Raw genomic sequence first — 144,179 nt, forward strand, 5'->3', positions numbered from 1 at the left:
TAAAAAAAAAACAAAAAACTAACCTACTGGTGTTTCTGCTCTCTGCTAACCAACCTCATCCTGGCATCTCCATGTCAGTGTGTGGCACAACCACAACTCCCAGCACGCCTGCTGTCTCTGGGTCATTTTCGACTCTGATCTCTCCTTTACCCCGTATATCTAATCTCCCACCCGAACGTATCACCTGCACCTCAAGAACATCACAAGAATCCACTCCTGTCTCATCATGGACACTTTAAAAATGCTCACTGTTGCCCTCATCCATTCCTGGCTTCATTATTGCAACTCGTTGCTTATCGGCCTCCCCTGCACCTGACTCTCCCCACTCCAATCCATCCTGAGTGTGGCAGCAAGGCTCATCTTCCTTTACAGCCGCTTCTTGGACGCCTCTGCCCTGTGCCAGTCACTGCACTGGCTACCCATCAAATACAGAATACAATTCAAACTCACTACCTTCATCCAGAAAACTCTACATAGCACCGCGCCGCCCTTTATTGCTCCCCTCATCTCAATCCACCACCCAGCCTGCGTCCTCTGCTCCACTAATGAAATCAGATTAAGTGCCCCTTTAATTCGAACCTCTCATTCCCACCTCCAGGACTTCTTCAAAGCAGCACCAGTCCTCTGGAACGCTCTGCCCCAAACTATCCGGGGAATTCCTGACACATAAAACTTCTGGCGTGCTCTAAAAACGCACCTCTTCAGGTAGGCATACCACATTCCCTAAATGAAACCCTTCTTTACTCCACCTAATAACATGCTTCGTGTCCTATTGACTGCAATCCCTGCAGTAATACCGATTCAACCACCACACGGCTTAAGTTTGACCATCATCTATGTGTATAGCATCCCTCACTCTCCACCTCACCATACCGAGCCCTTCACCTTCTGTATCACCCCATTATCTGTAGTATGTAAGCTCGTTGGAGTGGGACCCTTACCCCAACTGTTTCCATCGATCGCTTACTTCATGTAACAGTGTTTTTTGTATGTTTGTTTCTTGTATTTGTTCTCCCCTGTTTGCACATTATATAAATGATAACAGATGTACCTACCTGCTCTAATTTCCTCAGTGAGCCTCGTTATCAAGGACCCCGTCTTCGCCCAGAATACATGTACTTCAAGACCCTCTTGGAGAGTTATGAAGGAGCCGTCAGGAACACTTTACACATGCGGAGGAAAATCGAGGAAATGGGATGGGATGAAAATGGACGGGAGGTTAAATATATTTCCAGGTTATTTATCCATATCTATGTATATATGATGTTAAAGGGATGGCTGATGCAGTAATTAAAAGGGAATATGTAGATTTCCATTGTAATTATTAAGCAGAGAGTACTCCAATCTAATCAAGTACCGAGCTTCGTAGGCTACAGTCAGTGGAGTTTGGCCCACTGCCAGCAATGAAGTGACCTTGCTGGGTCTACAGATTGTTGGGTCAAGCAAGGCGAGATGTGAAGATTTTGAGTTTCATATCAGATGCAGAAGACAGAAAGTATCTACCATGTCTGACCTTCTGATTCTAGTATAAAATTTTGGCAACTTCTTCATGGGAATTTTCCCCTTGATTATGTTCAAACTTGCTGCATTTTTCACACTTTGCATTGAAAAACTGCAAACCTTTCCACAACACATTTGTTTGAACTTTTTTTTACACAAGGTTCATGCCCAGTGGATCAGAAGATCCCTCTTATATAGACAGTGAGCAAGTTCTCACTTGTAAACAGGCAGTCGTTCATCTTTGAGTGACTGCCTGATCACAGTGAATGGAGGTAAGAAATCTATGGTGCGCTCAACCTCCATTCATTGAACGACTATCACTCCAGTGTGAATGCACAAAAGCGATAGTCATACTGACAACTGTCAGGCGCTTAAGCTCCCAGCAGTTGTCCCATCTAAAAGTACCCTTAGACTTGTGGTTGTCACCAGGGGCGTAACTATAGGGGATGCGGTTGCACCCGGGCCCAGGAGCCTTAAGGGGCCCATAAGGCCTCTCTTCTCCACATAGGGAGCCCAGTACTATGAATAAAGCATTATAGTTGGGGGCCCTGTTACAGATTTTGCATTGGGGCCCAGAAGATTCAAGTTACGCCTCTGGTTGCCACGTTTTTTTAACCCAACAACAGTAGCCAATGAATAAACTCACAGCTGGCTGTTACCATTCTTATATTATAGCACTATGCTCTAAGAATCCAAAGCCTCTTGAATTGTGTGAAAACTGATGATGGCCCCATAATGAGGCACCAGCCACAGACATCTCCCATATTGCAGGCGTGGCAGTGGAGGACACTTGGCCATAGCAACCTAATCATTATTTAAAGGCAACTATCATTGCTGGAAAAAAATTATTACCAGCACCGACCTTCAGATATATTTAGTGGCTAGACCAGTCGTGTACTAGCTGGGTGCCAACCCTACTTAGGCTGGCTTCACACGGGCAAGAAAATTGTGCAAGATTTGTGCGTTGATAGACGCTTAAATCTCACACAAATGTGAACCGCTTTTTTTTAATGCCATCATACCCATGAGTGATTTTTTTCCCCCACATTGCATTGTTATGTGATGCTGGAAACAAATTGCGACATGTACTATCTTGTGCGTGCTCTTGCATCGCACCGCCCATTATTTTCAATGGGACCAGCGGCAGCATCGCACCATTTGCAATGCAAGGTTTCCCATTGAAAACAATTGGAGAAACTCTGCAAACAGCCGCGGGGCGGGGGGGGGGGGGGGGGGGGGGAGTGCCCTTCACCCCCATAGTGATGCGAGGCTGTTTTGACATGCAAACACCTCACATCCTCTGGAAAATCATATGGATGGCGAGCGTGATATAGGAGCGGGATTCTCTCCATTATGAAGTTAGCCTAAGACTGCGTTGTCCATATACAGTGGTGTGTAGAAGTTGCAGGTCAGGAAGTGTCAGTGTAGTGAGGAAGGCTTGTGCGCCCCATAGGCTGAGGGGTCTAGTCTCAGCCATGTCACTGAGTCCCAGATGTAGGTTCCCTAATAATCAGGCTCTTGAAAGGCCGAACTTTATACCCTTATCTTATTAATCCAAGTAATGCCAAAAAAATAGAGAAAAGCCAACAATTTGTCAATAGTAATAGAAGTGTTTTTGTAAACCACAAAGCTGCTTAGGGCAAATTAGATGCATTTTTGTTATGCTCTGTATCTGCAGGAACATATCTGCGGGGTTTAGGGACCACAGCCACCTTTGATCCTATCATCCAGGAATTTATAATAGATACTCCACAGATACCAGCAACAAAGTGGTGGCCAGGAGGGTGTAAGTCATTTCTTTTTTTTGCACTCCAGTTCTTGATGTCTGTAATATAAAATGTTCCACACATGCCCAGATGGTAATTTCTGCATTTTTGATCTGAACAGTAGGAAAAACCAGCACACATGCTGTGGTCCTAGCCCAGCTATACAACAATGGACACAAGTACGACATACATCCATTTATAGTCCAGATGCGAAGTCTGAAGGACCACTCTCCACTGCCAGGTAACAATCTCAGTTCACTAGACCTTATGTATACGGACAACTAAACCCGATTCATAGATATCCTTATTCAATATCTCATTCCGAAATCATGAGCACTAATGTGGACTTGATTCCCTTTTGCTGCTATAATCTTCCTTTCTATGGATGATTTCCATTAAATTTTAGAACATAGCTGCAGATGTTCATGTCCATTCAGACATAAGACCATAAGTGAAATTGGGCACTGATATGGGGCACTAAGGCCTGGGTCAGAGTTGGTATTGTAATACATAATAAAGGTTTCCAGTGGGACTTGGCACAGTGCTCTGTGCAGGACAGTCGTGGCTTGTACAATGGGGGTATTTTCATGATCATACAGGAAATGTGGTGGAAGGCCATCAATCTGACCAAAATAAAGCTGGCTGTATATTCTATCCTACCAAAGGTATTTTGACATCTGACAAGAACTGTGATGGCTTTCTCATGGATGCCTTATGTACAGCTGCATCACTGGTGTATCCAATAGCAGCCAGTCCCTGTCGGACAATGCTGACACTAACTTGGTTTCTACTTGCTTGCATATTCTCAGTAGATAAGGGATTTCTGTGACCGGACCCTCTCAGGTGTCGTTTGTCCTTTTTGGTTAATATTTTGGGTTGTCTGGGGTTCTTTGTTTAGGCATGGTACATCCCTCTTTCCTCCACCTTGTGACCACGTAATTCCCATTTGAGCTGGTGTCTGGGTGGTAGTGGAATTGTCACAAACCAATAGTCCACTAATATGACAATCAAGAATGACACCACGTGTAAACTCTGTAAGTTCCTTAGATTGAAGCATGTTCAGCAAAACAAACTATGGCTGACATAAGACACGATCCAAATACTTTTGGTAAAATAGCATAGATAAGAGAGCTGTTGGCCGAATACTCATTTGGCCTACAGGTGTCTCTTGTGGCTCCCACATACGTACGCATGCCAAAATCAGACAATTGTACAAGGTTTTTTTCAGCAAGCAGAATGGGAAAATCCATTCCTAAACAACATCCCTGGCAATGGCTTATCTCCTGGGAGCCAACGGCCGGGCATATTGAAATCCAACAAGCTCAATTCCTTATTACCTGAAGTGCTGATGTTTGGGGACAGGCTGTCCATTAGCATGTAATGCAGATAAAAATCTGCTGTTCTACATCTTCAGACCTCCTCCATATCTTGCATTCCCTGTAAAATAACAAATCTGGAGTTTTTCTTCCTAGAACTTTGTTCTGTTCCTTTGATTCTGTGGGAAAAGTAAGAAGAAATGAAGACAATGGCTGTTACCATTCACTTTGTCAAAGGGGCGTATCCCTACAAAGTGACACTTGTCCAATCAGTGATGAAAGTTGTATATGTGGACACACCCCATTGACAAAAGGAATAGTAACAACCAGTCGACAATTTATTCAGACATGTCCAGGAGGCCTAGCAGAGAATCGCTACAATGTAGAGCTATAAGAAAATATGCTCCAGAATTGTTTTTCCATGGAAAGTGTAATTATTTACTGAAGCAAAAATAATAGTAGTGGTGGTAGGTCCTCTTAAAGGGAACCTGTCACCTTCCTAAAGCACCATAAAGTAACTTATGGTGCTGCTAGGTGAGGTGACAGGAAGCCAGGTCCTGTAAGGTTTTTATATTTAACCATTTCCTGGTTCCCGTCACTAAAGTCTAAGTGGCGGCTAAAAATTTGACTCTTTTCAGAGTCGTGTGGGTGCCCATAGATTTTATAACAGAGCAAGCGCACAGAACTCTAAAAAGCCGGAGTGTAGCCTTCAGCGGCGGGCACCACGGGAACCAGGAAACAAGACCAGTAGAGTATAATAAATACAGCACCGCCCTAACATCACCATAAGTTAGTTTATAGTGCTGAAGGTGGCAGGTTCCCTTTAAAAGTGTAACTTTCTTGTGTAGGGAAATAGTAGTTGTCACAAAGACATGCTGTCGTGGACTACCTCAAGAAGTATAGCTGTATAACTCCATATCAGCACAGTTTTATGAGAGACGGCTTCTGTCCAACCAACCTGATGAGCTTCTATGAGGAGGTAAGTTCTAGACTGGACCCGGGAGTCATTGGATCTTGTGTATCTGGACTTCTCTAAAGAGTTTGATACTGTGCCGCATAAAAGGTTGGTATATAAAGTGAGAATGTTTGGTCTGGGCGAGAATGTGTGTAAGTAAGGGTAGGTAACTGGTCAGTGATAGAGAGCAGAGGCTGGTTATTGATGGTACATTTGGGTCATTGTTGCTAGTCGGGTACCACAGGGGGCAGTATTGGACCCTATTCTTTTCAATAAATGTATTAATGACCTAGTAGAGGATTGCACAGTAAAATAGCAATATTTGCAGATGATACAAAACTATATAAAGGAATTAACACAAGAGAGGATAGAATGTGGTTGCAAATGGATCTGGACAAGGGCAACTAAAGTAATAAACAGAATGGGCAAACTACAATACCCAGCAAGGTCATCAAAATTTGAAGTATTCACTTTAGATAAAAGATGGCTGAGGGGTGACTTAAAAATTATGTATAACTGTATCAGGGGACAATACAGAGATCTCTCTCATCATCTACTTATACCCAGGACTGTGACTGTAACAAGGGGGCGCCCTCTACGTCTAGAGGAAAGAAGTTTTCTGCACCAACATAGAAGGGGGTTCTTTGCCTGAGGACGTGGCAATGGCAAATTCAATAAAGGAGTTTAAGAGGGGCCTGGATGCCTTTTTTGAGTGTTACAACATTATATGTTATAGTCACTAATTACATCAGAAGGGCCGGTGATCCAGCGATTATTTTGATTGCCAAACTTGGAGTTTGGAAGGAATTTTTTTCCCCTTAAATAAGAAAAATTGGCTTTTACCTCATTGATGTTTCTTTGCCTTCCTCTGGATCAACAATGGGAAGGGTGGGGGGTAATGGGGTGAATTAGATGGACACAAGCCATTTTTGGGCCTAGCATACTATGTTACCTAATGGTAGACAGCTAATTACTCCAAAGCAAGACTATATTTTCATCATGCTAGTAATGCGCGCTTAGTGTGCATGCTGGGAAAAGCTTTTCAGGCTTATTCAAAGGCTCCATTCACCCAACGAGAATTAGAAGTATTATTTTGCTCTCCACTGGATGCTTAGTATACCACAAAAAATGTAGTAAACTTCACTAACGCATAGAGAGGTATACAGAAAAAAACAAATACTGTGCTGTATACGTGTTATTTTTACAATAGGACCCTATGGGCAAAATATCCAATATGCAAACTTCTACAGTGGGATACGGTGCAATCCTCCTCCAGAGGGGTACGGCCGTAGTGTGATGAGAGTGCCCTTAGTTGTACACATATACACCAGCTAATACTTTCTGCTTTACACTTGGACAATTGATATAAATGCTGTGATATTACGTTTCTGTTTATAATAAATCAGAATTCATCATGTAACCTCTTTTCAGGAATATCTGTTGGAGACATTGGGCCCAAGATGGCTTTTAAGAACCTTGACAACGGATACCTCCTGATGAGCAATATTCAAATCCCAAAGGAAAACGTGCTAAGCAGATACTCTCAGGTACCCCTGTACGTGTGATATATATGAGACAGCATATTTAGAAGACCCCTTTTATAATACAGGGGGTTTAGATACAGTGGCTCAGCTCTAGCATGCCAGATCTATACAGTGATAGTGATTGCAGTGCAGTTACCTCCATTGATCACAAGTGATGTCTTCTTCAATCGGTCTCCTCTGTAGTTCCTTTTCTTCTCTATCTGGGCCTAGACCACCATTAGCATTCATTCAGCCACAACTAGTTTCTGCACACTATTAATCCTTCCAGGGGCCTCACTAAGTAATAGTGCCCCACAGATTAATAGCACCCATTCTGTGGACTCACAAATTAATAATGTGCCCTCTGAGCCCCTCAAATTTATAAAATGCTTTCTGTGTCCCCCTCCCTACTGGCCACAGCAGCAGAACAACTTTATCACTACTGCCAGACATCATTCAACTCCAGAAGTCCGTAGCCCCACACTGCCTACATGTCTTGCTCTAAGTATGGACGGGGAAAAGACTCAGGCTAAACACTGCCCGGAGGCATGCATTGTCCAGCAGCAGTGTGACTTAAGGGGGCCGGTATGTCATCGGGTGGCACAGGGGGCCAGGCCATTTATCCCCATACCCCAATCATAAGGGGTCCTACAGTAACTGCGTGGTATGCTGGCATTATTGGTATGCCATTAGTCATGTGGTTCTTTGTATCAGAAATATGGATGAATAATCAACAACAGTTTTATCTGCAACAGGTACAAAGCCAAATGTGAAGTAAATAACAAGTATGTAATTCCATAATCTCAGAGCACACACTTAAAAACAGGAAATTTTTTTTAGCAATGGGTTAAAAATGGGTCCTACTACCTTTATGGGGTGCAGCGTCTGAACCTGAGGCATGCCGTTGCGGAGGAGAACACGGGTATGTTCTCAAGATGGTTATCACAGGTGGCTCTATGCTCTCCCCCTGGCAATGGTGACAAGGGCCTAGCTCGGTCGCATGCAGGTGCAAAAAACAGAACAGGCAAAAAATGTATAAATGATGGTAATCAATTTTAACAGTGTTGTCACGTGATGCCAGTACCTCTTTTCCCATAGAAAGTTACTCGTCAGCAAATAACAGAGTCCACAAAGTTAATCTTCAAAACCAGAGGTAAATGTTTCCTTTACACACGGAATCCAACCTTGATTTTCCAAGAGTACAGCAAGATGACAGTTCAGACACAACACTTTTAGCAGGCTTCCTTTGTACTTATCTTCTTGGTCCTAGGTGTTTTTAATCCAAGTTATCTGATTAGACGATCCTCAGGGATACTTTCCCGATGCAGTGAGGTCCTCAACACTGCTGTTTCTTTCTCTTGATGTTCAGATACACTTCTCAGCTGACACTTCTACATGCTATTGCTTAAAGATTTAGTCCCATTTTTGTATGTCTCAAGGAGTTTGAGAGAAGCCCACGGTTCTGTGGAGGCAGAAGCATACGTCAGCTTCAGCTTCACACTGACACGTCCTCCTCCACCGACTACATCTCAACTTTGTTCTGTCCTTTTCTCTTACTCTGCCTCCTCCTAACTCCTCCCTCCTTGCAAGACTAACTGCAACTCACAGATTAAGGAAGGGGGGAAAGGGTCAACAGCTTATTAGCACACGCATAAGACGCATATACACAAAACAGTTTACGCAAGACAGACATACATCTACACTAAAAACACCCCAACTCTGGGCCCCCACAGCTCCCCCCTACTTAAAAGAAGCCAACCCCGATGTCCTCTGAAAATAGAGCGAATGCAGGTCCGGAGCAGGGATTCACAAGTGTACTACCCCATTACCTTAGACTTCTAGCTACCTAGTAAAATGAGTGTCTACTAACTCCTATGAAGACTAAGCTGAAGACTAGAAACAACTCTAACCTAGACATGATGTCAGCATGGCAGAACAACAATGAACTTCCCCCTCCAGCTAACCCGGTAACCCTTCCTGGTTTGATTTCCCAGGATCCCACTTCCAGTGTCAGACGTTATCTATGACAGCACGTATTGAAATGAGGACTGGCCAGTCTTTTTTTTCTTTTTTTGTGCTGAACCGAGATACCGGGATACTTCAGCATTCGCTATGGGGCCCATACATTGTTCTTCTCCCCAAAGCCCAAAACATTATTCCACACTGGCTCTAACACTAAGACAGAAAAGGGTGCAAAATTTTATCTTTACATGAAATTAAATTTCTAGAGTCCCAGCAAAGAACAAGTGAAATATATATTTCTATACTAGGATTATTTATTTCTTATTAGTTTAAGAAGAAAAAAAAATCCCTTTTCTACCTAAACGTTTTGTAGCAGTGCCAACCAAAAAGAAACAAAATGTCCACAAGTTCTCTTTCCTTTTTAGTACTCTACTCCTTGAGGTCTCCATGGCAGTGTAGGCTCCTCCACTTTCGAGTAAGTAGAAAGTCCAGCGAGAGTCTGGTTACTTCCCCATGACCCTATTTCTAGAACACACAGACGGCCCAGGACTCCACCAACCTCCACAGACTGCATCTCGACTCTCTTCTCTCCCTCCCCCCCCCCCTGCTTTCCTCTAACTCCTCCCTCCTTGCAAGACTAACTACAACTCACAGATTAAGGGGGGGAATGGGGTGACAAGACATAGGACAGTTTATTAGCACGTGCATAAGACACATGTACACAAAACAGTTTATGCAAGACAGACATACACCTACCCCAACTCTGGGCCACTACATGGGGCATAAAGGGATCACTATTACCTTATGGGTCAAAAAAGGGAGCACTATTACATTATGGGGGCACAAAGGAACACTTTTACTTTGTAGGGGAACTATTACATTATAAGGACACAAGGAGGCATTATTGCTTTATGGTTGCACTGTTACATTATGGGGGGCACAAAGGTGGCGATATTACCTACTAGTATACAATGGTGTCACCAATACCTTATGGGGGTACTATTAGCTTTGTTGCGGTGAAAGGGAGGTACTATTGCTATGTAGATGTCATTGAGAGGAGCAGGAGGAGCAGCAGGATGGTTAGAGGGTGTAGAAATGAATTACAGCTAGAAAAAAATTGCCATGGCAGTCTTGGGCCCAAATAGAGAAGAAAGGCAAAAGTGAACACCACTAGTCAGAGGAATATGAGTCACTGGAGGTAACTGCACGGTACTCACTATGACTGTATAGAACTGGTATCTATTATTTTGTGACCACATTATTTAGATGTGTGCTAGTGTTGATACACTGTATCTAAGCCCACCATGTTATAAAGACTTATGTAAATGCTCCCCGCTGTCTCCAAGCTGAAAATCTGCCACAGGGCCAATGAGCCTTTAACTACACCAGCCAGGATAATGTCTGTGTACCTCTTTTGACATTTCTTGACTGCATTGAAGTCCACTCCAGTCCCTTTGTGTTGATGAGCCTCAGTCTATGTAGCACCATTATGGATTTTCTGTGGGTGCCTCCCACTACTCATTGCCTAGCCCACGAAGCTGCTCATTCAGCCTCCTCCAGAATCATGTGTTCACTCAGGTAATGGGCGCGTTACCTGATCTTTTTTCCTCAGCATTCTTGAGTCCCGATGACGCGCTCGACCACGTTAGGTCCTCTTGACTCAGAAGGACCAGGGTTACCAAACGCATCATTGCTGAGCTACCAGTAGCTCAGCTTTCTGATTGACAAAGGAAGAACTATATGTTTATAGGCTGACTTGGTTCTACTATAGGAGGGCATATTTTAGCACAGAGTTGAACACATCTGCCAGCGTTAACAAGATTGTAAGTGACGTTAAGACTGATAAGGGGAATTTCCGGCGCAGACGATGTGACACCAGCCCACGTGGTGTATGTGCTGTTCCAGATCTTGCATTATTGATGAATGTGGCACACTGTACAACAGGGGGAGTATATGATAATCTAATGTGTGATATTTTCATAAATACAGTATATTTGATGTTGATTTCCTCCTTCCTGATGGCTTCTATGCTAAAAGGAGATCTGACAAGATAACCTATTTCTCCATGATTGCTGTGAGAGTCAGCATGCTCCGTGATGAGGTACTGGAGGCACTGATGAAGGCCTGCACCATCTCTGTCCCATACTCGACTGTGAGACGACAATCAGAGTTAAAACCGGGGTATGTTTGCCAATGTTGGCTTACCATATAGACCTCAAAGAACCTTTGTGCTTCAGAATAAGTTTTAGTTGATCTTTTGTGTCATTATGAAATGGCTGAATAGAACTTTAAAAACAAATTTGACACCTACTTTTGTAAGATTAGAAGATACGAGTGACAACTAATATGGCTTCCATAATACCTACAATAATGTTTGTCACCCACCTTCCTCAAAGACCTAAAATGTACCTACTTATAAAAGAGAAGTACAGCATACATTGATCAGCTATAACACTAAAACCACTGACAGTGAATAACATTGATGATCACCTGACAATGGCCACTGTGAACAGCTGAGAAATGCATTTGGAAAGCATTCAGACCCTTTCACCATTATTACATTTTGTTATGTTGTTGCCTTGCGCAAAGTAAAAGACACCCCCTGTCTATATAAGGTCTCACAGCTCATGATGCATATCAGAGCCAATACGAGGCTCTGATATGCATCGTATAAGCCGTGAGTAGAAAATAACTGCTTGTAGAACTCAGAGACAGGATTGTGTGGACACAGGTCTGGAGAAGGCCACTAAAAAAAAATCTGCACTGAACGTTCCCAATAGCACAGCGGCTGCCATAATTCTTAAATGGAAAACGTTTGGAACAACCAGGACTCTTCTTAGAGCTGCCAATTCACCAAACTAAGTAATCGGGGGAGAAGGGTCCTGGTAAGAGGTGATCAAGAATCCTATGCTCACTTTGGCTGAGCTCCAAAGATCCGATGTGCAAATGGGGAAAACTTCCAGAAGGTCAGCCATCACTGCAGCACTCCACCAATCTGGGCTTTATGGCAGAGTAGACAGAAAGAAATCTCTCCTCATTAAAAGACAAATGAAAGCCACCTGGAGTTTACCAAAAAGCATCTGAAGGACTCTTGGACTGTGAGAAACAAGATTCCCTGGTCTGATGAAACCAAGATGGAATTTTTTTCCTCAATTCTAAGGGTTCCCACCCACCGGCGTTTTTTTCTCCACTGTGCTACGAGAGTAAGTGAAAACTCTCACAGAGCAGTGCGAGAGACAGTCTTTTTAATGGGGCCAGTGGCAGCAGCGCTAGCCCCATTGAAAAGATATGGAGAATGTCGCAGACTTCTGCCACAGCTGTGACAGCTGCGGCAGAAGTCCGCGGCATGCTATCCCAATGCTTTCAATGAGATCGGCACTGCTGCCGATCCCATTGAAAGCAGTGGTTTCTGACAAGCCCTGCAGAATGATTATCGGAGAAGGGCTTGAAATATAAGCCCTTCCCCGATAATCATAAAAAAGTGGTTAAAAAAATAATAAGAAAGTTACTCACCTCTCCTGCTGTCAGCCGCGTCCTCCGGCTGGCTCCCCGGCACTGCTACTGAACTCTTTCAGCAGACGGGGATTTAAAAATCCCCGCCTCCTGAAAGGGCTGTGCAGATTGGCTGAGGGCTTCAGCCAATAGCAGCTACTGCTTAGATATTGGCGGAGCGCTCAGCCAATGGCAGATAGCTCTTAGCTATTCATTCATGAATAGAATGTCACAGAATGTCCAAAATGGCAGGCCCAGTGGGGTGTTCCCAGTATGTAATGCCTAGTACCTATCAAAAATGGTCTAAAGAAGGACAGCTAATGAATCTCCAACAGGATCATGAATGGCAAAGGCCTCCTGATGCAGGTTGCGAGTGAAGGCTTGCCTATATAGTCTGATCTACAGAGCAGCTACTGTAGGTAAAATTGCTGAAAAATATTGGGTCTGATAGAAAGGTGTTAGAGAACACAGGACATTGCAGCTTGCTGTTTATTGGCTGTGCAGCCATAGGTTTATTTATTTATAAATCTAGAGGAAGGAGGGCTGTACCCGGGAGCTTTGGGATACTAGTTTCTGAAAATGTATTTATCGTGGAGAATAAAAGATGAAGATGAAATTAGCGGGCATGACCAGAATATATGCAAAAGGGATCCCTCTTGTCCACAGCCTCTCCAACATAGGGCGTCTGGAATGAAGCGTCTATTTCTTACTCGTAAGGGTGTAAAATACCATCTTGTTAAAACTATTAAGTGAGTTTCTAATATTTTAGCACAATTAGTAGCTTGTTTTGCTTGTCTGAAAGAGAACAAGCATCTTTCTATTGGAACAGTTATTCTCAGATCCTTTTCCCTATTTAGGAGGTGACATTTTTTACCCGGTCTCAAGTCTCCTACTATGTTGTCATAGAAAAACTTGGTTTTTGAATTATTTAATTATTATTATTATTAAATTTAAATACCGGATTTTGTTTTTCCATATTGTTTATCTCTATATATTTTATTTATCATTTATTCGTTCTTTTTATCATATTCAATTCATTCCAGTCTATTTCATCACATGACCAGCTCTAGCTGCAATGAATTTCATGGGTCTTTCAAAGAATATTTAATTTCATGTAAAAATTGGACGAATTTAAAAAATATATATGAAATCTGTCTTTGTATTCATTCCTGCTGGGAATCTGGTGCTCAGTGTTAGAATCCAATAGGCTTCTCTATTAGGGACCATCTCTTTACTTATTCTGCACTTTCTGGGACTATTAACCTTTTCAATGCCAAAAAAAATGCCAAACTCTCCATGTTACCTGAGTGTACCTCCAAGAAATGTCCGGCCGCTCCTGAGCCACTCGGGTTGGAATTTTTCATCTGTCTCCCATGTTTTGCAATGCGTGTCCTGATCTTTCTCGTAATGCATCCCACATAGTATATCCCACACGTAGTACATATAATGACAAATACTATATTTTCACAACTACAGTTTATGAAGCTATTAATTTTAGACTCTTTATCCCTTCACTATTGGGAAATCTCTCCTTTCTCAAACCCAAATGCCACACACTGCAACAAGAGTTCCCACATCTAAACAAACCCTTAAATGTCAACCAGTGAGATGTTTTCTATATTTGATACATATAACCTGGGTGATAGAATGTTACCTACATTTTGATTTCTCTTCGCCACAAACATTGATTATCATTTATAATCTCATCTTGTTTTAAGATTAGCAAGAACCTATATAAAAAAAGCTTTTTTGATGTTATAAAATCACGGTTGTATGTAGGCTGTTGGGAACACTGAGCCCTTTCTCTTTTTCCAAGACAGAATTCCTTTCTTATTCTCCAGTAGTTTTTCCCTTTCCATCATATCTACTTTTTTACCAGTTCTGTTAAAGATAGATTATTTGTATCCTCGGTCTTGCAACCTACGGTATATTTCTTTTTTTTTTTCTGCGTCATAACTTACTGGGTCACTACAAGCTCTTTTTGCCCTTATAAATTCCCTTGTGGGTATCACTTTAAGGGCGACTTCAGGGGTGGGGGCGGAGCTAAGTTCCAGGTCTCAGCTCTGCCTGCGTCCTGCCCCCTCCCATTGCAAATAGCGTCAAGAAGCAGAGAAGGGACGTGAGCTCAGTGCACTGCTCCCGGCTCTTCTAGCCTCCTTCCCCTGCAGAGAGGGACACCGTATATCGGCCGGGCATGAAAACCTGGCCGATATACCGTAGTCTGAATAAGCCCTTACTGTGTTATTAGGATGCCCACTAGTGGCATGTAGAATCGTGTTACCAGACGTTGGTTTTCTATATAATTCCATTTCAATTCTCCCTGTTTCATTATTACCTTTCAACATCAGATCTAAGAATGGAACCATCATTTTATAATTCCATGTAATTTAAGGTATGCACTGTGTACAGTGTTTCCATATTTTTGTCCAACCCCTTGGATATTGCAAATGTGAATCTTCATATCCAAGCTACAGGGGGTACAGAGTTTGCACTTGGACTTGGAAACATGAGGGGAACCAAATGATCCCTTTATGCCACATGAGACCACTGTCATAAATGACATAGCTGGGAGCCTTGTCACAGAGTTTGCATTGGGGCTTAAGAAGCTTCACAGTAGGCATGTAGGGTGACCAGATTTTCTCAGGGTCAAAGGGGTGTGATCAGGGGCGTGGCTTATCACAACGTATGATTTTTTTTCTTTTTTTTTTTACCTCCTTTGTTGTAAAAAGTACAAAGCCATTTAAAAAAAGATGGGGAGCAAATTCTGCAGCATTTCTTCATGCAAAAGGCAGTCAAAATCTAGAAATTAGCCTCGTACTTGCAGCTGATTTTTCACTATGCGGCACTCCCCCTTATCTGCTCCCAAGGCTTCCAGTGTTAGCACTCCCTGGAAGTTAGGGGAGTAGCGGAAGAGGATCCCAGATGCACACACTGCCATCAGTGTTTATATCTGGCAGCAGTGCCAGTCAGTGATTACTAGCTGTGTAGCTGCAGCACCCTGGCTGCTAATCACTTTAATGGGGATCCCACGTCTTGAAATGGTGACCCCATGTCCCGACCCTGGGAAAGCTGGACAAAAGGTCACAAAGCGGGACTGTCTGACCTAAATGAAGATGTATGGTCTCCTTATATAAGGGCTTAAACAGATGAGTGTGATACGTGGAGAATGGAACCCATTGATTTCAATGGGCTTTTTACCCCCTTTCTTTTCTTTTTTTGCTCCTGCTTTTCTGTGGGTGCAAAATAATAGGACCTGCCTTATCTTGTGCATGTTTGCGAACAAAAAAGCCCCACAGAGGTCTATGGGAGGTGTGGAAGCACGCATATCTGCCCGCACGGAAATGCACTTAGTGCAGCGCATACCTGCAATCACAGCCACCATGTTAGGCAATGTATCCTTTTATATCAGGTGCGGTGATTCCCCCCGGCTTGTGTGAATGAGTGGTGCCTGCGCAAATACGCTCCATTTCTGAACAGGCGCAAGTGTGAAATACACTCATTCACTGTGCAGAAGTGAGCGTATTACGCTACACGCTCTTCTTTCGAGGCCCAAAACCTGGCGATATCTTGTACACAACCTCTCCTTCTCCCAGACTTCAGATTGGACTCACAAACTTGTCTAATATAGTAGTCTTTATTGGCTCAATCTAAATAAAGTCTTATAATGCCGTATGCACATTACTGTGCCAATTTACAGCCCCCAACAGTAATTCTCACCACCACTGCTTGTTTATAAGACCCTCCTAACATTTCTATATGACCCCTTTCTAACATTTCATACCTCACTATAAACCCCCATTGTGGATGAATCCCTCTGTGACCTCCATAGAAGCATCTCCACTCGCTACACCCAGATCTGCGCTGGCAAGGGCGCTGCCCATTGTAACCTATGGAAATACACATCATGTATCTGGATGATGAACACTTATTGAATAGAGCAGAAAATGACCCTCACAGGCATTATTATCCCTCTCAGTAGTACAATTTATGGGTTATTTCTCCACCCTGTTCATTTAAATTTCCACACAACTACAAGTTTTCTAAAACTCCAGAAGTTCTGATGAACTATGGGCACCGCTGCCAACCCTGAAATGAAGTGCCATCCCTACCCCATCTATTAATAATGTGGCACTAGAAGAACCAGCTATGAATTTCCCTGTTTCATTGGGCACTAGACCATCACTCATGGTGCCCACATCACTGTGTATATGGCAGAGCAGGGTACTGGCAAGCAAAGTACTGGCAGCTTCCCTGACCTTTGACCTTCACTCGGCCAACTGCCATTTCCTTTCAACTGACGACGGCAGTGGTTGGATTGAAGAGTACAAGACTGTGAATAATGGCGTCCAATGGACACGGAGGAGTTGGAGAAAAGAGAAAGAGAGAAGATGACAGCGTGAGTGGACTCACGGAAATAAAGAAGAGGAGGAGCGGAGAGGATGAGCCTAAGGATGAGGGGCCAAGACCGGGCACCAGCCAGGACCTCGTAACACCACACCACAGCTTTGATATCAGTCGCTTCACCGCCCTACAGATCTTGGGCAGAGGAAGCTTCAGCAAGGTAAGTTCCAGAACTTTGTATTTTCGGGTTGGGGCGCAGCGAGGGCTCCTTCACACGGGGGGATTTTACATTAGTATTTTTAAGCCAAAATGTAAATCTTCCCATTCAACTTCCACTTTTCAAAAGCCATAACTTTTTATTGTTCTGTCGACATGGCCGCTTGAGGGGTTGTTCTTTGCAAAGCGAACTGTAGTTTTCATTGGTGCCATTTTTGGGTAAATATACTATATTGTACAACTTTAGAAATGTTTTTTGATAGCAGGGAGAGAAAACCCATCAATTCTGTCATTGCTCGTTTTATGTGTTTTTTACAGCGCTAATCATGCAGCATAAATAACATGATACATTTTCTCTGCAGGTCGGTACGATTACAATTATACCAAAATTCTTATGATTGTTTTGGGTTTTTCTACTTTTCCACAGTAAAAACTCTTTTTTGGAAATTTTTTTCCCACATCGCTGCATTGAAAATCCTATAACTTTTTTATTTTTCTGTGGACGGAGCTCTGTGAGGGTTTTTTGTGTGACAAGCTGTAGTCTTTATTGGTACCATTTTGGGGTACATACGGCTTTTTTGATCACTTTTATTGTGATTTTTGGGAGGCAAAATGTTGAAAATAAGCATTATGCATCTGTTTTGTAGTTTTTTTTATTGTTTTTTGCTGTGCAGGATAAATAATGTGTTCAAATTAATTGTACGGGGTGTTACAGATATGATGATACCAAATATGTGGGGTTTTACGTTTTTTTAAATTTATACAAATAAGGTAAAGAACACAAAAAAGAGGGGTTTTTTTGTTTTACATGATTTGTTAGTTTTTCACATTATTTTTATATTTTCTTTTTTACACTTTTTATATCCCTGTAGGGGTCTTGTACTATAGCAGCTATGATAATAAAGCCTTGCAGGACTTGTTTGTATTTCCCATGCCGTCGTTTAGCAATGACCCATATATCCGCAGCTCATATGGTGACCCTAGGTTACCGATCTGGCATCTTCTCTTTCGCTGCCAATGTCCCCGGTGGCACATCCGCAGTACATGGAACACTGCGCCATCGCTAGGGCAATGACGCGGCCTTCTCTGCTGCGAATGTACCGCCCGGAGCATGCGCAGTTGAGAGGATGCCACACTGTCGCTATGGCGATGACACGGCTCCTGTGGCCATTCCGCAATGATGATTGCGGAATGGCTTGCATGATGGATGACTTTTTTCATTAACTTCAATGGAAGCCGGCCGTGCGTAGCCTGCAGCAAATCGCAGAAAGCTGTGATTTCTTTCCTGCGAAAATCTCAATTAATTTCCTCTAATGGGCAGGAAATCGCGTTTTGCCATAACATGCTATGGGCTGGATTTGCTGTGAAATCCGTAGGTGGAATCCCGCTCTGGATTTCGCAATGTAAGTCGGCCCGCTGCAGGAGGCCTTATGCTCACGGAAAAAACTCTATTGTGTAAATTGACTTATGGTGCGGATTGTAACTCTGCTCCATGTCAACTTATGTTGTTTCAGCATGATTTTCATCTCTTTTCATGTAGATGCTGCTATGTGTGGAACTAGCCTTAGGCTACCTACACATAACCAAGCGCGATATCGGAATGTGAAACGTGGCCCAATATCATGCTCGCTAATGTGCGATTTACCCATTTTTTCTTTAAAAACACACAAATCTTGCACAATTTGAAAGCGGCCTATTGATAAATCCCTCATGCAATAAATGTATATGATTTTCCCCTCTGGTCGCTGTCAGTGATTATTTCCTATTTGTTTTCTTGAGGTGGTCCTGGCATCATTCCCCGAAAGAAACACTTTCATGGCCATCAAGGTTGTCAACAAAACAAGGAGCGAACCACACATCTTAATGAGAGAGCAGCGGATACTACAGAAGGCCCAAGACTGCCCTTTCATCTGTCACCTGTATGCCGCACAGCAGTCTGCAGACCGAGTCTACTTTATCACAGAGTATCTGCTTGGAGGAAGCCTAGGAGCGCTGATCAAAATGTGCGGCAGCTTGGACATCAACCATGTGAGGTGAGTAAATGACTAACCAGGGGTTGGGGGGACTGAGGGTGACATGACAAATATAGAAGAGTGGAGGGCATACAGGCTGCCTCTTCTCTTCTGGTGGTGACGGACACTTTGATGGTGACATGATGTCAGCGGACTGATTTCATGTCATTGATACTACACTCTTCTCTCAGATTCTACACAGCGGAGATAGCATGCGGTCTCCAGTTCCTGCATCAACGCAGCATCGTCCATCGGTAAGCAAAACTTTCCCACATTTCTCTTTTTCCTTGCAATGGGTTCCAGACTTTCCCAGAATCCTCAATTAGGACTTTTTTCTGTGGTACATACCTAAGACCTCTGTATCAATGAACAGATTAACATGTCTCTTTTTTTCATTGCAGTGACATAAAGCCAGACAACATCATGCTGGACAGATCTGGACACATCCGCCTGATTGACCTGGGGCTGGCCCAAGACGGTGTCACCTCGTCTAACAAGATCAGTGGAGTGACGGGCACACTTCAATTCATGGCCCCAGAAGTGCTTCTTGAAGAAGACTACGACACAGCAGTCGACTGGTGGAGCCTGGGAATTGTCGTATCCTGGATGGCGGCAGGACAGTCCCCTTTCTATTACGGCTCCATCAGGAGAAAAGTCATCAAAGCCATCACCAGAAAGGAGCCAAAATTCCCACCTTGGCTTGATGCTGATGTGAAGCATCTTCTGGAGAGACTGCTACGTCTGAGGAGAGGCTGGGTGTCTACAGGAACATCCGAGGTCACCAGTTCTTCGACACCATAGATTGGGAGGTGCTGGAACTTAAAAGAGCACGGCCACCATTCAAACCATTCAGGGAAGTTTTGGAGAATCGGGACCTGCTGTGGCTGGAGGATAAGACACCCCTTCACCCGATAGACGGATTATCGTACACTTCACCAAGTTGGACCCGGTAAGATCTTCCTCCTCTAGGGATAATGTTCTTCATTTTGACCTCTGTGTTCATCATTATTGTTCCTCTTGTGTCAGACAGCACAGGTGGTCATATAATAACCCTGCTTCGTGTCACCATGCCTGGTCCGCAGTCTTTTCCCTCCTCAGCTACATTTTTATTTCTTTTCCAATAATTATGTTTCTGCTTCTTCCTAGGATGATGAGAAGAATCCGATTGTGAAGGAAGCCACAACCATCTGGTAAGTTATATCTGTACACCTACACATACCTATCTGTACAACAATACATTCCTATACACAAAGGACACCTACCATTAATACACTGCAACAGAACAGCCGGGCTTCTGCCAAATGATTTGACCTTTTATGCCAGAATCTGGCATAAAATGCCCTGTAATTTTCCCCCTTTGAGTCATTCCCTTCTGAGATTTTGATATATCTGGTTGGCAAGCAATATGGCCTCCATTATGGCTTCCACAATCACAAAACTGCTAATAACTCATAGTAGAGTCACAGTTGCAGAAAATAACTTTTTTTGTATATCAAATATAAATCAGCTCCTGATACAAATCGTCATATTACAGTAGTTCACTTGTTTGTATCCACAACTGGTAAAACTAACAATTTTCTCTCTTATTTCTTATAGACTAAGCCTGCGTCAACTGTCTCCTGAACCTGCGACTCTGCTGCTGTAGAAGAGCTCCGCTTACCAACAACATCCTCTCTCCACCATCTGTATCCTGCATCCTAACATCAGCTACCTTGACCTTCTCCGGCTGACTTGAACATCATCCTCTCCTGAAGACCTTCTACACCACCAGGAGCGGCCTGTGCTTGATTTGTAGCTGGCGAGTTCAGGAAAAATAGCCCGAGTGACTATTATCCCTGAACTCCTGGTTACTAGTAAGACCTCGGCACAGGCCGGGTAAGTAGCCTACACCACACCAGATTAAACACAAGTATAAATACAAACACATACATAGACACGAGTACGCACACACAGATAGGTGTAGTTGTCGGCTTTGATCTTGGGACTTGCTCTGATCGCCATATTTGGGATCAGGAAGGAATTTTTCCAACTTGAGGACAATTGGCTCATACCTCAAGGTGGTTTTTGCCTTCCTCTGGATCAACTCACAGCCTTAAATAGGGTTAAGTTTTATTTATAAGGAAACAGCCACATAAATAATATAATACAAACATAAAAATGAAACACAAACTTTAGCTGACATCACATACAGTAGGGAGGTGAGCTGCTGGCGTTTGATTCTGAGATTTATTCTGGTTGCCATATTTGGGATCAGGAAGGAATTTTCCCCCCTTGAAACAGGATGATTGGCTCTTTCCTAAAGGGGGTTTTCGCCTTCCTCTGGATCAACACAGTCTATAAATAGGTTTAGTTCAATACACTTTATATTTCACACTAACAGATGGTAATAGATTTATGAAAACAATAACACATTTTAAAAAGTCAGATAGATCAGATGTCGGCTTCGATCCTGGGATTTGTTCCGATCGCCATATTTGGGGTCAGGAAGGAATTTTTTCCCTTTATACAAGGATAATTGGCTTTTTCCTTATAGGGTTTTCGCCTTCCTCTGGATCAACTCAGCCTCCAAATTCCCCATAATAAAATTTATTATCTCCTATAACTAGAAATAAAATGTTCTTTCTCCATAAATCTTTGTGTCTGTGTCTTTATTTCCATTGAATGTCTTACATAATGTTCTTCCAATGCCACTGGGGATTGTATTTGCAAGAACCATAGTGATGAGTGGGGGCCCATGTAGTTACGCCCCTGCCTTTAACCTTCCTTCACAGAAATTCCAGAGACAATATTGAGAACTTATTAGTCTGCCTGTCCTTGGGCGTTGCGGTAACCCGCTGCAGAGAGCTTTCACTGCGTTCCCCGTGGCTGGATTATCACCGCGGGGAATGCAATTCAAACCTGCCCATGGACAGACAGCCTTACCGTCAGAGACCCAAAGGGTCTCAACTAACTTATCAGATCAAATCTGAGAGCTTAGCTGCAAAGGATCCAATATCGCAAAAGTATAGACGTAGGAGATTGCTCAATCGTCTAGTTCCTCAGATGTAATACACTGGACCCAGACGGTTAAGGATAGAAGATCTATCTGTAATTTCTGAAGCCATAGCAATTTTCGGGCTCACTGCATAGAACTTTTCTGCCTAAGGCTAGGGTCATAGACAGGAGAAGCTTTCAGCCAGAGGACCTAACATATAGTGTAGTGGCCTGATTTACTCAAACCCTATGCTGGAGTGCTTTGGAGGATGAGGTTAATTAATGCCCATTAACTCATTATTATCTTGTTTTGCATGTAAAAGGACCCCCGGAGTTGTTTGCCGAGCCCAGTGTGTGTTTTAAACATATGCTTAGCTGTGTAAACAGCTGCACACACTCCATTGTTCTCCTTGAGGCTGCCAACACATTCCATTACTCTCCTCAAGGGTAGTGTAAAAATGCTCATCTATTGCAAGATGAGCGAAATACATTCAAACGGAATGTATTTGTACAGTCTTTCCGTGGCTAAACAATGGATTTTAAGTGAACTAAAATCCATTGTTCAAACGAAAAGTGCACGATACCCGCGGTTACATGTAATGGTCATTGCTCATTTTTGGCCGTTGGGACAAATTTTAAGTGATAATCCTTGTGCGTAAAAGGGCCTTTAGTTTCCTTAGTACAAAGGTTTATAGCCCCTGTATACTACTGTGCACATCCATCAGGTATGGTATATATGGAAACATCCTTCCTACATGCTGTAACCTGGTCATGTGCATGAGCCCTAAGGCAACCAGGGAATTGATGTTGGCAAAAAAATTTTTCTCTGCATTAGAGTTTTTAGAAAGACCTGTAAAAGGCCTCGGTTACTGGAGTTAGGGCCCTTTTACACAGGACAACTGTCATCCCAGTGATGATCATTCCTGTTCTCTTACATAGGAACGATCATCACTTATAAATATCTAATAAGTTAGTATATACGAGGTATAGGGTTGTATTTTAGCCAGAATATGTAAGCCCACAAACCCATGTCATCTTTCGAGTCCCTACTCTAACAAGACAACTAAAACCCCAAAAAGGGAACCCCGCCTACAAGTGGCGTGATCAATGATCATCCTAATAGGGATGCCCCAACACTGTAACCTAAGGGGTTGGCTAGCCCAAGATGGAAACAGGCAGGAACATTAGACAAGGGAAAAACAACGGGACAGTTCACACTTAATGTCTGAACACATCACTGTTCACACTAACAAACAGACAAGGGAATCCCACCCAGAACCTCATGCATGCAGCTTACACCGAAGCAGAACATGAATGACTCCAAGCACCAGCGCTCTTAGAGGCAATGAGATAAATGACAAATGGATAAATGACCAGAACCCTTCAGCAAGAGGGGCTGTTATCTATTTGCAGCAGACCGACGGGGATTGGTTGGCTGGAGAACTCTACACCAAGCCAGCTCAATCATCCCACACCTGTGGCAGTGTGCTGCTGTAAACCCATAGAACTACAGGTCCCAGGAGCACAACATGTCACACGCATGTTGGTGTCAGTGTATGTAATTCCTGGACTTCAGTATAGTAGTACATTAGAAAGCCTATGAGGTCAGCCAGAGGCTGTGCCTCATCGGCCACCACGGCCAGCATACCCGAAGGGTATATCCAAGCTTCTGGGTGCCATAGCAACTGATTGGGACCCCGCAATCACATAGCAAGGATGTGATAGGTGATAGAAGTAGCCCCTTCCTTTGTCTGCCTCTTAATTTGGAACAACAAGAATATACATATAGCGCTATGTTGTGCTAACACTGGTACTTAAAGCAGAGGCATGGTGGCTCAGTAGTTAGCACTGCTGCTGTTGTAGGTTCAAATCTGACCAAGGGTGATGGCTGTATGGAGTTTTTAAAAGTTGATGTCTTTGATGAGATTTAAACCTAGGACCCCAGCACTGCACGCCAACAGTGCTAACCACTGAGCCACCACCACAAGAAAAAAGCCAAAGCGGGAAATGGAAAACAGGTTGTCACCAAGTTCCATCCGCCTCCCATTGAGTACAATGCAATAAAAAAAGGACCCATCTGTATTCCGTTTCAGAAAATGGAAACAAAAGTGTAGCAGTCTGCGCTTGTGATCCAGTATAAAAACCGGAATGGAGATGGATTGAAAATGAAATCCTTCCCCTCCAATACATTTCTGTGGACTTGAAAACGGAAGCCTTTTCTTTCCATTTTGCTGTTCGCACGACAAAATAGCAAAAAACAGGACTGAAAGCACTAGTGTGAATGAGCCCTTATTCCTGCATTCATTCATAACACAACAAAGCAATGCCTTTGAGTTCGTTCAGACAAATGTGTTTTCTCCGCGCAAAATTTTCATCCGTGACAAGACAGGTCTTGCTCCATCTTTGTCCGTGTTATGCAGGAAGCTACCATAGACTGTATGGCAGCTGAAAAAAGGGAGGGTGAGGAAGTTACTCTGCATATAATGCTGGGGAAAGAAGACAGCTGGCACTAATTTGGCATTTACTTGCCATTCTATTCCACAGGAAGGTGTTACATGCAAGCGGGTGAAGTAACGGTGACGTATCAGCCTGTTGCTTGCCCTCTCCCAGCCTTGTGCATATTAAAATACGTTCTGTACGCGAACGCTTGCTGGTATCCGCTCATATAAATGCAGTAAAAAAACTACATATTTCAAGTACTGAAATTTCATACACCCATATGAATGAGCCCCAAGGCTGCACATTGATTGGAGTTAGCTGTAAGCCCAGAGCTCGATCACCCTATAGCTGTATCGCTCATCATCACCCCTCATACACAGGCACATACGTAGGGGGACTACCCACTAAAGTTTTTTTTCACTGCGAAATTCGCAGCATTTTTTTTCTGCAGGGGTCTATGGGAATTGTAATGTTAAAATCGCAATTTCGTGGTAAATTGCGATTTTGCGCGATCGCGATTTTAACATTATAAGTCCCATAGACCCCTGCAGCAAAAAAAAAAGGCTGTGAATTTCACAGTGAAAAAGAACTGTAGTGGGTAGTCACCCTAAGTGTGCATTCAGACGACCATATATCGGCCGGGTATTCACGCTGCCCGATATACGGCGTCTTTCTCTCTACAGGGAGAGGAGGCTGGAAGAGCCGGGAGCAGTGCTCTGAGCTCTTGAACCCTCTCTGCCTTCTCTCCACCCCTCTGCACTATTTGCAATGAGAGGAGGCAATACGGGGGCGGGGCTAAGTTTCGGGAATTTGCTCCGCCTCCGTCCCACCTCTCCTCATTGAAAATAGTGCAGGTGGGTGGAGAGGAGGCGAGAGCTCAGCGCACTGCTCCCAGCTCTTCCAGCCTCCTCCCCCTGCAGAGAGAGACGCCGTATATTGGCCGGCGTGAAAACATGGCCGAAATACGGTCGTCTGAATAAGCCCTAAGGATGTTTTGTGCCTGTACAGTTTGCATCTGTTCATGTAAAGGGCTCTTTAAACAAGCACCATTCGACATGTTACAGTATAGCGATAATCAGCGCTCATTTGGGCAACAAATCTGCCCTCGACAAAGGACCTTTACTGTGGAGGACATATGTTTCAGGGCTTATTCAGACGACTGTCTATCGGCTGGGTATTCACGCCCGGCTGCAGGGGGAGGAGGCTGGAAGGGTCGGGAGCAGTGGTCTGAGCTCCCACCCCCTCTCCGCCTCTCTGCATTATTTGCAATGAGAGGAGGTGGGGTGGGGCGGAGCTAGGTCCAGAGACTGAGACACTGACACGGCACATCAGCTCCCACGAGGCCACAATGATCCTGCCTACAGAATTGTGAATTACTCCCAGCCTGATGCACTGACACACTGACAAGTCACACAAGGCCACAATGATCCTGCCTACCGTATTGTGGAATACTCTCAGTCTGATGAGACCATTTTCTTCCTTCTTGAGTCTGGGGAATACAGTTCTCCTTGAGGAGAGCAACAAGTTGGAGTAGGGAGTCTTATATGGACCATACCATGCACCCTGGGAAAAAAGTATGCAAATAGGAAATGGAAAAGTACCTCCACAGCATCACCTATCCTTATAAGTCAACGTTTGACCATTCAACAGGCCTTGTAACATGATTAAAGGCACATTCACATGGGCATATTTTCTATCTATTGCAATCTTACAGATGTAATACTAACAATATAAACCCCTTTGTAAACCCCACATATTTTTTTTTTCTCTTATTCTAAAGACCTTCTCCAAACGTCTTTTGGTCACTACACTTTTATTTAAAGCCGCAATGTTAATTCTACCATCATTATTTATATCGTTGTGAAACATCAGCGGCTGTAATATAGATACTTACACACATAACAAGCTCAAAAGGGAGACATCAGTCCTTTATGTTGTTTTAATTAGGAGTTTTATACTCTAGAATTGTGCTTAGTTGACTATCAGTCACGCCTCCTGTGTGACCTCATTTATCTGGCACCGCTCCCTCCGTTACGATGGGATTGTCCGTTCGGCCCGGCATCCGTCTAGTCCCTCCTACCCGCCCCGCGGTAAGTCTTCGGTCCTTGACACTCCCCTTTCTTGTTTATGCATGTGCGGGCGTATCCTTCAGGACGCCGCAGTACAGGCAACGACATCAAGTAGTGGGTCTATCCCCACAGAAGAAGCTGTACGTGCGCGCTACGTGCGCAGTGACGTCAGCTACGTGTTGACGTCTGTTCTGTATTCCTTTACCTAGGTAACGGCTTGCGTCCCGGATACCCACAGCTACATTGTCCTTCCGCATAGGCAATCGGTGGATGGATCCAAAAGCTAAAGGCCTGCACCCCAGGATCAGAATCTATCCCTGGGCTGTTCAGGTACAGATTCCTGGATTGGGACTGCTACACCGGATTTTCTTTGCTTCTTAGCTGCAGATAGCCTCTGTTTATGGACTGACATGCCACGATAGGCTGTATCGATTAAGCCGGCCCCCTTGGAGGCGTGTCTATGGATATATAAGCAGCTCCAAATGGGGCATTTTTCATTCCCTAGCCTACCATCAAGGCGATGGGTCATACCTTTTTCTTTGCTCTCTCTTGAGCCCTATATCTGGGGGGTTTGCTGAGGTTGCTTGCCTGAAATCTAACTACTAGGAAACTAGCTTTATGGCTTGTCTATCTTGAGAGCATGCACAGCGTCTAAAAGTGTTTCTACAACTAGGTCAGGAGAGTTTGACTCATACTAATGTCATACCTCCATACTAAGGACCTCTATGCGAGCAGTTTGGACATTTAAAAGTGCTTCTACAATTAGGTCAGGAGAGTTTGACTTATATTAATGTCATACCTCCACACCAATGACCTCTAATGCGAGCACTTTGGGTTGGAATCTAGCACTTTAGCTATTCTTGTTTGCTTAAGTGCAATTAATTGGGTCAGGAGATCAGGACATAATTTTATGCCTTATCCCCATATTGATGACCTAAATTCTAACTCGATACGCTAACTACTTTGAGTATCCTACTTGTGCATGACAAGCATTATACCATCTCTCTAGCGCTCAGATATTTGAGAGCAGTGCCCCCCCCATATTTTCGGAGACGCTCTACTCTACCTCTGTGCGTGTATTGACAGGCATACTTTGAAATAAACACCTCTCGTTATGTACCTACATATATCATCCAGCTATTAACCGCTAGCACACAAGACAAGCTTCCTTGCTTAGAGGTACCTTTTGGCAGGCCCCCAACCCTAAGAGTTACCTTAATGCCCTAATTGAGAGTATAGAACTCTCCTATAATAAGGATATTTATTCTGATCACTACACAAGTTTTGCTGTATTCATATTAGATACAGCTTTTTATATATCAGTTTGATGTTCTCTCGGGGATTTCTCATTCCCTCTACCTCTGAACCTATGACTCAAGTACTGTATCTCCTGATGATCCAACAAATTAATGGTGAAACGCGTAGAGTATAAGTACTGACCAACTCTAGTACTGATCTGAGTATTTGTACTGGCTTACTCAAGTACTGATCATCATAAGTGAATACCTAGATGGTGATCCTGTCTTGTCGACACCCATAACAATTCAGGACGCTCAATTGTTGGAGCCTGAGTCCTGATCACTGATAGTGATAGTGTTCCATCACAAGTGAAAGTCCAAATGGTAACCCTGCCTTGTTTACACATAGAATAAACCAGCTCTTTTGGCTCCTATATTGAATTATCCTTTGCTTTTTTGAATCCATCTTGGGTAGAGTGTTTTTGGTTGTTATCATAAAACATTTTTTTTATCGCTTATCAAGTATCAAATAACTCCAGGTCCTTATCCTCCTATAACGAATCTGTGTCTGGAGGTACCTGGTTGCTGTGTGTTGTCTTTGTAGTGCCCAGTTTATGTCTTTTAATATATTTAATAAAATACGTTTTTAGTGGTAGTCACGTCTGTGAATTCCACATATATTGTACGTGCATAAAAAAACAAATTGCTGCATGTCCTATTTTGGTCCGTATCAGGGATTGAAATCACCCATTATATTCTATGGAATTGAGTAAAAGCACAGCAAATACGCCGTTGCGTGCGTATTCATTTCATGTTGGCAGGAGACAGTGGGTAAAAAAAAGACATCAATTGGATCTTCTAATTCTTTTTTGCACATGTAGAAAACGCAGTGAATATGAATACAATGTAAAAAATATAGAAAAACAAAGGATCTCAACAGCACACCTTCAGCCACAGAGGCTTATAAATAGGGAGAAAAATGATAGAAGACAGCGTCAAGCTGGTAGATGCACGCTCACCGTGGGATCCGGACTTCAAGGGTCCCAGTCAGGCACAGAGAGAGTATTTGAGGAAAGCAGCATCAATTGAAGCTATTTCAAAAGAACATCCTGGATTCTTCAGGGGATTCAATTCCAATTTCCATCTTTATTTAGCAAAGGACTCCATAAGCAAAAACAAAACTTGCAACGTTTCGTCCTACGCAGAGGACTTTGTCAAGCATGTTCACATAGAGACAGAGACAAGCATATAAATGAACCCCCACCAATCACAAAAGACTCAAAAGACACATCCCCCACCAAAGTGTCAGCACAGGATTGGACAAAAAGAAGGAGGTTCCCACCGCATCAGGTGTGGCAAATTGTAATCTATTGAAGTTGTAATTACCTTAATCTGGAATAGCCAGTGTGGTTCAGGAACGCTATGTCGCATCCGGTGACCAAATAAGTCCGCAAGGTGTCAGCGCTGGAGAGTACTAAAGCATCCGGGTAAAATTGTAAGTAGATGCATGGGGGACCCGTTAGTTTGCGGAACAAGCATGGTAGCCTATAGTTCCGGCATACCATGCCGCGATACGTCACGTCCGGTAGAGACCGGAAGTGACGAGACAGAAATGTGCGCCCGTCCGCATAATGCCACCGGCACCACATAAAGGCCCGGGGGCAACGTGAGGCACTCGGATAGTTAGAGTCAGTACTCAGAGGGCACACAAATCATAGTGGTACCAGGCCGGATGTAAACCAGTTATCGCTGCGGTCCGTCACTTCCGGTGGAAAATGTCTGTGTTATCTCTATACAAGTGTCACCTTTAATTGTAATCCTGCCTGTGATGATAATGAGATGACTACTGAAAAGTTTTCTCTGGAATTGGAAGTGTCAGACTATTATTAGGCTCAGTGGTCAGTGTGAAAACTTCCGGACATTAGGATTTTTTCATTTTTTAACATAGATCGTGAGAAGGACAATTATAAAATAATATGAAATAATAACATAATTTATCACAGATGGGCTTCAATCAAGATGCCGAAAAATCTCAAAGATGATCAAGAGAAATGGGAGGCCTTTAGAATCATATCTTTTGGTGCAGGAAAAAAGATGGATGGCCGAGGCTAGGATGCGGAGGTTGGGGGGCAATCCACTACTAGTGGGAGTATTTTATACTTTGCAGGTTCGCTGTTTGGCACTGCATAGAATGAAGAGGAAATGTGTGAAATATTAATCATTTCATACTTTGCCGTCCCATTTTGGGCATTCTATATAATGACTCATTTCACACATTGCCTACAACATATACATCACTGGGCTCCAAACTGTCATGAAATATGAACGGCCAATATGGCCAAAATAGCTAATTTTCCTATCATCGTACAAAAAACGAAATAGCAAGTAATCAAAACGATTAACAAAGTACAACTCATCCCACAAAAAATACCCCTTAGGGCTGAGTCACACGGGCGCATCAGCGCCCGTGTTACTGCGGGTACCAGATGGCTGTACCTCAAGACGGTCTCTCTGCAGCGCCGGAGGAAAGAACATGTGACCGGCTTCATTACCAGTCATGTGTTCTTTTATCAGCGCTGCAGAGAGACGTCCGTCTTCAGGTACAGCCGACTTCTTTCTACAGTAACGACGCAGTCACACTGGGGGCTGTGGTATGCAGTCCCTGGTCATATGATCACTGTTATCCATTAGATATCCAGCATGTAAAGTAAAAAAAATCATGATCATAGACATGAGCGGATATGAAATTATGTACCTAAAGCTCCCCGATTTATCCACGGACCTTACAGCAGCTTCTGCACATGCGCCTGTCGTCAAACTGTCGGACAGATGTGCAAAAGCTGCGGATTGCTGCAGTAATTTAAAGTCTCCTTGCTCTTGGCTACTAAAGGTGGCCAAGAACCTGCTGCAGTGACTGAGAGCCATGATAAGTGATCCCTGATCACATTGGATAGCGGTGATCACATAAAAGTTTTAAAAAGTTGAAGTTTAATTTTTCCTGAATGGTGAGGGGAGATGAAACGCTTTACCAGAGTCCTCCGCATTTGAACCCTGACGCGATTATCCTTCACGGACCTCTCCCGACTTCTGCGCATGCGCCTGCCGGCAGAATGACGGTTACATGCGCAGGAGCCAGCGAGGCTTAGGAAATGTAAAATTCCCGTGCTTCCGACTATCAAAGACAGACCAGAGCCTGGAGCAGTTACCGGTGGCCTCGTAGAGCGGTCCCCGGTCACACTATAAAAACTTTGCTATCTACCTTAGACTGGTCTCACATGACCAGATAGAAATTGCGGATTCTGTATGTCTTTGATCCGCGGCAATACGCAGATGAATCAAATGCAGTGGATTCCGCGATTCCGCTCACATTAGCCGGTCAGTACTATGTAAAACAGAACGGATATTTGCAACATAGAACCCATTGTGCTCTATGGTCGTGGATATACCTGCAGCCCATTCGCAATTACATTGTGTACGGGCTGCAGGTACCTATGTGAGGGCCTGGGAAATATAAACAAAAAAAGGTGTACTGTGCATGAGTACTGTGAGTATGCAGTTATGTGCAGTATATTACGTGGCCGTACGCAGGGCCACAGCTGGCCTCACAACCGGCATCCGCTGCAGACCTCCGCAAGCTGATTCCACATACGGCCGTGTGAGCCCGGCATTATTCAGATCGCTACCTGTAATCTGTAATCTACAAGAAGCCCCGGGAACGCTCGCCTTCCTGCAGTTCCAGGAGCAGCTTGTTGTGCGCCTTCTCTGTGAGACCGCCGCACCTCAGCAAGCTTACGAAGCCTCATAGAGCTTCACATTCTTCACATGGACCGCACACAGCCGTGCTAATTCAACCTTCTAATTGATGGTGACAGCTAAGGACAGTTCTGATAATCATGCAATTCCTTTATGTAAAAAATGTGTCTTGGCATTCCCTTAGCTTGTTTTTGCAAAAAAAATGAAAATCAAGATTAAAATCAAAAATTGTCCTTAAGTTTGAAAAAAAACGAAATTGTAATTTTTGATCTATCGCCGAGCCCTTGCACAAAGTTTAAAAATTATCATGCTGCACATAGAAGCAGTTTATTATGTTTAGGAAGCAGAAATATTCGATCCCACCTGCTTGCATTAGCCCCACCAGCTGCCAATTTGAACACACCTACAACAGTTTTCCAATTTTTCCAGATTCACTTAAAGGGCGGATTCATACATGTGCATGTGGTTTTGCAAGTGTAACCTTATTTGGGGGTGGGTATATATAGTGACCCTTCCCAACAGGCTCTGGCGCAAACCCGTATGGCACACAGAGACCTGGTACCTTCGATAATTGAAAGAATGGATGTGACAGTGAGCTTTCTCTAGTCAGTGTCTCCATTCAGGATTGAGCTTTAGTGCTCTTGCACACAAATGTAGCGATTTTCCGTCGACTATCTATATATCCACAAATGGTCAATCATAGTTGCTAAGGAATTAGCAATCACCAAACAACAATACATAAAGCCTAGACCAGTGGTTCCAAACCTTTTTCAGCAATGGAGCACTTGATGTTTCCTTCACTCAGCTAGAGGAGTTGTGTGATACAGAGTCTTTAGCAAAGCGGATCCTCGCCTGCATAATATACACTCATTGTCAAAAAACAAATGCCTAGAATTGTACCTAATGCTGAGGCTACGAGAAGATATAGCTAAAGGAGATGAACAGGTGGAATCTCCGTGGGTAGAAAAACAGGGAGAAAAAAATAAAATCCTGATCGGGGTTTTCTATAGGCCACCAAAAGCAACAGAAGAAACTGAAAACGTATTATTAAGGTGGATAGAAGAGGTGTCAAACCGCCATGAAGATATAGCTAAAGGAGATGAACAGGTGGAATCTCTGTGGGTAGAAATACAGGGAGAAAAAAATAACAAAATCCTGATCGGGGTTTTCTATAGGCCACCAAAAGCAACAGAGGAAACTTAAAGGGGTTGTCCCGAGGCAGAAGTGAATTTTTTTTTTTGCCCAGTCCCCCTTCTAAAGCAAACATTACTATGCACAAGTTTAAATGGCTTTTAACGATGGTTTCTACTCACCGTTCCAGCGTTTCAGCAACTTATAAAATTTCTTCCAAGGTGCACCGGGGTTTTCTCCCATGGTGCACCGCGCTTGATGGAGCCCGACGTGCGCGCTCCCGAGACGCCGGTCACGTGATTCAGTCGATGACGTACTCGCGGGAGATGGGGAACTCTACTGCTTGTAATGCCTATTCCAGCCACCCCATTGGTTGGACGACACGACGAGCAGTAGGGAGGTGGAGTGATTTGAGAGGCCGTGCAAGGGAGGATTCAGCCACCACATGTTTCTCACTGCCATTTTCCATAAAGAAGCCTAGGTAAGAGCACCCGACCCACTCCCCGCAGCAAATAACCCCCTCCATCGAGCCCTCTATGTAGTCCCCGTTGATGCACTGTCTCAGCACCTCCTATATACTGCCTATATACTGACAATAATCTGCCTGCAACCTGCCTACTTACTGCTTGTAATCTGTCTGTAATCCATCCAACAATCTGCATACAATCTGCCTGCAATCTGCCTGCAATGTGCCTGTAATCTGCCTGCAATCTGCCTGTAATCCGTCAAACGATCGGCATACAATCTGCATACAATCTGCCTGCAATCTGCCTACTTACGGCTTGTAATCTGTCTACAATCTGCATACAATCTGCCTACTTACTGCTTGTAATCTGTCTGTAATCCATCCTACAATCTGCATACAATCTGCTTGTAATCTGTCTGTAATCCATCCTACCATCTGCCTACAATCTGCATACAATCTGTCTGCAATCTACCTACTGACTGCTTGTAATCTGTCAGTAATTCATCCTACAATCTGCCTACAATCTGCCTGCAATCTGCCTACTTACTGCTTGTAATCTGTTTACAATCTGCATACAATCTGCCTACTTACTGCTTGTAATCTGTCTGTAATCCATTTTACAATCTGCATACAATCAGCCTACTTACTGCTTGTAATCTGTCTGTAATCCATCCTACAATCTGCCTACAATCTGCATACAATCTGCCTACTTACTGCTTGTAATCTGTCTGTAATCCATCCTACAATCTGCATACAATCTATCTGCATACAATTTGTCTGCAATCTGCCTACTTACTGCTTGTAATCTGTCTGTAATCCATCCTACAATCTGCCTACAATCTGCATACAATCTGCCTGCAATCTGTCTACTTACTGCTTGTAATCTGTCTACAATCTGCATACAATTTGCCTGCAATGTGCCTGTAATCTGCCTGCAATCTGCCTGTATTCCGTCAAATGATCTGCATACAATCTGCCTACAATCTGCCTACTTACTGCTTGTAATCTGTCTGTAATCCATCCTACAATCTGCCTACAATCTGCATACAATCTGCCTACTTACTGCTTGTAATCTTTCTACAATCTGCATACAATCTGCCTACTTACTGCTTGTAATCTGTCTGTAATCTTTCTACAATCTGCATACAATCTGCCTACTTACTGCTTGTAATCTGTCTGTAATCCATCCTACAATCTGCATACAATCTGCCTACTTACTGCTTGTAATCTGTCTGTAATCCATCCTACGATCTGCCTACAATCTGCATACAATCTGCCTACTTACTGCTTGTAATCTGTCTGTAATCCATCCTACGATCTGCCTACAATCTGCATACAATCTGCCTACTTACTGCTTGTAATCTGTCTGTAATCCATCCTACAATCTGCATACAATCTGCCTACTTACTGCTTGTAATCTGTCTGTAATCCATCCTACGATCTGCCTACAATCTGCATACAATCTGCCTACTTACTGCTTGTAATCTGTCTGTAATCCATCCTACGATCTGCATACAGTCTGCATAAATCTGCCTACTTACTGCTTGTAATCTGTCTGTAATCCATCCTACAATCTGCATACAATTTGCCTGCAATCTGCCTACTTACTGCTTGTAATCTGTCTGAAATCCATCCTACAATCTGCCTACAATCTGCATACAATCTGCCTGCAATGTGCCTGTAATTTGCCTGCAATCCGTCAAATGTTCTGCATACAATCTGCCTAGTTACTGCTTGTAATCTATCTACAATCTACATATAATCTGCCTATTTACTGCTTGTAATCTGTCTGTAATCCATCCTACAATCTGCATACAATCTGCCTACTTACTGCTTGGAATCTGTCTGTAATCCATCCTACAATCTGCCTACAATCTGCATACAATCTGCATACAATCTGCCTACTTACTGCTTGGAATCTGTCTGTAATCCATCCTACAATCTATCTGCATACAATTTGCCTGCAATCTGCCTACTTACTGCTTGTAATCTGTCTGTAATCCATCCTACAATCTGCCTACAATCTGCCTGCAATCTGTCTACTTACTGCTTGTAATCTGTCTACAATCTGCCTACAATCTGCCTGCAATGTGCCTGTAATCTGCCTACAATCGGCCTGTATTCCGTCAAATGATCTGCATACAATCTGCCTACAATCTGCCTACTTACTGCTTGTAATCTGTCTATAATCCATCCTACAATGTGCCTACAATCTGCATGCAATCTGCCTACTTACTGCTTGTAATCTTTCTACAATCTGCATACAATCTGCCTACTTACTGCTTGTAATCTGTCTGTAATCCATCCTACAATCTGCATACAATCTGCCTACTTACTGCTTTTAATCTGTCTGTAATACATCCTACAATCTGCCTACAATCTGCATACAATCTGCCTACTTACTGCTTGTAATCTGTCTGTAATCCATCCTACAATCTGCCTGCAATCTGCCAATTTACTGCTTGTAATCTGTCTGTAATCCATCCTACAATCTGCCTACAATCTGCATACAATCTGCATACAATCTGCCTACTTACTGCTTGTAATCTGTCTGTAATCCATCCTACAATCTGCATACAATCTGCCTGCAATCTTCCTGCAATCTGCCTACTTACTGCTTGTAATATGTCTACAATCTGCATACAATCTGCCTGCAATCTGCCTGCAATATGCCTGTAATCTTTCTGCAATCTGCCTGCAATCCGTCAAACGATCTGCATACAGTCTGCATACAATCTGCCTACTTACTGCTTGTAATCTATCTGTAATCCATTCTACAATCTGCATACAATTTGCCTGCAATCTACCTACTTACTGCTTGTAATCTGTCTGAAATCCATCCTACAATCTGCATACAATCTGCCTGCAATGTGCCTGTATTCTGCCTGCAATCTGCCTGCAATCCGTCAAATGATCTGCATGCAATCTGCCTACTTACTGCTTGTAATCTGTCTGTAATCCATACAACAATCTGCCTGCAATCTGCCTACTTACTGCTTGTAATCTGTCTACAATCTACATTTTATCTGCCTATTTACTGCTTGTAATCTGTCTGTAATCCATCCTACAATCTGCATACAATCTGCCTACTTACTGCTTGGAATCTGTCTGTAATCCATCCTACAATCTGCATACAATCTGCCTACTTACTGCTTGTAATCTGTCTGTAATCCATCCTACAATCTGCCTACAATCTTCATACAATCTGCCTGCAATCTGCCTACTTACTGCTTGTAATCTGTCTACAATCTGCATACAATCTGCATACAATCTGCCTGCAATCTGCCTGCAATCTGCCTGTATTCCGTCAAATGATCTGCCTACAATCTGCCTACTTACTGCTTGTAATCTGTCTGTAATCCATCCTACAATCTGCATACAATCTGCATACAATCTGCCTACTTACTGCTTGTAATCTTTCTACAATCTGCATACAATCTGCCTACTTACTGCTTGTAATTTGTCTGTAATCCATCCTACAATCTGCATACAATCTGCCTACTTACTGCTTGTAATCTGTCTGTAATCCATCCTACAAGCTGCATACTTACTGCTTGTAATCTGTCTGTAATCCATCCTACAAACTGCCTACAATCTACATACAATCTGCATACAATCTGCCTACTTACTGCTTGTAATCTGTCTGTAATCCGTCCTACAATCTGCTTACAATCTGCATACAATCTGCCTACTTACTGCTTATAATCTGCATACAATCTGCATACAATCTGCCAATTTACTGCTTGTAATCTGTCTGTAATCCATCCTACAATCTGCCTGCAATCTGCCTACTTACTGCTTGTAATCTGCCTACAATCTGCCTGCAATCTGCCTTCTTACTGCTTGGAATCTGTCTGTAATCCATCCTACAATCTGCATACAATCTGCCTACTTACTGCTTGTAATCTGCATACAATCTGCCTACTTACTGCTTGTAATCTGTCTGTAATCCATGCTACAATCTGCATATAATCTGCCTGCAATCTGCCTACTTACTGCTTGTAATCTGTCTACAATCTGCCTACAATCTGCCTGCAATGTGCAATGTGCCTGCCATCAGCTTGTCCGCCAGGGTCCTGTGGTATAGCAACACTCTCGAACCCCTTTCCTCTTCGGTACGAGAGTGGAAAGGTTCTCCTTATACCGTGGGTCGAGCAGTGTGTACACCCAGTAATCCGTAGTGGCCAGAATGCGTGTAACGCGAGGGTCACGAGAAAGGCATCCTAACATGAAGTCAGCCATGTGTGCCAGGGTACCTGTACGCAACACATGGCTGTCCTCACTAGGAAGATCACTTTCTGGATCCTCCTCCTCCGGCCATACACGCTGAAAGGATGACAGACAAGCAGCATGTGTACCCTCAGCAGTGGCCCAAGCTGTCTCTTCCCCCTCCTTCTCATGCTCCTCCCCCTCCTCCTCCTCCTCAACACGCTGAGATATAGACATGAGGGTGCTCTGACTATCCAGCGACATACTGTCTTCCCACGCCTCAGTTTCCGAGTGCAAAGCATCTGCCTTTATGCTTTGCAAGGAACTTCTCAAGAGGCATAGCAGAGGAATGGTGACGCTAATGATTGCAGCATCCCCGCTCACCATCTGGGTAGACTCCTCAAAGTTTCCAAGGACCTGGCAGATGTCTGCCAACCAGGCCCACTCTTCTGTAAAGAATTGAGGAGGCTGACTCCCACTACGCCGCCCATGTTGGAGTTGGTATTTCACTATAGCTCTACGCTGCTCATAGAGCCTGGCCAACATGTGGAGCGTAGAGTTCCACCATGTGGGCACGTTGCACAGCAGTCAGTGCACTGGCAGATTAAACCGATGTTGCAGGGTCCGCAGGGTGGCAGCGTCCGTCTTGGAGTTGCGGAAATATGCGCTGACCCGGCGCACCTTTCCGAGCAGGTATGAGAAGTGTGGGTAGCTTTTCAGAAAGCGCTGAACCACCAAATTAAAGACATGGGCCAGGCATGGCACGTGCGTGAGGCTGCCGAGCTGCAGAGCCTCCACCAGGTTACGGCCGTTGTCACACACGACCATGCCCGGTTGGAGGCTCAGCGGCGCAAGCCAGCGGTCGGTCTGCTCTGTCAGACCCTGCACCAGTTCGTGGGCCGTGTGCCTCTTCTCTCCTAAGCTGAGTAGTTTCAGCACGGCCTGCTGACGCTTGCCCACCGCTGTGCTGCCACGCCGCGTGACACCGACTACTGGCGACGTCCTGCTGCTGCTGACACATCTTGATTGCGAGACAGAGGTTGCGTTGGAGGAGGAGGCTGGTTTAGTGGAGGAAGCATACACCGCCGCAGATACCAGCATGGAGCTGGGGCCCGCAATTCTGGGGGTGGGTAGGACGTGAGCCGTCCCAGGCTCTGACTCTGTCCCAGCCTCCACTAAATTCACCCAATGTGCCGTCAGGGAGATATAGTGGCCCTGCCCGCCTGTGCTTGTCCACGTGTCCGTTGTTAAGTGGACCTTGGCAGTAACCGCGTTGGTGAGGGCGCGTACAATGTTGCGGGAGACGTGGTCGTGCAGGGCTGGGACGGCACATCGGGAAAAGTAGTGGCAACTGGGAACCGAGTAGCGCAGGGCCGCCGCCGCCATCATGCTTTTGAAAGCCTCCGTTTCCACAAGCCTATACGGCAGCATCTCCAGGCTGATCACTTTGGCAATGTGCACGTTTAACGCTAGAGCGTGCGGGTGCGTGGCGGCGTACTTGCGCTTGCACTCAAACAGTGGCGCTAGTGACGTCTGGACGCTGCGCTGAGAGACATTGCTAGATGGGGCCGAGGACAGCGGAGGTGAGGGTGTGGGTGCTGGCCAGGAGACGGTAGTGCCTGTGTCCTCAGAGGGGGGTTGGATCTCAGTGGCAGGTTGGGGCACAGGGGGAGAGGCAGTGGTGCAAACCGGAGGCGGTGAACGGCCTTTGTCCCACCTTGTGGGGTGCTTGGCCATCATATGCCTGTGCATGCTGGTGGTGGTGGCTCCCCAGCTGATCTTGGCGCGACAAAGGTTGCACACCACTGTTCGTCGGTCGTGTGTACTGCCACACCGTAGAGCAACTTGACCTCTGCAGGGTGGCATGGCGAGAGGGGGCATTTGGGAAACAGTTGGTGGATTATTCGGTCTGGCCCTGCCTCTACCCCTGGCCACCGCACTGGCTCGGCCTGTGCCCACACCCTGACTTGGGCCTCCGCGTCCTCGCCCGCGTCCACGTCCTGTAGGCCTACCCCTATCCCTCAACATGGTGTATTACCAGTAGTGCAGAAACAGAACGCTGTAATTAAATGTGCCGCTTATTGGCCTGTGGTTGGAGGCTGACTTTGCTTACCGAACGCACAGCAGAGCCAGGAAATAATTTTGCGCAAGTCTGCTGTAACACTTAGCTGGCTGCGTATGAATTAGGAGGACAACTACACCCAGCACAGACCCAGTACACTGAGGACAGTCACAGGCAGCCCAAATAGATTTTTTTTCCCCAAATGTTTTTGGAAAGGCCCACTGCCTATATTCAATAAATATATGTCTTCTGTCCCTGCCTCACCACCACTACTGGCCCTGGAGTATGTATAATTACTGCAGGGCGCAATGCTCTGCACGGCCGATATACAAAAAAAAAAAAAAAAAGTGCAACACTGCAAAAAGCAGCCTCCACACTACTGCACACTGTTAGATGTGGCCCTAAGAAGGACCGTTGGAGTTCTTGAAGCCTAAAATACTCCTAACACTCTCCCTATAGCAGCTCCGGCACCAACAGCACTTTCCCTCCTCTATGTCAGAATAAATCTGTGCCGAGCCGCGGGAGGGGCCGAGTTTTATACTCGGGTGACACCTGATCTCGCCAGCCACTCACTGCAGGGGGGTGGTATAGGGCTTGAACGTGGCAGGGGGAAGTTGTAATGCCTTCCCTGTCTTTCTATTGGCCAGAAAAGCGCGCTAACGTCTCAGAGATGAAAGTGAAAGTAACTCGAACATCGCGTGGTACTCGTCACGAGTAACGAGCATCTCGAACACGCTAATACTTGAACAAGTATCAAGCTCGGACGAGTATGTTCGCTCATCTCTAGTAATCTACAAAAAGCCCCAAGAACGCTCGCCTTCCTGCAGTTCCAGGAGCAGCTTGTTGTGCGCCTTCTCTGTGAGACCGCTGCTCCTCAGCAAGCTTACGAAGCCTCACATAGCGCTACTTTTTACATTCTGTCCATGCCACTGAGGTCTAGAGATACACCCCCAAAAGTGTCGGGGTTGCAGCAGGCATGGGAGGAGGCATACCTGGTTTTATTACCCCATGTGCCCGTCCCAACTAGGCCTCTATAATTACCCCTGTTTTCCGACATACCACACAGTTATTAATCTGGAACAGTTGCTGTGATCTCGGTGACGGGGCGCTGCCGAATAATCCTAAAACTGCTTTGTTTTTAAATTGGTGTCTTTGTAATTCCAGGTATTTATGTACTGTCTTTATTTTTCAGCTTTGCCCTCCTCCTATTCCTTACCTGACGCTCTCTGTAGAAAATGAAGGAACTAGAGAAGATTCTGAAAAAGGAGGAAGAAGTGAAAGAAGATGTTGATCTCCTCAGACTCCTCTATAGAGATAGAGCGCAAACCTCAGACTAAAATGGAAGATGAAGATGGTGTCAAATTTTACTGGACTCTGACCCTATCATGTTAGTTTATCAGAGACCCCGCCCAAGAGGTGAGGATGGAGTACTTCTACTTTAAGAAATTTGAATTTCTTTTCCATGTTAAATTACATTTTTAACCTTTTAATGACTAGGCTGTTTTCGGATACGGCGACTGTTTAGGTTAACGTGGGCGATGAGTTCTTTTTACATACCGTTCTTGAGAATAAAGAGAATGCAGTGCTGGTTTAGTGCTGCGTCCCCATCTCTGATTTTTTTCTGCCAAAGTACTGTTTTGCACTTTGCCCTGTATACAGTCTTTGAATGAGGAGTGCGTCTGCAAAACTAAGAATTGCATCTCTGCATGATTGAAAGGGTTAGGCCTCCTTCCCACGAACGAATTTACGCCGCGTAAATTCGCGGCAAAAATCCGCTGCGTTGCCCCCTGCTATTAGGTTCTATTAAACCTAATAGCACAATGCTCACGATGCGTAATTCCACCGCGGAATTATGCACCGTGAAATCTCCCGTCCTCACCTGCAGCATGCTCTATTTGCCGCGGGTGTACGCGCTGACGGCTTCCATTGCAGTCAATGGAAGCCGTCCGTTCACGCTATCTCCCGCTGTAACCAGCGGGAGATAGCGTGCAAAAATGCTTCCCCACCTACCGCCGCGTCATATGAGGAGCTGGCAGGACCTAGTGTTATTTGAACCCCCATGGTCTGTGAATGGAACAATCATAGAATCAAAGAATGGTAGAGTTGGAAGGGACCTCCAGGGTCATCAAGTCCAACCCCATGCTCAGTGCAGGATTTACTGAATCATCCTAGACAGATATTTGTCCAGCCTTTGTTTGAACACTTCCATTGAAGAATATTTCACCACCTCCCGTGGTAACCTGTTCCACTCATTGATCACCCTCACTGTCAGAAAGTTTTTTCTAATATCTAATTTGTGTCTCCTCCCTTTCAGTTTCATCCCATTGCGTCTAGTGGAGAAGGCTGAACCATGGCCTTGACGTTACCCTGGGACTCCTACTGTCAGGAGCTCTACAGAATGAGTGGATGAGAGGAGATCGCCATGCAGCGCTGAGTGCTGCCTTTGAGAGTGAGTGCTGGATAGAGAGTTGGAAGAGAGAGAAAAGGAGTTTGGGCCAGGAGCGGAGTCACACAGATAACTGAGACTTTGGGCCCGATATTCATTCTGTGATTTCCTCCCTGTCGCACCATCAACTGTGTCTGCACCAGTGACTTGTTTTGGCCTATGTACCTGTTGAACTGCTCTGTTTGGATTTATAAGTAAAGTAACACTGCTGTCCATTCCCGACTTTGTTTTAAGCTACTGTCTGTGTGTTTGGACTGTTATTCCATCATCTGGATTCACCAAATAGAAAGGAATGGTGGCGTCACCCGTGACAATTATCTATAAGTTAAAACCACACTGCGGTTTTCTGTTACCTCCCCATAGTAGTAACGTGGACGGGTCCTGTGCTACCCTTACAGGGGAGGAGATGGTAGAACCACTTTGACAAGTGACAACTCTATCCCCACCATTTCCTTGGCTTTGGGCTCTCTCCTCGCACATTGCATCAGTACTCTCCATTAAGTAACCTGAGATGGATCTATGGAGGAATTAGCTTGCACTAAATAGACTGGAACTTGGCAAATTATGACAAGATAAATTCTGTTCCCCCAGACTATTATATATGCAGTATATTCCTATCTGTGTCCATTTGCAGCTGTACATGTCCTTCTTTGTATTAATCACTTTGTATAATGTTGTATAGTATGCAAATATGGATATTTTACTGTGCAGCCCCTCTATCAGGTCGTTGATAAATATATTGAACAGAATGGGTCCTAATACTGAATCCTGTGGCACCCCACTAGCAATGGTGGCCCAATTAGAGTATGATCCGTTTATTATCACCCTCTGCTTTCTATCTCAGAACCAGTTCTTTACCCAACTACACACATTTTTGCCCAGTGTGAGCTGCTTCATTTTATATATCAGTCTTTTATTCAGCAAGGTGTCAAATGCTTTAGAAAGATGCAGATATATGTACAAGATCAATAGAGTCTCCCAGGTCCAGCCTAGAACTTACTTCATTGTAGAAGCTAATCAAATTGGTCTGACATGATCAACTCCTCATGAACCCATGATGATGAGGAGTTATTCTGTTGTTTTCCTTGAGGTGTTCCAGGATGACATCTCTCAGAAATCCCTTGAATATTTTTCCAATTATTGAAGTGAGACTTACTGGTCTGTAGTTACCAGGCTACCTTCTTGACCCCTTTTTGTATATTGGAACCACATTGGCAATACGCCAATCCAGTGGTACAACCATGGTTTCAATAGTGTCCCCAAATATAAGAAATAGCGGTCTATCATGTTACTTAGTACCCTTAGAACCTTTAGGTGTATTCCATCTGGGCCTGCCGATTTGTCGATTTTAATCTTTTTTAACCATCTCTATTTTGTGGGAGGTTCATTTTATGCCCCTGCATCTCATGTGACATTTCGTTTTCCTTCGTGAATACACTTGAGAAAAACTATTTATTAGCTTTGCCTTTCCCTTCATCTTCTATGATTTCTCCTGCATTATTTGTTAAAGGGCCACTGCTTTCAGTGCAAATCCTTTTCCCATTCATATAATTGAAAAATAGTTTGGAGTTATTTTTGCTCTCTTTGGCAATCAGTCTTTCTGCCTCCTTCATTGCAGTTTTCATCTTTTCCTTACACAATTTGTTTTCTTCCTGTATGTTTTCTCACTGCCTTCTTGTTTTAATAATTTAAATGCTTTCTTTTTTCTGCTTATTTCCTCTCTTACAGTCTTGTCGCACCACATTGGTTTCCTTTTATTTGTATTTCTTTTATTTTTAAAGGGGATGAACTGCTCACATGAGGTATTTAGGATGTTTTTAAACTTCTCCCATTTGTTATCCGTACTATTATTTTTAAGGACAAAGTCCGAATTAATGTTACCGATAGTAGTTCTGAGCTGATCAAATTTTGCCTTACTAAAGTTTAGGTTTTTTGTCGCTCCATAATAAGGCTTCCTATTGAATGAAAACTGGAAATTAACTATATTATGGTCACTATTTCCAAGGGGTCCTTTAACTTGCACCGCCGTGATTCTGTCCGGTTTGTTAGTTAATAATAAATCCAGAGTGTCCCTCCATCTAGCAGGCTCCCATACAAGTTGGGTAAGGTAGTTAGGTTTAATTGTTCTCAAGAACTTATATCACCCTTGTGAGATTCGCAGGTTTTGTCTTTCCATATTATATCTGGCTAATTAACCCCTTAATGACGGAGCCCCTTTTCCTTTTTCCATTTTCGTCCCCCCCCCCCCCTTCAAAAAAATCGTAACTCCTTTATTTATCCATCGACATCGCTTGTTTTTTGCGGGACAAGTTGTATTTTTCAATGGTGATATTTAAAGTACCATATAATGTACTGGAAAACATTTAAAAAATTCTAAGTGGAGTAAAATGAAAAAAACGACATTTCGCTTTTTTAAGTGTGTTTTGTTTCTTTGGTGCACAAACAGCAATGAAAGTGACATGATAACTTTATTCTATGGGTCGGTACGATTACTACGATATCAAACTTGTATAGTTTTTTTTTTTACTATACTCTTTTTTTTTTTTTCAAAGACATTTAATTTTTTTCAATTATTTTCTGCGGTCATTTTGTGCGCGCAATAACTTTTTTATTTTTCCGTCGACGTAGTTGAGCAAGGACTCATTTTTTGGCGGGATGTTCTGTAGTTTCTGAGAGTACCAATTTGGAATACATCTGACTTTTTGATCACTTTTTATTGCGTTTATTCTGGGAGATAGAGTAACGAAAAAAGTGCATTTCTGACATTTTTTAATTTTATTTTTTTGGACGATGTTCACCGTGCCGGAAAAATAATGTGCTACTTTGATAGTTTGGACTTTTACGGACGCGTCGATACCAAATACATATTTTTATTGTATGATTTAGATTTTTTAATAATATATATGGCAAAAGGGGGGTGATTTAAATTTTTACAACTTTTTTTTTTTTTTAATTAAAAAAAACCTTATTGATTTTTTTTTACATTACTTTAAAGTCCCCCTGGGAAGCTTTAACATGCAATGCTTTTATCGCTCCTGCAGTATGACGTAATGTTATAGCATTACGTCATACTTCTTTTTGACAGGCAGTCTATCAAGCCACCCCATGGGGATGGCTTGATAGGCAGTCTGGTAAGGCAGCCCTGGGGCCTTTCATTAGGCCCTGGCTGCCATTACACCTGCACGGCTCCCCCGATCTCACCGCTTCGGGGAATTTAAATGCCGCTGTCAGAATTGACAGCGGCATTTAAATGGTTAATAGCGCCGATTCGGCCGCGCGGCCGATCGCAGCTATTGCCCGCTGATGTCAGCTGTTATAAACAGCTGACACCCGCACTGTATGAAGAGAGGTTGCCACGCAACCTCTCTTCATACATATCCCGCCGCTCCATGACGTACCGGTATGTCATGTAGCAGGAAGGGGTTAAAGTCTGACCAACCATCCAATGGAAAAACCCACAGAGCAGTAGTGTGGTAGCAGGAATGACTTCCTATTTAAAAGGAGCCATTTGCACTGCGCTTTTCCATGCTCGTGAACATTGTGGGTGTTAGTAGTACTCCACAAATTAGATACTTACCTTCAGTCCTGTGGACCGGTGATACATTATTTTCATGGGACTGCTCCTGTAATGTTACAAAAGCACTTGTTTTCTGCTGCATAACATAATGGTATAAATTCCCATTTACGTATTTATATATCTGAGCGCGTCTATTCAAGAAGTAAAATAATGAATAAACTAATACGCTCTGGTATTGAGAAGGATACATATATATCCCTGTAGGTAGAAAACACTGGAATATATACATTTATATAGATATAGTTATGTGCCTTTCTTTTTATATATATACTAACTTTATTCTTATATGTACTAACTCTATGAAAAACTTAATACTTCGCCTTATATCAGATATGCCAAGAGGCCTTGCAAGGCGAAGACAAAATGTATCTTGAACACAAGGAATAACCAGACACGAAGGCCGCGTGTACTTGGCTGTTTTTCCAGAGGCGCCGTAGCAAGATAACGACTGTTCAACTACGTACATAACTTTCACTGTCTCAGGCTGGAAATCCGGACTTCCCATATATGGTTATGCTGTGAATTTTAGCCAATGAGCCCATCACCCATTCCTGGTGATGAGACCAAAGGGTATAAGATCTTATGTAATCTGTAATAAAGAGGCGCAGCGCAGTCATGTCCCCGTGTGAGGAACTATACCAGACCTCTGTGTGGTGTTTTCTTCTTTACCGCCGGCAGCGGGGTGGGCCTGATTGGTGATGTACGCAGAAATTACCCTGACAGTATATTATTCATGACTGTCGTCCATACTGGTTGGTGTTAGTCATAACTGTTGTGGATGCGAATAAGTGTCCCTCTCACCTGTGATCACCTCATTACACCATCAGCCCTTGTTCATACACTTCTTGCTGAAGCAAGCGGAAGTAGCAACTCTGAAACTGGCTTTTATTCTGCATCTGGAATATCCAAGAATTTTATTAAAGAAGGATTATAAACAATGCAAATGGCTAGCAAACCCAGGTCCATGCATGTGCACTCACGAACCTGGGGTCTACTAGCCATTTTCATTGTTTTTAACCCAACTTGAACAAATATCTTGAACTTTATCCTGGAGTATCCAGTTACTCACTTGTGTTAAAGGTATACTTTTGGAGTCTTACTGATATGCCAAAAGTCATAGGATAGGAACTATTATTAAATAGGACACCCTCTGTCCCGACAAAGTGCAGCGACTTAACGTGGCATTGATTCCACAAGTGGACAGCCGATGTCTAAAAGGATCTTGAGCAATGCCATCTGGATAGCCACCTACAGCTCCACGATATTTGTATGTGCATGATCTCAGGTGTGAATGGATTTATACTTCACATACATGCTCCATTGGGCTCATGATGGGTAAACATGCAGGCCTTTCCATTCATAGGAACTCTCACGAGTGCTCCTCAAACCAATTCTGGACAACTTAAGCCTCATGGCATGATGCATTATCCTGCTGAAATATCCTATCATCGCGGGGCTTCATGAGATCCATAAAGACCTGCAAATAGTCACCAAGCAGTGAAACGTAGCGGGCACTGTTCAATGGATCAGTGGACCCAACCCATGCCATGAGACTACACCCCACACCAGTATGCAACCACTTCTTTTTTTATAAATTCTTTTATTTTTAAGTTTTCTATTTTTCAAAAACAAAGTCAAATCACTGTTAAGTAATACAAAGAAATTGACAACCTGCAACCCAGGAAGTGCTACAAAATTCCCCAAATAAATTCAGACAAAGTGCTAAACCTTGAAGCACATACAATAAACCCCTGGAGGTGGGCCCATTCAGGTACTACCTATGGTATTGCAAGTGGGAACTGCAATTATGCTCGGTCCCGAATTTGGCAACCCCCATAAAGAGGGAAGAAGACCCTCACTAAAGGTCAATCTCCGACCCATCCCACCCTCCATGTACCCTCTCTATTTCTCTAATCTCTTGATAGTGAATGGTAACCCCCTAATATTGCAGCCCTGACTGTGGCGTAACATTAGAACATCATAAGATGGAAAAAACAAGCAATAAAAAAATTTAAAAAAACACAATCTAAAAAGGAAAGGAAAAGAAATGAGGAAGAGTACAAACGCAAACAGACGCAAAGCTAGGAGGGATAGAAAAGAGTAAGGATTCGAAAAGATCTAGAAAAGCTTGAACAGTGGGAAACTACTAACAGAATGGTATTTAATGAGTAGGAATGCAAGGTCCTACATCTGGGCAAAAAATGAATAAAAGCACCTACAGTATGGGAGTTAAGAGGGCCCCTCCATGATGCATGCATGCATTTGTCTTGTGCCTATGTGTTGTAAGTGTCTTATATGTTGCATAAATATGATGTGTATTGCATAGCTGCAGCACTGAGTGGGTTGACTATCTGGTATGTGAGATGCCTGGAAAATGTATCTCATTGTTTGGCATGTGATTGTGCTATGTATATATGTTTGCAAGGTGTTTTGCAAGGAGTCTCTTCTAGTCTTGCAAGAGAGAGGAGCGTATGGAGTTCTGCAAGTGAGCCACACAGACACCATCTGTTCTGTGTGGGCCGGAATGGAAGATATCCACCAGCCTTCCCTGGGCCTACTTTACCCGGGAGATGCCAGTGTTACCCCTAATACACTATGAGTGAAGAGAGACAGTGGAACCACCAAGCAGCACTGAGTGAATTTTGTGTCCACTTGTGAGTGCTGACAGGTAGAGAGCTAGAGAGTGAAGAAGAGTCACTAGGAACAGAATCCCACAGATAACTTTGGACTGTGGATTTTTCTGTGATCCTGTGATTTCCTCTCTTGTGTTATACACCATTCTCTGCGGGCGTGTGTATCTACTGTTTTTGGACAGTGAATAATGTCTCAAGTAAATGAGCACTGCCGACCATTCCCGAATTTGCTCCTTAAACGTTTCCCTGTATGTAGATCACTTATTTCATCATCTGATATCACCGCGGAGGAAGGAACGGTGGCGTCACAAATGACAGGACTCTTAAAATAATCTACATTTTGGGTTACCCCCATGAAACCTTCCCCAGCGGTAACTTGAACGGGTCTCATGCAACCCCCAAGGGAGGAGATGGTAGAGCTCCTTGACACGGCCTAACTCTACCCCCTCATCTCCTCGCCTGTGGACCGGCTCCTTGAACGCTGCAGGAGGAATTGGACTAAGCAGCACATGTGAAAAAGACTTGGGTATACTAATAGACCATAGTCTGAACATGAGTCAATAGCATAATGCAGCAGCAAAAAAAAGCCAAATACAATTCTGGCATGTATTAAGAGAAGCATAGAGTCTAGATCACGTGAGCTAATTATCCCCCTCTACTCTTCCTTAGTCAGACCTCATCTGGAATACTGTGCCCATTGTGGGCACCCAGAATTTTAAAAAAAAGAAAAACAGGAGCAAGTTCAGAGAAGAGTAACCAAAATGGTGAGTGGTCTGAAAATCATGTCCTATGAGGAACAGTTAAAGGATCTGGGAATGTTTAGCTTGCAAAACAAAAAGCTAAGAGGAGACGTAATAGCTGTCTACAAATATCTGAAGGGCTGTCACAGTGCAGAGGGATCAGCCCTATTCTCATTTGCACAAGGAAAGACTAGAAGCAATGGGATGAAACCGAAAGGGAGGAGACACAGATTAGATATTAGTAAAAGCTTTCTAACAGTGAGGGTGATCAATAAGTGAAACAGGTTACCACGGGAGGTGGTGAGTTCTCCTTCAATGGAAATCTTCAAACAGAGGCTGGACAAATATCTGTCTGGGATGATTTAGTGATCCTGCATTGAGCAGGGGGTTGGATCCAATGACCCTGGAGGTCCTTTCCAACTCTACCATTCCATAATTCTATGACTCATCGGGCCATGACACGTTGCCAGTCTTCTAAGGTTCAGTTAGCAAACTCACAAGCCCAGGTGAGGTGCTGTGTCCAGTGCTTTGTTAAAACAGGCACTCTGATGGGTTTTCTACTCTAGTATTTCTTGGAAGCCAAAGAACACAGCAGTAACCCCCCGCCACCCAGTCAGTGGGTGAAATTTAACAAAAAGAAACTAAGGCCTAGTGCCCAAGGTCGTGACAGGCTCCGCAAAAGGAAATCCGCAGCGGAGTCTGTCACAGCGCCCCCCAGAGACCCCATGCTCACCTCCGGATCCCCTGCCCGATGTCCCGCATCCCTTGCCGGCACGCATGCGCAGTGCAGAACATGACGCGCCGGCATTGTCATATGACACGCCCGCAGTGTCACATGATGCGCCCGCAGCGTCACATGACGCGCTGGCCGTGTCATATGACGCAGGCGTCAGTGGGCGGGGAAGCATTTTCAGGCGCTACAGAGGAAGATAGCGTGACGGACAGATTCCATTGACTGCAATGGAAGCAGTCCGCATGTACACCTGTGGCAAATAGAACATGCCGCGGGTGATTACGGGTGATTTCACGGGGCAAAATTCGACAATGAAATTCCGCACCGTGAGCATTGCACTATTAGGGTCAATAGAACCTAATAGCTGCAGGGCAACGTCGCGGATTTCCACCACGTGATACGGGGCGGAAATCCACCAGTGGGAATTAGGCCTAATTTGTCAACATATTCTGAAGACTCATTATTCTGTTATCAATGGAGCTGAGTGAGAGATTTTGTTTAAGGGCGGATGAGTTGCTGTTTCCATTGATACCATTTTGGGGTACATACAACTTTTTTGGTCACACATTTTTTCATATTCAGGAAACAAAGTGTCTATAAAACATCAATTCTGGTATTGTTTTTTTTTTTTTCCCCCGCTTCTATGGTATTCACTATGTGGAACAAATAGCCTGAAAATGTTAAAGGGGTTGTCCCGCGAAACAAAGTGGGGGTATACACTTCTGTATGGCCATATTAACGCACTTTGTAATGTACATTGTGCATTAATTATGAGCCATACAGAAGTTATCAGAAGTTATTCACTTACCTGTTCCGTTGCTAGCGTCCTCGTCTCCATGGTGCCGTCTAATTTTCAGCGTCTAATCGCCGGATTAGACGCGCTTGCGCAGTCCGGTCTTCTTCTTTTCTGAATGCAGCCGCTCGTGCCGGAGAGCGGCTCCTTGTAGCTCGGCCCCGTCACGTGCCGATTCCAGCCAATCAGGAGGCTGGAATCGGCAATGGACCGCACAGAAGCCCTGCGGTCCACCGAGGGTGAAGATCCCGGCGGCCATCTTCACCAGGTAAGTAAGAAGTCACCGGAGCGCGGGGATTCAGGTAAACACTCTCAGGTTTTCTTTTTTAACCCCTGCATCGGGTTTGTCTCGCGCCGAACGGGGGGGCTATTGAAAAAAAAAAAAACTCGTTTCGGTGCGGGACAACTCCTTTAATGTTTAGGTCATTATAGATGCAGAGTCCAATTCTGTACTTTTTTTTAGTGTATGTTTTAATTGTTTCCACTAATAAACAACTTGATAAAAAAGATTTTTTTCATCTTGATTTTATTTTTCCTAAAATCTTTGTGTCTTTGCTACTAATAAAGGTTATGGTATTAATTGCACTTGAGTGTTTTTCTATGCAGTGCCCACCTTTTTTTTAAGTGGTTGCGTAGTCCAGGGTTTTAAGGCCATTTAGACATGATTATCTCTCAAAATACGCTCAAAACACATCTTTTGAGCGATAATCATTGCATGTAAATGTGCCCATCTTTCAGTTTTCTGCCGAACAATGGATTTTAGTTCGGCTTAAAATCCGTAGTTCAGCAGAACAGCTGATAAGACAGACCGCACGCTGTGTTCTGCAGGTGAGTGCTGATAACAGCTGATTACATTGTCTCAGCTGTTCTCAGCCATTAGCCCCACTGGCAGAACAAAGAGAATTAATTCAGAGAATAAATTCATTTCCCAGAGGTTCACATGTTACTAATTGATACTAATAGGCATTAGTACCAATTAGTAGATTATGCAAAATGATTTCTGAAAAGCCATTTTTTGAGCGGTTGTCTTCATGTCTAAATGCACCTTTACAAAGTAGGTACCTCAGGACATGGCACAAGCTACTGGACCTTGGAAATATTCTTTACATGTAACCACATATTCTCACTAAGGGCTCAGTCACATGGGCACCAATGTGCCCGTGTTCCTCTACGATAAGACGGCTACACTGAAAGTGCGGACGACTCTCCACACCACCGGAAGAAAGAACACATGACTGGCTCAATTGCCGGTCATATGTTCTTTCTTCCGGCGGTGCAGAGAGTCGTCCGCACTTGCAGTGTGGCTGTCTTCTTCATGCAGTAACACTGGCGCATCGGCACCCATGTGACTGAGCCCTAAGGGTAAATGCAGACGGGCGGAAATTCCGCGGTGAGATTTCCCGCAGAATTTCGGCCACTACTCGCTATCATAGTACTGCATGCATGCGCACAATCCTAGGCAGACAGCTGTGATTTGACTGCGTTAAAAATCTCACACAGTAAACAAATCGCAGCATTTCCTATTTCTGTGCGAGCCTCACAGAGGCCCGCACAGAAATGTCGCTGGTGATGCGCCGGCTCTGCTCAGAAAACCTTTTTAATGTGTTTTAACACTTATCTTTTATGTTTTGCACTAAAGATTAAAGGGGTTTTCAGGGACTTTGTTATTTGTGCCTTTTACTTAAAATTAGCTAACAATATCAGATTGGTGGAGGTCCGACTCCTGGCATCGATCAGCTGACTCAAGGGGCCATGGCACGCGTCCCCTTCATTGTTTACCAGGCAGAGTGCCTGGTGCATTGTAACACATCTTAGTCCTATTCACTTGAATGGCAGAAGGCCGCAGAGAGCTGCAGTACCTGGCACAGCCAGTACCAGATCTACAGAGCTCTGCCTGTTAAACAATGATGAGGCCATAGAAAACCCATTTGAACTGTTAATGACCATCCATGTGCATTTTACAGCGAGTATCCCATGCCAGGGAGAGCAGATGTTCAATTGTCACTTGACAGTCTGGCACTTGCTCAAATAGCAGGAACCAGAGAAACCTCCGATCGTCACTGACTAATCCTTTACAAGCGGCGGTCAATATGACTGCAGCATGTTAAAGGCTGAGAGAGGGAGGGGGTTCCCTCTATTACCCACTGGACCCCCAAGATGCCATCAATTGGTTGCATTTGGTTGTCATACCATCCAACTGCTTGAAGATGGCCTCCAGGTCTGCCATGTACGGTGACCTATGAGGTTCAGCCTGTGGCTGAGCTTCATAGACAATTTAATTTAATATACGGCTATACTAAAAGTATAGCGGTGTATTATAAGCAACATAAAAGGTAGAGATATTGATGTCTGATGGTGGAACAAAGATTAAAAAGTAAAAAAAAATGTAAAAAAATATTAAAGAAAGAATGAAAATAAAAGTGTTAAAACTTCACCTTTCCCCCTTCATTATGTACAAAAAATATATATCTATATCATTACGAATATTTTGTTACCGCGTTTGTAATTAGTTGGTAAATTATTTTACCCACACAAAAAACATGGCAAAAAATAGCTAATTTTGTAAATCTCACCTCACAATAAATTAAATAGAAAGCGATCAAAAAGTCATATGGGTCACCTAATGGTACGGATGAAAATTTGAATTTGTCTCGAAAAAATAAGAAACCTCAAACTACACAGTTGACCAAGAAAAATAAATGTTGGGGGTCTATGAATGCGATGATAAAAAAAAAAAACATTCTTTAAAAAAAAAAAAAAACGTGAGAAAAAAATCAAAATATTTTTTTAAACTTTATAAGTTTGGTATTGCTGGAATCGTACCGACCCGCAGAATTAATTTACATATTGTTTATACTGCATGGTGAACACCGTAAAACAAAAAAAAAAAAAGTGTTTTCAGTTTACAAAAGTAGCAAATTATAAAAAAACTGTATAAACTTTGTATCACCAGAATCGTGTTGACCCAAAGAATAATGTCATCACATCATTTATTCTGCACGCTGAATGCCGTGAAAATGAAATTAAAGAAACAATAGTGATTTTTTTTTCTCAACCCCCCCAACATATTATATCTACTCCAAAATGATGTAATAAAACATACAACTTGTCCCGCAAAAAAACAAGCCCTTTGAAAAATTTTAAAGTAATGGCTCTAGGAATGTCTCAATGAAAAAACTGATAAATTGGTTCGTCCTTGGGACATAAAATGGGTCCGTGCGTAAGGGGTTAAGTTACATGACAGCCATGGTGGACGTCTCATGGCTTCTGCACCAATACACTGGAACAGACTCCAGTATAATACATGTGAATGGGGTTTTAGAGCCGCACTTAGATATTGTACAAAAATAAAACAACACAAATTTCCGGGTATTGGGGGTTCTGTCAGCAGGTTTTAATATTTGCCTGCAATGAAGGCGCTGCACACAGGTATATTATGTCACCAAACAATGGAAACATTGCAGAAACCTGAAGGGCCGCCATTATAAAACAATGGTGTCTTTGGGTGACTATAAATGAATGCCATGATGGTAAAGGCAGCCTAAGCAGTACATGTATCAGTGCTGTATACGCAGTATGCCCCGATCTGCATGACATCCCTACCATGATGATGTCACAATCCAGACAGCGGTTAACATTCTAGCAGCTGCTTGGCTGGCCACACAGTGTTGTTGGTGGGACGCAGTCGCATCCTGGTGACACTGTGCTCGTACTTTTCAGAGTTTCTCTATAGGATTGAAAACTTTTATTGTGATAAAAGCTCATCTGTTGAAAACTTTTTGAAAGCTCATCAGGTAAGAAGTTTTATTTTTAAGGACCTCAAGCAAAAGGTGGTGTAATTGCTGATACCAAGCTATCAGGTCATTTGTATCATAGTCCAAATATGGGGCGCAAAGTTCAACTTGACGCTTAGGCCGGGTTTACACGGTCATATTTGCATTATGTATAATGCGTGAAAACCAGCACACATGACAAGCAGTGAACAGAATGCGTTGATTTCAATGGGTTTGTTCACATGTGTGTATTTTGCACACACATGTTGGTCGCACAAACAAATATCTGACATGTCCTATTTTCTGCGCAGTGCAAGAGCGCACTGAAATCAATGGGCTTGCATAAATGCGCCAGACATACTCAGGTAACCTGCAAGTTTGAGGCACATATCCGCACATCAATGTTATGGAGCCTCGCCTTCCGATCATGCGTCATATTGACCCAACACACACGTAGGACATAAATGTACCTCCTGGGGCGCGAAGGGGATAAGGAGCACTGGGGCTACTGGGGATGATACTGGGGGCTACTGGATGTGTCCGGGGGTCTGTGTTCAGTAAGTGATCCACTTTCTCTCTTCTCTTTCCAGAGCTTTCTTTACCTCCGCTCCCCCTTAGGGGGCGAGGGGACGGATTGTCCTCCTCCAGTTTGGAAGAGACCTAACTGTTCTGCATATTGAGGTAAGACCACCATCATCTTCTATACAATCTGCACTGCTTGCTTGGAAAATTCCCATTTTTTCTATCTTGTAATTAATACCAGTTCCTGAGTGGACAAGTAATATTTTCATTTGCTGCCACATCAACATTAGCCGGGGACCAGATTTCAGCTCTGTTTTTGTCCATAATACATGGGTCAGGAAGGGTATCATATAGTGAAGAGACTTATAAGGCCATGCATGCTCCTCTGGGAAATATGCAAATATGGAAGATGGAACAATACCTCTGCATCGCCCCCTATTGGAAGGCAGCATTCCTGCAAGTCAATGTAGACTTTTTAGACAAGCCTTATAATAATGACTGGGAATTGTAAACTAAGCCAGAATACCATACACAGACAGCTGCTTCTGGGTTTTTGACCTGCTGCACATTAATGAGGGGCAAAAACTATGAAACAGCTGTCTGGGTGATGGTGAAATCACTGAAGAGTACAAGAGGGTCCGGGGGCCTTTTTTAAAGCAATACAATATTAGATGTTATAGCCACTAATTACTCCAGAAGGGTCAGTGATCCAGGGATTATTCCGATTGCCAGACTAGAGTCAGCAAGAAATTTTTCCACTTGAATGGGGAAAATTGTTTTTTATCTCATTTTTTTGCCTTTCTTTGGACAAACCTTAGTGATGTAATGTAATAAGTGGTCAACGTATAGCTGTTATTTGTGCACCAGCCCGTATGCTATAGTTAATTAGGCACTGAATGATATGGTTATATGGACATATTTATATGCCCTATAAGCCAGGACGGGGATTATTGCCTCATTAAAACCCTATGTTTTTTGGGACTAACATGGAAAGAAATCTTTTCTTCTTTAGCAGAAACATGCCTGCCAAGGACGGCAGAAGAAGTGAGCAGCCCGGTCTGCCATACTACCCCCATAAACTGCGTGTGGGCGAGTACTATATTGGCAGAACCATAAACCAAGGTTCTTTTGGAAAGGTTGCTGAAGGCCTGCATTTTCCAACCGGCCACAAGGTAGAGTTTTCATTTATTATAAGAAGAATATTGTAGGTGATGAATGATGCTACATTACATTACAACCAACGACACAGACCAATACCCACACCGGTATAGCAGAGCTGAACTGTTTTAATGTAGAAGAGCTGTTAATCATGCGCCAGTGTGCCAGCATGTGCCATCATATTGCTAGATGGTATCTCTGAGGTTCATAGGACGGCATGTAAACCCTCTCAGTTACCTGAGGGATCAAGGTGAAGAACAGAATTGCTATAATGATGAATTCACCTCTGCTATATCTTAGTATAGTGAATATTCAAGGTTTGGGGTCATTTCCGTTTGCTAACTGCACATCATGTATCCTGTCTGTAATATAGGTCGCCGTAAAAATCATAAACAAGGCCAAATCCCTAAAGACTCCCACCTCAATAAAGAACCTGCAGAGGGAAATAAGACTCCAAAAGATGATCAAGCACCAAAACATTGTGCCCTTGTATGAAGCCTATGAGACCGGCAGTTCATACTACCTAGTGATGGAGCTCTGCGAGGGCGGTGACCTATTGGACCAACTTATTGCAAAAAAGAAGATCGAAGAACATCAAGCCAAACCGTACATCAGGCAAATTATAACAGCAGTAGAACATCTACATAAAAAGGGGATTGTGCACAGGTAAACAATCTTCATGCACTGTATATTCCATATATTCACATTCTATATACATTGCATTACTTATTGTGCTCTGATCCTGAATTCTACGATTCTAGCATTACATTTCTGGAGGCTTCAGAGCTGAAACCTCCTGTCATTTTTCACTAAGTCAATGTTCTTACAAAGCTTCCTCCAGTGATTGACATTTTGGAAAGTGGCGTTACTGCAATAATCTGGTGTGTGAGGCATAACCGCCTCACTGCATTATACAGGGGCTCAGCTAAGCTGTTATGGAGGAGTCCGCCACCAAGCTTCTTGACGGTTTCCAACAAAAACCAGCAGAATTGTGACTGCGGCTCTGGGTTGTAACATTCAGGACCGGGGCCGGATACATAATGCAATGCAGTTACTTCATGGCGGCTCAGAAATGCCATACATATAATAAAGTAATGGTTTCTCCACACGACCATATTTGTGCACGCAAAAACAGAGAATAGAACCCATTGATTTTATTGGGTATGTTCTCAGGAGTGCGTTTTTCACACTTGTTAAAAAGTAGGACCTGCTACTATTTCTATTTTCCTGCGTTTTGCACAACAAAGGTCCTATAGAGGTCTACATGAGGTGCGCAAATACACAAGGGGAAGGGCGAAACACTGCATAAAAGGGAAAAAACACATCTGGAGCTCATTAGGCTAATTAGCCATTTAATCCACAGATAGGGTGTGTCGTGGGTGAAATGGCTCTGCATGCCCAAAAAGTTCAGCACTTGCCTCGTTCATGTGCTGCAGTGAGCGGTTTTGCATACACTCATGTGAAGCCCCCCTAAACATGATTTCCATTACCTTCTACTTAGCTTGTAATTTATTATTACTGAACTGATTGATCATTTCCTTTGTTATTTATAGAGATATCAAATTAGAAAACATCCTACTGGATGAAGATAACAACATAAAACTCGTGGGTAAGTAACTTTCCTGCTGATGCCCCGCACAGCGCCTTCCATGAATGCTTCAGTGATGACTCCTCAGCATAGAAAGAGCAGAAGTGTAAATAAATGAGATACAATTCCTACTAGACTTGTGTAGGATATGAATCCATATAGAAATATGAGTCACTTCTTAGGACTATTTTTTATAATTTTACAGATTTTGGCCTTAGCAACACCATCGGCTATTATGGATCATGCCCCCAGCCATTGAGAACGCAGTGTGGCACAAGAGCCTATGCGGCACCTGAGTTACTTGCGGGCAAGCCGTATGATTCAAAAGTTGACGTCTGGTCAATGTAAGTAGACTTAGCTGGTTTTATAAGGAGTCCTCAGGCCCCGCTGGCTTCTCCCCGCCCAGATCACCCAGACGGACATGTCTCTTTCTATATACAAACAAGGAGAGACCTGTCAGAGTAGACAATCTGGGCAAGAAGAAGCCAGTGCCGTTCGCTGGCAGGAGAAACTAGATGATGGATTCTAGTAAAAGCTTCCATTTAGCACAATTGTACAAATACAACAATATGGATAATTTCTAACTTACCGCTTTGATTTGTACTCTCTATTTCAGTGGAGTCACCATCTACGCCATGCTGACCGGCAACTTCCCATATACATCAGAGCTGGACAACGGAAGCAACATACTGAACCAACTGAAAGAAAAACCAATAGCATTTCCATCAGACCTTTCTAAAGGTAACACTCAGTGTATGACGGGGGGCTGTTACCATCACACATGGGACATAAAGCATTGCCTCCAGAACTTGTCTCTGTAGTGTCTAGAACAAGAATATATACACGGATTTATTTTGTAAATGTCATTTTAAATTAGGAGCCGTAAACTTCATGAAAAAACTCCTGCAGCCGGACCCCAGAAAAAGACCATCTCTGAAGACGCTCCTCAAAAACAAGTGGTTAAATGATAAGAGCTCCATCTAGCTAAAGGTAATCATTTGTTTCTGTTGTTTTTATATCTTTACCATATTTTGCAGCTATGCAGATATTGTCATCGCTCCCATCTCTCCCTTTCTCTTTTCTCCATCTCAGCGCTTACTCATGCAAACGTATATCGGACGCGTTTTCTTGACTGGCCAATACATGCGACCATCTGATGCATTGAATTCCAAGGCATCAGTTCAGATGGACGATTTTCCAGTGCATAAAACGGCCGTCCCAAAAAGATAGCGCAAATGGTGCGCATTCCGGCCGGCCATTTTTATGCCAGGCAAAAAAGATGGTTCTGGAACTATCTTCCAGCCGGAATAAAGCAGCTAGTCCCATAGACTTCTATGGGAGCCTATGGGAGCTGTCGAAAAAAGGGAGGTGAGAGGGATTTTATCAGAGGCTCTGCTAAATTTCCTCCCCCTTCCCTCCCCCTCTCCGTCCCATGGCGGCATCCAGCAAGGGGAGGGGACAGGAGATTAGCACACCCCCTCCCTTTGCAACAGCTGGCGAGGGGCGGAGAGGGGGCAGGAGTTTAACATACTTGTACAAACTTGAACTTGTGGTTTGCTGTTTTCATTTGGATAACGACTGATAAAAATTTTTAAAGTCTTTTAGCAAAAGCAAATCTACTCATGTGCCACATGATTAATTGTGAAGAGCTCTGAATTCACATGGGCGAGAGCGTGTTCCACCCTACCTTCTTGGACACGAGTCGCATCGCACAACACCCGGACACCCGCGTTGTCTGTGTGCCGAGCAGGAGATGCACATCTGCATGAGAGTAGAACATGCTGTGATTTTTCCGTCTTACACCATCGCTGTGAGAGAAAAGTCGCCCATCTAAATTCACCGCTCACGAATAACGGGTTGTATTTTCAAGGAAGTTTTGTGCATATCACAATGCACAAAACTCGCACGATTTTCTCACTCTGGGAGTACTTTCACGTGGGTATGTCGTTTATAAGGGTGGCTCATTATAATGTTATTGTGATGATATAACAGATCGCTTTGTTACTCGCATCCACTCAGGTATTCTCATGTTTCATTATTCTTCTAGGGCCCAGTCTACACCTGAAACCAGCCTGATGCCCCTGAGAGAAAAACCGAGTCTTCATGAAAAAGAAAACACCTTAAAATTTCATTCTAATTCCTACCTTCCCTTTACCCTTCTTCCTTTTCTTACCCTTTCCCCCTTTTACCATTGATATCAGAGGCATATTTTGAAGCTTCTGGGCCCCAATACAAAATCTGTACCAGGGCCCCCAAATATAATGCTTTATTTATAGTACGGGGCTCCCCATATGGAAAAGAGTGGCCTTATGGGACCCCTAAGGCTCCTGGGCCCAGGAGCAAGCACATCCCCTGCATCCTCTATGGTTACGCCACTGATTGATATCCCTCCCTCTCTTTGCTTTTTTACCCCAGCCTTCTTTGTCCTATTGTACTCCTCCTTCCCTATATTTAATTAAAAAAAATTAAAAACTAATAAAATAATTCTCCTACTTAAAACAAATCCTTAGTTTGTGTTTCTTCCAATCTTTCTGTTCTCCGTCTGATGAGTTTAGGGTGTCTTTACACAGGACAACTTTCTTTCAAAAAATTTCTCTAAAGAGCGAATGTAAGCGATGATTGCTCCGTGTAAACATGGCCACCAGCAGGATGATGAGAATTGGTTCACTAGTCACTTGGTTTAAGCTCACCTAAAAGTAGTCCCTGATTGGTTAAAGGGGTTGTCCCGCGCCGAAACGTTTTTTGTTTTTTTGTAACCCCCCCCCCCCGTTCGGCGCGAGACAACCCCGATGCAGGGGTTAAAAAAACAAACCGGGTAGTACTAACCCGAATCCCGGCGGTCCGGCGTCTTCATACTCACCTGCTGAAGATGGCCGCCGGGATCCTCTCTCTCTGTGGACCGCAGGGCTTCTGTGCGGTCCATTGCCGATTCCAGCCTCCTGATTGGCTGGAATCGGCACGTGACGGGGCGGAGCTACACAGAGCCGACATTCTGCACGAGCGGCCCCATTGAAGACAGCAGAGCACCCGGACTGCGCAAGCGCGGCTAATTTGGCCATTAGACGGCGAAAATTAGTCGGCTCCATGGGAACGAGGACGCTAGCAACGGAGCAGGTAAGTGAAAAACTTCTTATAACTTCTGTATGGCTCATAATTAATGCACAATGTACATTACAAAGTGCATTAATATGGCCATACAGAAGTGTATAGACCCACTTGCTGCCGCGGGACAACCCCTTTAATTATCATCTGGTATAAACAGGTAATCATTTGTCTTCGAACAACGAGCCAATAATTTTGCAGAGAAGCGCTTCAGCACCCGCAAAAATGAACAAATCAAGAACATTGGTTCTGTGTAAAATGCAAAAACAATATTTATTCATATGCTAACAAGTCACTCAAGCGACTATTCCAAGTGACTATTAGAATGACAGTTGACCCATGTAAAGGCATCCTTGGAGCCCAATCAGTAGCAGGTTGCAAAGCAGGGTAGGGTGGTAGATATGGAGAAGATATAGGGAAGTGCAGCACTGTGGAGAGCATTATGGTTGAGAATGAGGAGTTTATATTGTAATCTACAGTGGACGGCAACCAGTACAATGACTGGCACAGGGTGGAGGAGTCCGTACAGTGATTGGTACAGAGTGGAGACATCAGTACAGTGCGTGGCACAGGGTTGAAGTGTCATTACAGTGACTGGCACAGGATGGAGGCATCAGTACATTGACTGGCACAGGTTGAAGCACATTAAATGGGTTTTGGTATTTAAAAAAAATAAAAATAAAACATCAATACTTACCTATTTCTCCCCAGACCATCTTCTTACAGCATCTTCTACAGTCCCCGGGTCACCCCACCGCAAACCGTCCAGATTTTCTTCTTGTTATGATGTGTCCATTGCCAGCATTCTTCTTCCTGCCGGCTAATGTTCGCTACATGAGTAGTAACGTAACGTTAACTACCTAGCAGGGAATGCCGAGCTATTGCAGAGACTGCGCATGTGCTCTGTCTCTCTGCAATAGTATATAAACTCTGCGGCGAGACAGCAAAGAATCGGTTAGACAAATAGAGAGCAAATACCCAATGCTATTTCTGGAGGAAAAAAACCCTGCACCCCGACACCTGAACCTCATCCCAGCTGCGACACATGGTGGAGAGGGCATCATGGTTTGGGGCTGCTTTGCTGCCTCGGGGCTTGGACTCTTAAAGGGGTTGTCCGGCCATAAAGAAATCATGGCATCCCTTCTGTTTGCCCAATGCAATGCACTTTGTAATATACATTGCGCACTGTAAATTAGGCAAACAGAAGTTATTCACTTACCTTTAGGGGTGCCCCCCCTGTGTTGCTTCTCCTGTTGTCCATGGATACGACAAGTCTTCTCCTCTTCTTGTCGGGCTGGCTCCAGGTCTTGACTGGACTGGGACGAGCTTCTTCTGCTCCACACATGCTCAGTAGAAGTTCTTCTGCCAGGATCGTGCGCTGCTTCAGGAAGCTCTGGGATGCACAGCCGCTAGATTATCAGCTGAGGTAAGAATCTGAGGGGAGGAGGGGGAGTGGTCTCAGGGGGTGTGTGTGGGTGCGAGCTGTCAGTAGTCGCGAAGGGGAAGGGGGTGCGAGCTGTCAGTAGTCGCGGGGGGGGGGGGGGGTGCGGGTGCGAGCTGTCAGTAGTCGCCTGGGGGAGTGGTGCGAGTGCGAGCTGTCAGGAGTCGCTGCGGGGGGGGGGGGGGGGGGAGTGCAGGAGCAAGCTGTCAGTAGTCGCGTGGGGGGGTGAAGATGCGAGCAGTCAGTAGTCGCAACAGGGCGGGGGTGCGAGCTGTCAGTAGTCGTGGGGGAGGTGCGAGTTGTCAGTAGTTGCAGGGGGGTTGCAGGTGCAAGCTGTAAGTAGTTGCTGGGGGGGTGCGAACTGTCAGTAGTCGGGGGGGTGGGTGCGAGTGCTGAACTGTCAGTAGTAGAGGGGTGCGGGCGCCGAGCTGTCACTAGTCGGGGGGTGCGGGCACCCAGCTGTCACTAGTTGGCGGGGGCGGGGGCGGGTGCTGTCACATAGACTTGTCGCTGTGGAGTGTGCTGTCATATAGACTTGTCGCGCTGGGGTGTGCTGTCACATAGACTTCATGCCGGGGTCGGGGTGCTGTCACATAGACTTGGCATGGTGGGGTGGGCCGTTAGATAGACTTGTCGTGGTGGGATGTGCTGTCACATAGACTTGTCGCGGTGGGATGTGCTGATACATAGACTTGATATGGTGGGGTGTGCTGTTACATAGACTTGTCGCTGTGGAGTGTCCTGTTACATAGACTTGTCACGGTGGGGTGTGCTGTCACATAGACTTGTCGTAATTGAGTGTGCTGTCACATAGACTTGTCGCGGTGGGATGTGCTGTCACATAGACTTGTCGCGGTGGGGTGTGCTGTTACATAGACTAGACATGGTTGGTGTGCTGTTACATTGACTTAAGAAAGAATTGAGATAGGGAACAGCACTTCCGATACAAGTCCAAATTGCACTTGCAGGCCTTATGAGGTGCACGATCCACAGCAATGGTCCGGACCCAAAGACCAGAAATAGCAGGACATCCGTGTGGGTTATGTTGAATCAGCACTCCAAGGTTTTTTTAGAAGGTAAAAAACGGTTTATTCCTCAATGGTAAAACATAGCTGCAATGTTTCGATCCTTGCAAACCCTGGATCTTTGTCAAGCATAAAGCAGCATACCACCCCCCATACTTAAATATCTCAACATGTATAACATAGAACCAATCACAAGTCATGGAGTTGGTATATACCCACCCCTCCAGGGTGGTCATAGGGCCAGAGGTATGCAGCACAGCTGAACAACATGAATCGCATAATGAGCATCTAGCAGTCATAACAGGTGATAGCACATTCAGAGACAAGACCTATTGTGACGCTATGGACGTATGGGTGGTTATGTGCCACTATCGGTCTATGCTGATGCTCGAAGTTCACTTTAGGAAGCTTGGATTGCAGCAGATGAGAGGAGATCACTATTCAGTGCTGAGTGCTGGCTTTGAGAGTGAGGGCTCCCACCCACTGGCGATATTTTCTTTCTTGCGCTGCGAGAGCACAAGAAAAATGTCCCATCGCAGCGCAAGCTCGCATCGCTAAGATATAGCTATTCATGAATGAATAGCCAAGGGCTGTGTGATTGGCTGAGCGCTCAGCCAATAGCTAAGCAGTAGCTGCTATTGGCTGAGCCCTCAGCCAATCTGTACAGCCCTTTCAGGAGGTGGGGATTTTTAAATCCCCGACTGCTGAAAGAGCTAAGTAGCAGTGCCGGGGAGCCAGCAGGAGGACGCGGCTGAGAGCAGGAGAGGTGAGTATAATTAAAAAAAAAAATGTTCACACTTATTAATGATTATTAGGGAAGGGCTTATATTTCAAGCCCTTCCCCGATAATCATTCCACGGGGCATGCCAAAGCAGTGCTTTCAATGGGATTGGCAGCTGTGCCAATCCCATTGAAAGCAATGGAATAGAATACCGGGGTCTTCTGCCACAGCTGTCACAGCTGTGGCAGAAGTCCCTGGAATTCTCCATGTCTTTTCAATGGGGCTAGCGCTGCTGCCGCTGGCCCCATTGAAAGGACTGGCGATATGTTGGCTTGATGCCGATATCCCGGTGTCATGCCGATTTTTTTCTCGCACTGCGATGCGAGACTTTAACTTTAGAATTGCATCGCAGTGGAGAAAATATCACCAGTGGGTGGGAGCCCTGAGTGTTGACTGGTAGAGAGGTGGAAGAGAGAGGAAAGGAGTTTGGGCCAGGAGCGGAGTCACGGAAATAACAGACTGTGGGCCGGATATTTATCCTGTGATTTCCTGTACCTGTTGAACTGTTCTGTTCGGATTTACAAGTAAAGTAACACTGCCATCCATTCTTGGCTTTGTTTCAAACTACCCCCTGTGCGTTTGGACTATTATTCCATCATCCGGATTCACCGCAGAGGAAGGAATGTTGGCGTATGCCCATGACAACGAGTTGTAAGTTAAAACCGCACCGCAGTTTCCAGTGACTTCCTCCCTGTAGTAACTTGGACAGGTCCTGTGCTAGCCTTACAGGGGAGGAGATGGTAGGGCCACCGTGACAAGTGACAACTCTATCCCTGCCATCTCCTTGGCTGTGGGCTCACTCCTCGCATGCTGCAATTCTTCTGGGCACCTTGAACACTTTCTCTCCAGCAGTTTTTTACAAGACCTCTTGTATCTCAATTAGTTTAGTTGTCTTTGTGCAAGAGCGCCCTATAGAAACATATAGCTCCTGCACAATACTTATGCTCTTACCCACAAACTACATCCGTGTTTCTAAAGGCCCATTTATACTGGGCAACTGTCGGCTACGTTCTGCAGGAGCGATTGACATCACCGCTAGTTGTTCGCGCTCCTGCAGAACGTTTAGACAGGTAGATCATCATTGAGAATCGTTCTCTCGTCATTAACTCCTCGCTCAGTGCTTCCCATTCTATGTGTAATAGAATGTGATTTGTGACTTCTGTAAGGTCCTTAAAGGTAATATAGCTGCAACCTCTGAACTACATTTTGGCTGCCCTGGAAGTTTATTGTTTGGGCTTAGTTATCCGGTTAAGTGTACATTATTAGCTGTGAATGCAAAAGCCTTTACAGCTATAAATGTAAGCCTAATAGGAAAACTAACCCCTACCCCTCCATGGCAGGCAAAAAGCATTTAAGAGGGTGCAGCTGTTCCTGGCCTCCGTCAGTGCAGCGTCTGTCTATTGATTTGTACCCGCTATGGCGGCTGTGAGCTGCGTCCCCGTCTGCAGTAGCCCCGGTGACTCACCGAGCGACTTACGGTTTGCCCAACCGGTGCTTCAGTCTCTTCTGCAGCACAGCATGAGTTGCCCCACCGACGCTCATCAGCCCTCACATCGACCGCTGGTTCTGTCTGCAGCCTTCCCCACCTCCTCCCCCCCCCCCCCCCACTGCATCAGGTGGCCCAGCGGCGCTGAGATGTATCGGCTGGTCTGTCCGCTGCCTTCTTCCCCCACTGCATCAGGCGGCCCTGCGCCGCTCTGCAGCACTCCGATCAGCAGAGCAATGCGTCTGTCGGCTGCCATCTCCCGCACAGCATGAGGAGCCTAACGGCAGGCAGTGGGGCACAAGTTTCTCCCCAACAGCATCAGCTGCCGATCGACTAACAGGGCACGAGGGCCAGTAAAGGGGACTGAAGGTGGCACTGTACAGACCTCGGGAACACTCACAGTGGGGCCGCAAAGGGGACATGGTAAGGGGAGATGGGCGGCCACAGACAGCAGTGCTGGCCGCCCATAGGAGCAATTACTGCAGGAGACCTCAGTGCCAGGACCTGTGAGGCTCAGGGAGGGTAGCATGCCGTGCAGCCAATCACTACGAGGGGGCATCACCGACCTGTCAAGCAGCCACAATCTTGTCTCCACCCCTACTTCCTGGTGGTAACAAGATACAATAATACCAGAGTATATTGCATAGCTGCAGCACTGAATGGCTTACTGTCTGGAAATGTATCTTTTGTTTGTTATATGACCTTGTCCCATAAATGTGTTTTCAAGGTGTATGATTGAGGGACAAGGAGTGAAGTTCTGAGTCTGGAGAGCGCTCTGAGTTGTTTTGTGGAGTTCTGTGGTGGTTGTTGGAGTTTTCGTCTGCAGGAGAGGGAAGTCTGGCTGCATGCAGATACTTTCAACCTGCATGTGGTGAAGATGGAAAAGGCTGAGATTTGGCCTTTTCCCTGGGACCAATATCCCCAGGAGTTCCACTGAATGACTGAATTGTTGGAGTCCGCCATGCAGACCTAAAGTCTTCAGGAGTGAGTGAGTGACCGTTAGAGAGTTTGTGCCTTTCTAAGGAGTATTTTTCTAGGAGCGGTGCTACACAGATAACATGGACTGTGGGCCCGGTGTCATCCTGAGTTTGCCTCCCTGTCCTTACCACTCACCGGCAGCTGTATCAGAAGCTTGGTGCTGGGCTCTTGTGCCAGGGGGGGTGTTTGCTCGGATAACAACCTGGTACTTGTTGTAACACCAAGTACCGAAGAAACCTCAGCTTTCCGGTGCTTAACCCCTTTGCAAGTCACAGTCAGTGTGATTGCGGCATCTAAATGGCTGACAGAGGGAGGGGGCTCCCTCTGTCACTTATCGGACCCCTGTGATGTGAACCTGAGGTTCTGATGGGTTGGTGAATATAGCCTCTGGGTCTGCCAGCTGCCAGGTGGCCTACGAAGTTCAGTCTCTTGGCTGAGCTTTATACTGTGTTTCTCCAATAATAAAAAAATATAAGACCTCCCCCCAAAATAAGCCATAGCTAAACTACATGAAAAAAAAACTGTGTATCGGTCCCTTGCATTGGGCTGTGGTGCTGCTGCAGGCTTCTGTGTACCCCTGAACGCCGACAGAGCATTCGCTTTCTGGTAGCGGGGCTTGAGTACCCCGCCTTTAGCAAGCGATTGCTTTAATTGGTTGATCGAGCACCATGTCAGCCAATGAGAAGCAGCACTCAATTAACCAATCACAGCCATTCAATGATGTGATTGAATGGTTAATCGAGTGCTGGCTCTGACTGGCTGACGCGGCATTCGATGATCCAATCAGAGCAATGGTTTGCTGGAGGCGGGGTATTCATGCCCCGCCACCAGGAAGAGAATGTTCTGTCGGCGATCAGGAGTACACAGAGGCCTGCTGCAGTTCAGCGCGAGGGACCCAAATGCTGTCTACTAGGTGAGTATTATAAGCCTTCCCTCAAAATTAAGACACTGTGCCTCTTTTGGGGCAAAAATAATATAAGACAGTGTCTTTTTTCCAGGAAAACACGGTAGCTTTCTAATACACTACTATACTGATGTATTACAGCTTATTAGAAAAACTTATAAAAGATGCTGATAATTAAGTTCCCTTACGATCCACAATTCAGTCAGCCCATAGACAATCATTAGGCATCCGCAGTTAATTGAATACCTGAAAAACGGGAATTTTTTCTTACCGATAATTCCCTTTCTGGAAGACATCATGACAGCATACGCTGGAGGTTGCTCACCTGCTGACCTGAAGGGACAGGAAGAGGCAGAGTATAAAAAGAACCTCCCCTCCACCAACACCAGTGCGTTCCAAATGACCACAGTGACCAGCTATTTAACCAGAAGGTGTGTTTTTATTGACATCACACACCTCAGAAAACAAAGTCAAAGCATACACATTACCTCATGTGATGGACAAACTAGGGTAACCATGTTGGTAAGGGGGGGAAAAAAGCCCATATGCTGTCATGATGTCTTCCAGAAAGGGAATTATCGGTTAGAAAAAATTCCCGTTTTCCCCATGACATCATGACAGCATACGCTGGAGGAATACCAAATAAGTGGCATGGGCTTTTTAGGGAGGGATTACGGCTTGGAGCACCTTCCTACCGAAGGATGCGTCCTGACTATATTTAAAGTCCAGCCTATAATGTTTAATGAAAGTATGGCCTGAAGTCCATGTGGCTGCGTTACAGATTTGCTCAATCGACGCGTGCGCTCTCTCTGCCCAAGAGGATGCCACCGCTCTCGTTGAGTGGGCCTTCAATCCTTCTGGAGGGGGGATGCCCTTGGCCTTGTAAGCCTCCTGGATGGCTCTCCTGAGCCACCTGGCGATCGCATCTTTAGAAGCGCCCTTTCCTTTGGCCTGCCCCTGAAATTGAACGAAAAGTTTGTCAGACTTCCTGAAACTTTCCGCTGCCTCAAGGTACGCTAGTACCGCTCTTTTGACGTCTATATTATGGAGCTTTTGTTCTTTTCCATTTTTGAAATTTTGGCAAAAGGCTGGAATAACTATTGGTTGGCCCTTGTGGAAATCTGACAATACTTTAGGCTGGAAGGACGGGTCTAAAAAAAAAACTATTTTGTCTGGGTGGATAGTCATATATGGGGCCCTTCGTGAGAGGGCCTGGATTTCCCCCACGCGTCTGGCCGACGTAACTGCCACAAGCAGGGCTACCTTGTACGTCAGCCAGGCGATGGATAGATCCGTAATCGGTTCGAATGGGGGGGGGGAATCGCAGAAGGCCTGAAGGACTATGGTCAGATCCCAGGGTGGTGCCGTGGGCCGTGTGAATGGATGTAATCTGCTCGCCCCTCTAAGAAATCTCCTAATCCACCCGTGCTCCGCCAGCGCGAGATCGAAGAATGCCCCCAAGGCTGCAATTTGGACTTTGAGGGTATTCGGACTCAAACCTTTATCCAGGCCCACCTGGAGAAAATCTAAGATTTTACGAACGTCTGGCTGGTCCAGCTGCTGGATGTCCTGGCCTAACCACTCCGAAAATTTTTTCCAGACTTTGGAGTAGATTTTGTGTGTCGAGGGTTTAAGACTCTCGCTAATGGTGGAAATAACATTAGGGGAAAGACCCTTCCCTAGGAACTTTACCCGCTCAAGCTCCAGGCCGTAAGCCTGAACTTGTGAACTTCCGGGTAAAGAAGAGGGCCCTGCGACAGTAGGTCCGGTCTTGTTGGAAGGTGGAAGGGCTCTCCCACTGACAGGGATCTCAGGAGGGGGAACCACGGTCTTTTGGGCCAATATGGTGCTACAAAAATTACTGTTAGGGTTGACTGCAGTAATTTCCTTAGCAGGAGCGGGATTAGTGGTAGAGGGGGAAAGGCATATGCTAGGTCCCAATCCCAGGGGTGAGAGAGAGCGTCCGTGCCCAAGGACTGTTTCTCTGCGCCTCTGGAAAAGAAAAGCCGGCATTTGGTGTTTGCGCTTGACGCAAAGAGGTCTACTTCTGGTACCCCCCACTTCTCCACAAGAAGGCTGAACACCTCTGGATGGAGTTCCCACTCTCCTGGGTCCACTTTCCTTCTGCTTAAAAAGTCCGCGGCTGAGTTCTCGGCTCCTTTTACATGAAAGGCCGATAGGGACTTTGTTGTGCCTTCCGCCCATTGAAGGATCCGCCCCGCCAGTCGTTGTAGTGGAGGATTCCTGGTGGTACCCTGGTGGCGAATGAGTGATACTGTTGTCATATTGTCTGAGAAGATCCTCACATGCTTCGCCACTAACCGTGTTTGCAGGCTACGCAGGGATTTCCATACCGCTTTAAGCTCCCTAAAGTTCGATGAGCTAGCTTTCTCGTGAACGTCCCAGGCCCCCTGTACATAACCGCCTTCAAAGTGGGTCCCCCACCCTTTGGCGCTGGCATCGGTCGTGATTATTACTGCTGGGTCCAAATTCCAATCGGATGCCTGAGACAGGTTGTCCGACGACACCCACCAACGGAGTGAAGCTCTGGCTTCCGCAGAAATAGGGATTGTCTGATCAAGCGAAGCCTGCAACTTGTCCCAATTCTGGAGAATTAGTGACTGGAGTCCGCGACTATGGAACTGGGCCCAGGGGACCACGCCGATGCACGAAGTCATTAGTCCCAGGATCCGCATTGCGTCTCTTATCGTTACCCTATGTTTTTTATAGAGGTTGGAACATTCCTCTATGATAAGATGTTTTCTTAGGGGAGGAAGGGACGAATTTTGTAGACTGGAATCCAGGATGACACCCAGGAATTTCTTCCTGGTTTCTGGCTCCATGTTGGATTTTGACTCGTTAATAATCCAGCCAAGCTCCTTAAATAATTGCAATGTGGACTCCAAGTGTGATCTCAGAGTGGACGGGGAATCTGCCATCAATAGGAAGTCGTCCAAGTAGGGGATGATCATGACACCCTGATTTCGTAAGAAGGCCACCATTTCTATCACGACCTTGGAAAAAATTCGCGGAGCCGAGGAGATTCCAAATGGGAGGCAGACGAACTGAAAGTGGCAGATTTCCCCCTCCACCCTCAGCGCAAACCTCAGGAACTTTTGTGAGTTGGCGTAAATAGGGATGTGAAAATAGGCATCCTTAAGGTCTATTGTAGCCATTACGTTATCTCTGGCAATTAGAGGAGTTGCAGTTCTAATGGTTTCCATTTTGAATTTCGTATATTCAATGAATCTATTCAGTTGTTTGAGATTGATAATGGTGCGGTGGGAGCCATCTGGTTTGGGAACCAGAAAGAGGGGGGAATAGAAACCTTTTCCCTGTTCCTTCTTGGGGACCAGGATAACCGCGCCGAGACCCTGCAGGTTCCGTACGCCCTCCAACAGAGCCTGTTCTAGGCCTGGAGACTGGGTTGGGGTTATCATAAATCTGTCCAGGGGGCGGGATAGTAGCTCGATCCTGTACCCCTCCGCCACTAGGTGCAGTACCCACTCGTTAGTTGTAATACTACACCAGCTATTGGAACAGCGAGCCAGTATACCCCCTACCGGGCCCGAAAGTATGGGCTGAGGGACAAAAGTTAAAGTCTTACCCCTTCCGCCCTTCGGATAAGACCATCTTCCGGCCTTCCCCTTCCCGGCGTACGTGGACGAGGGATGAGGAGTGAAGGGTCTCTTGGGTGGTCTGGTGGCAGGCAGTCCGTGACTCTTGTCAGCTGCTTTCTCCAGCAGACGATCCAGGTCTGGTCCAAATATGCGCCCGCCCCGGAACGGTAGGGTACATAGCCTATTTTTGGAAGCTGAGTCCCCCGACCACTCTTTTACCCACACTGCCCTTCTGGCGGTGTTCGATAGTGCTGCCATGCGGGCTCCGAAGCGGACTGTTTCCATTGAAGCATCCGCCAGAAACCCTGTTGCCATCCGTAGCAGAGGGATGCCACTTGCGAACTCCTCCCTAGGGGCTTTTTGGTCGACTAGGGCTGCGAATTGGTCCAACCAGATTGCCATGCAACGAGCCACGGAAGTGGCCGCGATGTTGGATTTCATGATCAGACCGGAGGTAGACCAGGCTTTACGCATGGTTGTGTCCACCTTATGGTCCAACGGGTCCTTTAAGTGGGACGTATCCTCAAAGAGTAATCCGGACTTTCTGGATACCATGGCAATTGCCGCATCGACTTTTGGTATCTCGTCCAAAAAGGACACCTCATCTCCCGGAAATAAAAGGCATTCTTTGAATTCCCTAGGGATTAGTGGAGCCTGATCCACGCTCTCCCACTCATTTAGAATCAGCTGCTTGAGCGTGGCGTTTACGGGGAATGAAGATTTCCGTTGCGGGAGTAACCCCGCGAACATATCCTCCTGGACTGTGCGGGGTTGCTGCACGTCTTCCTCCACCTGCATGGTTCTGCGTACAGCTTTTAGCAGTTGATCCATGTCTGAGGTAGAAAAAAGATATTTTTTGTCCTCCTGCGTCACTTCCCCGTCAAAATCCATATTTTCCGCTATGTCGGAGTCGGACTCAGACACCGCCGGAACCGACCTGCGTGTAACCCCGGAAGGCCCAGGTTGGAGGTCCGAGAGGGAGGACTGCACTTCTTCCCGGACGACTGACCGAATTTCGGCCATAAGGGAAGTTTTTTCCTCCTGCATAACTTTTGCGGAACAGGTAGCACATAACGTTTTTGTGCAGGAGTCGTCGAGTTTGGTTAGACATACTGGACATTTTTTACTCCTTCGTCTAGCCTCCCTCGGTTTTTGAGTATCCCTGTCCTGTAAGACAAGGGAAACTCTGTTAGTCGGGAAGTGTATGTAGTGCAGGTGTAGGTTGGTCCACCGGACCACTTACAGTTTGGAGGGTCTCTGGGTCCTCTCTGGCCGACATCTTGCGTCTTGCAGGAACGCTTCCTGTACTTAGGATCGTTCCTTGGCGTGGAGAAACACCACCAGCTGATGCAGGGGCAGCAGATTTTTAAATTCGGCACCGGCCGCGCCAGGCCACGCCCATTCGCAGGCCACGCCCCCTTTGCGGAGCGTCTGATGTCATCGTGCTGTATTCCGCCGAGACCACGCCCCCTGGAGCGCTCCTGTCGGCCCTGGACCCGGAGATGGCGGCCGCCGCCTGAAATGACGGCCGCAGTGGTGCCGGCAGCCCGTACTTGGACCCCGGCCCACGCAGTCCCCGGAAAGCGCCCAGATGGGGTCCTTCCCACTGGGGTTGCCGGGGCTGCCAGAAGAAAAACGCCGCCGCTTCGCCGGTAAGTCCTCCTCCGGCATGGGACAGCGTCGCTGGAGCTCTGCCGTTGCTGTCCTGAAGGGACAGGAAAAACACTGGTGTTGGTGGAGGGGAGGTTCTTTTTATACTCTGCCTCTTCCTGTCCCTTCAGGTCAGCAGGTGAGCAACCTCCAGCGTATGCTGTCATGATGTCATGGGGAAATGTCATTTTTCCGATTTGCGGATTGCATGAGCTTGAAAAAAATCACAGCATGCTCCATTTTCTGCGGATTCCCACAGCGCTCAGCCAATCACAGTCAGCGCTCACCTGTCAATCAATGATGGCTGGGTGTTGCCCCTGATTGGTTATGGCGCTCAGTTAATCGGGGCAGCGCTTTCTGGAGGTGGGGATTTTTCAATCCCTGGCCTCCAGAAGACAGAAGACATCTGCAGGGCCAGAGAAAAGAGCCGGACGGCTCTTCTAGATGAGTTAATATTTTTTTTACTTTTCTTTACAGCTAAAGAGGATTTTCAGGAAAGGGCTTATATTTCATGCCTTTCCCCGAAAATCATTGCTGCGGTGCTTTGCTGCAACCCATGGCTTTCAATGGGGCTGCAGCAGCGCTAGCCCCATTGAAAGCAATGGATGGCATCGCGGACCTCTATCACAGCTGTGACAGCTATGGCAGAGGATTCCTTCATCCCCGCCAGCCCCACTAAAAACAACGGGCGATAATGCTGCTTTTTCTTAGCGCTGTGAGTATGCAGTGAAGGCATCACAAATGACAATGAAACCATTGAAGATCATTGGTTTCATTTTCATGCGTTTTCACTCACTCTCGCAACGCAAAATAGCCTATCACCTGTGTGAAGCTGGCCTGAGTTGTATGCAATCATGTGGGCTGCAGCTGTCATTCAATACCTGCAAATCACTCAGTAGCGCTACAAGACCTTTCAGTGTAGCTGTAGGACCCATTCGGACATTTGCAAGCCGTATGCTGTCTGTCTACACAGTCCCATAATAAGCTATGAGGCTCTTAAAACAACTGATTCTTCACATGGACTGCACACAGCCGTGCTAATTCAACCTTCTAATTGATGGTGACAGCTAAGGACAGTTCTGATAATCATGCAATTCCTTTATGTAAAAAATGTGTCTTGGCATCCCCTTAGCTTGTTTTTGCAAAAAAATGAAAATCAAGATTAAAATCAAAAATTGTCCTTAAGTTTGAAAAAAATACGAAATTGCAATTTTTGACCTATCGCCGAGCCCTTGCACAAAGTGTAAAAATTTTCATGCTGCACATAGAAGCAGTTTATTGTGTTTTTATGTTTAGGAAGCAGAAATATTCGATCCCACCTGCTTGCATTAGCCCCACCAGCTGCCAATTTGAACACACCTACAACAGTTTTCCAATTTTTCCAGATTCACTTAAAGGGCAGCTTCATACAAGTGCATGTGGTTTTGCAAGTGTAACCTTATTTGGGGGTGGGTATATATAGTGACCCTTCCCAACAGGCTCTGGCGCAAACCCATATCGCACACGGAGACCTGGTACCTTTGATAATTGAAAGAATGGATGTGACAGTGAGCTTTCTCTAGTCAGTGTCTCCATTCAGGATTGAGCTTTAGTGCTCTTGCACACAAATGTAGCGATTTTCGGTCGACTGTATCTATATATCCACAAATGGTCAATCATAGTTGCTAAGGAATTAGCAATCACCAAACAACAATACATAAAACCTAGACCAGTGGTTCCAAAACTTTTTCAGCAATGGAGCACTTGATGTTTCCTTCACTCAGCTAACCCCAGGACTAGACTGGCTAACCCCACTCCCTACTTTTTATACCTTAACTCCCATCCAATCCTGAGTCAGGGGAAAGCTAACTATCCAATCCCTGCACTAGCTAGGGGTGATTGACAGGGGTGAGAGTAGTTAAGGGTGAGTTCTGCCAAGTCATGCGGGATTTGCTTGTATGAAAACACACAAATTTAACACATTATTGAGCACTTAAAGTGGTATACACACATTTAACATATTTAAAGACATATAATTTACATTACGTGGCTTTAACAATGCTGTGGGACCCCAACTCTAGGATACTACACGATGTGACCTGCATGAAAATGCGTCGCCCGTGTGAAAGAAGCCTACATGTGGATTTTGATGTAAATTGCCAGCCGAATTAAGCCACTTTCAAATCCATGCTAAACTTTAAAGGGGTTGTTTAGGATTAGAGAAAGGACCGTTTCTCTTGTCTATGGCTGTGTCTGGTATTAGAGGAGTTGTGTGATACAGAGTCTTTAGCAAAGCGGATCCTCGCCTGCATAATATACACTCATTGTCAAAAAAAAAAGCGCCTAGAATTGTTCCTAATGCTGAGGCTACGAGAAGATATAGCTAAAGGAGATGAACAGGTGGAATCTCTGTGGGTAGAAATACAGGGAGAAAAAAATAACAAAATTCTGTTAGGGGGTTTCTATAGGCCACCAAAAGCAACAGAAGAAACTTAAAGGGGTTGTCCGGAGGCAGAAGTGAATTTTTTTTTTTGCCCAGTCCCCCTTCTAAAGCAAACATTACTATGCACAAGTTTAAATGGCTTTTAATGATGGTTTCTACTCACCGTTCCAGCATTTCAGCAACTTATAAAATTTCTTCCAAGGTGCACCGGGGTTTTCTCCCATGGTGCACCGCGCTTGATGGAGCCCGACGTGCGCGCTCCCGAGACGCCGGTCACGTGATTCACTCGATGACGTCATCGCGGGAGGCGGGGAACTCTACTGCTTGTAATGCCTATTCCAGCCACCCCATTGGTTGGACGGCACGACGAGCAGTAGGTAGGTGGAGTGATTTGAGAGACCGTGCAAGGGAGGATTCAGCCACCACATGTTTCTCACTGACATTTTCCATAAAGAAGCCTAGGTAAGAGCACCCGACCCGCTCCCTGCAGCAAATAAACCCCTCCATCGAGCCCTCTATGTAGTCCCCATTTATGCACTGTCTCAGCACCTCCTATATACTGCCTATATACTGAAAATAATCTGCCTGCAACCTGCCTACTTACTGCTTGTAATCTGTCTGTAATCCATCCAACAATCTGCATACAATCTGCCTACAATGTGCCTGTCATCTGTCTGCAATCTGTCTGCAATGTGCCTATAATCTGCCTGCAATCCGCCTTTAATCCCTCAAACGATCGGCATACAATCTTGATACAATCTGCCTCATTACTGCTTGTAATCTGTCTGTAATCCATCCTACACTCTGTCTACAATCTGCATACAATCTGCCCACTTACTGCTTGTAATCTGTCTGTAATCCATCCTACAATCTGCATACAATCTGCATACAATCTGCCTACTTACTGCTTGTATTCTGTCTGTAATCCATCCTACAATCTGCCTACAATCTGCCTATTTACTGCGTGTAATCTGTCTGTAATCCATCCTACAATCTGCCTACAATCTGCCTGCTATCTGCCTGCAATCTGCCTACTTACTGCTTGTAATCTGTCTACAATCTGCATACAATCTGTATACAATCTGCCTACTTACTGCTTGTAATCTGTCTGTAATCCTTCCTACAATCTGCATACAATCTGCCTACTTACTGCTTGTAATCTGTCTGTAATCCACCCTACAATGTGCCTACAATCTGACTGCAATCTGCCTACTTACTGCTTGTAATCTGTCTGTAATCCATCCTACAATCTGCCTACAATCTGCATACAATCTGCCTGCAATCTGCCTCCTTACTGCTTGTAATCTGTCTAAAATCTGAATACAATCTGCATACAATTTGCCTGCAATGTGCCTGTAATCTGTCAAACGATCTGCATACAATCTGCCTACTTACTGCTTGTAATCTGTCTGTAATCCATCCTACAATCTGCATACAATCTGCCTACTTACTGCTTGTAATCTGTCTACAATCTGCATACAATCTGCCTACTTACTGCTTGTAATCTGTCTGTAATCCATCCTAAAATTGCATACAATCTCCATACAATCTGCCTACTTACTGCTTGTAATCTGTCTGTAATCCATACTACAATCTGCCTACAATCTGCCTGCAATCTGCCTGCAATCTGCCTACTTACTGCTTGTAATCTGTCTGTAATCCATCCTACAATCTGCCTACAATCTGCCTGCAATCTGCCTGTAATTTGTCAAACGATCTGCATACAATCTGCCTACTTACTGCCTGTAATCTGTCTGTAATCCATCCTACAATCTGCCTACAATTTGCATACAATCGGCATACTTACTGCTTGTAATCTGTCTTTACTCCATCCTACAATCTGCCTACAATCTGCATACACTCTGCCTGCAATCTGCCTACTTACTGCTTGTAATCTGTCTACAATCTGCATACAATCTGCCTACTTAATGCTTGTAATCTGTCTGTAATCCATCCTACAATCTGCATACAATCTGCCTACTTACTGCTTGTAATCTGTCTGTAATCCATCCTACAATTGCATACAATCTGCATACAATCTGCCTACTTACTGCTTGTAATCTGTCTGTAATCCATCCTACAATCTTCCTACAATCTGCCTGCAATCTGCCTACAATCTGCCTACTTACTGCTTGTAATCTGTCTGTAATCCATCTTACAATCTGCCTACAATCTGCATACAATCTGCATACTTACTGCTGTAATCTGTCTGTAATCCATCCTACAATCTGCCTACAATTGCCCTACTTACTGCTTGTAATCTGTCTGTAATTCATCCTACAATCTGCCTACTTACTGCTTGTAATCTGCATACAATCTGCCTACTTACTGCTTGTAATCTGTCTGTAATCCATCCTACAATCTGCCTACTTACTGCTTGTAATCTGCATACAATCTGCCTGCAATCTGCCTACTTACTGCTTGGAATCTGTCTGTAATCCATCCTACAATCTGCCTACTTACTGCTTGGAATCTGCATACAATCTGCATACAATCTGCCTACTTACTGCTTGGAATCTGCATACAATCTGCCTACTTACTGCTTGCAATCTGTCTGTAATCCATCCTACAATCTGCATACAATCTGCCTGCAATCTGCCTACTTACTGCTTGGAATCTGTCTGTAATCCATCCTACAATCTGCCTACTTACTGCTTGTAATCTGTCTGTTTTACATCCAACAATCTGCCTGCAATTTTCCAAAATATACATATGTAAGATGGGAATGGGAAATAGTTACATTTTCCATAACTGTTATAGCACTGCAATTAATTATTTGTACTTTGATTTTGTTTATTTAGTCAAAATCACACGCCACCATGTCCCACCTGGAGGAAGACCTTGAATTTGAAATTGAATCTTCATCCGATTCTGTTGGAGAGGTAAGACTTTGCTGCAAATAGAATTTGTTTAGTAATAAGGCTTTGCAGCAAACCATGCCAAAAAACATAATGAAAGTAATGTTGATCTTTTTTTTCGCAGGAATACATTTCTGATTCCGATGAAAATGAGGATGTTCCAGAAAGGCGGCAGTATACTGAGGTAGGTGGTAACATTGTAAAAATTCTGATGGGTTTGTAATAGAGATGAGTGAACCTACTCGTTTTGAGTAATTACTCGATCGAGCCCCACGATTTTCGAGTACTTCCGTACTCGGGTGAAAAGATTCGGGGGGTGCCGGGTGGTTTGACGGAGCGGGGTGTAGCAGCGGGGAACAGGGGGCGCCCGAGTGTGTATGTGTATATACAGTCACACGTACTTACGTGTGTGTGCATATATACACACGCACGTGTGTACGTGTTTATGCATACACACGTACGCACGTGTGTATGTGTTTATGCAAACACACACGTACGCACGTGTGTATGTGTTTATGCAAACACACACGTACGCACGTGTGTATGTGTTTATGCAAACACACACGTACGCACGTGTGTATGTGTTTATACAGTATTCTTCATATGTAATCCCTTCTTAGGTTCAACAACAACTGGCAGACTCCCTATATGCTCAGGCGGACATAAGCAGTGTCCAGTGCTTTCAAAATGATCCGCAGGGAGCACCAGAAGAGGGTGCGTCGGAATCCACTCAAGATCCATATGGCAGGCTTGCCAATACAGAGTGGTATCACTGCGGGCAGTGCATTAGGATGCCCACAGTGTCAGAGTGTGTCTGCTGCAGAGAACACGATGTTGTCCTCCAGATGTTACCAGAAGACTGCCTATGTGTAACACAGCATCCACTATTTGCACAGTATGCGCTTGTGTGCGAAAACCTTGAACACGCGATCAGACTATCTGCACTGTTCACCAGGAGACATTATGACACAACAAACAAAGAAAGCAGGTCGCCAGCAGCACAAATTGTATATCCCTCCAGGGTTTGGGCATAGATTATGCAGTAGCCAAAGAGACAGGTGAATGGATCCTTATCACCAAAATCACATGCAGCAATAAAAAAGACTTCAGCAGCATCCAGGGTGCAAATTAATATCCAAAGTTTTATTCCCCCATCACAGAAAAACAGGCTCCGTTTCGGCCATGTTGGTTTTTGTCAAGCTTGTCTGTCTATCTATCTATCTATCTATCTATCTATCTGTCTGTCTGTCTGTCTGTCTGTCTGTATGTCTGTCTGTCTGCCTGCCTGCCTGCCTGCCTGCCTGCCTGCCTGCCTGCGGATTGCTTTGCAGGGCTCTACTCGGGAGGAGGGAGCTGTCCAGTGCTGATCATTTCCCCGACACACCGAAGCCAGGCTTCGTTATAGCAGGGAGCTGTCCAGTGCTGAATTGTCTCAGCAGGAGGGAGCTGTCCAGTGCTGATCATTTCCCCTGCACACCGAAGCCAGGCTTCGTTATAGCAGGGAGCTGTCCAGTGCTGAATTGTCTCAGCAGAACGTAATGTATTGCCTGCAATTCACTGTCCACAGCGATGCTGTGATAGAAGAAATAAGTTTTTCACCTAAATATATATATGTGTGTATATATGCGTGTACACACCTATATATATATATATATATATATATATATATATATATATTATACGCGTACGAGTACATGCGTGCGTGTGTACGCGTATGCGCGCGGGCGTGTTTACGCGTATACGTATTCATGTGTATATATATATGTGTGTATATATATATGTGTGTATATATATATATATATGTGTGTATGTGTATATGTGTGTATATATGTATATATATATATATATGTGTATGTGTATATGTGTGTGTATAAATATATATATATATATATATATATATATATATATATATATATATATATATATATATATATATATATACACACACACATATATTTTCACAAACACATGCACCTACTTTATATGTAGTGTTAGCACTATAATTTACATCCCCCCAAAAAAAATTGCAATGAGGTATTGGTTAATAAAATGACCAAAATAACAATTTTTTGGCTAAAACATTTTATAAATATTATTGCTATACATTTAAATATGTGTGTCATTAATTTGGTCATTTTACCGTAAGCCCGCAATCCACGACAAGGATCCTCATTCTCTTGCGAGACCTATCTAAAAAAATAACTAAAGTCCCTAACTAAACAATTTTACCGTAATGGACGAAAAAATGGTTTTTACAAAATTATCAAAAATGTTGTAGTGAAAATGTAAAAATTGTTAAAAACACCCGCAAAAATATGCGTAGGATTTATGGGATGAGACTGGCAACATTTCACATTGTACCAGTTATATGTTCTATACAAAAAAGGCATGTTATGCAGATGATTGCAAAGAGAAAAAAGGGATGAAAATGCGATTTACAAAAGGGCATAGAGCGCATAGGGAAAAAATAAGGATAAGCGAGCACAAGTTTTAAATAAATAAAACTATACACACATGGAAATAAGACTGAAACGCACATGTAAACTATACAAAATACAACGTAAATAATAGAGAGACACACAGATAAAAGAGACAGACGAACCGTTGAAAATTACAGAGTTCTCCTATTTACAAAAGACAGACACATGAAAAAATAGACAGATGCGCATGATGGAAAAATATTACTTACTATATTTTTCGTGAAAGTTTGTTGGGATTTTTTTTTTAATACCCACCCAAATTTTTTCTTTACTACCTTGGAAATCTACTTTGAAATTTGTGAACCAATTCCTCTTCACTGGGTTTCACAACAGGTGCAATATTTCGAGGGAATTCTGAGGATTTTGAATGCCAGGAGATGGACATCTCACCTTTAGCGAACATCATAATCTCACGAATGATGTCAAATACAAATTCAATGGACTTCGGCTCATAAAGAGCTTTCAAAATCCACTCCTTTCGTGCTTTTGAGTACTCCACTCGGTAAGACTTCTGGTCCTCGCTCCCGTCTTCTGATCGCGATCTTCTGAGCTTTTGAATTCTACCTACGTTGTAATTGTGGTCTAGAACAGCAAGTTGAGTTCTAGCCACCATTCCGTCATAAAAAAAATGAATTCGTTTGGGCCTGTATTTCAATACACTGGCGTGATAAATCTCCAAATCGCCAGTGTGACAAAAATTGGAAAGATGGCGGATGTCTTTCAGTAAGCTTGTTTTCAGAACCACGGTTTTGACTTTGATGTGTGCTGTACTGTCAGGGGCTAACCAAGCGGTGGTTGGTTCCAGAAGTGCGTGACTGCAGCGGTGATATTGGGCATTGTTCTCCCACTCGTGAACGTCGATTCTGTGATTTGTTGCCGATTTCCATTTCTCTACCAGTAAATCGGGATTTCTTTTACGGGTATGCAAACACCACCACAGATGATTTTTGAGGCTCAATATCCACGGGGCAATGGTTGCGCAGTGAGTGCTTTTGGATGCCACAAGCAACTGCTTGCCAACTGCTTTGGCCACATGCCAGACATCAAATTCGTGCATTATTTCTGGGAATTCCTGGTGAATTACCTTACGGATTGAGACATGCCGATCGGTTGCCAAAATTTGAACGTTTAATCCACCGGGGATCAATTCAAGTAGTGTTTTCCGGAATGCAGTACTTTCGAGCGAAACAGACGAAGCAGGTGGAACAAGTTGTTCCACCGTGAAGCCCACAATTTTTTTGCTCTTCAACTCAAAAAAAGTGTACACGGTGTACTTTGCAGAAAAACCAGGGCTATCGGATTGCCCATCGCCAGCTAAACACACGGGTGTTGATTTCATTTGTGCAATTAGATTTGCCCTCTGCTGCATCCAATGATTATCTATCACTGGGAATAATAAGTTATGTTGGTGGTAGAAAGTTGTTTTTGAGATTCCTAAAAGTTTCAGAATCTGTAGCATATTACTAACTTTTGCGAAATTTGATCCGCTCAGAAGGACACTGGAAGCAAGTAAAATGTTCCCCGCCGGACAATTGTGGATGAGGGGTTGGCTTCGCCACAAGTTGCAGGTGTGACCTCTTTGGCAAACAGATTTCAGAATTACCATCGATCCCTTTGGGAAAATCCTGACGTGGATTAGTTTCAGAAAGCATTGCTTTCTGTAAGGGCAAGGGATCATGGAAAATAAAGCCATCAAGGAGCTTTTGAAAACCATGTACTTTTCTTCAGCGGATGGGTCCATCTCTGTTGCAGCTAAGCTTTCAAATTCTGGTAAGGGGTAGCTCAAGGGGTTATCGGAATCAGAAGGAATGGCAACATCCTCACTACCAGAACTCTCCGATGCTTGCGAGAGTCTAAAGGTCGAGTCGTTTGGATCATCCGAAAAAACAGTGGAAAAGCTTTCCTCCAAAGTAGAAGCAATATTGCAACTTGATGGTTGCATATCGATTCTATCGGCCTCATTTGCTGTTTTTGAAATTGGGCTCTCTTCTGGTTTCTCTTGGACGGCAATATTACCCATATTGGATTTTACTGGTGTTGCAGAGCACGGAGTCCCCTGTGGGATTTTAAATAAACTTGGATTCTGGTGTGGACTGGCTTCTATTACTTTGCATTGGATGCCAATGCTTCTTGACTGGAGTTGTGTCCTCTGTTGCGATTTATTTGCCGCTGCTTGGCAGGCCTTGCATTTACCCCTTTCTGCATTGCTTGCTTCGGTGTCGGTTCGTCTTTCCTCAAACTGTCTTTTGAAATTGACGATTACCTTTGCTTCTACTGCACAACCTTCACTGAATACTGTCAAAGGAATTTCTAACTGGGTTTCATCACCTTGTAAATACACGTCGGCGGTAATTTCTTGAACTGCGCTAGGTGCATCCAGGGTAGATTCTTCGCGCGAAGTTTCTTCCCTTGAAGTTTCTTCCCTCAAAGTTTCTTCAGCTGAACTTTCCGGCTGTTGCGTCTCCCCAATTCTTCGGTTTTCTTGAAGGTTCACCTTTCTTCGCTAACCGGTTAGCTCGGGTCTCAATTTCCAACGCTGTTGGGAATATACTTGGCACAGCATTGGGCTTCAATTTTTTACGGTCGCCGACTATTATGTAGCAATCCTCCTTGAAATGTTTGCTGCACAACCGATAACTATAAAAATCTTTTTTTTGGGAAATCTTTTTAAGCCACTCTTCGACGTCCACGAAGATGTGAGGAGCCTGCTGTAGCCAAAGTCTTGTTTTTGCCATATTCATTGGAAACACATGAAGACAAGCACTTTCACCTCCCTTCTTCCAGTATGTGGTGCAAGTTGGAACCACACAGCTAGGCATTGTGATTTTGTGTTTTAAAGAGGCTGTGATCTGCTGTGTGTGAGTAAGAAAGAAAATGTGGTGCAAATACTCACCCTCTTGCAGGGACTTCGGAAGAAGATCACGAGTGCAAACCCAGGAATCGCCACTGGCCACCGATGCGCTCCGACATATACACTCTGCATTTTAAAGACGGCGTAGATCAACCGAGATGCTAAGCTACAACAACCAACCCACCCACCCGCAGATAGACAGACAAATATACACAGACACATCCATCCATCAGCACTATACATGCATCCATCCCTAGACACACACACAGACACACACATCCACATGGCCTCATCCATCCGCCCATGCGGCCCCATCCATCCATGCATCCACACAGACTTATACATGCATCATCACAGAGACACACATCCGCCCATGCGGCCCCAACCATCCATGCATCCACACAGACTTATACATGCATCATCACATAGACACACCCGCCCATGCGGCCCCAACCATCCATGCGGCCTCATCCATCCATGCATCCACACAGACTTATACATGCATCATCACATAGACACACATCCGCCCATGTGGCTCTAACCATCCATGCGGCCTCATACATCCATGCATCCACACAGACTTATACATGCATCATCACATAGACACACATCCGCCCATGCGGCCCCAACCATCCATGCATCCGCACAGACTTATACATGCATCATCACAGAGACACACATCCACCCATGCGGCCCCAACCATCCATGCATCCACACAGACTTATACATGCATCATCACATAGACACACATCCGCCCATGCGGCCCCAACCATCCATGCGGCCTCATCCATCCATGCATCCACACAGACTTATACATGCATCATCACATAGACACACATCCGCCCATGCGGCCTCATCCATCCGCCCATGCGGCCCCAACCATCCATGCATCCACACAGACTTATACATGCATCATCACAGAGACACACATCCGCCCATGCGGCCCCAACCATCCATGCAACCCCAACCATCCATGCATCCACACAGACTTATACATGCATCATCACATAGACACACATCCGCCCATGCGGCCTCATCCATCCGCCCATGCGGCCTCATGCATCCGTCCATCCATGCATCCGCACGCACTTATGCACATACATCCATCCATGCATCCACACAGACTTATACATGCATCATCACAGAGACACACATCCGCCCATGCGGCCCCAACCATCCATGCGGCCTCAACCATCCATGCATCCACACAGACTTATACATGCATCATCACATATACACACATCGCCCATGCGGCCTCATCCATCTGCCCATGTGGCCTCATCCATCCGCCCATGTGGCCTCATCCATTCGTCCATCCATGCATCCGCACGCACTTATGCACACACGCACACACATCTATCCATGCATCCACGCAGACTTATACATGCATCATCACAGAGACACACATTCGCCCATGCAGCCTCAACCATCCATGCATCCACACAGACTAATACATGCATCATCACAGAGACACACATCTGCCCATGCGGCCCGAACCATCCATGCAGCCCCAACCATCTATGCGGTCCCAACCATCCATGCAGCCACACAGACTTATACATGCATAGTCACATAGTGACACAATCGCTCATTCGGCCTCATCCATCCGCCCATGCAGCCTCATCCATCTATCCATCCATGCATCCGCACGCACTTATGCACACACGCACACACATCCATCCATGCATCCCGGGTGGCTGGCGGCTGCTGGTCCTGGGTGGCTGGCGGCTGCTGGTCCCGGGTGGCTGGCGGCTGCTGGTCCCGGGTGGCCGGCAGCTGCTGGTCCCGGGTGGCCGGCGGCTGCTGGTCCCGGGTGGCCGGCGGCTGCTGGTCCCGGGTGGCCGGCGGCTGCTGGTCCCGGGTGGCCGGCGGCTGCTGGTCCCGGGTGGCCAGCGGCTGCTGGTCCCAGATCGTTGGCGGCTGCTGGTCCCAGATCGCTGGCGGCTGCTGGTCCCGGGTGGCTGGCGGCTGCCGGTCCCGGATCGCTGGCGGCTGCCGGTCCCGGGTGGCTGGCGGCTGCCGGTCCCGGATCGCTGGCGGCTGCCGGTCCCGGATCGCTGGCGGCTGCCGGTCCCGGATCGCTGGCGGCTGCTGGTCCCGGTTCTCCGGCGGCTGCTGGTCCCGGTTCGCCGGCGGCTGCTGGTCCCGGATGGCCGGCGGCTGCTGGTCCCGGATGGCCGGCGGCTGCTGGTCCCGGATGGCCGGCGGCTGCTGGTCCCGGATGGCCGGCGGCTGCTGGTCCCGGGTGGCCGGCGGCTGCTGGTCCCGGGTGGCCGGCGGCTGCTGGTCCCGGGTGGCCAGCGGCTGCTGGTCCCAGATCGTTGGCGGCTGCTGGTCCCAGATCGCTGGCGGCTGCCGGTCCCAGATCGCTGGCGGCTGCCGGTCCCGGGTGGCTGGCGGCTGCCGGTCCCGGATCGCTGGCGGCTGCTGGTCCCGGATCGCTGGCGGCTGCTGGTCCCGGATCGCTGGCGGCTGCTGGTCCCGGTTCTCCGGCGGCTGCTGGTCCCGGTTCTCCGGCGGCTGCTGGTCCCGGTTCGCCGGCGGCTGCTGGTCCCGGATGGCCGGCGGCTGCTGGTCCCGGATGGCCGGCGGCTGCTGGTCCCGGATGGCCGGCGGCTGCTGGTCCCGGATGGCCGGCGGCTGCTGGTCCCGGATGGCCGGCAGCTGCTGGTCCCGGATGGCCGGCGGCTGCTGGTCCCGGATCGCTGGCGGCTGCAGGTCCCGGGTGGCTGGCGGCTGCCGGTCCCAGATCGCTGGCGGCTGCCGGTCCCGGGTGGCTGGCGGCTGCCGGTCCCGGATCGCTGGCGGCTGCCGGTCCCGGATCGCTGGCGGCTGCTGGTCCTGGATCGCTGGCGGCTGCTGGTCCCGGTTCGCCGGCGGCTGCTGGTCCCGGATGGCCGGCGGCTGCTGGTCCCGGATGGCCGGCGGCTGCTGGTCCCGGATGGCCGGCGGCTGCTGGTCCCGGATGGCCGGCGGCTGCTGGTCCCGGATGGCCGGCGGCTGCTGGTCCCGGATGGCCGGCGGCTGCTGGTCCCGGATGGCCGGCGGCTGCTGGTCCCGGATCGCTGGCGGCTGCTGGTCCCGGATCGCTGGCGGCTGCTGGTCCCGGATCGCTGGCGGCTGCTGGTCCCGGATCGCTGGCGGCTGCTGGTCCCGGTTCGATGGCGGCTGCTGGTCCCGGTTCGATGGCGGCTGCTGGTCCCGGTTCGATGGTGGCTGCTGGTCCCGGATGGCTGGCGGCTGCTGGTCCCGGATGGCTGGCGGCTGCTGGTCTTGGATGGCTGGCGGCTGCTGGTCCCGGATGGCTGCTGGTCCCGGCTGGCTGCTACTGGGTGAAAGCATTGACTGCGCCTTCACCTCTACTTATCGGAGGCCGGGAGCTGAATGGCCGCCCCTGCGCGCTCCCGTGCAGTGATAGGTCGTCTGCGGATGCGCAGGCAAGCTGTATCGCGTGGGCACGCTGGAGGGGATCGTTCACAGTGGGGAAAAGACTGACTGCGCAAGCGCATCTAAAAAGGACTAAGAAGAAGAAATTAGACGGCTCCATGGCGACGGGGACGCAGAGACAGCGCGAGGACGGCAGACAAGTGAGTGAATAACTTCTGTATGGCTCATATTTAATGCACGATGTATATTACAAAGTGCATTAATATGGCCATACAGAAGTGCTTAATCCCACTTGCTTTCACGGGACAACCCCTTTAAATCTTATTATTAAGGTGGATAGAAGAGGTGTCAAACCGCAATGAAGTAATTATCATAGGGGACTTTAATTATCCAGATATGATATGGGAAAACTGCAAATCTCACAAGGGCCATAAGTTCTTGAAAACAATTAAAGATAACTACCTTACCCAACTTGTGCAGGAGCCAACTAGAGGAAGGGCAACTCTGGACTTAGTATTAACTAACAAACCAGACCGAATAATAGGGGTGCAGGTTGAGGGGCACTTGGGAAATAGTGACTACAATATAATTAATTTCCAGCTGTCATTCAGCTGTCATTCAGCAAAAATATCGGTACAGACAACAAATGGGAAAAGCTTAAAAACATCCTAATCACCTGATGTGAGCAGTTCATACCCTTTAAAACAAAAGAACTACAAGTACAAGGAAGCCAGTGTGGCTCGACAAGACTGTAAGGGGGGCAATAAATGAAAATAAAAAAACTAGAGATGAGCGAACGTACTCGTCCGAGCTTGATACTCGTTCAAGTATTAGTGTGTTCGAGATGCTCGTTATTCGAAACGAGCACCACGCGATGCTCGAGTTACTTTCACTTTCATCTCTGAGACATTAGCGCGCTTTTCTGGCCAATAGAAAGACAGGGAAGGCATTACAACTTCCCCCTGCGCCGTTCAAGCCCTATACCACCCCTCTGCAGTAAGTGGCTGGCGAGATCAGGTGTCACCCGAGTATATAAATCGGCCCCTCCCGCGGCTCGCCACAGATGCATTCTGACATAGCTCAGGGAAAGTGGTGGTGATGCTGGAGCTGCTATAGGGAGAGTGTTAGGAGTTATTTTAGGCTTCAAGAACCCCAACGGTCCTTCTTAGGGCAACATCTGACCGTGTGCAGTACTGTTGAGGCTGCTTTTAGCAGTGTTGCACATTTTTTTTTCTTTTTGTATATCGGCCGTGCAGACCGTTGCGTCCTCAGTCTCCACTCATTGTACATAGTATAGGGCCAGTACTGGTGAGGCAGGCACAGTGGGAAAGGTGAAAGAGATATACAGGCTATATAGGCAGTGGGCTTTTTCAAACAAATTTTGGGAAAAAAATTATATTTGGTCTGCCTGTGACCGTCCTCAGTGTACTGCGTGTCTGCTAGTAGTCCTAATTAATGCGCAGCTAAGCGTTACAGCAGGCTTGCGCAAAAGTTTTTCCTGGCTCTGCGGTGCCTGTTACATCACCGCCGTGATCCTGTCCACATTGAAACAGTATACATATATACGCTGCCTACAGTATCTGTCTACTGTCTGAGCTCTGCCGTTCAAAAAATAGAAGCAAAATACCTAAGGCCTACTAGTGGCATCTAGCCACTTGACTGCTTCTGCGCTGTGAATTCCACTATCTCAGTCCTACGCACCTACGGCTCACTGGAGGTGTGCGCAAAAGTGTTTCCTTGCTCTGCGGTGCCCGTTACATCACCGCCGTTATCCTGTCCACATTGAAACAGTATACATATATAAGCTGCCTACAGTATCTGTCTACTGTCTCAGCTCTGCCGTTCAAAAAATAGAAGCAAAATAATTAAGGCCTACAAGTGGCGTCTGGCCACTTGACTGCTTCTGCGCTGTGAATTCCACTATCTCAGTCCTACGCACCTACGTCTCACTGCAGGCGTGCGCAGAAGTGTTTCCTGGCTCTGCGGTGCCCGTTACATCACCGCCGTTATCCTGTCCACATTGAAACAGTATACATATATACGCTGCCTACAGTATCTGTCTACTGTCTCAGCTCTGCCGTTCAAAAAATAGAAGCAAAATACTTAAGGCCTACTAGTGGCGTCTGGCCACTTGACTGCTTCTGCACTGTGAATTCCACTATCTCAGTCCTACGCACCTACGTCTCACTGCAGGCGTGCGCAGAAGTGTTTCCTGGCTCTGCGGTGCCCGTTACATCACCGCCGTGATCCTGTCCACATTGAAACAGTATACATATATACGCTGCCTACAGTATCTGTCTACTGTCTCAGCTCTGCCGTTCAAAAAATAGAAGCAAAATAATTAAGGCCTACTAGTGGCGTCTGGCCACTTGACTGCTTCTGCGCTGTGAATTCCACTATCTCAGTCATACGCACCTACGTCTCACTGCAGGCATGCGCAAAATTCTTTCCTGGCTCTGTTGTGCGTTCCGTAAGTGAAGTCAGCCTCCAACCACAGGCCAATAAGCGGCACATTTTATTACAGCGTTCTGTTTCTGCTCTACTCGTAATACACCATGCTGAGGGGTAGGGGTAGGCCTAGAGGATGTGGATGCGGGCGAGGACGCGGAGGCCCAAGTCAGGGTGTGGGCACAGGCCGAGCTCCTGATCCAGGTGTTTCGCAGCCGACTGCTGCGGGATTACGAGAGAGGCACGTTTCTGGCGATTAATCTCACAATTAATGGGTCCACGCGGTAGACCTTTATTAGCAAATGAGCAGTGTGAGCAGGTCCTGTCATGGATGGCAGAAAGTGCATCCAGCAATCTATCGACCACCCAGAGTTCTACGCCCTCCACTGCTGCAACTCTGAATTCTCTGGCTGCTGCTCCTCCTTCCTCCCAGCCTCCTCACTCCATTACAATGACACATTCTGAGGAGCAGGCAGACTCTCAGGAACTGTTCTCGGGGCCCCTGCCCAGAATGGGCAGCAATGGTTCCTCTCCCACCGGAGGAGTTTGTCGTGACTGATGCCCAACCTTTGGAAAGTTCCCGGGGTCCGGGGAATGAGGCTGGGGACTTCCGGCAACTGTCTCAAGAGCTTTCAGTGGGTGAGGAGGATGATGGCGATGAGACACAGTTGTCTATCACTCAGGTAGTAGTAATTGGAGTAAGTCCGAGGGAGGAGCGCACAGAGGATTCGGAGGAAGAGCAGCAGGACGATGAGGTGACTGACCCCACCTGGTTTGCTAAGCCTACTGAGGACAGGTCTTCAGAGGGGGAGGCAAGTGCAGCAGCAGGGCAGGTTGGAAGAGGCAGTGCGGTGGCCAGGGGTAGAGGCAGGGCCAGACCGAATAATCCCCCAACTGTTTCCCAAAGCGCCCCCTCGCGCCATGCCACCCTGCAGAGGCCGAGGTGCTCAAAGGTCTGGCAGTTTTTCACTGAGAGTGCAGACGACCGACGAACAGTGGTGTGCAACCTTTGTCTCGCCAAGATCAGTCGGGGAGCCAGCCCCACCAGCCTCACCACCACCAGCATGCACAGGCATATGATGGCCAAGCACCCCACAAGGTGGGACGAAGGCCGTTCACCACCTCCAGTTTGCACCACTGCCTCTCCCCCTGTGCCCCAACCTGCCACTGAGATCCAAGCCCCCTCTCAGGACACAGGCACTACCGTCTCCTGGCCTGCACCCACACCCTCTCCTTCGCTGTCCTCGGCCCCATCCAGCAATGTCTCTTAGCGGTCAAACAACTGTTTGAGCGCAAGCACGCCGCCGCGCACCCGCACGCTCAAGCGTTAAACGTGTACATAGCCAAATTGATCAGCCTGGAGATGCTGCCGTATAGGCTTGTGGAAACGGAGGCTTTCAAAAGCATGATGGCGGCGGCCTCGCGCTACTCGGTTCCCAGTCGCCGTACCAGCCCTGCACAACCACGTCTCCCGCAACATTGTACGCGCCCTCACCAACGCGGTTACTGCCAAGGTCCACTTAACAACGGACACGTGGACAAGCACAGGCGGGCAGGGCCACTATATCTCCCTGACGGCACATTGGGTGAATTTAGTGGAGGCTGGGACCGAGTCTGAGCCTGGGACCGCTCACGTCCTACCCACCCCCAGAATTGCGGGCCCCAGCTCGGTGCTGGTATCTGCGGCGTTGTATGCTTCCTCCACTAAACCACCCTCCTCCTCCTCCAACGCAACCTCTGTCTCGTAATCAAGATGTGTCAGCAGCAGCACGTCGCCAGCAGTCGGTGTCGAGCGGCGTGGCAGCACAGCGGTGGGCAAGCGTCAGCAGGCCGTGCTGAAACTACTCAGCTTAGGAGATAAGAGGCACATGGCCCACGAACTGCTGCAGGGTCTGACAGAGCAGACGGACCGCTGGCTTTTGCCGCTGAGCCTCCAACCGGGCATGGTCGTGTGTCACAACGGCCGTAACCTGGTGGCGGCTCTGCAGCTCGGCAGCCTCACGCACATGCCATGCCTGGCCCATGTCTTTAATTTGGTGGTTCAGCGCTTTCTGAAAAGCTACCCACACTTGTCAGACCTGCTCGGAAAGCTGCGCCGGGTCAGCGCACATTTCTGCAAGTCCAAGACGGACGCTGCCAACCTGCGGACCCAGCAACATCGGTTTAATCTGCCAGTGCACCGACTACTGTGCGACATGCCCACACGGTGGAACTCTACACTCCACATGTTGGCCAGACTCTATGAGCAGCGTACAGCTATAGTGGAATACCAACTCCAACATGGGCGGCGTAGTGGGAGTCAGCCTCCTCTATTCTTTACAGAAGAGTGGGCCTGGTTGGCAGACATCTGCCAGGTCCTTGGAAACTTTGAGGAGTCTACCCAGATGGTGAGCGGGGATGCTGCAATCATTAGCGTCACCATTCCTCTGCTATGCCTCTTGAGAAGTTCCCTGCAAAGCATAAAGGCAGATGCTTTGCGCTCGGAAATGGAGACGGGTGAAGACAGTATGTCGCTGGATAGTCAGAGCACCCTCATGTCTATATCTCAGCGCGTTGAGGAGGAGGAAGGGGAGGAGCATGAGGAGGGGGAAGAGACAGCTTGGCCCACTGCTGAGGGTACCCATGCTGCTTTCCTGTCATCCTTTCAGCGTGTATGGCCTGAGGAGGAGGATCCTGAAAGTGATCTTCCTAGTGAGGACAGCCATGTGTTGCATACAGGTACCCTGGCACACATGGCTGACTTCATGTTAGGATGCCTTTCTCGTGACCCTCGCGTTACACGCATTCTGGCCACTACAGATTACTGGGTGTACACACTGCTCGACCCACGGTATAAGGAGAACCTTTCCACTCTCGTACCCGAAGAGGAAACTGGTTCGAGAGTGATGCTATACCACAGGACCCTGGCGGACAAACTGATGGTAACATTCCCATCCGACAGCGCTAGAGGCAGAAGGCGCAGTTTCGAGGGCCAGGTAGCAGGGGAGGCGCAGAGATCAGGCAGCATGTACAGCACAGGCAGGGGAACACTCTCCAAGGCCTTTGCCAGCTTTCTGGCTCCCCAGCAAGACTGTGTCACCGCTCCCCAGTCAAGGCTGAGTCGGTGGGAGCACTGTAAAAGGATGGTGAGGGAGTACGTAGCCGATCGCACGACCGTCCTCCGTGACGCCTCTGCCCCCTACAACTACTGGGTGTCGAAGCTGGACACGTGGCCTGAACTCGCGCTGTATGCCCTGGAGGTGCTTGCTTGTCCTGCGGCTAGCGTCTTGTCAGAGAGGGTGTTTAGTGCGGCTGGGGGAATCATCACGGATAAGCGTACCCGCCTGTCAACCGACAGTGCCGACAGGCTTACACTCATAAAGATGAACAAAGCCTGGATTTTCCCAGACTTCTCTTCTCCACCAGCGGACAGCAGCGATACCTAAACAATACATAGGCTGCACCCGCGGATGGAAGCATCGTTCTCTATCCCCATCAAAAACGGGGACCTTTTAGCTTCATCAATCTGTGTATTATATTCATCCTCCTCCTCCTGCTCCTCCTCCTGAAACCTCACCTGCATTAAACCTGACGTTAGCTTTGCTGTGCTGGGCACTGCAATGGGATATATTTATGTACAGCCGGTGGGTTCCAGGGAGCCACCCATGCTGTCAGTCCACACGGAGTTGTAACTGCATGTGTCCACTTCTAAAAAACCCCAGTCTGACTGGGGCATGCAGTGTGGGCCGAAGCCCACCTGCATTAAACCTGACGTTAGCTTTGCTGTCCAGGGCACTGCAATGGGATATATTTATGTACCGCCGGTGGCTTCCTGGGACCCACCCATGCTGTCGGTCCACACGGAATTGTAACTGCATGTGTCCACTTCTAAAGAACCCCAGTCTGACTGGGGCATGTAGTGTGGGCCGAAGCCCACCTGCATTTAATCTGACGTTAGCTCTGCTGTCCAGGGCACTGCAATGGGATACATTTATGTACAGCCGGTGGGTTCCAGGGAGCCACCCATGCTGTCGGTCCACACGGAGTTGTAACTGCATGTGTCCACTTCTAAGGAACCCCAGTCTGACTGGGGCATGCAGTGTGGGCCGAAGCCCACCTGCATTAAACCTGACGTTAGCTTTGCTGTCCAGGGCACTGCAATGGGATATATTTATGTACCGCCGGTGGCTTCCTGGGACCCACCCATGCTGTCGGTCCACACGGAATTGTAACTACATGTGTCTACTTCTAAAGAACCCCAGTCTGACTGGGGCATGCAGTGTGGGCCGAAGCCCACCTGCATTTAATCTGACGTTAGCTCTGCTGTCCAGGGCACTGCAATGGGATACATTTATGTACAGCCGGTGGGTTCCAGGGAGCCACCCAAGCTGTGGGTGCACACGGAATTTCCATTGCGGAGTTGTACCTGCCTGTGACTATTTATAAAAAACCGCGGTCTGACTGGGGCATGCAGACACCTTGACAGAATGAATAGTGTGTGGCACATAGGTTCCCCATTGCTATGCCCACGTGTGCAGCTCCTGATGGCGGTGGCACAGGATTATATTTCTCATTGCTTCTGTACAGCATTGTGGGCTATCGCCCCGCCCCTTTTATAGAGGGTTGCTGCCTAGCCGTGCCAATCCTCTGCAGTGTGTGCCTGCGGTTCCTCCTCATGGCAGACGCACTTATAAATAGACATGAGGGCAGCTGAAGGCTGCGCAGGGACACTTTGGTGTGCGCAGTGGACACTGGGTCGTGCGAGGGGGGGGGTGGGCAGCATGTGACCCAGGAGAAGTGGCAGCGGAGTGTCATGCAGGCAGTGATTGTGCTTTGTTGGAGGTAGTGTGGTGCTTAGCTAAGGTATGCCTTGCTAATGAGGGCTTTTCAGAATTAAAAATTGTTGGGAGGGGGGGCCCACTCTTGCCGCTATTGTGGCTTAATAGTGGGACCTGGGAACCTGAGATGCAGCCCAACATATAGCCCCTCGCCTGCCCTATCCGTTGCTGTGTCGTTCCCATCACTTTCGTGAATTGCCCAGATTTTCACAAATGGAAACCTTAGCAAGCATCGGCGAAATACAAAAATGCTCGGGTCGCCCATTGACTTCATTGGGGTTCGTTACTCAAAGCGAACCCTCGAGCATCGCAAACTTTTTGTCCCGATTAACGAGCACCCGAGCATTTTGGTGCTCGCTCATCTCTAAATAAAACGTTTAAATTAATAAACCAAGAAGGCAGCAAAGAAGCGCTGCAATCATACAGGGGAAAAAAACAAATATGTAAAGAAAGGATTAAAATTGCTAAGGAGGAGGCAGAAAGATTGATCGCCAAAGAGAGCAAAACCCTAAACTGTTCTTAAACTATATTAACAGCAAAGGGATTTGCACTGAGAGCACTGGCCTTTAACAAATAATGCAGGAAAAATCATAGAAGATGAAGGGGGGAAGGCAAACCTATTAAATGGTTTCTTTTCAAGTGTATTCACGAATGAAAAGGAAATGTCACATGAGATGCAGGGGAATAAAATGAACCCACCGCTACATATTGCATAGCTAACACAGGAGGAAGTGCAGAGCAGGTTACAGAGGATTAAAATCGATAAATCGCCGGGTCCAGATGGAATACACCCAAGGGTTCTAAGGGAAGTAAGTGATGTGATAGCTAGACCACTATTTCTTATATTTATAGACACTATCAAGACCGTGGTTCCAATTTACAAAAAGGGGTCCAAAAGAGAGCCTGGTAACTACAGGCCGGTAAGTCTCACTTCAATAACTGGAAAAATATTTAAGGGGTTTCTGAGAGACTCCATCCTAGAATACCTCAAGGAGAACAACGGAATAACTTCTAACCTGCATGGGTTCATTAGGGGGTCCATCATGTCAGACTAATCCGATCTGCTTCTACAATGAAGTAAGTTCTAAGCTTGACCTGGGAGACTCTATTGATCTCGTATATCTGGATTTCTCTAAAGCATTTGACACCGTGCCGCATATTAGGCTGATATATAAAATGAGACAGCTCGGACTGGGCGAAAACATGTATATCTGGATAAGGAACTGTTCAAGAGATAGAAAGCAGAGGGTGGTAATAAATGGTTAATACTCTGATTGGGCCACCGTCACTAGTGGGGTGTCACAGGGCTCAGTACTAGGCCCCATTCTGTTCAATATATTTATCAACGATCTGATAGAGGGACTGCACAGTAAAATATCAATATTTGCAAATGATACAAAATTATATAAGACAATTAATATAACGGAAGACAATGTGCGGCTACAAAAGGAACTAGATGAGCTGGGAGCTTGGGCAGAAAAATGGCAAATGAAGTTCAATGTGGATAAATGTAAGGTTATGCACATGGGCAGGAGACACGGATGTCACCAATATACACTAAATAGGGTACTGCTAGGGAAAAGTGATATGGAAAAAGGCCTGGGGGTACTAGTGGATTGTAGATATAACTGGAGCAACCAATGCCAGTCAGCTGCTGCAAAAGCTAATAGAGTCTTGGGGTGCATTAAAAGAGGTGTAGGGGTGAAGGACGAGAACACTATTCTCCCACTATATAAGGCACTTGTCAGGCCACACATGGAGTACTGTGTACAGTTCTGTACACCGCTGCTCAGAAAAAATGTTGCAGTGCTTGAGGGGCTTCAAAAAAGGGCAAAAAATAATAAATGGAATTAGAGGACCGGAATACCCAGAGAGACTTTTCAATCTAATCAAAATTAGGACTTTTCACCCTGGAAAAAAAACGGCTAAGGGGCGATGAAATAACTATGTATAAATATATTAGGGGACAATACAAGGATCTCTCCCATGAGCTGTTTATACAAAGGACTGCGTCGGTAACAAGAAGGCATCCTCTACGTCTAGAGGAAAGCAGGTTTCATCAACAACACAGAAGGGGGCTCTTTACTGTAAGAGCAGTGAGACTGTAGAACTCTCTGCCTGAGGACATTGTGATGGCAAAATCCATTGAGGAGTTTAAGAGGGGACTAGACGTCTTTCTCGAGCGGAAGGATATTACAGGATATAGACATTAGATGACCAGCGGGTTTGTAGTTCCGGGTCTTATATTTAGGTGAGAACTATTAAAGGTTGATCCATGGATTATTCTGACTGCCATTACGGAGTCGGGAAGGAATTTTCCCCCAAATGGGCTAATTGGCTTCTGCCTTTTGGGGTTTTTGCCTTTGTCTGGATCAACTATGGGTTGAAACAGGCCGAACTAGATGGACATTGCCTTCATTCAGCCTAACATCCTATGTAGAAGGAGTTGTAGATATAACTATAATCTGCGGTGTGAACATGTTAGGGGTGGGTGTCCTGTTAAGATCTCTCCAAAAGCACAATGGGTAATCCTAAAAGTGGTGACAACGAAGCCAAAAGGAACAGCAAAAGGCCTACAGAAGATTCTAGAAAATGCTAAATAAACTCTGTCCATGTGTCCACTAAAAGAAAACCAAGTGAACACAATTTGTATTCATGGAGGGACACCATGAGGGAAGCCGCTGTTATCCAAAAAAACATTGTGACCCATCTAGTTTTCCCGAGACACCTGGATGCTCCACAATGGGTCTGGGAAAATGTTCTATGAAAAGAGAAGACAAAACTGGAACTTTGTAGCAAAAATACACAATGCTATGTCTGGAGGAAAAATAAACCTCATCCCAGCTGGGACACATGGTGCAGAGGGCATCATGGTTTGGGGCTGCTTTACTGCCTCGGGGCCTGGACTCTTAAGCACAGATGCACGAAAATAGGTCCTCTATTTTCCTGCATTTTGCTCAGCAAAAGTGCTACTGATGTCTATGGCAGTCTATGGTCTAAGGGAAGGGTGTGACACTGAGCAAAACACAGGAAAAAAGACAGCTGGACCTTATTAGGCTTAAATAGCCATTAAATTCACTCGTGTGTGAATTGGCCTTGTGTGTAAAAATTACAGTTATATGTGCAGAAGCACAAGCAACACGCCGATTATGATTCTCCTCAAACCTCGTTGATGCACAAATACACAGCACAAACTTTCGTGTGACGCCGCCATTACCGAAAGAATCTGGGCTGTGAAGTCATAGAGGGGTCTGTTCTGGGGTTTGCATTTCTTCAGGGGGTCTGGTCCCTAAATACCATTTACTGACATCAAACTGTGACCAATGACTCTGCCGCTCCTCCGTTGTATATGATTTGTGCTTAAAGGGGTTGTCCCGCGGCGGCAAGTGGGTCTATACACTTCTGTATGGCCATATTAATGCACTTTGTAATGTACATTGTGCATTAATTATGAGCCATACAGAAGTTATAAAAAGTTTTTCACTTACCTGCTCCGTTGCTAGCGTCCTCGTCTCCATGGTTGCCGTCTAATTTTCGCCGTCTAATGGTCAAATTAGACGCGCTTGCGCAGTCCGGGTCTTCTGCTTTTCTCAATGGGGCTCCGTGTAGCTCCGCCCCATCACGTGCCGATTCCAGCCAATCAGGAGGCTGGAATCGGCAATGGACCGCACAGAAGCCCTGCGGTCCACCGAGGAAGAAGATCCCCGCGGCCATCTTCATCAGGTAAGTAAGAAGTCACCGGAGCGCGGGGATTCAGGTAAGCGCTCTCCGGTGTTCTTTTTTAACCCCTGCATCGGGGTTGTCTCGCGCCGAACGGGGGGGGGGGGTTGAAAAACAAAAAAAAAAACCTGTTTCGGCGCGGGACAACCCTCTTAACTAAGCTATTATTAACTAAGCTATTAATATGAGCAAAATGACAAAAAACATTTTACAGCTGTCACAGGTATTTGGAATGATATAGAATTCTATAACAGACTTCATGTATCGAAAGGGCTTAAATAAAGAGAAGTGCCGATGCAGGCTGTGATGACCAAAGTTCTGATTTTGTATCTAGTGCTAGGGATATAAGTTGTGAGATCTGATTGTGTAGTGGCCCAGAACTAATAGGGCCCCTTCAAAATGTCTGCTATATGTTGTCTGTATTGTCTTGTACATTGTCTTGGATTGGGGAATAAATCAGCAGAATCTGTATTAGAGTTTGCAGGAATGAAAGGGTTAATGTCTGCAAATGAGCTGTCTCTGTCTGCTGTAAATGTATAATTTTATGATGTGAGTTTGAAAGTCATGTGACCATGCTTCATATAGGTGTTTGCAAAGATTACGTGCAAGTCAGTCTGCAAAGAGTGAGTTTAGGAAAGTCAGTGTTGGAGTTTGCAAGAGAAGTTGGCAGGAGCCAGAGTTATTTGGACCCCCACAGACACTGAATGGTCTGCGTGTGTTATAATGGAGGAGGCTGAGCGATGGCCTAAAAGTTACCTTGGGACTACTACCCCTAGAAGTTCTACAGAATGAGCGGATGAGAGGAGATCGCCATGCAGCGCTGAGTGCTGCCTTTGAGAGTGAGTATTGACGGGTAGAGAGGTGGAAGAGAGAGGAAAGCCTTTACAGCTATAAATGTAAGCCTAATAGGAAAACTAACCCCTAACCCTCCACGGAGGCAAAAAGCATTTAAGAGGCTGCAGCTGTTCCTGGCCTCCGTCAGTGCAGTGTGCGTCTATTGATTTGTACCCGCTATGGCGGCTGTGAGCTGCGTCCCCGTCTGCAATAGCCCCGGTGACTCACCGAGCGTCCTGCCGTTTGCCCCAGCGGTGCTTCAGTCTCTTCTGCAGCACAGCATGAGCCGCCCCACCGGCGCTCATCAGCCCTCACATCGACTGTTGGTTCTGTCTGCAGCCTTCCCCACCTCCTCCCCCCCACTGCATCAGGTGGCCCAGTGGCGCTGAGATGTACCGGCTGGTCTGTCCGCTGCCTTCTTTCCCCACTGCATCAGGTGGCCCTGCAGCGCTCCCATCAGCAGAGCAACGCGTCTGTCGGCTGCCTTCTCCCGCACAGCATGAGGAGCCTAACGCCAGACAGTGGGGCACAAGTTTCTCCCCAACAGCATCAGCTGCCGATCGACTAACAACGGGGCACGAGGGCCGGTAAAGGGGACTGCAGGTGGCACTGTACAGGCCCCGGGAACACTCACAGTGGGGCCGTAAAGGGAACATGGTAAGCGGAGATGGGCGGCCACAGACAGCAGTGCTGGCCGCCCATAGGAGCAATTACTGCAGGAGACCTCAGTGCCAGGACCTGTGAGGCTCAGGGAGGGGAGCATGCCGTGCAGCCAATCACTACAAGGGGGTGTCACTGGCCTGTCAAGCAGCCACAATCTTGTCTCCACCCCCACTTCCTGGTGGTTACAAGATACAATAATACCGGAGTATATTGCATAGCTGCAGCACTGAATGGCTTACTGTCTGGGCTATGTCTGGAAATGTATCTTTTGTTTGTTATATGACCTTGTCCCATAAATGTGTTTTCAAGGTGTATGATTGAGGGAGAAGGAGTGAAGTTCTGAGTCTGGAGAGAGTTCTGAGTTGTTTTGTGGAGTTCTTTGGTGGTTGTTGGAGTTCTGGTCTGCAAGAGAGGGAAGACTGGCTGCATGCAGATACTTTCAACCTGCATGTGGTGAAGATGGAAAAGGCTGAGATTTGGCCTTTTCCCTGGGACCAATATCCCCAGGAGTTCCACTGAATGACTGAAATGTTGGAGTCCGCCATGCAGAGTTAAAGTCTTCAGGAGTGAGTGAGTGACCGTTAGAGAGTTTGTGCCTTTCTAAGGAGTATTTTTCTAGGAGCGGTGCTGCACAGATAACTTGGACTGTGGGCTCGGTGTCATCCTGAATTTGCCTCCCTGTCCTTACCACTCACCGGCAGCTGTATCAGAAGCTTGGTGCTGGGCTCTTGTGCCAGGGGGATTGTATGCTCGGATAACAGCCTGGTACTTATTGTAACACCAGGTACCGAAGAAACCTCCGATTTCCAGTGCTTAACCCCTTTGCAGGGTCATGGTCAGTGTGATTGCGGCATCTAAACGTCTGACAGAGGGAGGGGGCTCCCTCTGACACTTATCGGACCCTTGTGATGTGAACGTGAGGTCCTGATGGGTTGGTGAATACAGCCTCTGGGTCTGCCAGCTGCCAGGTGGCCTATGAAGTTCAGTCTCTTGGCTGAGCTTTATACTGTGTTTCTCCGATAATAAAAAAATATAAGACCTCCCCCCAAAATAAGCTGTAGCTAAGCTACATGAAAAAAACTGTGTATTGGTCCCTTGCACTGGGCCGTGGTGCTGCTGCAGGCTTCTGTGTACTCCTGAACGCCGACAGAGCATTCACTTTCTGGTAACGGTGCTTGAGTACCCCGCCTTCAGCAAACGATTGCTCTGATTGGTTGATCGAGCACCATGTCAGCCAATCAGAAGCAGCACTCAATTAACCAATCACAGCCATTCAATTATGTCATTGAATGGTTAATCGAGTGCTGGCTCTGACTGGCTGACGCGGCGTTCGATGAACCAATCAGAGCAATGGTTTGTTGGAGGCGGGGTATTCATGCCCCGCCACCAGGAAGAGAATGTTCTGTCGGCGTTCAGGAGTACACAGAGGCCTGCTACAGTTCAGCGCGAGGGACCCAAATGCTGTCTACTAGGTGAGTATTATAAGCCTTCCCCCAAAATTAAGACACTGTGCCTCTTTTGGGGCAAAAATAATATAAGACGGTGTCTTTTTTTTCAGGAAAACACAGTAGCTTTCTAATACACTACTATACTGATGTATTGCAGCTTATTAGAAAAATTTATAAAAGATGTTGATTATTAAGTTCCCTTACGATCCACAGTTCAGTCAGCCCATAGACAATCATTAGGCATCCGCAGGTAATTGAATACCTGAAAATGTCATTTTTCCGATTTGCGGATTGCATGAGCTCGAAAAAAATCGCAGCATGCTCCATTTTCTGTGGATTCCCACAGCGCTCAGCCAATCACAGGCAGCGCTCACCTGTCAATCAATGATGGCTGGGTGCTGCCCCTGATTGGTTATGGTGCTCAGTCAATCGGGGCAGCGCTTTCTGGAGGTGGGGATTTTTCAATCCCTGGCCTCCAGAAGACAGACGGACGGCTCTTCTAGACGAGTTAAATTTTTTAAAACTTTTTTTTTACACCTGGAGAGGATTTTCAGGAAAGGGCTTATATTTCAAGCCCTGCCCTGAAAATCATTGCTGCGGTGCTTGGCTGCAACCCATTGCTTTCAATGGGGCTGCAGCAGCGCTAGCCCCATTGAAAGCAATGGATAGCATCGCGGACCTCTATCACAGCTATGGCAGAGGATACCTTCATCCCCGCCAGCCCCACTAAAAACAACGGGCGATAATGCTGCTTTTTCTTAGCGCTGTGAGTGTGCAGTGAAAGCATCACAAATGAGAATAAAACCATTGGAAATCATTGGTTTCATTTTCATGCGTTTTCACTCACTCTCGCAACGCAAAATAGCCTATCACCTGTGTGAAGCTGGCCTGAGTTGTATGCAATCATGTGGGCTGCAGCTGTCATTCAATACCTACAAATCACTCAGTAGCGCTACAAGACCTTTCAGTGTAGCTGTAGGACCCATTCGGACATTTGCAAGCCATATGCTGTCCGTCTACACAGTCCCATAATAGGCAATGAGGCTCTTAAAACAACTGATTCTACACATGGACCGCAAACAGCCATGTTAATTCAAGCTTATAATTGAGGGTGACAGCTAAGGACAGTTCTGATAATCATGCAATTCCTTTATGTAAAAAATGTGTCTTGGCATTCCCTTAGTTTGTTTTTGCAAAAAAATGAAAATCGAGATTAAAATCAAAAATTGTCCTTAAGTTTAAAAAAAATGAAATTGTCATTAGTGTGGGGATATGCGTGTTAGGATTACAAAAAACGCTTCAGCCCCAATCAGGAGCTTTTATCAAGCCTCTATATGCATCTTAACTCCCGTGCCTAACGAAACACCGCAGCCCAGCGGGAGGGACCGGGACCCACGAAAATAAGACACTGTGCCTCTTTTGGGGCAAAAATTAATATAAGACAGTGTCTTATTTTTGGGGAAACACGGTATTAGACTGCCTGGTTTACTCTCACCTTATAAGCTTTTTATCAGAACACTCTTCTTGACCCCTTACAGTCCAGCTTCTGCCCTTGATGCTTGACTGAAACCGTCCTGACTAAAGTGTCAAACAACCTCCTGATGGCCAAACGAGGAGTGACTACTTCCTACTGATCCTCCTCAATCTCTCCACAGCATTTGAAACTGTTGATTAAAAACTCCTCCTCAATATGCTTTGCTCCATCGGCCTAAAGGACACTGCTCTCTCTTGGTTCTCCTCCCACCTCTCTGACCACTCCTTCAGTGTCTGCTTTGCTGGCTCCACCTCCCCTCCACTTCCCCTTGCTGTTGGGGTCGCCCAGCGCTCAGTTATACACCTCCTCCCGTGACATCACAGCAACATTCCTTCAAAATGCCAACACTGTCTGTCTACTGTCTCTAACACTATGTCCTCTCTATTTTAAAACTGAACATCTCAAAAACTAACCTACTGCACCCATTTCAGGGAAGTCAGAAACTAGATTTTTCTATGATACCTTGACGGGAAACAACAAACTGACAAAAAAAAAAACATACGATAAGTTGGGAAAAAGAACTAGGGATTGTCTTTCCTATCAAGGCATGGCAAAAGTCTTGGAGGTTAGCAGGAAGATCTACTAAAGGTTTGGGTATTCTAGAAGTGCAAATGAAAATAAACATGAGATGGTACTTTACCCCAACACTGTTAGCTAGCAGATTTAAAAATGGAGATGCTTTGTTTTGGAGAAATTGTGGTCAGAGGGGCTCTCTCTCACACATATTTTGGACATGTCCGAAACTAAAAGAATATTGGATGAATATCCTAAATTTGTTAGATGACATGCTACGGATCCGAATTAGGAGAGAAGCAAAAATAATTATGCTGTTGGTGGAATTAGATAGCTATCCACCAAATTGCAGATACCTGATAGGACATGCTCTAATGACAGCAAAGACAATTATTGCTAAATACTGGAGAGGGCCCATCGTCCCAACATTTGGAGAGTTCAAGGACCGTATGGCAGAGCAGTGTGTATTTGAAAAATGGCTAGTGTTCAGAAATAATACATTGAAAAAATATGGGGAGTCTTGGGATGTCTGGAGAAAATTCTTAAAGTCTTGACATGAGAAAAATATGTGATGCCAAATTTGTATTTTTGTATTTTTTTTCTTTTTTTTTTCTTTACTGGTTGAGTTGGTTACTGTTTGAAATCTGTCTGAACCGCTGACAAGTCAATGAGATTGCCTCTTTCTATCATTACTATTTTGACAAAGATAAATATACCGATTTGTTTGTTAAATGCTATACCGGAAAAAAAAGGGGGAATATATTAATAAGATAACTGTACCCATTAGAACATTGTTAAACAAAATTTGTTGTGTATGATCTGTACTACATATGCGGAAATGTTATGTATGTCTATTATATCCTCAATTTAAAAAAACCTAATGTTTAAAAAAAAAAAAAAAAACTAACCTACTGGTGTTTCTGCTCTCTGCTAACCAACCTCATCCTGGCATCTCCATGTCAGTGTGTGGCACAACCACAACTCCCAGCACGCCTGCTGTCTCTGGGTCATTTTCGACTCTGATCTCTCCTTTACCCCGTATATCTAATCTCCCACCCGAACGTATCACCTGCACCTCAAGAACATCACAAGAATCCACTCCTGTCTCATCATGGACACTTTAAAAATGCTCACTGTTGCCCTCATCCATTCCTGGCTTCATTATTGCAACTCGTTGCTTATCGGCCTCCCCTGCACCTGACTCTCCCCACTCCAATCCATCCTGAGTGTGGCAGCAAGGCTCATCTTCCTTTACAGCCGCTTCTTGGACGCCTCTGCCCTGTGCCAGTCACTGCACTGGCTACCCATCAAATACAGAATACAATTCAAACTCACTACCTTCATCCAGAAAACTCTACATAGCACCGCGCCGCCCTTTATTGCTCCCCTCATCTCAATCCACCACCCAGCCTGCGTCCTCTGCTCCACTAATGAAATCAGATTAAGTGCCCCTTTAATTCGAACCTCTCATTCCCACCTCCAGGACTTCTTCAAAGCAGCACCAGTCCTCTGGAACGCTCTGCCCCAAACTATCCGGGGAATTCCTGACACATAAAACTTCTGGCGTGCTCTAAAAACGCACCTCTTCAGGTAGGCATACCACATTCCCTAAATGAAACCTTTCTTTACTCCACCTAATAACATGCTTCGTGTCCTATTGACTGCAATCCCTGCAGTAATACCGATTCAACCACCACACGGCTTAAGTTTGACCATCATCTATGTGTATAGCATCCCTCACTCTCCACCTCACCATACCGAGCCCTTCACCTTCTGTATCACCCCATTATCTGTAGTATGTAAGCTCGTTGGAGTGGGACCCTTACCCCAACTGTTTCCATCGATCGCTTACTTCATGTAACAGTGTTTTTTGTATGTTTGTTTCTTATATTTGTTCTCCCCTGTTTGCACATTATATAAATGATAACAGATGTACCTACCTGCTCTAATTTCCTCAGTGAGCCTCGTTATCAAGGACCCCGTCTTCGCCCAGAATACATGTACTTCAAGACCCTCTTGGAGAGTTATGAAGGAGCCGTCAGGAACACTTTACACATGCGGAGGAAAATCGAGGAAATGGGATGGGATGAAAATGGACGGGAGGTTAAATATATTTCCAGGTTATTTATCCATATCTATGTATATATGATGTTAAAGGGATGGCTGATGCAGTAATTAAAAGGGAATATGTAGATTTCCATTGTAATTATTAAGCAGAGAGTACTCCAATCTAATCAAGTACCGAGCTTCGTAGGCTACAGTCAGTGGAGTTTGGCCCACTGCCAGCAATGAAGTGACCTTGCTGGGTCTACAGATTGTTGGGTCAAGCAAGGCGAGATGTGAAGATTTTGAGTTTCATATCAGATGCAGAAGACAGAAAGTATCTACCATGTCTGACCTTCTGATTCTAGTATAAAATTTTGGCAACTTCTTCATGGGAATTTTCCCCTTGATTATGTTCAAACTTGCTGCATTTTTCACACTTTGCATTGAAAAACTGCAAACCTTTCCACAACACATTTGTTTGAACTTTTTTTTACACAAGGTTCATGCCCAGTGGATCAGAAGATCCCTCTTATATAGACAGTGAGCAAGTTCTCACTTGTAAACAGGCAGTCGTTCATCTTTGAGTGACTGCCTGATCACAGTGAATGGAGGTAAGAAATCTATGGTGCGCTCAACCTCCATTCATTGAACGACTATCACTCCAGTGTGAATGCACAAAAGCGATAGTCATACTGACAACTGTCAGGCGCTTAAGCTCCCAGCAGTTGTCCCATCTAAAAGTACCCTTAGACTTGTGGTTGTCACCAGGGGCGTAACTATAGGGGATGCGGTTGCACCCGGGCCCAGGAGCCTTAAGGGGCCCATAAGGCCTCTCTTCTCCACATAGGGAGCCCAGTACTATGAATAAAGCATTATAGTTGGGGGCCCTGTTACAGATTTTGCATTGGGGCCCAGAAGATTCAAGTTACGCCTCTGGTTGCCACGTTTTTTTAACCCAACAACAGTAGCCAATGAATAAACTCACAGCTGGCTGTTACCATTCTTATATTATAGCACTATGCTCTAAGAATCCAAAGCCTCTTGAATTGTGTGAAAACTGATGATGGCCCCATAATGAGGCACCAGCCACAGACATCTCCCATATTGCAGGCGTGGCAGTGGAGGACACTTGGCCATAGCAACCTAATCATTATTTAAAGGCAACTATCATTGCTGGAAAAAAATTATTACCAGCACCGACCTTCAGATATATTTAGTGGCTAGACCAGTCGTGTACTAGCTGGGTGCCAACCCTACTTAGGCTGGCTTCACACGGGCAAGAAAATTGTGCAAGATTTGTGCGTTGATAGACGCTTAAATCTCACACAAATGTGAACCGCTTTTTTTTAATGCCATCATACCCATGAGTGATTTTTTTCCCCCACATTGCATTGTTATGTGATGCTGGAAACAAATTGCGACATGTACTATCTTGTGCGTGCTCTTGCATCGCACCGCCCATTATTTTCAATGGGACCAGCGGCAGCATCGCACCATTTGCAATGCAAGGTTTCCCATTGAAAACAATTGGAGAAACTCTGCAAACAGCCGCGGGGGGGGGGGGGGGGGGGGGGGGGGAGGAGGAGTGCCCTTCACCCCCATAGTGATGCGAGGCTGTTTTGACATGCAAACACCTCATATCCTCTGGAAAATCATATGGATGGCGAGCGTGATATAGGAGCGGGATTCTCTCCATTATGAAGTTAGCCTAAGACTGCGTTGTCCATATACAGTGGTGTGTAGAAGTTGCAGGTCAGGAAGTGTCAGTGTAGTGAGGAAGGCTTGTGCGCCCCATAGGCTGAGGGGTCTAGTCTCAGCCATGTCACTGAGTCCCAGATGTAGGTTCCCTAATAATCAGGCTCTTGAAAGGCCGAACTTTATACCCTTATCTTATTAATCCAAGTAATGCCAAAAAAATAGAGAAAAGCCAACAATTTGTCAATAGTAATAGAAGTGTTTTTGTAAACCGCAAAGCTGCTTAGGGCAAATTAGATGCATTTTTGTTATGCTCTGTATCTGCAGGAACATATCTGCGGGGTTTAGGGACCACAGCCACCTTTGATCCTATCATCCAGGAATTTATAATAGATACTCCACAGATACCAGCAACAAAGTGGTGGCCAGGAGGGTGTAAGTCATTTCTTTTTTTTGCACTCCAGTTCTTGATGTCTGTAATATAAAATGTTCCACACATGCCCAGATGGTAATTTCTGCATTTTTGATCTGAACAGTAGGAAAAACCAGCACACATGCTGTGGTCCTAGCCCAGCTATACAACAATGGACACAAGTACGACATACATCCATTTATAGTCCAGATGCGAAGTCTGAAGGACCACTCTCCACTGCCAGGTAACAATCTCAGTTCACTAGACCTTATGTATACAGACAACTAAACCCGATTCATAGATATCCTTATTTAATATCTCATTCCGAAATCATGAGTACTAATGTGGACTTGATTCCCTTTTGCTGCTATAATCTTCCTTTCTATGGATGATTTCCATTAGATTTTAGAACATAGCTGCAGATGTTCATGTCCATTCAGACATAAGACCATAAGTGAAATTGGGCACTGATATGGGGCACTAAGGCCTGGGTCAGAGTTGGCATTGTAATACATAATAAAGGTTTCCAGTGGGACTTGGGACAGTGCTCTGTGCAGGACAGTCGTGGCTTGTACAATGGGGGTATTTTCATGATCATACAGGAAATGTGGTGGAAGGCCATCAATCTGACCAAAATAAAGCTGGCTGTATATTCTATCCTACCAAAGGTATTTTGACATCTGACAAGAACTGTGATGGCTTTCTCATGGATGCCTTATGTACAGCTGCATCACTGGTGTATCCAATAGCAGCCAGTCCCTGTCGGACAATGCTGACACTAACTTGGTTTCTACTTGCTTGCATATTCTCAGTAGATAAGGGATTTCTGTGACCGGACCCTCTCAGGTGTCGTTTGTCCTTTTTGGTTAATATTTTGGGTTGTCTGGGGTTCTTTGTTTAGGCATGGTACATCCCTCTTTCCTCCACCTTGTGACCACGTAATTCCCATTTGAGCTGGTGTCTGGGTGGTAGTGGAATTGTCACAAACCAATAGTCCATTAATGTGACAATCAAGAATGACACCACGTGTAAACTCTGTAAGTTCCTTAGATTGAAGCATGTTCAGCAAAACAAACTATGGCTGACATAAGACACGATCCAAATACTTTTGGTAAAATAGCATAGATAAGAGAGCTGTTGGCCGAATACTCATTTGGCCTACAGGTGTCTCTTGTGGCTCCCACATACGTACGCATGCCAAAATCAGACAATTTTACAAGGTTTTTTTCAGCAAGCAGAATGGGAAAAACCATTCCTAAACAACATCCCTGGCAATGGCTTATCTCCTGGGAGCCAACGGCCGGGCATATTGAAATCCAACAAGCTCAATTCCTTATTACCTGAAGTGCTGATGTTTGGGGACAGGCTGTCCATTAGCATGTAATGCAGATAAAAATCTGCTGTTCTACATCTTCAGACCTCCTCCATATCTTGCATTCCCTGTAAAATAACAAATCTGGAGTTTTTCTTCCTAGAACTTTGTTCTGTTCCTTTGATTCTGTGGGAAAAGTAAGAAGAAATGAAGACAATGGCTGTTACCATTCACTTTGTCAAAGGGGCGTATCCCTACAAAGTGACACTTGTCCAATCAGTGATGAAAGTTGTATATGTGGACACACCCCATTGACAAAAGGAATAGTAACAACCAGTCGACAATTTATTCAGACATGTCCAGGAGGCCTAGCAGAGAATCGCTACAATGTAGAGCTATAAGAAAATATGCTCCAGAATTGTTTTTCCATGGAAAGTGTAATTATTTACTGAAGCAAAAATAATAGTAGTGGTGGTAGGTCCTCTTAAAGGGAACCTGTCACCTTCCTAAAGCACCATAAAGTAACTTATGGTGCTGCTAGGTGAGGTGACAGGAAGCCAGGTCCTGTAAGGTTTTTATATTTAACCATTTCCTGGTTCCCGTCACTAAAGTCTAAGTGGCGGCTAAAAATTTGACTCTTTTCAGAGTCGTGTGGGTGCCCATAGATTTTATAACAGAGCAAGCGCACAGAACTCTAAAAAGCCGGAGTGTAGCCTTCAGCGGCGGGCACCACGGGAACCAGGAAACAAGACCAGTAGAGTATAATAAATACAGCACCGCCCTAACATCACCATAAGTTAGTTTATAGTGCTGAAGGTGGCAGGTTCCCTTTAAAAGTGTAACTTTCTTGTGTAGGGAAATAGTAGTTGTCACAAAGACATGCTGTCGTGGACTACCTCAAGAAGTATAGCTGTATAACTCCATATCAGCACAGTTTTATGAGAGACGGCTTCTGTCCAACCAACCTGATGAGCTTCTATGAGGAGGTAAGTTCTAGACTGGACCCGGGAGTCATTGGATCTTGTGTATCTGGACTTCTCTAAAGAGTTTGATACTGTGCCGCATAAAAGGTTGGTATATAAAGTGAGAATGTTTGGTCTGGGCGAGAATGTGTGTAAGTAAGGGTAGGTAACTGGTCAGTGATAGAGAGCAGAGGCTGGTTATTGATGGTACATTTGGGTCATTGTTGCTAGTGGGGTACCACAGGGGGCAGTATTGGACCCTATTCTTTTCAATAAATGTATTAATGACCTAGTAGAGGATTGCACAGTAAAATAGCAATATTTGCAGATGATACAAAACTATATAAAGGAATTAACACAAGAGAGGATAGAATGTGGTTGCAAATGGATCTGGACAAGGGCAACTAAAGTAATAAACAGAATGGGCAAACTACAATACCCAGCAAGGTCATCAAAATTTGAAGTATTCACTTTAGATAAAAGATGGCTGAGGGGTGACTTAAAAATTATGTATAACTATATCAGGGGACAATACAGAGATCTCTCTCATCATCTACTTATACCCAGGACTGTGACTGTAACAAGGGGGCGCCCTCTACGTCTAGAGGAAAGAAGTTTTCTGCACCAACATAGAAGGGGGTTCTTTGCCTGAGGACGTGGCAATGGCAAATTCAATAAAGGAGTTTAAGAGGGGCCTGGATGCCTTTTTTGAGTGTTACAACATTATATGTTATAGTCACTAATTACATCAGAAGGGCCGGTGATCCAGCGATTATTTTGATTGCCAAACTTGGAGTTTGGAAGGAATTTTTTTCCCCTTAAATAAGAAAAATTGGCTTTTACCTCATTGATGTTTCTTTGCCTTCCTCTGGATCAACAATGGGAAGGGTGGGGGGTAATGGGGTGAATTAGATGGACACAAGCCATTTTTGGGCCTAGCATACTATGTTACCTAATGGTAGACAGCTAATTACTCCAAAGCAAGACTATATTTTCATCATGCTAGTAATGCGCGCTTAGTGTGCATGCTGGGAAAAGCTTTTCAGGCTTATTCAAAGGCTCCATTCACCCAACGAGAATTAGAAGTATTATTTTGCTCTCCACTGGATGCTTAGTATACCACAAAAAATGTAGTAAACTTCACTAACGCATAGAGAGGTATACAGAAAAAAACAAATACTGTGCTGTATACGTGTTATTTTTACAATAGGACCCTATGGGCAAAATATCCAATATGCAAACTTCTACAGTGGGATACGGTGCAATCCTCCTCCAGAGGGGTACGGCCGTAGTGTGATGAGAGTGCCCTTAGTTGTACACATATACACCAGCTAATACTTTCTGCTTTACACTTGGACAATTGATATAAATGCTGTGATATTACGTTTCTGTTTATAATAAATCAGAATTCATCATGTAACCTCTTTTCAGGAATATCTGTTGGAGACATTGGGCCCAAGATGGCTTTTAAGAACCTTGACAACGGATACCTCCTGATGAGCAATATTCAAATCCCAAAGGAAAACGTGCTAAGCAGATACTCTCAGGTACCCCTGTACGTGTGATATATATGAGACAGCATATTTAGAAGACCCCTTTTATAATACAGGGGGTTTAGATACAGTGGCTCAGCTCTAGCATGCCAGATCTATACAGTGATAGTGATTGCAGTGCAGTTACCTCCATTGATCACAAGTGATGTCTTCTTCAATCGGTCTCCTCTGTAGTTCCTTTTCTTCTCTATCTGGGCCTAGACCACCATTAGCATTCATTCAGCCACAACTAGTTTCTGCACACTATTAATCCTTCCAGGGGCCTCACTAAGTAATAGTGCCCCACAGATTAATAGCACCCATTCTGTGGACTCACAAATTAATAATGTGCCCTCTGAGCCCCTCAAATTTATAAAATGCTTTCTGTGTCCCCCTCCCTACTGGCCACAGCAGCAGAACAACTTTATCACTACTGCCAGACATCATTCAACTCCAGAAGTCCGTAGCCCCACACTGCCTACATGTCTTGCTCTAAGTATGGACGGGGAAAAGACTCAGGCTAAACACTGCCCGGAGGCATGCATTGTCCAGCAGCAGTGTGACTTAAGGGGGCCGGTATGTCATCGGGTGGCACAGGGGGCCAGGCCATTTATCCCCATACCCCAATCATAAGGGGTCCTACAGTAACTGCGTGGTATGCTGGCATTATTGGTATGCCATTAGTCATGTGGTTCTTTGTATCAGAAATATGGATGAATAATCAACAACAGTTTTATCTGCAACAGGTACAAAGCCAAATGTGAAGTAAATAACAAGTATGTAATTCCATAATCTCAGAGCACACACTTAAAAACAGGAATTTTTTTTTAGCAATGGGTTAAAAATGGGTCCTACTACCTTTATGGGGTGCAGCGTCTGAACCTGAGGCATGCCGTTGCGGAGGAGAACACGGGTATGTTCTCAAGATGGTTATCACAGGTGGCTCTATGCTCTCCCCCTGGCAATGGTGACAAGGGCCTAGCTCGGTCGCATGCAGGTGCAAAAAACAGAACAGGCAAAAAATGTATAAATGATGGTAATCAATTTTAACAGTGTTGTCACGTGATGCCAGTACCTCTTTTCCCATAGAAAGTTACTCGTCAGCAAATAACAGAGTCCACAAAGTTAATCTTCAAAACCAGAGGTAAATGTTTCCTTTACACACGGAATCCAACCTTGATTTTCCAAGAGTACAGCAAGATGACAGTTCAGACACAACACTTTTAGCAGGCTTCCTTTGTACTTATCTTCTTGGTTTCTAGGTGTTTTTAATCCAAGTTATCTGATTAGACGATCCTCAGGGATACTTTCCCGATGCAGTGAGGTCCTCAACACTGCTGTTTCTTTCTCTTGATGTTCAGATACACTTCTCAGCTGACACTTCTACATGCTATTGCTTAAAGATTTAGTCCCATTTTTGTATGTCTCAAGGAGTTTGAGAGAAGCCCACGGTTCTGTGGAGGCAGAAGCATACGTCAGCTTCAGCTTCACACTGACACGTCCTCCTCCACCGACTACATCTCGACTTTGTTCTGTCCTTTTCTCTTACTCTGCCTCCTCCTAACTCCTCCCTCCTTGCAAGACTAACTGCAACTCACAGATTAAGGAAGGGGGGAAAGGGTCAACAGCTTATTAGCACACGCATAAGACGCATATACACAAAACAGTTTACGCAAGACAGACATACATCTACACTAAAAACACCCCAACTCTGGGCCCCCACAGCTCCCCCCTACTTAAAAGAAGCCAACCCCGATGTCCTCTGAAAATAGAGCGAATGCAGGTCCGGAGCAGGGATTCACAAGTGTACTACCCCATTACCTTAGACTTCTAGCTACCTAGTAAAATGAGTGTCTACTAACTCCTATGAAGACTAAGCTGAAGACTAGAAACAACTCTAACCTAGACATGATGTCAGCATGGCAGAACAACAATGAACTTCCCCCTCCAGCTAACCCGGTAACCCTTCCTGGTTTGATTTCCCAGGATCCCACTTCCAGTGTCAGACGTTATCTATGACAGCACGTATTGAAATGAGGACTGGCCAGTCTTTTTTTTCTTTTTTTGTGCTGAACCGAGATACCGGGATACTTCAGCATTCGCTATGGGGCCCATACATTGTTCTTCTCCCCAAAGCCCAAAACATTATTCCACACTGGCTCTAACACTAAGACAGAAAAGGGTGCAAAATTTTATCTTTACATGAAATTAAATTTCTAGAGTCCCAGCAAAGAACAAGTGAAATATATATTTCTATACTAGGATTATTTATTTCTTATTAGTTTAAGAAGAAAAAAAATCCCTTTTCTACCTAAACGTTTTGTAGCAGTGCCAACCAAAAAGAAACAAAATGTCCACAAGTTCTCTTTCCTTTTTAGTACTCTACTCCTTGAGGTCTCCATGGCAGTGTAGGCTCCTCCACTTTCGAGTAAGTAGAAAGTCCAGCGAGAGTCTGGTTACTTCCCCATGACCCTATTTCTAGAACACACAGACGGCCCAGGACTCCACCAACCTCCACAGACTGCATCTCGACTCTCTTCTCTCCCTCTCCCCCCCCTGCTTTCCTCTAACTCCTCCCTCCTTGCAAGACTAACTACAACTCACAGATTAAGGGGGGGAATGGGGTGACAAGACATAGGACAGTTTATTAGCACGTGCATAAGACACATGTACACAAAACAGTTTATGCAAGACAGACATACACCTACCCCAACTCTGGGCCACTACATGGGGCATAAAGGGATCACTATTACCTTATGGGTCAAAAAAGGGAGCACTATTACATTATGGGGGCACAAAGGAACACTTTTACTTTGTAGGGGAACTATTACATTATAAGGACACAAGGAGGCATTATTGCTTTATGGTTGCACTGTTACATTATGGGGGGCACAAAGGTGGCGATATTACCTACTAGTATACAATGGTGTCACCAATACCTTATGGGGGTACTATTAGCTTTGTTGCGGTGAAAGGGAGGTACTATTGCTATGTAGATGTCATTGAGAGGAGCAGGAGGAGCAGCAGGATGGTTAGAGGGTGTAGAAATGAATTACAGCTAGAAAAAAATTGCCATGGCAGTCTTGGGCCCAAATAGAGAAGAAAGGCAAAAGTGAACACCACTAGTCAGAGGAATATGAGTCACTGGAGGTAACTGCACGGTACTCACTATGACTGTATAGAACTGGTATCTATTATTTTGTGACCACATTATTTAGATGTGTGCTAGTGTTGATACACTGTATCTAAGCCCACCATGTTATAAAGACTTATGTAAATGCTCCCCGCTGTCTCCAAGCTGAAAATCTGCCACAGGGCCAATGAGCCTTTAACTACACCAGCCAGGATAATGTCTGTGTACCTCTTTTGACATTTCTTGACTGCATTGAAGTCCACTCCAGTCCCTTTGTGTTGATGAGCCTCAGTCTATGTAGCACCATTATGGATTTTCTGTGGGTGCCTCCCACTACTCATTGCCTAGCCCACGAAGCTGCTCATTCAGCCTCCTCCAGAATCATGTGTTCACTCAGGTAATGGGCGCGTTACCTGATCTTTTTTCCTCAGCATTCTTGAGTCCCGATGACGCGCTCGACCACGTTAGGTCCTCTTGACTCAGAAGGACCAGGGTTACCAAACGCATCATTGCTGAGCTACCAGTAGCTCAGCTTTCTGATTGACAAAGGAAGAACTATATGTTTATAGGCTGACTTGGTTCTACTATAGGAGGGCATATTTTAGCACAGAGTTGAACACATCTGCCAGCGTTAACAAGATTGTAAGTGACGTTAAGACTGATAAGGGGAATTTCCGGCGCAGACGATGTGACACCAGCCCACGTGGTGTATGTGCTGTTCCAGATCTTGCATTATTGATGAATGTGGCACACTGTACAACAGGGGGAGTATATGATAATCTAATGTGTGATATTTTCATAAATACAGTATATTTGATGTTGATTTCCTCCTTCCTGATGGCTTCTATGCTAAAAGGAGATCTGACAAGATAACCTATTTCTCCATGATTGCTGTGAGAGTCAGCATGCTCCGTGATGAGGTACTGGAGGCACTGATGAAGGCCTGCACCATCTCTGTCCCATACTCGACTGTGAGACGACAATCAGAGTTAAAACCGGGGTATGTTTGCCAATGTTGGCTTACCATATAGACCTCAAAGAACCTTTGTGCTTCAGAATAAGTTTTAGTTGATCTTTTGTGTCATTATGAAATGGCTGAATAGAACTTTAAAAACAAATTTGACACCTACTTTTGTAAGATTAGAAGATACGAGTGACAACTAATATGGCTTCCATAATACCTACAATAATGTTTGTCACCCACCTTCCTCAAAGACCTAAAATGTACCTACTTATAAAAGAGAAGTACAGCATACATTGATCAGCTATAACACTAAAACCACTGACAGTGAATAACATTGATGATCACCTGACAATGGCCACTGTGAACAGCTGAGAAATGCATTTGGAAAGCATTCAGACCCTTTCACCATTATTACATTTTGTTATGTTGTTGCCTTGCGCAAAGTAAAAGACACCCCCTGTCTATATAAGGTCTCACAGCTCATGATGCATATCAGAGCCAATACGAGGCTCTGATATGCATCGTATAAGCCGTGAGTAGAAAATAACTGCTTGTAGAACTCAGAGACAGGATTGTGTGGACACAGGTCTGGAGAAGGCCACTAAAAAAAAATCTGCACTGAACGTTCCCAATAGCACAGCGGCTGCCATAATTCTTAAATGGAAAACGTTTGGAACAACCAGGACTCTTCTTAAAGCTGCCAATTCACCAAACTAAGTAATCGGGGGAGAAGGGTCCTGGTAAGAGGTGATCAAGAATCCTATGCTCACTTTGGCTGAGCTCCAAAGATCCGATGTGCAAATGGGGAAAACTTCCAGAAGGTCAACCATCACTGCAGCACTCCACCAATCTGGGCTTTATGGCAGAGTAGACAGAAAGAAATCTCTCCTCATTAAAAGACAAATGAAAGCCACCTGGAGTTTACCAAAAAGCATCTGAAGGACTCTTGGACTGTGAGAAACAAGATTCCCTGGTCTGATGAAACCAAGATGGAATTTTTTTCCTCAATTCTAAGGGTTCCCACCCACCGGCGTTTTTTTCTCCACTGTGCTACGAGAGTAAGTGAAAACTCTCACAGAGCAGTGCGAGAGACAGTCTTTTTAATGGGGCCAGTGGCAGCAGCGCTAGCCCCATTGAAAAGATATGGAGAATGTCGCAGACTTCTGCCACAGCTGTGACAGCTGCGGCAGAAGTCCGCGGCATGCTATCCCAATGCTTTCAATGAGATCGGCACTGCTGCCGATCCCATTGAAAGCAGTGGTTTCTGACAAGCCCTGCAGAATGATTATCGGAGAAGGGCTTGGAATATAAGCCCTTCCCCGATAATCATAAAAAAGTGGTTAAAAAAATAATAAGAAAGTTACTCACCTCTCCTGCTGTCAGCCGCGTCCTCCGGCTGGCTCCCCGGCACTGCTACTGAACTCTTTCAGCAGACGGGGATTTAAAAATCCCCGCCTCCTGAAAGGGCTGTGCAGATTGGCTGAGGGCTTCAGCCAATAGCAGCTACTGCTTAGATATTGGCGGAGCGCTCAGCCAATGGCAGATAGCTCTTAGCTATTCATTCATGAATAGAATGTCCCAGAATGTCACAGAATGTCCAAAATGGCAGGCCCAGTGGGGTGTTCCCAGTATGTAATGCCTAGTACCTATCAAAAATGGTCTAAAGAAGGACAGCTAATGAATCTCCAACAGGATCATGAATGGCAAAGGCCTCCTGATGCAGGTTGCGAGTGAAGGCTTGCCTATATAGTCTGATCTACAGAGCAGCTACTGTAGGTAAAATTGCTGAAAAATATTGGGTCTGATAGAAAGGTGTCAGAGAACACAGGACATTGCAGCTTGCTGTTTATTGGCTGTGCAGCCATAGGTTTATTTATTTATAAATCTAGAGGAAGGAGGGCTGTACCCGGGAGCTTTGGGATACTAGTTTCTGAAAATGTATTTATCGTGGAGAATAAAAGATGAAGATGAAATTAGCGGGCATGACCAGAATATATGCAAAAGGGATCCCTCTTGTCCACAGCCTCTCCAACATAGGGCGTCTGGAATGAAGCGTCTATTTCTTACTCGTAAGGGTGTAAAATACCATCTTGTTAAAACTATTAAGTGAGTTTCTAATATTTTAGCACAATTAGTAGCTTGTTTTGCTTGTCTGAAAGAGAACAAGCATCTTTCTATTGGAACAGTTATTCTCAGATCCTTTTCCCTATTTAGGAGGTGACATTTTTTACCCGGTCTCAAGTCTCCTACTATGTTGTCATAGAAAAACTTGGTTTTTGAATTATTATTATTATTAATAAATTTAAATACCGGATTTTGTTTTTCCATATTGTTTATCTCTATATATTTTATTTATCATTTATTCGTTCTTTTTATCATATTCAATTCATTCCAGTCTATTTCATCACATGACCAGCTCTAGCTGCAATGAATTTCATGGGTCTTTCAAAGAATATTTAATTTCATGTAAAAATTGGACGAATTTAAAAAATATATATGAAATCTGTCTTTGTATTCATTCCTGCTGGGAATCTGGTGCTCAGTGTTAGAATCCAATAGGCTTCTCTATTAGGGACCATCTCTTTACTTATTCTGCACTTTCTGGGACTATTAACCTTTTCAAACTCTCCATGTTACCTGAGTGTACCTCCAAGAAATGTCCGGCCGCTCCTGAGCCACTCGGGTTGGAATTTTTCATCTGTCTCCCATGTTTTGCAATGCATGTCCTGATCTTTCTCGTAATGCATCCCACATAGTATATCCCACACGTAGTACATATAATGACAAATACTATATTTTCACAACTACAGTTTATGAAGCTATTAATTTTAGACTCTTTATCCCTTCACTATTGGTAAATCTCTCCTTTCTCAAACCCAAATGCCACACACTGCAACAAGAGTTCCCACATCTAAACAAACCCTTAAATGTCAACCAGTGAGATGTTTTCTATATTTGATACATATAAACTGGGTGATAGAATGTTACCTACATTTTGATTTCTCTTCGCCACAAACATTGATTATCATTTATAATCTCATCTTGTTTTAAGATTAGCAAGAACCTATATAAAAAAAGCTTTTTTGATGTTATAAAATCACGGTTGTATGTAGGCTGTTGGGAACACTGAGCCCTTTCTCTTTTTCCAAGACAGAATTCCTTTCTTATTCTCCAGTAGTTTTTCCCTTTCCATCATATCTACTTTTTTACCAGTTCTGTTAAAGATAGATTATTTGTATCCTTGGTCTTGCAACCTACGGTATATTTCTTTTTTTTTTTCTGCGTCATAACTTACTGGGTCACTACAAGCTCTTTTTGCCCTTATAAATTCCCTTGTGGGTATCACTTTAAGGGCGACTTCAGGGGTGGGGGCGGAGCTAAGTTCCAGGTCTCAGCTCTGCCTGCGTCCTGCCCCCTCCCATTGCAAATAGCGTCAAGAAGCAGAGAAGGGACGTGAGCTCAGTGCACTGCTCCCGGCTCTTGTAGCCTCCTTCCCCTGCAGAGAGGGACACCGTATATCGGCCGGGCATGAAAACCTGGCCGATATACCGTAGTCTGAATAAGCCCTTACTGTGTTATTAGGATGCCCACTAGTGGCATGTAGAATCGTGTTACCAGACGTTGGTTTTCTATATAATTCCATTTCAATTCTCCCTGTTTCATTATTACCTTTCAACATCAGATCTAAGAATGGAACCATCATTTTATAATTCCATGTAATTTAAGGTATGCACTGTGTACAGTGTTTCCATATTTTTGTCCAACCCCTTGGATATTGCAAATGTGAATCTTCATATCCAAGCTACAGGGGGTACAGAGTTTGCACTTGGACTTGGAAACATGAGGGGAACCAAATGATCCCTTTATGCCACATGAGACCACTGTCATAAATGACATAGCTGGGAGCCTTGTCACAGAGTTTGCATTGGGGCTTAAGAAGCTTCACAGTAGGCATGTAGGGTGACCAGATTTTCTCAGGGTCAAAGGGGTGTGATCAGGGGCGTGGCTTATCACAACGTATGATTTTTTTTCTTTTTTTTTTTACCTCCTTTGTTGTAAAAAGTACAAAGCCATTTAAAAAAAGATGGGGAGCAAATTCTGCAGCATTTCTTCATGCAAAAGGCAGTCAAAATCTAGAAATTAGCCTCGTACTTGCAGCTGATTTTTCACTATGCGGCACTCCCCCTTATCTGCTCCCAAGGCTTCCAGTGTTAGCACTCCCTGGAAGTTAGGGGAGTAGCGGAAGAGGATCCCAGATGCACACACTGCCATCAGTGTTTATATCTGGCAGCGGTGCCAGTCAGTGATTACTAGCTGTGTAGCTGCAGCACCCTGGCTGCTAATCACTTTAATGGGGATCCCACGTCTTGAAATGGTGACCCCATGTCCCGACCCTGGGAAAGCTGGACAAAAGGTCACAAAGCGGGACTGTCTGACCTAAATGAAGATGTATGGTCTCCTTATATAAGGGCTTAAACAGATGAGTGTGATACGTGGAGAATGGAACCCATTGATTTCAATGGGCTTTTTACCCCCTTTCTTTTCTTTTTTTGCTCCTGCTTTTCTGTGGGTGCAAAATAATAGGACCTGCCTTATCTTGTGCATGTTTGCGAACCAAAAAGCCCCACAGAGGTCTATGGGAGGTGTGGAAGCACGCATATCTGCCCGCACGGAAATGCACTTAGTGCAGCGCATACCTGCAATCACAGCCACCATGTTAGGCAATGTATCCTTTTATATCAGGTGCGGTGATTCCCCCCGGCTTGTGTGAATGAGTGGTGCCTGCGCAAATACGCTCCATTTCTGAACAGGCGCAAGTGTTAAATACACTCATTCACTGTGCAGAAGTGAGCATATTACGCTACACGCTCTTCTTTCGAGGCCCAAAACCTGGCGATATCTTGTACACAACCTCTCCTTCTCCCAGACTTCAGATTGGACTCACAAACTTGTCTAATATAGTAGTCTTTATTGGCTCAATCTAAATAAAGTCTTATAATGCCGTATGCACATTACTGTGCCAATTTACAGCCCCCAACAGTAATTCTCACCACCACTGCTTGTTTATAAGACCCTCCTAACATTTCTATATGACCCCTTTCTAACATTTCATACCTCACTATAAACCCCCATTGTGGATGAATCCCTCTGTGACCTCCATAGAAGCATCTCCACTCGCTACACCCAGATCTGCGCTGGCAAGGGCGCTGCCCATTGTAACCTATGGAAATACACATCATGTATCTGGATGATGAACACTTATTGAATAGAGCAGAAAATGACCCTCACAGGCATTATTATCCCTCTCAGTAGTACAATTTATGGGTTATTTCTCCACCCTGTTCATTTAAATTTCCACACAACTACAAGTTTTCTAAAACTCCAGAAGTTCTGATGAACTATGGGCACCGCTGCCAACCCTGAAATGAAGTGCCATCCCTACCCCATCTATTAATAATGTGGCACTAGAAGAACCAGCTATGAATTTCCCTGTTTCATTGGGCACTAGACCATCACTCATGGTGCCCACATCACTGTGTATATGGCAGAGCAGGGTACTGGCAAGCAAAGTACTGGCAGCTTCCCTGACCTTTGACCTTCACTCGGCCAACTGCCATTTCCTTTCAACTGACGACGGCAGTGGTTGGATTGAAGAGTACAAGACTGTGAATAATGGCGTCCAATGGACACGGAGGAGTTGGAGAAAAGAGAAAGAGAGAAGATGACAGCGTGAGTGGACTCACGGAAATAAAGAAGAGGAGGAGCGGAGAGGATGAGCCTAAGGATGAGGGGCCAAGACCGGGCACCAGCCAGGACCTCGTAACACCACACCACAGCTTTGATATCAGTCGCTTCACCGCCCTACAGATCTTGGGCAGAGGAAGCTTCAGCAAGGTAAGTTCCAGAACTTTGTATTTTCGGGTTGGGGCGCAGCGAGGGCTCCTTCACACGGGGGGATTTTACATTAGTATTTTTAAGCCAAAATGTAAATCTTCCCATTCAACTTCCACTTTTCAAAAGCCATAACTTTTTATTGTTCTGTCGACATGGCCGCTTGAGGGGTTGTTCTTTGCAAAGCGAACTGTAGTTTTCATTGGTGCCATTTTTGGGTAAATATACTATATTGTACAACTTTAGAAATGTTTTTTGATAGCAGGGAGAGAAAACCCATCAATTCTGTCATTGCTCGTTTTATGTGTTTTTTACAGCGCTAATCATGCAGCATAAATAACATGATACATTTTCTCTGCAGGTCGGTACGATTACAATTATACCAAAATTCTTATGATTGTTTTGGGTTTTTCTACTTTTCCACAGTAAAAACTCTTTTTTGGAAATTTTTTTCCCACATCGCTGCATTGAAAGTCCTATAACTTTTTTATTTTTCTGTGGACGGAGCTCTGTGAGGGTTTTTTGTGTGACAAGCTGTAGTCTTTATTGGTACCATTTTGGGGTACATACGGCTTTTTTGATCACTTTTATTGTGATTTTTGGGAGGCAAAATGTTGAAAATAAGCATTATGCATCTGTTTTGTAGTTTTTTTTATTGTTTTTTGCTGTGCAGGATAAATAATGTGTTCAAATTAATTGTACGGGGTGTTACAGATATGATGATACCAAATATGTGGGGTTTTACGTTTTTTTAAATTTATACAAATAAGGTAAAGAACACAAAAAAGAGGGGTTTTTTTGTTTTACATGATTTGTTAGTTTTTCACATTATTTTTATATTTTCTTTTTTACACTTTTTATATCCCTGTAGGGGTCTTGTACTATAGCAGCTATGATAATAAAGCCTTGCAGGACTTGTTTGTATTTCCCATGCCGTCGTTTAGCAATGACCCATATATCCGCAGCTCATATGGTGACCCTAGGTTACCGATCTGGCATCTTCTCTTTCGCTGCCAATGTCCCCGGTGGCACATCCGCAGTACATGGAACACTGCGCCATCGCTAGGGCAATGACGCGGCCTTCTCTGCTGCGAATGTACCGCCCGGAGCATGCGCAGTTGAGAGGATGCCACACTGTCGCTATGGCGATGACACGGCTCCTGTGGCCATTCCGCAATGATGATTGCGTAATGGCTTGCATGATGGATGACTTTTTTCATTAACTTCAATGGAAGCCGGCCGTGCGTAGCCTGCAGCAAATCGCAGAAAGCTGTGATTTCTTTCCTGCGAAAATCTCAATTAATTTCCTCTAATGGGCAGGAAATCGCGTTTTGCCATAACATGCTATGGGCTGGATTTGCTGTGAAATCCGTAGGTGGAATCCCGCTCTGGATTTCGCAATGTAAGTCGGCCCGCTGCAGGAGGCCTTATGCTCACGGAAAAAACTCTATTGTGTAAATTGACTTATGGTGCGGATTGTAACTCTGCTCCATGTCAACTTATGTTGTTTCAGCATGATTTTCATCTCTTTTCATGTAGATGCTGCTATGTGTGGAACTAGCCTTAGGCTACCTACACATAACCAAGCGCGATATCGGAATGTGAAACGTGGCCCAATATCATGCTCGCTAATGTGCGATTTACCCATTTTTTCTTTAAAAACACACAAATCTTGCACAATTTGAAAGCGGCCTATTGATAAATCCCTCATGCAATAAATGTATATGATTTTCCCCTCTGGTCGCTGTCAGTGATTATTTCCTATTTGTTTTCTTGAGGTGGTCCTGGCATCATTCCCCGAAAGAAACACTTTCATGGCCATCAAGGTTGTCAACAAAACAAGGAGCGAACCACACATCTTAATGAGAGAGCAGCGGATACTACAGAAGGCCCAAGACTGCCCTTTCATCTGTCACCTGTATGCCGCACAGCAGTCTGCAGACCGAGTCTACTTTATCACAGAGTATCTGCTTGGAGGAAGCCTAGGAGCGCTGATCAAAATGTGCGGCAGCTTGGACATCAACCATGTGAGGTGAGTAAATGACTAACCAGGGGTTGGGGGGGACTGAGGGTGACATGACAAATATAGAAGAGTGGAGGGCATACAGGCTGCCTCTTCTCTTCTGGTGGTGACGGACACTTTGATGGTGACATGATGTCAGCGGACTGATTTCATGTCATTGATACTACACTCTTCTCTCAGATTCTACACAGCGGAGATAGCATGCGGTCTTCAGTTCCTGCATCAACGCAGCATCGTCCATCGGTAAGCAAAACTTTTCCACATTTCTCTTTTTCCTTGCAATGGGTTCCAGACTTTCCCAGAATCCTCAATTAGGACTTTTTTCTGTGGTACATACCTAAGACCTCTGTATCAATGAACAGATTAACATGTCTCTTTTTTTCATTGCAGTGACATAAAGCCAGACAACATCATGCTGGACAGATCTGGACACATCCGCCTGATTGACCTGGGGCTGGCCCAAGACGGTGTCACCTCGTCTAACAAGATCAGTGGAGTGACGGGCACACTTCAATTCATGGCCCCAGAAGTGCTTCTTGAAGAAGACTACGACACAGCAGTCGACTGGTGGAGCCTGGGAATTGTCGTATCCTGGATGGCGGCAGGACAGTCCCCTTTCTATTACGGCTCCATCAGGAGAAAAGTCATCAAAGCCATCACCAGAAAGGAGCCAAAATTCCCACCTTGGCTTGATGCTGATGTGAAGCATCTTCTGGAGAGACTGCTACGTAAGAAGCCTGAGGAGAGGCTGGGTGTCTACAGGAACATCCGAGGTCACCAGTTCTTCGACACCATAGATTGGGAGGTGCTGGAACTTAAAAGAGCACGGCCACCATTCAAACCATTCAGGGAAGTTTTGGAGAATCGGGACATGCTGTGGCTGGAGGATAAGACACCCCTTCACCCGATAGACGGATTATCGTACACTTCACCAAGTTGGACCCGGTAAGATCTTCCTCCTCTAGGGATAATGTTCTTCATTTTGACCTCTGTGTTCATCATTATTGTTCCTCTTGTGTCAGACAGCACAGGTGGTCATATAATAACCCTGCTTCGTGTCACCATGCCTGGTCCGCAGTCTTTTCCCTCCTCAGCTACATTTTTATTTCTTTTCCAATAATTATGTTTCTGCTTCTTCCTAGGATGATGAGAAGAATCCGATTGTGAAGGAAGCCACAACCATCTGGTAAGTTATATCTGTACACCTACACATACCTATCTGTACAACAATACATTCCTATACACAAAGGACACCTACCATTAATACACTGCAACAGAACAGCCGGGCTTCTGCCAAATGATTTGACCTTTTATGCCAGAATCTGGCATAAAATGCCCTGTAATTTTCCCCCTTTGAGTCATTCCCTTCTGAGATTTTGATATATCTGGTTGGCAAGCAATATGGCCTCCATTATGGCTTCCACAATCACAAAACTGCTAATAACTCATAGTAGAGTCACAGTTGCAGAAAATAACTTTTTTTGTATATCAAATATAAATCAGCTCCTGATACAAATCGTCATATTACAGTAGTTCACTTGTTTGTATCCACAACTGGTAAAACTAACAATTTTCTCTCTTATTTCTTATAGACTAAGCCCACGTCAACTGTCTCCTGAACCTGCGACTCTGCTGCTGTAGAAGAGCTCCGCTTACCAACAACATCCTCTCTCCACCATCTGTATCCTGCATGCTAACATCAGCTACCTTGACCTCCTCCGGCTCACTTGAACATCATCCTCTCCTGAAGACCTTCTACACCACCAGGAGCGGCCTGTGCTTGATTTGTAGCTGGCGAGTTCAGGAAAAATAGCCCGAGTGACTATTATCCCTGAACTCCTGGTTACTAGTAAGACCTCGGCACAGGCCGGGTAAGTAGCCTACACCACACCAGATTAAACACAAGTATAAATACAAACACATACATAGACACGAGTACGCACACACAGATAGGTGTAGTTGTCGGCTTTGATCTTGGGACTTGCTCTGATCGCCATATTTGGGATCAGGAAGGAATTTTTCCAACTTGAGGACAATTGGCTCATACCTCAAGGTGGTTTTTGCCTTCCTCTGGATCAACTCACAGCCTTAAATAGGGTTAAGTTTTATTTATAAGGAAACAGCCACATAAATAATATAATACAAACATAAAAATGAAACACAAACTTTAGCTGACATCACATACAGTAGGGAGGTGAGCTGCTGGCGTTTGATTCTGAGATTTATTCTGGTTGCCATATTTGGGATCAGGAAGGAATTTTCCCCCCTTGAAACAGGATGATTGGCTCTTTCCTAAAGGGGGTTTTCGCCTTCCTCTGGATCAACACAGTCTATAAATAGGTTTAGTTCAATACACTTTATATTTCACACTAACAGATGGTAATAGATTTATGAAAACAATAACACATTTTAAAAAGTCAGATAGATCAGATGTCGGCTTCGATCCTGGGATTTGTTCCGATCGCCATATTTGGGGTCAGGAAGGAATTTTTTCCCTTTATACAAGGATAATTGGCTTTTTCCTTAAAGGGTTTTCGCCTTCCTCTGGATCAACTCAGCCTCCAAATTCCCCATAATAAAATTTATTATCTCCTATAACTAGAAATAAAATGTTCTTTCTCCATAAATCTTTGTGTCTGTGTCTTTATTTCCATTGAATGTCTTACATAATGTTCTTCCAATGCCACTGGGGATTGTATTTGCAAGAACCATAGTGATGAGTGGGGGCCCATGTAGTTACGCCCCTGCCTTTAACCTTCCTTCACAGAAATTCCAGAGACAATATTGAGAACTTATTAGTCTGCCTGTCCTTGGGCGTTGCGGTAACCCGCTGCAGAGAGCTTTCACTGCGTTCCCCGTGGCTGGATTATCACCGCGGGGAATGCAATTCAAACCTGCCCATGGACAGACAGCCTTACCGTCAGAGACCCAAAGGGTCTCAACTAACTTATCAGATCAAATCTGAGAGCTTAGCTGCAAAGGATCCAATATCGCAAAAGTATAGACGTAGGAGATTGCTCAATCGTCTAGTTCCTCAGATGTAATACACTGGACCCAGACGGTTAAGGATAGAAGATCTATCTGTAATTTCTGAAGCCATAGCAATTTTCGGGCTCACTGCATAGAACCTTTCTGCCTAAGGCTAGGGTCATAGACAGGAGCAGCTTTCAGCCAGAGGACCTAACATATAGTGTAGTGGCCTGATTTACTCAAACCCTATGCTGGAGTGCTTTGGAGGATGAGGTTAATTAATGCCCATTAACTCATTATTATCTTGTTTTGCATGTAAAAGGACCCCCGGAGTTGTTTGCCGAGCCCAGTGTGTGTTTTAAACATATGCCTAGCTGTGTAAACAGCTGCACACACTCCATTGTTCTCCTTGAGGCTGCCAACACATTCCATTACTCTCCTCAAGGGTAGTGTAAAAATGCTCATCTATTGCAAGATGAGCGAAATACATTCAAACGGAATGTATTTGTACAGTCTTTCCGTGGCTAAACAATGGATTTTAAGTGAACTAAAATCCATTGTTCAAACGAAAAGTGCACGATACCCGCGGTTACATGTAATGGTCATTGCTCATTTTTGGCCGTTGGGACAAATTTTAAGTGATAATCGTTGTGCGTAAAAGGGCCTTTAGTTTCCTTAGTACAAAGGTTTATAGCCCCTGTATACTACTGTGCACATCCATCAGGTATGGTATATATGGAAACATCCTTCCTACATGCTGTAACCTGGTCATGTGCATGAGCCCTAAGGCAACCAGGGAATTGATGTTGGCAAAAAAATTTTTCTCTGCATTAGAGTTTTTAGAAAGACCTGTAAAAGGCCTCGGTTACTGGAGTTAGGGCCCTTTTACACAGGACAACTGTCATCCCAGTGATGATCATTCCTGTTCTCTTACATAGGAACGATCATCACTTATAAATATCTAATAAGTTAGTATATACGAGGTATAGGGTTGTATTTTGGCCAGAATATGTAAGCCCACAAACCCATGTCATCTTTCGAGTCCCTACTCTAACAAGACAACTAAAACCCCAGAAAGGGAACCCCGCCTACAAGTGGGGTGATCAATGATCATCCTAATAGGGATGCCCCAACACTGTAACCTAAGGGGTTGGCTAGCCCAAGATGGAAACAGGCAGGAACATTAGACAAGGGAAAAACAACGGGACAGTTCACACTTAATGTCTGAACACATCACTGTTCACACTAACAAACAGACAAGGGAATCCCACCCAGAACCTCATGCATGCAGCTTACACCGAAGCAGAACATGAATGACTCCAAGCACCAGCGCTCTTAGAGGCAATGAGATAAATGACAAATGGATAAATGACCAGAACCCTTCAGCAAGAGGGGCTGTTATCTATTTGCAGCAGACCGACGGGGATTGGTTGGCTGGAGAACTCTACACCAAGCCAGCTCAATCATCCCACACCTGTGGCAGTGTGCTGCTGTAAACCCATAGAACTACAGGTCCCAGGAGCACAACATTTCACACGCATGTTGGTGTCAGTGTATGTAATTCCTGGACTTCAGTATAGTAGTACATTAGAAAGCCTATGAGGTCAGCCAGAGGCTGTGCCTCATCGGCCACCACGGCCAGCATACCCGAAGGGTATATCCAAGCTTCTGGGTGCCATAGCAACTGATTGGGACCCCGCAATCACATTGCAAGGATGTGATAGGTGATAGAAGTAGCCCCTTCCTTTGTCTGCCTCTTAATTTGGAACAACAAGAATACACATATAGCGCTATGTTGTGCTAACACTGGTACTTAAAGCAGAGGCATGGTGGCTCAGTGGTTAGCACTGCTGCTGTTGTAGGTTCAAATCTGACCAAGGGTGATGGCTATATGGAGTTTTTAAAAGTTGATGTCTTTGATGAGATTTAAACCTAGGACCCCAGCACTGCAAGCCAACAGTGCTAACCACTGAGCCACCACCACAAGAAAAAAGCCAAAGCGGGAAATGGAAAACAGGTTGTCATCAAGTTCCATCCGCCTCCCATTGAGTACAATGCAATAAAAAAAGGACCCATCTGTATTCCGTTTCAGAAAATGGAAACAAAAGTGTAGCAGTCTGCGCTTGTGATCCAGTATAAAAACCGGAATGGAGATGGATTGAAAATGAAATCCTTCCCCTCCAATACATTTCTGTGGACTTGAAAACGGAAGCCTTTTCTTTCCATTTTGCTGTTCGCACGACAAAATAGCAAAAAACAGGACTGAAAGCACTAGTGTGAATGAGCCCTTATTCCTGCATTCATTTATAACACAACAAAGCAATGCCTTTGAGTTCGTTCAGACAAATGTGTTTTTTCCGCGCAAAATTTTCATCCGTGACAAGACAGGTCTTGCTCCATTTTTGTCCGTGTTATGCAGGAAGCTACCATAGACTGTATGGCAGCTGAAAAAAGGGAGGGGAGGGTGAGGAAGTTACTCTGCATATAACGCTGGGGAAAGAAGACAGCTGGCACTAATTTGGCATTTACTTGCCATTCTATTCCACAGGAAGGTGTTACATGCAAGCGGGTGAAGTAACGGTGACGTATCAGCCTGTTGGTTGCCCTCTCCCAGCCTCGTGCATATTAAAATACGTTCTGTACGCGAACGCTTGCTGGTATCCGCTCATATAAATGCAGTAAAAAAACTGCATATTTCAAGTACTGAAATTTCATACACCCATATGAATGAGCCCCAAGGCTGCACATTGATTGGAGTTAGCTGTAAGCCCAGAGCTCGATCACCCTATAGCTGTATCGCTCATCATCACCCCTCATACACAGGCACATACGTAGGGGGACTACCCACTAAAGTTTTTTTTCACTGCGAAATTCACAGCATTTTTTTTCTGCAGGGGTCTATGGGAATTGTAATGTTAAAATCGCAATTTCGTGGTAAATTGCGATTTTGCGCGATCGCGATTTTAACATTACAAGTCCCATAGACCCCTGCAGCAAAAAAAAAAAGGCTGTGAATTTCACAGTGAAAAAGAACTGTAGTGGGTAGTCACCCTAAGTGTGCATTCAGACGACCATATATCGGCCGGGTATTCACGCTGCCCGATATACGGCGTCTCTCTCTCTCTACAGGGAGAGGAGGCTGGAAGAGCCGGGAGCAGTGCTCTGAGCTCTTGAACCCTCTCTGCCTTCTCTCCACCCCTCTGCACTATTTGCAATGAGAGGAGGCAAGACGGGGGCGGGGCTAAGTTTCGGGAATTTGCTCCGCCTCCGTCCCACCTCTCCTCATTGAAAATAGTGCAGGTGGGTGGAGAGGAGGCGAGAGCTCAGCGCACTGCTCCCAGCTCTTCCAGCCTTCTCCCTCTGCAGAGAGAGACGCCGTATATTGGCCGGCGTGAAAACATGGCCGAAATACGGTCGTCTGAATAAGCCCTAAGGATGGTTTGTGCCTGTACAGTTTGCATCTGTTCATGTAAAGGGCTCTTTAAACAAGCACCATTCGACATGTTACAGTATAGCGATAATCAGCGCTCATTTGGACAACAAATCTGCCCTCGACAAAGGACCTTTACTGTGGAGGACATATGTTTCAGGGCTTATTCAGACGACTGTCTATCGGCTGGGTATTCACGCCCGGCTGCAGGGGGAGGAGGCTGGAAGGGTCGGGAGCAGTGGTCTGAGCTCCCACCCCCTCTCCGCCTCTCTGCATTATTTGCAATGAGAGGAGGTGGGGTGGGCGGAGCTAAGTCCAGAGACTGAGACACTGACACGGCACATCAGCTCATCAGCTCCCACGAGGCCACAATGATCCTGCCTACAGAATTGTGAATTACTCCCAGCCTGATGCACTGACACACTGACAAGTCACACAAGGCCACAATGATCCTGCCTACCGTATTGTGGAATACTCTCAGTCTGATGAGACCATTTTCTTCCTTCTTGAGTCTGGGGAATACAGTTCTCCTTGAGGAGAGCAACAAGTTGGAGTAGGGAGTCTTATATGGACCATACCATGCACCCTGGGAAAAAAGTATGCAAATAGGAAATGGAAAAGTACCTCCACAGCATCACCTATCCTTATAAGTCAACGTTTGACCATTCAACAGGCCTTGTAACATGATTAAAGGCACATTCACATGGGCATATTTTCTATCTATTGCAATCTTACAGATGTAATACTAACAATATAAACCCCATTGTAAACCCCACATATTTTTTTTTTTTTCTCTTATTCTAAAGACCTTCTCCAAACGTCTTTTGGTCACTACACTTTTATTTAAAGCCGCAATGTTAATTCTACCATCATTATTTATATCGTTGTGAAACATCAGCGGCTGTAATATAGATACTTACACACATAACAAGCTCAAAAGGGAGACATCAGTCCTTTATGTTGTTTTAATTAGGAGTTTTATACTCTAGAATTGTGCTTAGTTGACTATCAGTCACGCCTCCTGTGTGACCTCATTTATCTGGCACCACTCCCTCCGTTACGACGGGATTGTCCGTTCGGCCCGGCATCCGTCTAGTCCCTCCTACCCGCCCCGAGGTAAGTCTTCGGTCCTTGACACTCCCCTTTCTCGTTTATGCATGTGCGGGCGTATCCTTCAGGACGCCGCAGTACAGGCAACGACATCAAGTAGTGGGTCTATCCCCACAGAAGAAGCTGTACGTGCGCGCTACGTGCACAGTGACGTCAGCTACGTGTTGACGTCTGTTCCGTATTCCGTTACCTAGGTAACGGCTTGCGTCCCGGATACCCACAGCTACATTGTCCTTCCGCATAGGCAATCGGTGGATGGATCCAGAAGCTAAAGGCCTGCACCCCAGGATCAGAATCTATCCCTGGGCTGTTCAGGTACAGATTCCTGGATTGGGACTGCTACACCGGATTTTCTTTGCTTCTTAGCGGCAGATAGCCTCTGTTTATGGACTGACATGCCACGATAGGCTGTATCGATTAAGCCGGCCCCCTTGGAGGCGTGTCTATGGATATATAAGCAGCTCCAAATGGGGCATTTTTCATTCCCTAGCCTACCATCAAGGTGATGGGTCATACCTTTTTCTTTGCTCTCTCTTGAGCCCTATATCTGGGGGGTTTGCTGAGGTTGCTTGCCTGAAATCTAACTACTAGGAAACTAGCTTTATGGCTTGTCTATCTTGAGAGCATGCACAGCGTCTAAAAGTGCTTCTACAACTAGGTCAGGAGAGTTTGACTCATACTAATGTCATACCTCCATACTAATGACCTCTATGCGAGCAATTTGGACATCTAAAAGTGCTTCTACAACTAGGTCAGGAGAGTTTGACTCATACTAATGTCATACCTCCATACTAATGACCTCTATGCGAGCAGTTTGGACATCTAAAAGTGCTTCTACAATTAGGTCAGGAGAGTTTGACTTATATTAATGTCATACCTCCACACCAATGACCTCTAATGCGAGCACTTTGGGTTGGAATCTAGCACTTTAGCTATTCTTGTTTGCTTAAGTGCAATTAATTGGGTCAGGAGATCAGGACATAATTTTATGCCTTATCCCCATATTGATGACCTAAATTCTAACTCGATACGCTAACTACTTTGAGTATCCTACTTGTGCATGACAAGCATTATACCATCTCTCTAGCGCTCAGATATTTGAGAGCAGTGCCCCCCCCCATATTTTCGGAGACGCTCTACTCTACCTCTGTGCGTGTATTGACGGGCATACTTTGAAATAAACACCTCTCGTTATGTACCTACATATATCATCCAGCTATTAACCGCTAGCACACAAGACAAGCTTCCTTGCTTAGAGGTACCTTTTGGCAGGCCCCCAACCCTAAGAGTTACCTTAATGCCCTAATTGAGAGTATAGAACTCTCCTATAATAAGGATATTTATTCTGATCACTACACAAGTTTTGCTGTATTCATATTAGATACAGCTTTTTATATATCAGTTTGATGTTCTCTCGGGGATTTCTCATTCCCTCTACCTCTGAACCTATGACTCAAGTACTGTATCTCCTGATGATCCAACAAATTAATGGTGAAACGCGTAGAGTATAAGTACTGACCAACTCTAGTACTGATCTGAGTATTTGTACTGGCTTACTCAAGTACTGATCATCATAAGTGAATACCTAGATGGTGATCCTGTCTTGTCGACACCCATAACAATTCAGGACGCTCAATTGTTGGAGCCTGAGTCCTGATCACTGATAGTGATAGTGTTCCATCACAAGTGAAAGTCCAAATGGTAACCCTGCCTTGTTTACACATAGAATAAACCAGCTCTTTTGGCTCCTATATTGAATTATCCTTTGCTTTTTTGAATCCATCTTGGGTAGAGTGTTTTTGGTTGTTATCAAACATTTTTTTTATCGCTTATCAAGTATCAAATAACTCCAGGTCCTTATCCTCCTATAACGAATCTGTGTCTGGAGGTACCTGGTTGCTGTGTGTTGTCTTTGTAGTGCCCAGTTTATGTCTTTTAATATATTTAATAAAATACGTTTTTAGTGGTAGTCACGTCTGTGAATTCCACATATATTGTACGTGCATAAAAAAACAAATTGCTGCATGTCCTATTTTGGTCCGTATCAGGGATTGAAATCACCCATTATATTCTATGGGATTGAGTAAAAGCACAGCAAATACGCCGTTGCGTGCGTATGCACTTCATGTTGGCAGGAGACAGTGGGTAAAAAAAAGACATCAATTGGATCTTCTTATTCTTTTTTGCACATGTAGAAAACGCAGTGAATATGAATACAATGTAAAAAATATAGAAAAACAAAGGATCTCAACAGCACACCTTCAGCCACAGAGGCTTATAAATAGGGAGAAAAATGATAGAAGACAGCGTCAAGCTGGTAGATGCACGCTCACCGTGGGATCCGGACTTCAAGGGTCCCAGTCAGGCACAGAGAGAGTATTTGAGGAAAGCAGCATCAATTGAAGCTATTTCAAAAGAACATCCTGGATTCTTCAGGGGATGCAATTCCAATTTCCATCTTTATTTAGCAAAGGACTCCATAAGCAAAAACAAAACTTGCAACGTTTCGTCTTACGCAGAGGACTTTGTCAAGCATGTTCACATAGAGACAGAGACAAGCATATAAATGAACCCCCACCAATCATAAAAGACTCAAAAGACACATCCCCCACCAAAGTGTCAGCACAGGATTGGACAAAAAGAAGGAGGTTCCCACCGCATCAGGTGTGGCAAATTGTAATCTATTGAAGTTGTAATTACCTTAATCTGGAATAGCCAGTGTGGTTCAGGAACGCTATGTCGCATCCGGTGACCAAATAGGTCCACAAGGTGTCAGCGCTGGAGAGTACTAAAGCATCCGGGTAAAATTGTAAGTAGATGCATGGGGGACCCGTTAGTTTGCGGAACAAGCATGGTAGCCTATAGTTCCGGCATACCATGCCGCGATACGTCACGTCCGGTAGAGACCGGAAGTGACGAGACAGAAATGTGCGCCCGTCCGCATAATGCCACCGGCACCACATAAAGGCCCGGGGGCAACGTGAGGCACTCGGATAGTTAGAGTCAGTACTCAGAGGGCACACAAATCATAGTGGTACCAGGCCGGATGTAAACCAGTTATCGCTGCGGTCCGTCACTTCCGGTGGAAAATGTCTGTGTTATCTCTATACAAGTGTCACCTTTAATTGTAATCCTGCCTGTGATGATAATGAGATGACTACTGAAAAGTTTTCTCTGGAATTGGAAGTGTCAGACTATTATTAGGCTCAGTGGTCAGTGTGAAAACTTCCGGACATTAAGATTTTTTCATTTTTTAACATAGATCGTGAGAAGGACAATTATAAAATAATATGAAATAATAACATAATTTATCACAGATGGGCTTCAATCAAGATGCCGAAAAATCTCAAAGATGATCAAGAGAAATGGGAGGCCTTTAGAATCATATCTTTTGGTGCAGGAAAAAAGATGGATGGCCGAGGCTAGGATGCGGAGGTTGGGGGGCAATCCACTACTAGTGGGAGTATTTTATACTTTGCAGGTTCGCTGTTTGGCACTGCATAGAATAAAGAGGAAATGTGTGAAATATTAATCATTTCATACTTTGCCGTCCCATTTTGGGCATTCTATATAATGACTCATTTCACACATTGCCTACAACATATACATCACTGGGCTCCAAACTGTCATGAAATATGAACGGCCAATATGGCCAAAATAGCTAATTTTCCTATCATCGTACAAAAAACGAAATAGAAAGTAATCAAAACGATCAACAAAGTACAACTCATCCCACAAAAAATACCCCTTAGGGCTGAGTCACACGGGCGCATCAGCGCTCGTGTTACTGCGGATAGCAGATGGCTGTACCTCAAGACGGTCTCTCTGCAGCGCCGGAGGAAAGAACATGTGACCGGCTTCATTGCCAGTCATGTGTTCTTTAATCAGCGCTGCAGAGAGACGTCCGTCTTCAGGTACAGCCGACTTCTTTCTGCAGTAACGACTCAGTCACACTGGCGCATCGGCGACGGTGTACGGGTGCCGATGCGCCCGTGTGACTGAGCCCTAAGGCTAGCTTCACACTGGCGAGTGCGATAACCGGCTGGGAATCACGGCCGGATATTGCACTTGCTACCATGTGAAAGCCCATGGATGCTCATATGAAAACAGCCTCGCATCGCCACAGAGGATCGCAGAGTTCTCACATTTCTTTCAAAGCCGCGCTGCCCCCTTAAAAACAATGGGTGCGTCTTGCAATGCCCAAATCTTACATGATTTTCACCCTAGTGTGAAGGCAGCCTTACACAGCACTGCTTGCAAAAAAAACCAAAACTGTAAGGGGTCTTTGAATGCAGCGATTAACAAACGCCAAGCATTTATACTTAGCTACCCCGTTTCCCTGAAAATAAGACATTGCCTGAAAATAAGCCCTAGCATGATTTTTTAGGATTTTTGAGGATGCAGCATGATTTTTCAGGATTTTTCAGGATGCTTGAAATATAAGTGCTGCTGCAAAAATAATCCCTAGTTATAGAAAGAACAACACTTTTATTTTGGCTCCATCTGTTTTTTTCAGGACAACCATATGGCCAATTATTGAGTATGATGGCCCATAATATTGCTAGATTTAAAAAAGCGGAATGGGGCCAATAGGAAATGATGTGCTGCATTCTGTTCTAGTGATTGGCTGGGATCACACGGGTTGGACTCCACTAATCCAGATGTGCAACCAATGTCTATGATGAGACAACCCTTTTATACGGTACTGAGCCATCATGAAAGATATTTTCAGTTAACTCTCATAGAGAACAGTAGTGTGTCTATCACCTACTCCCCTTCCTGGCTTCCATTGGCTGTTTGGAGTAATAATAATAATCTTTATTTATATAGTGCTAATATACTTTTCTGCACTTACACTTTGGGGATAACTTTGAAAAAAATGTCATAACGTCCAGTAATAAACCCATGAACGTCTTGAACTACCGGGGTGAGGGCCCTGCTTACAAGAGCTTGCAGACTATAAGGAAGTATACACATAGACTACTATACATACATAAAGCTGTGTGAGTGGATCCCCAGCTGTGTTTATGAATAATGGATGGATGTGGTGTGTGGGGGATGCAATGGGAAGAAGGGTCAGAGGTTGTCAAGGGAGATTGTAGAGACAGCGTAAAGGCAGAAGAGTTTAGCTTAGGAAATATGGTAGGTGTGTTTTTAGGGCACGCGTAAAGCTGTGGGCATTGGGAATTAGCCTGATTGTCTTGGATAGTGGGTTCCGGAAAACTGGTGCGGCTTGTGAAACATCTTGGAGGCGGGAGTAGGAGGTTTGAATTAGAGAGAAATTTACTCTAAGTTCTTAGCAGAGTGGAGAGCATGGATAGGGTAGTAGACCGAGATGAGGGAGGAGATTTAGGGTGATGCGTCATTGGGAAGGGCTTTATGGTTGAGAGTGATGAGTTTCAATTGTATTCTATATTGGACAGGCAATCAGTACAGTGACCGACACAGGGTGGAGGCGTCAGTATAGCGATGCCTCCAAAATGATAAGTCTGGCTACTGCATTCCGGTCGAATTTAGTTTAGTGAATGGAAGACCGATCTTGCAGTAATCAGACCAAGAGTGAATAAGGGCAATAGGAAGAGGTTCTGCAGTGAGGAAAGGACGGATTCGGGAGACGTTTCCTTTTTTCCAATCAATTTTTATTGAACATTTTCAAGCCTTACATTCAAAAGAAAGGTTACAAAAGCATTTTAGATTCACAGATAGTGGCTGGTACGATATAACAGTGAACCATACAATTCTATATGTAACACAAAAGACTTAAAAAAGATACTTTAAGAGAGAACAGAGGAGAAGAAAAAATTAGAAACAAAGTTTAAGCAATAACTCAAATAAAAAACAAAGGCAAATGTATCAGGGAAATAATTGAAACCAAGGATTCCACATTAAAAAAAGTGTTTATATATTGTATATTATTTCGAAGGGCAAAAAAGTCTCTCAAAGAGTTGACTACATTAATTCTTAGTATTTGTGGTTTATTCAAATGACCATAAATGAGCGATAATTAAGCATCAGGCACTTTTTATCTGAACAATGATTTTCAGGTGAGATTAACATCCACTATTCAGCCAAGAGAGATAAAGTATCTCTTAACAGACCGCATGCTGTGTTTTCCACTGGAGGCAGGAGATTCCATTGTATTCTGCTGACTGCCCAAGGAGAACAATGCAGCTGTATGCAGAGCCCAGCCCGAGCTCTTGCAGGCTCTTTTACATGCAAATAAAGATAATAAAGTGTTAATGGACATTAGTGTCCATTACCACTTTATGCAAAATGATCGCTAAAACTTTCAATCTTTTAATCGTTATGATATCTTTGCCTGTAAATGAGCCTTAAACTCGAGTAGGATATCATACACAGCTGTTAACGATGGTTTGATTATGCTAAAAGCACATCATCTGCAAAATGGCCAATTTTATGATTTCTTAAACCTGTCAGGATGTCCCTCACGCCCTCTTCTGTTCTAATTAGTTCAGCAAGAGGCTCCATTACTAGGGTAAATAATAACAGAGACAAAGGGCACCCTTGACAAGTTCCCATTAGTAATTCGAAGAGGTTTTGAAGATTGACCAATCCGCTAGATCCCTGGCCGAAAAATAACTGTATAGAGCTTGTATTGCTCTGAACATATTGCCTTGTATGCTAAATTTATGTAGTGTTACAAAAGCAAAATGTAGTCCAATATAGTCTGTCAAGTGTCTTCTCTATATCCAAAGCAAGGAGCAGAGAAGACATTCCACTGAGTTCAGCCCTTACAATTAGATTGATCACCCTCCTGGTACCATCCAGGGTCTTTCTCCCTTTCTTAAAGTCTCCTTGGTTATTATGAATTATGTTAGGAAGAACTGAAAGAAGTCTCTGAGCTCGGAGTTTTGAATATATCTTGGTGTCAAATTTAGTAAAGAAATTGGCCTGAAATTGGCAGATGTATCTGAAGCTTTTCCTGGTTTGGGAATTGTGACAATAATGGCTTGTAGCATTCCTACTGGGAGACGTCCACAGGAAACTGTTCTATTAAAAGTATAAATTAAATGTGGGGATAATATGGATGAAAAAAAGTTTGCATTGATTGGTGAAGCCATCAGGGCCCGGAGATTTATTGGGTTTAAGATATAATTACATCAGCTTCTTCTGATGGGAGAATAGGAGCAATAAGGCTGTTGAGTTGTACCTCAGATAGTGATGGAAGGTTGATTCTCTGAAGGAAGTTATCAATTACAGTAATAGTTGGTTGATGTGTCATCTTTTAAGTAATATAACCCTCAAAGTTGATGGATACTTAGGTAGCCATCAACTTTGAGGGTTTATTTTAAGAAGAGACAGCACTCCTGAGATCGCCGCCTTCTGCTAGGACAGGAACACACAGAGAGCTTTAAAGCTCCCCTTCCTTTCCCAACCTCCCTAGTGTTTTTTCTGTCCTGTTGGGAGGCAGGTATCCAGAGAGGTGCTGGGAGCTCTCAGGAGTTCCTAACATGAAGAATACAAGTATACTTATGAAATTAGAGGCAGCAGGCGCTGTTCTCCCTTCTTGAGAATTGTCTCCCGGGTCGCTGTAGGGGCAGTTATCTCAGGCCGGATTACAGGTGAAGGCTGTGTGGCATCTTCTCTTCCTCCTCCAGAGCTGCTGGTCTATGGGGCTTATGGGTCTTGCCATAGGAGCAGACGTGGTGCTGATGTGGCAGAGGGGGCGTAGCTATGGTGGCAAATTTTTAAGAAAAAGCAATCTGAAAGAAGACCAGAAGAGGATATATATAGACCCTATTCTCAGTACAGGATATTGTCCCATGCAACTGTAGTACTAACAGGCATGAGCACTCCAGTGTTGGATGTCTCTGAATCGGCTGCTACTGCTGATGTTTTAAGTAGCCCGTTGGGTACTTCATACAAGCACATAATAATGTAGATTACAAACAAATAATAATACAGATTACGACAGATGCCAGTGTAGTGGCCCAGAGTTAGCGGGGTCTCTCCATAATGTTAAATGTTTGTCTCATGCAATAGTATTATCAGTGTCTTCTATGTGGTATGCATTTGATGTGTATTACACCTCTGCAGCACTGAATGGGTTAACATCTGGGTTATGTCTGGAAAATGTATCACTTTATGTGTCATGTGATTGTGCTAGGTGTTTGCAAAGTGTATGCAAGTCAGTCTATCAGAAGTCTGAGAGTTAGCAGGAGTTCTTGCAAAAGTAGAAGAGAGTTAGAGACTGGGTCTTCTTCTATTCTGTTTGGAAGAGATGACAAGTCTGCAAGTCTGTGCGAGAGCTACACAGACACAGATCAGTCCATGTGTGGAGAGAATAGAGGAAGCTGAGCGATTCCCTTCTGCTTGGCTTGGGCCTACTCTACCCAGGATGTGGCGGTGCTACCAGAAGTGTGAGTGTTGGCCGGTAGAGAGTTACATAGTAACAAAGTAATATAGTATGTTAGGCTGAATGAAGAAAATGTCCATCTAGTTCAGCCGATTTCCACCCGCTTGTTGGTCCAGAGGATTGCAAAAAATAAATAAAAAAACAACGAGCCACTTTAGCTCATTTGGAGAAAAACATCCCTTCCCAACTACATAATGGCAGTCAGTGTAATCCCTGGATCAAGATTTGAGATAAAAAAAACCCCCACTGTTCACCTTATGTCAATATCCAGTAATATTGTAGTGCTCTAAAAAGATGTCCCCCCTTAAACTCCTCTATCGATTTTGCCATTATCACATACTCAGGCAGAGAGTTCCACGGTCTCACTGCTCTTACAGTAAAGAACCCCTCTATGTGTTCGTGATAAAACCTGCTTTCTTTTAGATGTAGAGGATGCCCTTCTGTTACCGTCGCAGTCCTGGGTATAAACAGATCATGGGAGAGATCCTTGAAGTTATCCGATCCGCAGCCTGTCCGCAGGATGGGCTGCGGCTCGGATTTTATGATATGCAACATGAAATAAAACTGGCAGGTGCCAAATTTAAAGAGATTTCAAGTCTCGTGAGCCATTTTGTACACGTGTGGTGCCTATTTACTAACAGAGAGGTTGGCGATCCAGTGGCGAGTGAACCCCACTTGCCACACCACATACAAATAAAGTCTTGTCAAAAACCCTGGTTTATGGTAGATGATGACCACTCAAACTCCTGGGAATGTAAAGTCAGGCTATGCAGACTGTTGCATGATGGACTTATTCCTCCCATAGATAGAAGTGTTAATTACTGGTACATACCATGCCTGAGCATGGTAAAAATACTGCTTTGTGAAGGGTACCATTCTTGGCCTAAAGAAGGTTCTCTTATCATTGCGTATATAACTATGATGTCAGATACGGAAAGGCCAAATGTCCTGTCAGACACGGGGTCTATCAGCAGGATATTTGCACCTCAGAAAGAGGGGAGCAAATACGCCGCCTCATACTATGATTCAATGTATGAAGGCAGATTAGCTATAATGCGTCTCTCGCTTTACAGATGACAGCAGATTGTCCACATGGCGGTTAGAACCCTGATGGGTTTCTATACTCCTCCCCCCTCCATTGCAGCCTAAACAGGCCTGGAAGGTTGGGGGGGGAGAGGCTGGATTTTTGGTGCTGTAAGTGAAGCACGCATGGAGAGAAGAAGGTTCCACCCCCTCCCTGCACACCATCCAGAGCCCCAGCTGCATCACTGTCTACCAGGCCTAGAATCCATGGACTCAATCTGAGCCCCATCCAGAGGCAGCACCGCTGTTGGGTCGCGCAGCATCCGGAGCCCCGCCTATGGCATGGCCTAAACAGGCCTAGGAGCCAAGGGTTTGATTTGAGCCCACCCTGCCTGTCTGCCTGGAGGCAAGGCCAGTAGCACTCACAGCTGGGAGCAAGGGCCAGGCCGGATACCTAGAGGATTCACGCAGGGAGGGGGGCAATTTTCACCCAAACACCATTAGTTGGCAGTCCTGCCCCCAGTTGCTGCCTATACCAGCCTACAGCCGGAGGCTCAAGTTAAGCTTAGGCTGGAGGCGGCTCCATCTTCAAGTAGCAGCATGGGCAGAGGGAGGTCCCTGGTTGCATCCTCTAGGGTTCTAGAGGCCAGGGGCTCGCTAGAGCATAACCCGACTGGAATGAGAGAGTATTGTGAAGGATAGTGCAGGGATCAGGTGTAATTGCACACCCTCCCTGCATACTAATGGGACCCCAGATATTGCCCCCTGCCCCGAAGGTACATCATCGCTGCACTGATGGGGGAGGGAAGAGCGTGCCAGCAACTACAGTCATCGGCGCGGTGGTGGATGGATCCAAGGGGGAAGGTGAGAAGGGGAAAAGAAGTGGAGGTACGATGGTGCAATATTCACCTACTCTCGTCTACTCATGTATCTTAATCCTCTTCCCTTCAGCTCCCCCAGCCACCAGCAGGGTCACTGCTTCAGTGACATCGCATTGACAGGTCGCTGGAATTGGGGGTAGGAGTCCGGAACATTCAGATGACCCTATTGCTGGCGGGAAGCAGAGTCATAAGTGATGCTCTGGTCCATTTTGTCTTCTTAGAGGAGTGGATAACAGTGTGTTTGGCAGCACTTTTTGACCCTTCCCCACTTGTTAGCCAATCCCCGATGCCCAGCTAGAAGTGAAGAAGAAAAAAAATTTAAAAAAAGAAGACCTGCAGAGCAAGAGGTCTGCCTCCTTCAGACACTAAGCTAAAACTGATTTATCCAATGGATAATGGCGATCGCATAAAAGTAAACAAAAAGGGAAATAAACCACTCACCTCAATCCTCCATGATGTCCCACAATGTTGGGCACATGCGCAGAAGGCCGGAGAGCCTGGGAGAATTAAAATCTCCCTGCTCCCAGCTAGCATGAGTAGCCGAGAGCCAGGAGATGTCACTGGGGGCTGTGGTATGCAGTCCCTGGTCACATGATCACTGTTATCCATTAGATATCCAGCATGTAAAGTAAAAAAAAAGAAATAAAAAGTTTGTTTCATCTCCCCTCATGATCATAGACATGAGCGGAGATGAAATTATGTACCTAAGGCTCCCCGATTTATCCACGGACCTTACCGCAGCTTCTGCACATGCGCCTGTCGTCAAACTGTCGGACAGATGTGCAAAAGCTGCGGATTGCTGCAGTAATTTAAAGTCTCCTTGCTCTTGGCTACTAAAGGTGGCCAAGAACCTGCTGCAGTGACTGAGAGCCATGATAAGTGATCCCTGATCACATTGGATAGCGGTGATCACATAAAAGTTTAAAAAAGTTGAAGTTTAATTTTTCCTGAATGGTGAGGGGAGATGAAACGCTTTACCAGAGTCCTCCGCATTTGAACCCTGACGCGATTATCCTTCACGGACCCTTACCGACTTCTGCGCATGCGCCTGCCGGCAGAATGACGGTTACATGCGCAGGAGCCAGCGAGGCTTAGGAAATGTAAAATTCCCGTGCTTCCGACTATCAAAGACAGACTAGAGCCTGGAGCAGTGACCGGTGGCCTCGTAGAGCGGTCCCCGGTCACACTATAAAAACTTAGCTATCTACCTTAGACTGGTCTCACATGACCAGATAGAAATTGCGGATTCTGTATGTCTTTGATCCGCGGCAATACGCAGATGAATCAAATGCAGTGGATTCCGCGATTCCGCTCACATTAGCCGGTCGGTACTATGTAAAACAGAACGGATATTTGCAACATAGAACCCATTGTGCTCTATGGTCGTGGATATACCTGCAGCCCATTCGCAATTACATTGTGTACGGGCTGCAGGTACCTAAGTGAGGGCCTGGGAAATATAAACAAAAAAAGGTGTACTGTGCATGAGTACTGTGTACTGTGAGTATGCAGTTATGTGCAGTATATTACGTGGCCGTACGCAGGGCCACAGCTGGCCTCACAACCGGCATCCGCTGCAGACCTCCGCAAGCTGATTCCACATACGGCCGTGTGAGCCCGGCATTATTCAGATCGCTACCTGTAATCTGTAATCTACAAGAAGCCCCGGGAACGCTCGCCTTCCTGCAGTTCCAGGAGCAGCTTGTTGTGCGCCTTCTCTGTGAGACCGCCGCACCTCAGCAAGCTTACGAAGCCTCATAGAGCTTCACATTCTTCACATGGACCGCACACAGCCGTGTTAATTCAACCTTCTAATTGATGGTGACAGCTAAGGACAGTTCTGATAATCATGCAATTCCTTTATGTAAAAAATGTGTCTTGGCATTCCCTTAGCTTGTTTTTGCAAAAAAATGAAAATCAAGATTAAAATCAAAAATTGTCCTTAAGTTTGAAAAAAAACGAAATTGTAATTTTTGATCTATCGCCGAGCCCTTGCACAAAGTTTAAAAATTATCATGCTGCACATAGAAGCAGTTTATTATGTTTAGGAAGCAGAAATATTCGATCCCACCTGCTTGCATTAGCCCCACCAGCTGCCAATTTGAACACACCTACAACAGTTTTCCAATTTTTCCAGATTCACTTAAAGGGCGGATTCATACATGTGCATGTGGTTTTGCAAGTGTAACCTTATTTGGGCGTGGGTATATATAGTGACCCTTCCCAACAGGCTCTGGCGCAAACCCCGTATGGCACACAGAGACCTGGTACCTTTGATAATTGAAAGAATGGATGTGACAGTGAGCTTTCTCTAGTCAGTGTCTCCATTCAGGATTGAGCTTTAGTGCTCTTGCACACAAATGTAGCGATTTTCCGTCGACTGTATCTATATATCCACAAATGGTCAATCATAGTTGCTAAGGAATTAGCAATCACCAAACAACAATACATAAAGCCTAGACCAGTGGTTCCAAACCTTTTTCAGCAATGGAGCACTTGATGTTTCCTTCACTCAGCTAGAGGAGTTGTGTGATACAGAGTCTTTAGCAAAGCGGATCCTCGCCTGCATAATATACACTCATTGTCAAAAAACAAATGCCTAGAATTGTACCTAATGCTGAGGCTACGAGAAGATATAGCTAAAGGAGATGAATAGGTGGAATCTCCGTGGGTAGAAAAACAGGGAGAAAAAAATAAAATCCTGATCGGGGTTTTCTATAGGCCACCAAAAGCAACAGAAGAAACTGAAAACGTATTATTAAGGTGGATAGAAGAGGTGTCAAACCGCAATGAAGATATAGCTAAAGGAGATGAACAGGTGGAATCTCCGTGGGTAGAAATACAGGGAGAAAAAAATAACAAAATCCTGATAGGGGTTTTCTATAGGCCACCAAAAGGAACAGAAGAAACTTAAAGGGGTTGTCCCGAGGCAGAAGTGATTTTTTTTTTTTTGCCCAGTCCCCCTTCTAAAGCAAACATTACTATGCACAAGTTTAAATGGCTTTTAACGATGGTTTCTACTCACCGTTCCAGCGTTTCAGCAACTTATAAAATTTCTTCCAAGGTGCACCAGGGTTTTCTCCCATGGTGCACCGCGCTTGATGGAGCCCGACGTGCGCGCTCCCGAGACGCCGGTCACGTGATTCAGTCGATGACGTACTCGCGGGAGGCGGGGAACTCTACTGCTTGTAATGCCTATTCCAGCCACCCCATTGGTTGGACGACACGACGAGCAGTAGGGAGGTGGAGTGATTTGAGAGGCCGTGCAAGGGAGGATTCAGCCACCACATGTTTCTCACTGCCATTTTCCATAAAGAAGCCTAGGTAAGAGCACCCGACCCACTCCCCGCAGCAAATAACCCCCTCCATCGAGCCCTCTATGTAGTCCCCGTTGATGCACTGCCTCAGCACCTCCTATATACTGCCTATATACTGACAATAATCTGCCTGCAACATGCCTACTTACTGCTTGTAATCTGTCTGTAATCCATCCAACAATCTGCATACAATCTGCCTGCAATCTGCCTGTAATCTGCCTGCAATGTGCCTGTAATCTGCCTGCAATCTGCCTGTAATCCGTCAAACGATCGGCATACAATCTGCATACAATTTGCCTGCAATCTGCCTACTTACTGCTTGTAATCTGTTTACAATCTGCATACAATCTGCCTACTTACTGCTTGTAATCTGTTTGTAATCCATCCTACAAGCTGCATACAATCTGCCTACTTACTGCTTGTAATCTGTCTGTAATCCATCCTACAATTTGCCTGCAATCTGCCTACTTACTGCTTGTAATCTGTCTGTAATCCATCCAACAATCTGCATACAATCTGCTTGCAATCTGCCTGTAATCTGCCTGCAATCTGCCTGCAATCCGTCAAACGATCGGCATACAATCTGCATACAATCTGCCTGCAATCTGCCTACTTACTGCTTGTAATCTGTCTACAATCTGCATACAATCTGCCTACTTACTGCTTGTAATTTGTTTGTAATCCATCCTACAATCTGCATACAATCTGCCTACTTAATGCTTGTAATCTGTCTGTAATCCATCCTACAATCT

Source organism: Eleutherodactylus coqui, chromosome 3, assembly GCF_035609145.1.
Source record: "Eleutherodactylus coqui strain aEleCoq1 chromosome 3, aEleCoq1.hap1, whole genome shotgun sequence".
Classification (NCBI taxonomy): Eukaryota; Metazoa; Chordata; class Amphibia; order Anura; family Eleutherodactylidae; genus Eleutherodactylus; species Eleutherodactylus coqui.